Genomic DNA, 115920 nt, shown 5'->3' on the forward strand with positions numbered 1-115920 from the left:
ATTTGGCTTCCTTCCCCTGGCTCTCCCATGCAGGAGCTGTGTTTAACGCTGGCCGTGCTGAAGGAATTGGAAAGGTGTTTTGCGTTCTGAACTCAGAAATTCTGCTCCAGAGCCTTTTCTGTTGCTTTCAAGTGTGTGTTTTCAGAGCAAGGTCTAAAAAGGGTTTTCAGAGCTGTAGGTCTAAAGCTCAGTCTGTTAGTCTGAAATTTGAATAGTTGCATGGTCATTAAATTTTGCACAAAAAGGAATTGACTCTAAAAGCAGCTGATATGTTATCACGATTAGAGCAATAGCAATGCCTTCTTTCATCACAATGAAGTTACATTGTTAGAGAGCATAATTGACATTTTTTATTGAAAGATTAAGAAGAATTTGTTTACGGCTTGCAAACAAAGAGGTTTTAATTCAACAAACTGCAGCAGGAATAAGCAGTAAGTGGCATTTTCATCTGCTGGCCGGCTAGAGCTTTAGCTGCAGAATGCTGTGGATAGAGAAGTATGAAGGAATTTGCAGCTCAATATCTGCCCAGTAAAGCGTGCACCACGCTGGCAAATGACAGAAAGCTGACGGGGAGAAACCTTGAGTGCAAAGAAACAAAGGGCCATAGTTAATATTAGCACCTTTTGGGAAGACACCACGGCTTTTGGAGAGCAGCTTCATGCCACCTGTTGTGCAAAGGTCAAGGTATGGCATTCCTGAGGATGCTTTTGCCACGGAGCCCTCGGGATAGCACCTGTCTACTCAACTGGCTGCTAAAGTAGGTATCTGGGTTATTTTTGTTTCCCTGGGTTTATTGCTTCATGGTCTAATAGGCTCAGGAGCTAAGTGGTACTGGCATTTCAAAGTGGCATGTTGTGATTGGAAGGGGGTGCTGTGGAAGTGTTTGGAAAGCAGATCCAAATGAAGCAGCACCGCCATCCGACTGCAGAGAGGCTCTTTTGCTTTTCAAATATAGTTAGGATCCTGTTTGTGCTGGTGGTTGTGTCTTACGTTAGAGACTGCTCCCCAGATAAAGCCAAGGGTCTGTGAAAAATTTGGGGTTTTTTTAAAGCAAATTCCTCTTGTGCAGTTGGAAGTCGTTTGGATTTTTTGTCCCAGCTCTGGTCAAAGTTTAAGAGCCCAAGTCAAACCTGCTGTTCTGAATGTGCAGTGCTGCCGAGTGAGGAACAAGTCCCCTGGGGGAACTGGGGGTGCTGACAAATCTCTGCAAGGAGGGTGCTCATCCCACCAGCCAGGGGAGCATCACTGACCCACGTGCAATGACACTGCTGGGAGGGGAGGGAAGGGGCTGGACCTGCACAGCATGAGAGACCTGCAGGCTGACCCTGCACAGCATGAGAGCTCCTCACCTGTGCCACACCTGAAAGCCATGCTGGCAACCTGAATGTGCAGCACCTGATACAGAGGGCAGGAGATTGAACAGCTGAGGGTGTTTTGTGGGTCTCAATGTTGACTGGTAGCCACAGGCTGTTGTTGCTGTCATCTGTCCAAAACAAGGTTATAGATAAAACTTGTGATTAAAACATTTGTTTGTCTCGACGTCAAATGTCAGAGTAGAAATACCGTGCTGGCAGACAGGGATGCCCATGGGTCTGTCAGTGCTGGGTCGGGTCCCAGACAGGACTGGTGGACTCAGCAGCTGTCAAAGGAGCCAGCAGGGATGAGCTGCAGTGGCCTAAGACACAGGGGCCCTTGTGAGGAAACTTCTGCTTTCCTAAAAATCGTATCTTCTTCAAGAAAGGAAGGGAGAGACAAGCAGGGGGGGGTTATCTCTTGCTGCAGCGAGAAACTGGGACTGGCAGCTGAAATCTGGGGGCAGAGCTGTTGACCAGGAAGTCACTAGAGCTGGGCTCCCCATTTAAAGCACTGAGATGACAGGAAAAGCTGATTTTTTTATATTAGAAAAATATCCATCACCCATTTTTTGTAGCTATGTGGTGAAGCCAGACTCACAGGTTTTCTGCCAGGAACGGGTCAGGGGGATGGAGAAACCTATTCAATTAAAACAAGATCTCACTTTCTGACAGACACATACATGAGTTTTTGTTTATTGAAATTTGTTTATTCCACCTCTACATTTCTTTTTGTGTCTGAAAATCTGAGAATGAAGATAGGGGTCCAGAATCTCTTCTGGATTTGTATTTGACCTGGTGTGGCTACCTGACACCCACCCAGCCTGCCTGCAGTCTCTTCCTGATTGAGACGGGATGCAAAATAAGAGGAAGACACTCATGGGTGGGTAGAAGGATGGGAGATGATCACCAATCTTTGCCATGGGAAACAGTGATTCCACTTGGGGAATATTGATTAAGATGGATTTGGATGGTGAGAAACAAAGACAAAATTAATGCAACACCTTCCTCTGTGTAGAAGTGTCATTGGTGTGCACCAGTACGCCCCAGGATGGACACCTGTGCCACCACAGTCTTCCCAGGCAACTCCAGCAGCAGAAGAGTCCACCTTGGGGCAGTTCCCACTTTTCCTCACAGAGAACATTCAGTTCCACTGCCACCCCAAAAAACCTGAGAGAGCCAGAAGGACTTGAGAAGAAATGTTGGGGTGGGGAGAGAGGACAACCCCCTCCACACCCAGCCCAAGGACCTGGCTGGGGCTGACCCCACTGGGTTTCTGATTCCACTCTAAAATGTTTCATGACAGCAGCCTGTAAAGTTGAAGAAGCCAAAATTTTGCTCAGTACCAGCCTGGACTTCAACACCAAAAAAAGTATCACAAGATTATCACAAAGCAGCTCAAAGTCTGTGGTTGCCCCTGGATGATGCTTAGCTGCAAGCCCAGCATCTGTGACTGTCTTCCTGTACTGATTTTTAATATGAATATTTTGGTTTTTCCAAGGCTTTGTTCTTTTAATTAGAATAACAAACTGTTAACAGGACTCAGGTGTCTTGTTGCACATTTGCTTGCTAAGCCCTCCTTCCCTTGTGTGTGGCAGGAATCTCAGGGCACCACTGTACCTTGGGGCTATGTGAGGGCCAGTGCCTGGCTGACATGTTCCCTGTTTCCACCATTCTTCTGGGTCACACCTGTGGTCCATAGCCCATATGTCCCCAGTTTCCTCTCTCTTGGGGTGATTTTAGCTGATTTTAGAGTGTGCATCTGCTGTATCCCAGCTGCTGGAGGGGTTTTTAAGAGAGCACCTGTCTGTGGCTTTCAAAAACATCCTGAGGCTGCACAGGGAGCTGTGCAAACCTACAATTCTGCCTCTTTTTTTTTGCTGGCAGTGCCCTGTGATGGCCATGTGACATAACGAGCGGTGCTCCTGCTATGGCCACGCGGAAGGAGCCCAATGCTGTGGATGTCCCTGGCTCCTGCTGCTCCCCACTGTGCCAAGTGAGTACCTGCTTTACACCCCTGCTGGGCCAAAGGGGGAAGGGCCCCATGTGGTGAGAACATTGACTGGCCTTGGAGGGCTCTGATGTTGAATATTGACTGGACCTTGCACTGGGGCTTGCTGGAAAAGGAGCACAAACCTGAGGCCTTGGCAATTGTGGCTGGCACCTCTGTGGGGCTGGGACTTGTGATAAAAACTGATTTTTGCGAGCATCCGGTGCTGGATGAAGGAGAAATGTGTATCCTTCATGGAAACTGGCCTCTTAGGCTGGGTTTAGAGGTGTCACCTTGCCTGGTGCTGGTGGAACGCCACAGAATGCTGTTAAAGAGCATTTTCCAGCAGTGCCCTTTAACAACAGTTTAAGGTTTGGGCCCTGCCATTCAGCCCTGCCTGGGACAGTGCACAGACACCAGCTCTCTGCTGAGGTTAACTGCTTCTTGCAGGGCTGAAGGACTGCCTTTGGTTTTGAAAGTCTTCCCACACAGTTGGTGTGTTAGAGCTAAACTTTTGGAATGAGCTCAATGATCTGTGAGCAGCTGAAAGCAGATTTAGGAAAACTGTCTCCATATAGTAGAGTAAATTAGGCTATAGTTTCCTTTGTTTAAATCATTGCCTTATCACTCAAGCGAGTTGCTGGTTATGCAGCCATCCTTTAACTGGTATTGAACTGCTTCTTCTGAAAATAACATTTGAATCAAACAACTGAAAATACTTTAAACTTGCCTCTTTTGAAATTTTAAACCAGTTTGCACTCTATATTTTGCCCTTTTTCAGCATCATTTCTTTTAACATTGTTCACTAGCACTGGACATTTAGTAGATACAAGAAATCTGCACTTGTGCTCATTTCAGTTTGCTGGAGTCAAGAGATGGTTTATGGAATGAAACAAACGTTTCACCTTCTGGTCAGGAAAGGCAGTTCATTGACATTGGGTTTGTCCCCCTAACACCAACGCTCTTACATGGCCTTGCAAACTGAGTTTGTTTGATATATTTCAGTTTGCATATAAATATGTGTGTGTAGGGTCTGATTTATAGGTATATGAGCTACAATAATGACTCAGTACCAATGCACTATAAAAAATGCTTCCTTGATCCAGCAGTTCTCACCTCAATGGAAAAAAATGTTTAACTGGTGCAGGGCCCAAGCTGAGTCAGAAAACTGGAACTATTCTTGCTTCTCTTTGCAGAGATGTAAAATCAGTTGTATTTCTGACACTGGAGAGAAAGAAGGTGCAGTGGTGAGTATCTAGAACAGGAAGAGAAAAAAGAAGGAGATCAGTTTGGTTGGATTGCACTTGTGTTTCCCCTTTGGTGTGTAAGGGAAGAGCAAAGTGGGTGGACTTGCATGCCAAGTGCCAAGGGATGCCAGCAGGCTGGACCTGAGCTGGAAAAGCTCAGTGGCTTGGAAAGCAGCACAGAGTAGCTCTGCTGTGCAACACAGGAGCTAGAGGTTAGGTTTTGTGGTGGTGAGTCTCCAGGGAGCAGTTTCCTCTTTTCCCCTCATATATGCATATATGTGGGAAGTCCTTTGCAGGATTGCTCAGGCAACCTGTAGCTTTTGGAAACAGCAGTTAACTAAAGATGGAGTAATTTGGTTTGTCCCCAGCTTCATGAACCTTGCAATCACTAAGAAGCTGAGAGAGAATCCTCATCCAGACCTTCCAAATAATGGGGCTTAATTGTAAGCCATGAGTTTAGGGCTTGCGTTTGTCTGCTTTCTGGTTTTCTTGGTTTTGTGGGGGGGTCATGTTCTTTGCACCCCTCTGATGCTGAAGAACAGCAACTGGTTTAAAGAAAGAAAAGCCGACACAGCTGGCTGATGCTCAGGTATGGGGAGTTGAGGCACAGAGCATCTCCATCTGCCCCAGGAGTGTTCCCATGTGAATCAGTCAACACCCCTCCTTTGCTGGGTATGCTTCCTTCTCCACTGTCCTCTCATCATGGCTAGAGTTGAGAGTCGAGAGGTGGCTGTTTGTGATCCTTAATTGCTTAGTTCACACCTTACAGAAATCCTGCCTTGTCTTTGGAGGGATTTAAGCCTTGAAACCCACAGGCCTGTGCAGTGTCTTCAGCCCTCAAATGCTCAGTGTGGTGAGCAGTGCTAAAACCTTTCCAAAGGTGGGGGAGTATTATCCACGCCTCACAGAAGGGATGGGACTACTGCTGGGCTAAAAACGATTTATTGCTCAGATAAACGTCAGCCTCAGAGGCTGTGAGATTTTAGAGGAGTAAGAAGTCGGCCATAGCTCAAAGTAGTCCCAAGGTTTTTCATTACATGGCAATACATAACATCCTAATCCAATGGACAGTTGCCTCCAAGTTCATTTTGTTTCTCTAACCAATCACCTTTACTTAATTCTGCTGCACTGTGTACATTTTTATCCACTGGGCTACTATTACACGCACACACACACACTTCTATTATAACATCTAAACTCTTAGCTCACTCTGTACAATTACCTTACTACACATAAAACCCTTCACTACCTTACTCAATAGTTTCTTACTTAAGACATATTCTTACTTTCAACTATAGAAATATAAGTTTATCGTTTTTCTGCTTAATGTTTGTGTACTTTTGTTTTTACATCAATCCAAGCTTCTCCCAAGGCTGCAAATCAAACCCTTCAGTATCTTTGGAAGTTTCTATCTTTCCATTTCCCACAGGGGACTTCATTAAAAAGTAGCTCACCCTTCCCCTGGAGCATCTCCAGAAGAATGGGCCAGACCCCTTGTTAGTCTTCCTGCCTTACACATCTTTTGGAAACCCATTCCTGTAATGCTGTACCAGGAGCATAAAAACCACTGTTTTTTAAAGTGTCCAGTGCTCTGTCCACACATGGAATGGCCTTTCCCATGCATGGAATGAGCTCCCCTCAAGGCATTCCTAGCTAATCTGGGTTTTCCATAGGGAAAACATGAGAGAAAGCATCCTGGCTGGCTGTGTGGTAGTGCCTGCTTGCTGTGCCCCCTGGCAAGGTGAAATTGCATATAATGTGGTTAAACTAGTTTGACTGAATTGCTCATCAAACTGATTTATCTGCTGCCTTTAGATTTTCTTAGTAGCTTCTGCCTTAAGTTCAGCACAAAGGAATGGTGATTTCTTCTGTGCAAGTACTTGGTTTCCTCCCCTGAATGGGAGATTTCCCTCCTCAGTCAGAACTGCTGCCAGGAACTGGGAACTAAGTGTTTATTAGAGATGCTGCTTTCTTTCACTTTGCTTTGAGGATTATGAAAGGAAAATGCAATGTGGGAGAAAAGGGGATCGAGCATTTTCCAGACACCTGAAAAACCCCCCAGCAAACACAACCAGAACCTGCTTTTTTTTCTTCCAAAAGTAGGAAGCATCTATCAGCTGTGTACATGAAAACTACGTGATAAGATTTAAACAAAAAAAAAAACTCCTCATTGTACAGTTCAATCGGAATGCAGACTTGTATAGTGCAGTGAACGTTTAATGAAAAAATTGGCAAAGTGGGGGAAAAAATCAAAAATCTTACCCACATCCAGGAGAGCTGATTCACAGAATTACTTCAGTCATCTGAAACACCTGGGTAGCGTTAAATGGGGCCAATAAGATTAGAGCTCAATCAAAATAGCTGCAAGTCATCAGGTGTCACATTCAGCCTCCAGTAATTTGTCTTAAAGGACAGTGGCTTTCAAAATAGCCAGCTGGGTGCCTGGCAGAGTACCTGAGATGCTGGTAATTAATTGGCTGCTGAATTGATCCCTTCCAGTAAAGCAGAGGGAAAGCCCAGGGCTGGGTGCTGTGGCAGTAGGAGACTTGCACAAGTGAAGAGCTCTGGGGCAGCCTGTGCACAGCTCCTCCCGGGCCCCCCAAAAACAGCACCTGGGCCTCACTGCTGGCCTGGCCGTGCAAGGAGGGCTTGCCAAGGGCCGGGATGTCCATAGGGATATCTGGCTGCCCTTGCAGCTCCCTGGCAGGGGAAAAGCTCATTCATCCCAGTGCTGGATACAGCATCAAAGCTGGTCATGCGCTCCTACCCTCGCACAGAGCAGTTTAAAAATACCACACATTTAAATATTGCAGCTCTCTTGCCTTGGATGGACTGTTACATTTTCTCCAGTGGCTCGTACTCTGTCAAGTCCATTCTTCCTGAATGCCATGCTCAACAACTGAAGACAAACCCAATTATTTGCAATACTTGTTTAACCATCTCTTAATTGCTTTTGACTTTGTTACATGAACGCCCTCCTGCACCAGGGTAGACTTAATTCTTTAATTTATTTGGGGGATTGTGATGTGTGCTGGTTTTATTTTCATTGCACAGAACCAAGAGGGCTTGTCTAGTGATGTTTTGAACTTACTCTTTGCTTCTTGTAGCTTAAAGGAAACCCGAGACTGTTGTTTCTGAGTTTGGAAATATGTTACAACAGAAATGATCAGGAGCCAAAGGCCACTTTAGTGATCTATGACATTCTGAATTCACTTCCAAGTCACAATTTTGGCAGACAAAAAAAACCAAACGTCTTCCTCTTGCATATTCTTGCAATACGTGTCATGTTAAAGAGAAGACCACTGTGAGTATTTTAGCTGTCTGATTCAATTCCTTGAGAGCCAGAGGGGATGCTTTGAATTCCTTTTATTTGGTCAAAGATTAGTTGAAAACCACTCAAGTTTGTTTCCAGGTGTTTTAAATGAGCGAGCATTCCTGCAGCAAGGTAACTGAGGGGAGTATTGTGTATGTGCGTAGTGTTTGGAGTGTCTGAGAAGGAGGAGATAGTAGCACTTGTAAACCACACGTAGAGGCAGCTCCACTGACATAAAACCTGTGGGAATTGAGCAGTATCAGGCAGCATTCAGAGCAAAAAGAGTAAAGTCTGTCTCACCTAGTGAAGCAAAAGCTGTGAATGTGTAGGGTTACTTCCAGAGTATTTATAGAAAGCCAACACTGGAGAGGGACTTCAGATGAAAGACAGGGCTTAGCAGATGACAGATGGATTGAAAACAGGAGTAAGCCTGGCTGGAATTAAAGATAGTTTCTGACCAGCAGCAGAGGAGGAGCGTGACTGAGCAGGGAATTACATCTGCAGCAGCTTGGTCAGTCTGTGTAAGGGATTGGGTGACGTTGCTGGACACTGGGATGATTCAGCTCAGCCCCACGTCCCTGTGCCACCCGTGGGCTCCAGCTGGGAGCTCCAGCTGTGCTGGTGGCAGGAACCTGTGTCCACAGCGAGGCAGCCTGGCTGCTCTTGGGAGCATGGCCACGTTTGCTCCTTAGCTTGGCAAGCAAAAGAGCAGGAGTAACATGTGCAGAGCAGTGAAATGCATGATGAAAATCTCTCTGAGCTTGGAGCCAGAGAAGGAAACCCTGCCCACCCTGCCTGCAGTGACTAGGGCAGTCTGAAGGAGGATGTGTCTGCCAAAGCAGCTCTTGATTTTGGCCAGTGAAGCCATTTAATTAAAGCAGCGCCAAAAAAGAAGCCGGAAATTCAAGAGGCAGATTTTTAATCACTTATAGTGTGGTAGACAATCTGTATGCAAATCACACCTCCTCCTTTGCACGGGTGTGTGTTCCTGTCCATGTGCACGGACAGGGTGTAGGCAAGAGCCCCATGGGCTGCTGACATGAGTCACTTGACATCTGCATTTGGCCTTTAGCTTTTTTTGGAGGGCCCCTGTGTCGCTTTGCTCATACGTGTGTGGGCCCTCAGAGCCCTCATGGTGCTGGATGTCTCCTTGGGGTGCAGGGGAATGTGCTCCAACATGGCAAAATTGTGGGCGGGAGGAGCCCTCTCCATCAGTATTATCACAGAATCATAGGATATCCTGAGCTGGAAGGGACCCACAAGGATCAGAGTCGGATTGCTGGCCCCGCACAGGATCCTGGTAAGAATCACAGCCTGTCCCTGAGGCACCTAGGCCTAACTGCACCGTGTCAGCTGAACCTGGCACCAAGAGTCCCGTCCAAACCTTCCTCACACCTCTCCAGGGAAGGTGACTCCACCACTCCCTGGGCAGCCCATTCCAATGCCTAATCACCCTTTCCATAAAAAAATTCCTGCTACTGCCCAACCTAAACCTCCCCTGGCGCAGCCTAAAGCTATGTCCTCTCGTCCTGTCGCCTGGTCCCCCCGTGGCCGCAGCCTGCTGTCAGGGAGCTGCAGGGAGTGATCAGGGCCCCCGAGCCTCCTCTTCTCCAGGCTCAACCCCCCAGCTTCCCCAGCCACTCCTCACCAGATTTGTCCTTCAGACCCTTCCCCAGCTCCGCTGCCTTTCTCTGGACACGCTCCAGCACCCTCCTGAATCCAGGGGCCCAGAGCTGGGCACAAACCCCTCAGTGCTGAGCACGGGGGAGAACCACTGCCCTGCTCCTGGTTCTGGTTCCTCACACTGTCCCTGCCACGGGCCAGGATGCCACCGGCCTTGGCCACCAAGAAGGGGTTTTTGTTTCCTTTTCCCCTTTTCTTTTTTTCCCCTCAGGGAAGCCCTCAGCAGCGCGCCTCCATGGCGGCTGTGGAGCCCCTCTGGGTAAAGCGGGGCACTGCCCTCCTCTCTTCCTCCTCCTCCTCCTCCTCCAGGCCAGGCACAGCACCGAGCCGCTCGGCGCCGCGCACCCGGGCGGGGCCGGGCCGGGCCGGGGCCGGGGCCGGGCGGAGGAGGAGGAGGAGGAGGAAGGGGCGGCGCTCGGCTCGGCGCGGCCATCCCCGGGCCCCGCATCGCTGCGTGCCGGAGCCGCCGCTGCAGCCGGCAGGATGATCGCCGCCCAGCTCCTGGCCTACTACTTCACGGAGCTGAAGGAGGACCAGGTCAAAAAGGTCAGATGGACATCCCCCCCGCCGAGGGCCGCCTCCCGCCCACACCTCTTGGGTTTTTAAATTTTTAAAAAATTGTTTTTAAAAAGATTTTTTTTTTTTTCCCCCTCGCACGATGGTTTCGTTGCTTTGTGCCCAGAGCCACCCGGCTGCGGGAGGAAGCAGGGATAACCCCGGGTTTAAACTCTCCAGAGCATCGCCGGTGGAGATGGGAGTGGGGTGTGGGTGATGGATGCTCAGCGGCCGGCCAGGCAGGACCCGGGGGCTTGGGCAGTCAGGGGTGGGGTGATGGCTTTTGCCGGTTTCCGTAGGCACCAGCATCCCCGGAAAGGGGTTTTCCCCTTCTTTCCAAGGATGCCTGGGAGCATCCCCACTCCAGCAGGCGAGGAGCAGGCAGTTTTTGAATTATGTGCCGCTGCAGGATCGGAATTTACAGGAAATGGTTGCCGGCCGTGCTTAAAAAGAAGCATTTCTATAGGCTTCTTTTCCTCCAGCATTAGGTGGTTGCTGCTGTGTGGTTGGCACAGCGCTGGGGTCGAGCCACAAGGAAAAGGGTGCGGAGCTCAGGATAAATAAAAACATGGCAGTTAGGTCCTGGCTGAGCACATTGCAGAGCTGTAGGGAGCGGGGAGCCTGGGGCTAGGATGTGGGGACACGAACTGGGAAAATAATTGCAAATGTCGGTGAGTCGGGCTGACGTCAGGAAAGAGAGGCTTCCCCTCTGCCACCTCCTCAGGCGGTGCCGTGTGACCCACCTGGGCATGTGGCTGAAGGCATGCCTAAAATATTTCGGGAAAGCCTCAATGACAGCATTAGTAGTACTGATTTGTAGTGTTCTTGGGGCTTGAGCATCTCCCCAGCAGGAGGAGAGCACCTCACCCCTCTGGGCTGCTGGCTGTGCCTGGGCAGACCTCAGCTCCAGTGTGTGGGTGACCCACCCTGCCCCACTCGAGACACCCTCAGCCCTGCCCGTTCCTCCCTCGGAGAAAACCCAGCGCAGCTTCCCATGGTTTCCACATCTCCTTCCGTGCTTTTGGTCTTTTGGGCTCTGTGAGGAGCCAGAGGCTGTGCTCAGCCTGCAGTAGTGTCCTGCACCTCCTGGCCCCACATCCGTGCCTCTCCTGGTGCCCAGGCCCACTGTGCTCCTTTTCCTGCAGGATTTGTGAGTGCTGCTGCTGGTGCCAGGCGTGCATGCCTGGCCAGGGCCTTCTCTGTCTCGCTGTGTGTGTTATATTTAGAAGGCTGAGATAAGCACCAGTGTGTGTGGTGGCCGAGGGGCGGCAAAAAGGCTGTGGGGAAGGCACAGAGAAGCTCCGGGGGTTATTTATTGCAGGCTGGTTTGGCACCATGGGGCTGCTATTGTCTGACAGTATGGGAAACCATTTGGCCAGGGAGCTGTAAGGCATTCTTACGGATCAAGCTGGCTTTGTCTGGAAAAGCGGAGAAAAAAATAAAACCCACTTGAAAAGTCAAAAAAGCAGGCTACTGTTTTTAGACGATGTAAGACATCTTTTCCTGTTTGTGTCCTTTTGGAACGGATATTGAGCCTCCTCGGTTGTGGCTGTCCTGTAGGGAGGATGTCTGTGGCAGCCAGAGGCTCTGCTGCCCCGCAGCTGCTGGGAGCTGGTGGGCTCCATTCCCTGCTTCCCCGTGGGCCAAAAGTGCTCTTGCTCCATCTCAGCGTGCTGCTCGTGAGGTTTGTGCTCCATCGGTGTGCTGCTCCTAGGGATACGTGCCTGCACGGCTTCGTTTCAGGTCCCTCCCTCTCCTCCCCCTTCCGGGAGAGCAGCACTTTCTGCTGGTACGTGCCTGTGGCTCAGGGCTGCCAACCAAGGCGTTGTCCCTGCTCTCCGTGCTGCCCCGTGGGGCTCCTGGATGCCGTGGCTGCTCCTCTGCCTCGCTGGCCCGTCACAGCCTCGGCTCAGCGCGTGGTGGCACAGCTGGCAGGTCACCTTCAGGATGCTGCTGTGAGCCCCACGAGGCTGTGGACGGGTTAAAAGCACTGACGAGCCAAGGCTGAACGTTCTTCTTCTCTTGTGACCTTCTTTTCCTTCTTTTTTTTTTTTAAATTTCCATCTCTGTAATGCTCTGGAAGGGATAACCTGCATCTAAGAGCTAGTGTTCCTGTACTGCTTCTGCTGGGTTTGTGTGTACCCCCTTAAGTTTCCGTGTGGTTTTAAAAAGAATTGTCATTTTTGGAATGTTTTTCAAGATGAGTCCCAGCAGGGTGGAGGTGTAGTGTTGAAGGAAGGGGTTGCTCATGGCATGAACCCTGTGGCCCCTGCAAGGGAGCATTTTCCAATGAAACCACTCGTAATGGCACTTCCGTGTCACCTCAGTGTGCAGCAGCAAGCTGGCAGTGTGCGATGCCCTGTGCTGTGTGAATACACGTGTGGTCCAAGCAGCTTAAATTATCCAGATGTTTTTGCAGACATCTGTTGCCTGAATGTTTGTGACACTCCGGGGACAGCAGCAGGAGCTCAGCATCCTCGCTCAGACGGGGGACTTGGCCCAAACTCAGGTGTGGCCCCGATTTCTCTGAAGGGCTGGCTCCCATCCTGAGGGGTAAGGGAGTCACGGAGCGTGCCTGGCAGCTGTGCCACCGAGCTTTGTAAAACTGCCTTTTGTTCCCAACAGGTTTGTACCTGCCGTAGCTGGCCCCGGCAAAGGGAGCCTCTAGGTGTTGCCTGGATTCTGTCTGCCAGGGGAACAATATGTTTTTGTTGTCTTACCTGAGTGAAGAAAAGGATCTTGCGATCCAGGAGTGACATGTAGATTTTAACCTTGAAAAAAAAAAGTGATGAAATGGAGTTTAAAGTGTAACAACTAGTATCCAGAGGAGCCCTGTATTGGTGACCCACCCCGTGAAGGCTTTTTAGGAACCGATCTGATAAATCATAAGTAAGCACAAACAATTTCAAAACGTCCAAACTACTTGTTTTAACCTGCTTTGGCTCCTGATGAATCTTCCTCATGCTGAAAGGAGTATGATTAGCTCTGCAGAAAAATGTTTACATGGTGAAGGGTTTTGGCATGAAGTGTGTGTTGGTAAAATAGGTGCTAATGGTTTCTGAAATTGTTCTGAGAGTGCTCTTTTCTTGGATACCAGTGACTGCTGTCAGTGTCTGCAGATGGAGGCATGTGTTTAAGGAATGGCCCTTAAGTTTAAGCCTTTAGTGCTGCCTGTGTCATTTATAATTTTTCACAACTGCTGCAGTGGCTGGATTTTCAGAAACTTCTTTTCCCCAAGTACAAACTGTGTCTTTCCTATGTGACCAGGAAAAATTACGTGAATGTGGTTCAGACAGTGAAATCCTATTTTTAAGAAATTGCTCACAGATTCTGTCTCTGGTTTGTTTTGGTCTCTTTTGAGAAAAAGAGAAAAAAAAAAGTGACTGAGCTCTTGGAGGACTCCCATAGTGGCAGACTGGGAAGATGCCCTTCCTCGGGGGGTGACTCTGAGGTGGCAGCTGGGTAAAGGAGTGTTTTCTGCTCCTTGTCTGTCTGAAATTGTTCCTGCCCTCTGCCATCCCCTGGGGAGGGCTGGCACCTGTCTCCCATGGGAGCCTCAGTGGGGCTGCTCCTGTCTGTCCTGGGCAGCCTTTCCACAGCTTCCCCGTGCCTACGGCTGAGATTTGCTTTGTGATCGGCTTTTATTGCCGGCAGAGCAGGGAGTTATTAAACCTCCATCCCATAATCCAGCCTCCAGCTCCCCCCGCCTCAAGTTATTTATGGCTATTTGCCGGGAGTTTTTCCTTGGAGGGCTGCACTTACTCCCTTGCTGCCACACTGCTGGAATGACTAACCCTCTTCTCGCCAGGGAGAAAAAAAAAAAAACCTGCCTTTTTTTTCCCTATTTTTTTTTTTCTGGTCTTCCGTGGTTTTGGAAGCTGTAACACGTAGGAGTGACTTTTTTTTCCAAGCGGAGGCTCGGTGTCCCCGCCCCGGGAATCTCGGCGGTGGAGATGGATGGCTCGGGTGCCATGCAAAGCGATGCTCCCTGCGTGCAGGAGCGTCCAGCCCAATTATGTAAGGGCGCTGGCCGCGCTCATTGGTCTCTCCCGGCAGCAGAAAGAGCCCTCCCTCCCTTTTCCCTCGCTGCTGAGGGCAGCACAGGGGCAGAGGTGGGGAGAATGGGCTCGTCAGTCCTGACTGTGCAAACGCCACAACCTGCGCTCACAGCAGCGCTTTCGGTGAGCGGGAATCCTTCCGCCCTGCTTGTGGGAGGAGGAGGCAGCAGTGGGGCTTTGTAGAGGGGTGTATTAGTTGCACGGTGAGGTCTGACTGTGAGTGGTGTTTACTGTAGCTTTCACTGGGAGATCTGGGGAATCGTCCCTCTGAGCGGCAGCGTGGGCTGCTGAAAGCTCAGCCTGAAAAAGAGGTTGGTGCCCCCCCTCCTTTTTAAAGGGAGTATCCTCATGCTCTGACATCATGGCTTTACACACTCTGCTAAAAAAAGCCATGGCAGGGTTTGCCATGAAGGAGAGACCTTCTTGCTTAGCCAGACTCCAGCCTCTGCATCCATCCCCACGGCGTTTGGGGCTGCAGAGAGGGCACATCCCATCCAGGATTTTATTCTTGGAGTGAAATGGTGCCAGTGACCGGCTGTGGTTGTTGCTGTGAAGGGGCTGTCACAGGACACAGCAGGGATGTGGGGATGCTGCCCTGGGGTCTTGCATTTGGCCTCTGTTGCAGAGAACCTGAGCTCAGCTCTTCTACCCTTCAGCTGTACGCCTGCACCGTCACGTCACCGGTTCGTGGGGAAAATGCATGGTCTCAATTCATCGTGGTGTTATCAATCATGGTATTGTTCCTCTGCAAGCAACGACGTTGAAAAGTTCACAGCTTGTGCAGCCTCTGGCTGTGTCCCCTGTGGTCCAGGCTTGCCTGGCCCCCAGCCCTGTGGTTGGGGATCAGGCTGGATACTGTGCCCAGCAGCACTCTCCGTGCCTTCTGCCTGTCTGTGTAAATAAGTGCTGGGTCACGGCAGGAGGGTGTCTGGCTCAGGGAGATACTGTCTTTGGGGAGACCTTGAGTAGGGTGGGCAGGAGTGCTTTCTGTATGAGCAATTAGATTGGTGCCGGTTTTATGGTCAGTTTAGGGTTTAATGAGATTTTGATTGCATTTCCTTTGTGAAGGGCATTATTCATCGCTTCCCGTCTCAAAGTCCGCGGTACATGGAGTGCTTGTGTGCCTATGGTTTACATAAAGTGGTTTTTTGTGGCCTTGGTCTTGTGAGACACGAATGCCAGCTTGGAGATGAGCTGCTCTCAGGGCTTCCAGAGCAGCCAAGGAGACACAGGGAGCCTTGGCACAGAGCTGGCCTGGGGTTTAACATGAGGTGGCTTTTCCAGTTTTGCTGAGGACAGAAGACACGGGCAGGGCTTTATTTTTTGTCTTGCTAAGCTGTGAGCAAAAGTGATCCCAAAGGTGTGGCTTCGATCTGAGCCATTTGCGGAACCAAATTTCCAAGGCAGGTAAAGAAACAAGGCAAGAATAGACTGGCAACTGAGGTAAAAAGGGTGGGAGGTGTGTTTGGCAAGAACCCCTCAAGGCCATGTTGTATTTTTCAGGCATCAAAGCATCTCAGTCTTCCTGGCAGTGAAGGTGGTTGTAATATTATGGAAAACAATATTGTTGGAAAACTAGAACTGCCTCCTTTTTCCAAGGAGGTAAAGCAAGCTCCTGTCATTGGAAGCCACAAGGGAGAAGTCAACAACTTTTAACTTGATGTTTTGTCTTGAGAAGGAAGGTGCCCTCTGCTCACAGTCAAGTTCTGTCTTTCCAGACCCTCTGGTCATTATAGCTTTGGAGTGGGATAGCAAAAGTGGTCTGCTGCACTAAAATAATTTCTCAGCCTGTGATGTAGCCCCAAAACTACTGTGGCAAGTCTTCCCGATGTAAGGCTTTAAACACGAAGCACCCCTGACACCCACATCTCCCCAGCTGGGACAAGGTGCCAAAAGAGGGATTTTTAGCTCCAGCTGTTCAGTTCATGGACATTCAGGACAGCTGAGAAGTGGGGCAAGGGCTGGAGGTGGTGGTATGAGGGTAGGCAGATGGTTTTGTGTGGAAGTGAGGAGGCAGAGTGATGTGGGGCTGTGTTGTGCCGTGGGAAGACAGTAGGATGGAGCTCACCACAGGAGGCCTTAGACTTGTACGGTCTCCATGATTTTGAGTCAGAAGATAAGGCATGAAGCGTGTGGCTGTGTCCTCAGCTTGGCCAGAGCCCTGAGGCCGTGCTGGGGCTGCACACTATCCTTGCAGTTAAAGAGAGGGCAGCTCTTCACGCTGGGGTGCTGTGTGTCCCCCCAGATTGACAAGTACCTGTACGCCATGCGGCTCTCCGACGAAACGCTGCTGGACGTCATGGCTCGCTTCAGGAGGGAGATGAAGAACGGCCTCTCCAGGGATTTCAACCCAACGGCCGCTGTGAAGATGCTTCCCACCTTTGTGAGGTCCATTCCTGATGGTTCAGGTAAGCAGCTGAGGGTTTGTTTTCCATAGTAAGTTGTGGAAACCTGTTGGAAACGCACAGTGTCCTACCAAGAACAAGAGGGATTTGCTTCCTGGCAAGCCCAGACAGCATTTCAAAGGCGGCCTCCCCTCTGTGTGCAGGTCTGTTCCCACAGATGCTGGGAGATTTTATGATTCTTTTGTCAAAGCCCTTTTGATGGCAATGGAAGGGCCCTTCCTAGCAGTCAGTTCACTGTCACTCAGTACATTTACTCTGAGACCTGTCTGCCAACAATCAATACTTCACATAGAATGATTTTTGATTCATGCAGTTCACGCTCATGTGACCTAGAGTCCTAAATGCAGTGGCTTTTAGGGATGTGCTGTTTCCTTTAACATCTCCTCTTCTTACTTTTTCCCCAGTGGAACTGTGAAGCATTACAGGCTGAATTTGAGTTTCCTGGCATTCGTTTTGCATTTTGTACCTTCCTCTTCCAGACTGTCTCGGTGGAAAACTCACAGAACTCAAGGAGGATGTAGCACGTGGCTGCAAAGCTGCTGCTCTGGTGTGCTAAGCTTTTTCCATCTGGATGCAGGGCTCGTTTTTTCCATGCCCACTGTACCAGATAAAAATGGCACAAACTGCTATCAGACACCAAAAAGGTGTTATGTTGGTAATTGAGACCAAGATTGCCTCTATTACTTGTTACCTACAGATTACTATGTGTTTGTAAAAATTACCATATGCAGAGTATCTAAATGTATTTATAAACATTATATAATAGTGTTTATTATTTAGTAGTAACACTGGGTTTCGCTCTCATGTAGCATGGGCTGGTTAACTAGTGTGGTGCCTACCACAAATGAACTAATTTGGTGCCTACCTGTGTGCAGAAATTGCAAGAACTGCAAAACAGTTATTACCTGTTTTAAGGCTTTTTTTTTTTCTTTTTGTTTGAGTTAAAATTGAGAATTTATTGGTGAAAAAACATGAGGCCAGGTGCTTTGCGTAAATTGGTGCTGCTCTCTGGCAGGTGGAATTCTTTGGAATTGGAAGGTGAATGAGCTTTGCTTTGCTGTTGCTTTCTGCCATCTCAGACTCTTAGTTGAAATGTGATTTGCTGTCTGAGGAAAACCAAAGGGAGAACCCATTTGAATCCTGTGTTTCCCTTAATTTAGCTCTGCTGGCTGTTATGTTGAAATATTGTGTTGAAATTTGGAGCCTATTGAGTAAGCCAGAAGCTGCCACACACAGCTGGGTCACAGGCAGAGGTTGCACTAAGGGTTTGCACATGAGGTGACTTGAGGGCTTTTGTGTGGAATCCCAGCATTTTTACTGGCTCCAAAATCCCTGTTTTTTCATTGTTGTTTGTTTTGAGTTCATTTGAGTAGTGACTTGTCTCCAGTTCCCTGCTTTGTCAGGCACTGCACAGTACCAAGCCTGAGCTGCTTGCAGTGAGTCAAATAATTTTGAAAATTATTCCATCGTGCAGTCTGGGAAGACGTAGAGATGGCCCAGGAAAAAGGGGATGTGCCCATGGCCAGGAGAAGTGTGAGGGGCTGCTGAGCACTGCTGGGACCGAGGAGGAGCCAGAGCAGTGAGCAGCCCTGGCTCTGTGTGGCGTGTCTGTGTGTCAAGGCATTAATTTCAGATCATGCATTACACACCTACCTAAAAAAGATCCTCGTGTATTGTGTCCAGGGCACTCAGTTCCTGCTCCTGCCAGCCTCTCCAGGCTGGGCACACTGCTGGCAGTGCTTTGCAGCACAGATTAGAGCAAGGCAGTGCCCAGGACAAGTTCTATAGACCTCAGTGGTGATCTGTGTGTGTAGGTGGCTAGAGCCCCTTTGGACAGGTGTTAGAAAAGCAGGCAGAGCCATTCCATTCTCTCCCTGAAAGGGCATGTTCTGAGCCCAGGTATGAGCAATGTTTGCTGTGAGGGGGTGGCATTTCTTTCCTTGTTGTGGCATTTTTTTCCCTGACTCACCCGTGTGTGCCTGTCACGTCTGGCGCAGCCATGGCGCGGGTGCAGCCAGGACAGGTGCAGAGCCCCCTTCCCTCTTCCTCCCGAAGGTTCCGGGGGGCCCTCACGGATGTGGCTGTGTTGATGTGCCCAAAGATGGCAATTTCTGCCTTCAGCTGTCCCTCCGTAAAAGCCAGAGGCTGAAAGCCTGCCCTTTTCTCTGGCCTGTCTCTAATTACTGCCTTGTAAGCTCTTTCCTCTGAGTCCAATTATTATTATGGGAGCTGACTATTCAGAAAAATACTGTTGTTTAGTTTCAGATCTGTGCTTGTGTTCTTTTTCAACAAGGAGTTTGTGAGCAATAATTCTAGAGAGTCTGGAGGTGTTGATGTTAGTAGTTTTTTTCCCCCTTCATTCAGGGTTGTTTTATTTACAAAAGCCATGAGGTTTTTCTGTCCCCAGTGCCCAGAATGGTACCTCAAGCTAATTCAAAATGCTTTCAAAGTCCAGATAAATTCACAGCAGGTTTGATTGCGCCTTGGTGTTACAAAGCACCTTGGTGTTATTAAATGCTTTTACTTGGGTTTAATTCCACAAGTACACTAAGAGAAAACTCTAGTTGCATGCAGAAAGCTTTACGCTCTAGTTCAGAGATCTTTTAAAGAGTGAAGGATGATTTGTAATAATTTTTTACCTTGCAATGAGCTTGATGGTGCTGGAAATTAAGCACCCTAACCTGTTAATTTATTTACAAGGAAGGTATTTCAGAAGTGTAGTGTTTGTTTGAGGTATGCACTTGGGCTTGAAAAAGGGCCATCTGGTCCAGTGTTGATTTTCCCATTAGTTCTTGGAGGTAATGGCTTGCACTCAACAGATGATACCCATAAGATAAAGCTTATTTGGGTATTTGGCTTAATGAGAAACTTGTGCTCAGGGTTTGACTTCCAGACTTGCTGCAGTGAAGTGGGTTATGAATTTTTTATGCTGAGCCAAATAAAGGGAACTGCATCTCCAGTTTGTGTACGCTCCTGTTTTAAGTGGCATTTGTACTAGTGCAAAGCAGTGTTTAAAGCCACACTGCTCAGAAACGGGTAGGGAAGCACTGCAAGATCTGTGTTTTGGCAAACTCAGCTTGCCCATGTCTTGAGAGCAAGAAGGGCAAGTTGCATTGCAGTGCAGTAAAATTAGGAGGCGTATTAGAAGTTGTGGGTTCCCACTGTAATTTTGCTGTTTTTCTGTATGGAGTTTATTGTTCTTTGTGGTTTCTCACATGACAGTGTTTTGTTTCTGTGTTACACTGCAACCTTGGAAAACCAAAGGGACATTTGCAGTGTGTTTTTGCCTCTCTTGGTCTGTTTCTGTTAAAGATCCTGTCCTGAGGGACACCTTGTGCAGTTCATCAGCTTTCCTGACTGGGATGAGGCTCCCAGAGGTGCGTGGGGTGACGAGGAGGAGCAGCTCGCTAGGTCAGATTTTAGGAGTTTTGATATGAGATTGGACCGAGTAATCTCAGAGGCAAGTATGGCTCTGGAAGTCCTCGTGGATAAATTGCATACCTGGAATTTTCATGACAGTCTGGGGTCAGAAGGCTCTGGGAGCTGAGTCTGTTCGAGGTAACATGTCACAACAATCTTCCCCAGCTGCTAGAGCTTCTTCCACTTTGAATTTAGGTAGAAGTGGAAAAATGGCAATGTTGGGAATGGCCTTCTGAAGGTCACAGCTGATGAGGAGCAGGATGAGAAATCACCACTTCCTTTGCTCTGCTGCCCTCTGAGCAGCCCCAGTTAGCCTGGAGATACCATGCACAGACACAAATCCTTGCCAAGAGCCCTGGTGATTATCTGCAGCCGCTCCTGTGTGAGAAATTTGTGTACACCGCTTCCCTAAATATTATCTTTTTGTAGACTTTGACGATCGCTGTCTTTGCTCCCTCTTTTGTAGGGCATGAGATAGCACGAGCAGGTCAGGCAAATAGGTTTGCTTTGCTCTCCAGGGGTGCCAAAGGTGTCATTCCTCTGATAGCCAGGCTGTGTGCCTGGAGTCTGTGAGATTGGAGGGTACTGGATTGGCTTCAGCTCTCTCCAGCACAGCGGGGAGATGGAGGTACCCCAACTCTTTCCTCCTGGGCAGATATTAGGAGCTCTGTGCAAGGCATCACAACTTCTGAGTAACTCCTGCAGCAGTACAGGGCTGTTTTTTTAAGCTGTCCTTTCTCTGACTTGCGTTATCTGTCTGCAGTTTGCAGTGAATCTCAGCCTTTCTGGACATGAGATGGGGGTAGTTCCTGCTTTCATTACATCTGTGTGTAATTTGTTAATTTTAGAGCAGCCACCATCCACTGTTACTTGCCAAAATGACACAGGCTTATTTACAGCATAAGGCTGTTTGTCAGTGGTCTGGCATCCCTTGATTTTACTGTCTCTGCTCTCAACATCTCTTTTGGGTCTCTCCTGAGATCTTTGCTCTGCCATCTTCAATATGAGATCTGGATACAGACTGTCCACTGTTTTGAATTCTTTTTGGGTAAACCTTCGTTGCAGTTGCCTGTGTATCAGTGGCAGTCAGCATTGCCATTGCACCAGCTTCCTGTTGAACTGTAGGGAATCAGATCGATGGAATCAGGTTCACGTGGATCCCTGCAGCTGGCACTGTAGGGACCGGACATTTGCTTCCGTGCTGCACTTAACCAAGTTTGATGTCTCCCAGATCTGTGTTGCGTGCAATTTTTAATTGCTTGTGTCTTGTTTTCCACGTAGAGAAAGGAGATTTCATTGCACTGGATCTTGGTGGTTCTTACTTCCGAATTCTTCGGGTAAAGGTATCGCACGAGAAAAAGCAGACGGTGCAGATGGAAAGTGAAATTTACAATACCCCAGAGGACATCATGCATGGGAGCGGAACACGGGTAAGCACCTCTTCCTTGGCACATCTCTCTGAAGATTAGCTGCTTAGATTTTAGAAAACCCCCACAAGAATGAGCTTAGCATCGTAACAGTTGTACCTACAGCATGCAGACTGCACCTCAGTGTCAACACTGAAAATGAATAACCAGTGTAACAGAGCATGCATGGGTGCTGCAAAGCTGCTGTCATGTTGTGGGAGACTTCTGGATAAGAGAGGGAAAAAAATGGCTTAGAAATAAAAATTCTGGCTTTTATAGTGAACTTACTTTCTGTTAGTACAAATGGAGAGCAGGAAAACAACTTAGTCTTTGTAAGCACTGAACATGACCAGCCCTGCAATTGTAGTGGTAGATGAGGGGTAGAAATCACCATGACAGCCACATCTCTGTGCTGGCAGTCTGAGCAACTCAGCATTCATGAAAAGTACAAGTACATTGAAAAAATTACGGGAAGCTGATAGAATGTTTTGGCACAGCTTCTCTGAAGTTTTGTTGAGTAATTGAGAAGTTTTTTTTTTTTTAGTCTTCTCTGTTCCAAGAGTAGAAAATATTTGTATCCATTCACTCGGATTTCAAATTGAGTTCTTTGAAAGTTTTTTTGGTTTTTTTTTTTTATGATCGGGAGGTGGATTACACTGGCAGATTTGTCTCCGTGTCAGCCTAAGGCAAAACAAGTAATTTTCATTGTTGGAAACAGCAAGGTTTCTACACTTTTTATTAGAATGAGGTGCTGTTCAGGAGAGTGAGACCTGCAGGAAATTTAAAGCTTGTTTCAGAAGAGTAAGCAAAATAGGAGAAAAAGAAAAATTATGGGAACAGCATTTCTACCTTTCATATATTTTCTGTAGTCACCTTAATATCTTTACTGTCTGTGTGTAATAAGTGGTTTTCATTCCCGTGCAGCAGTGAGTGTAAGATGGCACTCATGGCTTGTCAATAGAACTGATAAAAGCATTGCTGTGATATCTGAACCACGGCAGTAAAATAACCTTCTTGGAAGGACTCTTCCTAACCTTATTGCTTTGTTTTTGGGCCAAAAGGTCATGCAGTGGCTTTCCCACAGGGTGGTTTTGGAGGGCAGCTGAGCTGAGCTGAGCTGAGCTGCCTGTGGCTGGTGGAGGCAGGGAAGTTGGGTGGGCTGCTCGGAGGCAGGTTGGCAGCAGGGGTTGCTTGTCCATGGATGGGTGTCAGGAGCTGGAGGCTGACAGGCAGCAGGGCTGTCTGCACACCCCAGTGTCTGTCCTGGGGAGGCAAGGCAGGCTGGCTTTAGGGGATTCTAGACAGAGACATGATAAGGAAGCTGGGAAGGGAGGCATCAGGTCTGCTTTCTTTCCGTGTCTTTGTCATATCTGTGTTTCAATTTTTCAATATCCAAAGGCCATTTGGCTGCTGGGAAGCAGCAGTGTGGAGCTCAGGCTGATAGGCTTTGTCATGGCTTTTAGGCTGAAAGAAAGGCGAGCAAGGCTTCTGCTGACCCCATGGGCTCCGTATTGAAGTGCCAGGAAAATAACAGCAGAACTTGGAAGCATTATCAGAATAGCACCTGGGTTTGAAGTTGTTCCATGATGATATCCAGTGCTTGCTGTGTGCCTTCAGAAGTAAGCATGGGGGATGCCCAGGAGGCAGGCAGGCAGCTGATGATTTGGTGCTTATGACTGAAGTCTACACTTAAGGTTTTCTGAAATGTCTGAGCCAGATTTGTGGAATACTTGGACTGAGCTGCCTGTGTAGGGTAGGCTACTAATGATTTCCAGCAAGCTGTGTCATTAACTTTGCTGAGTTACACTCCTAAAGCTTAGTGCCTAATCAGCTTATTGAAAGATTGTGATTTATGGCTTCACATCTCACTAACGTGGTTCGTTTTGGTATTTTCTACTTCACGGCATTCAGACCTCCATTTTTGTCCATCTGTCAGGCGTGGGCTCTCAGTTTTACCAGTCAGAGATAGTTCCCCTATTGAAGTCAAGGGCAAAACTCTGATTGACTTCAGCAGTGTAATAGCAGGTCTAAAATTTGTAAGAATCCTGTCTCCTGTGTCAGCTCAGTGAATGGGAATGTGCCTGACTCTTGATTTTGGTGTTGCTTTTTGTGTTGTGCCACCACTGGAGGTAACTTAGGGATTTGTGGCTGTTCTCTGGAGCTCAATCTGTGGTTTCCTTGCTCCTTAAATCATCCCCACTGGGAGGATGGGCCTGAGCTTGGATTTGAGGGGCTTGGGCCTGAGCTTGGATCTCCAGTTGCTTGTCCAAGTCTGCTGGCCAAACGCATCGTTGTGGAGACCTCTTGGAGCCCAGCTTGAGCAGCCAGCTTCTTGGTCAGGGGAATTAAACCTCATCTGCTGCTCAGGGTCTCGGGCTGTATTATTGCCTCAGGTCTATAAACCAGACTGGTCCTTTCCTCTTGGCTGTGGCATTCTCTCTGTCCACCTTTTTGACCTATGATAAAATATTTGGCTCACACTGTTCCCTACTGCATATCTGTGGGTAAAAGAAGATTTTGATTTTTCCTCAGTGCACCTTCCCTACTTTATTGAAATTTTACTGGATTTGTAATGTTGCTTCTACTGTCCAGTCAGAGTCCTTTGGCACTGGTAAGGTTGGATGTTGATGTGGGCATGGGCACACACAGTGTGTCTTGAGTCTTCTTAGGAAAAATTTACGAGTGACAGTGGCAGCAAAGCCAATAAATGCCTGTCTTTTTTCTGCTTTTGAGCCATGCCATCCCTCTGTGGTTTATGAACAACAGTAGCACAGCCAGACCGTGCATCACTGACTAGACACAGCTCCTGTAGTGTCCACATTATGGCTAATAGTTAACTGCATTAGCCTGCCCTCCCATGTGCTGCTGACTCACACAGGTGGGCTTCAGCAGGTCCTGCCAGGCCTGCGCGGGCAAACACAGCAGATGCACAGACTTTTTGGAGTATTTTGGGAATGCCCAGGAATTTTTTGCATTTAGACTTACAAAGCAGATCCTGTCTTTTCTCTATGCATTCGTAGTTTGTTGCATGAGAGGGATTTTTGCAACAACATACACAGTCAACATTTCTGCTTCCTGCTCTCTGAACTCCCGAGGGGTTTGAGTTGGCCCCTGGATTTTGTTTGTGGTCCTGGAAGCAGCTGAAAGTTTAGTAGGATTGAGTATTCAGCGAGATACTTTCAGATGGGAAGCATAATCAAAACACACACTCCTGCTGTTTCTGTGTTCCTCCTGGAGAAGTTACCATATTTTATTATGTAACTGTAGTTCTTTTCCTAATTCCTCTGTCCCTCATCTGGACAGCTGAAAATTGTCTTCCAGAAGTGCAGCAGAGTGCATTGCATTCCCATGTTTTTTCTCTGCGTGGGCTCAGAAAAATGTCTTTGATTTGCCCAGGGCAATGAATGGCAACATTCTCCCTGGGAAACCACTGTACTTTTCCTTAATCAAATCTGACCTCATTTAAGGCATGAGTTTAAGGTGTTCAGTTTAATTGTAACATTACACACACTGCTTCTTGACCTGCTTTGAAGGACAAAATATTCCTATTCATCCTTTGTAATTGCTGCAGTCTGTCTGTAGTACATTCCTGTCTCTCCAAGACTCTCAATTGTTCTTAATAAAGCTGTGTGGGCTAATTGGAACCAACAGATGTCTTTGTGTACTCCCTCCCAGTTATCCCCAGTCTTCTGGGCAGATTACCTCCTCTCATCCCACCAATGCTGTAGATAGGATTTGTTTAATTTTCTTTGGGTTTTTGTTTTTGAGGGAGTTAAAATGTGAGGCACAGTTGTATCTTGGGGCAGGCAGTGACTTGTTAATAGCTCTCCATCCATCTGTGCTATGGGTCAGTTGAAGGCATGTCTGGCTTTCTGATGCTGGTAAATACAAACCTGTGTTTTTGCTGTTTCAATTGCTCAGGCTTGATTTCAGCTTTGAGCATTGCAGTCTACCTGAGGGGTTTTCCAAGTGGCTCAGTGGGAGAGGCCTTTGTGCCTCCCTGGTTCCTGGCCTGGCTGACAGGGACACAGAGTGCCATGGTCACAGGTGCCATCGAGGCATCTGGGTGGGAGTTGGTACCCACAAGCCTGCCTGCATAGTCCAACCTTTAAAAAAAAGCAGAAAATATCTCCATTTTGGGTTGTTTCTCAGAACATGGAAAAATATTTAGATGAATCCCTTGGGTTTCCTTTTTGTTTGTTTTTTGTGTGCTTTAGGCCTAGATTGGAGATGATGCTCTTTTGAGTGGCTCCTGCAAAGTGCTGGGTTCTCTGGTCTCAGCAGTGCCTGAGTGAAGCAGATGTTGTCTTCTCTACATCACTGTAAAAGTGCTCAACCTCCTCTGGGACTGGATCCCAAATGTTCTTTGGACTGGCTCCTTCCTGTTATAGAAAAGTAAAAAGAGCATTTTTGTTCTCATCAAATGTTAAGTGGAAGGGTTACAGCAGGCTCGAGAGCCACGAGCCTCTTGTTTCAGGAAGTGTTTTTACATGGGTCTAAAAGATGCCTGCAGAATAAGGTGTGTAAAAGGACAGTGCATTTCATAATGTATCAATTATTAAGGTATTAATATACCCTGCTATTTTCATAGCTATGCCATTTATACATCTTTTAAAATCTAGAGAGCTATTTTCCCCTTTCCCCTCACTCAGAGCAGTTTTCATATGGAGTTTGAAACATTTTTTCCCTGAAGCTGTGTCTCTAATCGTGATGTTTTTATATTTTTCTTACAGCTTTTTGATCATGTTGCTGAATGCCTGGGAGACTTTATGGAGAAACAACAAATCAAAGACAAGAAACTGCCAGTCGGGTTTACGTTTTCCTTCCCCTGTCGACAATCCAAGCTAGATGAGGTAAGAGGATTTCACTATTTTCTTAATACACAGAAGAGCTGCCATGTTATTAAAACACTGTCATGAAAGCTGCATGCCAGACAGGTCTCGTTTTGGGGGTAAATGAGTATTATATGTCACTGTCAGACTGTGTTTGTGTTTATGTTTCTGCCGGAAAGAGCTGGGTGACAAAAGAGGAGGAGACAGCCGATGTTTTGTGCTGAGCTCCTCGGTGTTATGGCTTACCCTCTAAACATGGCAGTGGTTTTCCCTGCCTCCTGTGCCGCCTTTTTCCCCTCTCCCTGGGGGATGGTTGGTGTGACCCAGCCCAGCAGGGTTTGCTGGGTTTTGCTGCCCCTCACAAGTGCACAGGGATCCGGATCCAGGTGTCCATGCCAAGCGTGATCCTGATCCCGGGCACCAGGGTCAATTGAAAAGGTCACCTGGAGCCAGCGTGCCGTGCAAAGGGATGGGGATAACCCATCACCCCCTGGTGAGATTCCCATGACAGGGATGCTGTGGTGTTTTCCTCTTTTTGCTCCTGGACCACAAATGACTCAGCAGGCTCCCGGTACAGCATTGCCATGGCAACGGTGTAGCAAATGAGTGCAGGAAAGTTAAATCTACACAAAACACGCAGAGGTTGCCCTGTTAAAGCATGACCTGCTTTTCCAGCTTGCAGGTCTCTAGGTTAGCCTGGTGCAACAGCCCCTCAGATGCTGGTGCTGAGGAGGGCCAGGTGAGGCATGGTTTTCATTTTCATGCATTTCGTACTTCATGGGCAGTGCTGAGAGCTGAACCCAAGGGTGCTGACTAACTCAGGGTCTGAAAGCAGTTCAGAGCAGGGAGCTGCCTTTACCTGCATCAGATCAGAAGAGTTGATCTTGGGGCAGCTCTCCCATCTGGCTGTGGTGCATGGTGAGGCTCGGGCTCCTGACCACAGCAGAGCCGTGCTGGGTTGTGGTTGTAAAGCTGAGTTGCCCTTGGGAAGGTTTGTTTAGCTACATGATGAAAGGAGCTTGTTTGTGGGCTGGTTTGCTCCAGCCAGCTGGGATGGAGTCGTGTTTGTGTGGGGCAGGGGCAGGCAGCACGTGGGGTGCCGTGGGGACACCTGAGCAGTGGCAGAGTGGAGTGGGATAGTAACAAGACAAGGAAGGGTGTCTCTTGAAGAGAAAACCCAACAGCAAAAAAAACTTATTAACAGTTTTGCTGATGTGTTTTGAGTGTTTGAAATTTTTTTTGGAAAAATATTATAAATAAAAAATATTTTTGAAAAATGTTTTTTTCTGGATTCTGTGGGCCAGGTTTGTTCTTGAATTGCTGCTTCTGTGAGGCTGTACTTGCCTGGGTGCTGTTTTCTTGTGCTTGGTGAGCAGAAGGAGGCAAGGTGGTCCCTGTTTGCTCCAAGGGTGATAAGATGGGCACTGCATGGTTGGGCCCCACTCAACCCTGCTGCATTCCAAGGGCTCCTTTCTGCTGCCAAGGCTTCGCTGGTGAAGGAAAAATTCCTTCCAGCACAGTGGCCAGTCACGCTGAGAGGAGCTGCTCTTTGCCACTGTGGTTTGACCAGTTTCTTATAAAAGTTTTGTGAAACAAGGTGCCCTTTTTGCCTATGAAGGCTGTGCCAGCAGAGTGGGCTTTCCCACAGTTTCCCTGCACAGCAGCTCAGGGCTTTGCTGGATTTCTAAATAGTGCCCACGAGGGCAGCACATTGGCAAAACTTACACAAACTGAGTTTGTAGGCAAGGGGTAGGAGAGTATCTCCTGGTCTGGAAAGAGCTGCCCTGACCCTCTGTCCCCTGTAGCTGTCTCAGTTTGGAGGGAAAATTTGATTTTTAAGCTGAGATATGGGCAAACATGGACCTGGGCAATGGCTGCTTGTGCCTACAGGCTTCATCTTTTCTGGGTTTTAGCTTCTTGGACTCCTGTTGTGACAGATTTGAGCATTGTGGTGGATATGGAAAGCTGAGCTGGTTTGAGTTGTCTTTCTGACAATTGATTACTGTCAAAACTCTTTTCTTTCTTTTATTATTATTTACCTGTAGACTGAATGCTCTGATTCAGCCAGGAATTATGCAAATAGCAAAAAAATCAGTGTAGTCATTACCTTGGGGGATTTGCAGGCTCTTCATGATGGTTTGCAGACAAGGAATTCAATACTAGGATTTCCTTTTTGATCTGTGCTGTAAAGTAGGGACATGCATTGTTACATCTCCAGTATTTTCATTTGCCTCAACCCATAAACGTGATCCCAGAGTTAAACAAGCCCAGACAGATGGGACTCCAGGCAGCGAATGTGCAGCAGCCTGATCCCCACTGCAGCTGAACCCTGGACATGCCAACATCATATCCCTGCTCTGTAGTCAGTCCTGTACAGTCAGCTTTTTCTGAAAGCAGTCTATTTCCATGGCCCAAAAGGATTAAATGGTTTTCCAAGAAAAACTGTCGAGGAGTAGCAGGGACAAGAGTAGGCTGGAAGTACAAAATGCAAACACACCATTTTCCAGCAAGGGAGGGGAAAAGAATTTTCTGTCTTTCATCTCACTGTAAGTAGGCTCTAAGACCACCAGTTGTCTCGGGTTGTTAGAGGTCCTGTGAGAAAAGATACCTGAAGATTCATTTTAAGTATATAGTCTTGTTTTTAAGGGAAAAAAAAAATCAGTGTGTGTCTTACGTTGAACGTTGCTGTGTTGTTTTATCAGGGCTTTCTGATAACCTGGACGAAGCGCTTCAAAGCGAGCGGAGTGGAGGGAGCAGACGTCGTGAGGCTGCTTAACAAGGCCATCAAGAAACGTGGGGTAAATTGCACTTCCTTTTCTCTTTTAGCTGTACCTCAGCTTTGTCAGGGACCACTCTTCGTGTCACTCACTAGAGCAGGTGGTTTGAGTGGTGGTGGAGCTCTGCTTCCTTGCATGAAAATGCGTGGGTTTGCTGGAAAAAGAGGCGGCGTCAGAGTTGCCGTGTGGAAGCTGTGATTTTCCTCACAGCACAGAGCTGAGTTGCTGTGTCGTGGCTTTTTGCTGGCAACCTTCAGTGATTTTATCACTCTTCAAAAACTGAAGAAGTGCTGTGTGGCAGTGCTGTGGCTTTTCAGTGATACCAACACGTCCCATTCCTGAGAAACTTGTTTCTCGTGGACTGGACTCAGCTCAGTTGTGCACTTGCTGTGTGTGGGAGCAGGAGAGGAGCCGAGCAGAGGAGAAGGGGATTTCAGGCTCAGCAGGCTCTTGCTCCCTGCAGTTTTTCTGTGTTGACTTTATAGAGAGTGAAGGTGACCAGGTTGCTGATTTAAATAAATAAAAAGGCACTGAGCATGAGAGGGAATGAATTTGGGTTTGCATAATGCTTGCAGCCAGGTCATATGTTGATTACTCAGCATCCAAAAATTCATTGGAAACCGTGAAGTATTTGCTTTCTTTGGGCAGTCGTGGACTCAAGCAAAACCTGAATTTTGCCCTCACCAAACAACATTACTGGAGTCAGTTACTATCATTAGACTTGGCAGAATGTCACACACTGAAGAATCTGGAGAGGAATGGCTACATGTAATTTATTTAATTACATTATTTTTGTATTAAAATCGTCACTTGAAATAAAGCACATTGATGGTTTAAGTAAACCTATAAGAAATATTTTCTAGATTGATGCCTCAAACAACTGCTTCAAATCATTCCATGATGTTTCAGTGCAAAGTTCCTTCTCCCTCGTTTCTTTCCTTCCTGTGTGCTTATGTGAGAGCAGGCCTGTGCTCTCTAGAGTGATCCTAGTGCTGTTTTGTTGCTTGCATTAGTCTGCTCTCACTGCCTTCTTGGGTACGTGGGATGGGGAACTGGCAGACAGAACATTTTAAAAGATGAGTTGTGATATTTAGACAGATTATTTGTCTCCTGTTCCTTGTGAAACTCTTTGCTGAAAGCAAACTGGTGAGGAACAGGAGCAGTGTTTTCCAGAGCAGCCCTGTGACCCAAACTGTTAGAATTTGAAATGTAGGGAATTCTTAGAACTTTGGGCCTGTAAGCCAAAGTTTAGAATTAAACATAGGATTTGATCTGAGACCTTGGAAAAGGGTCCCAAACTAAGGTGCTAGAAGCAAGAATGTGGATTTATAGTTTGAAGCAGAAACACCTTAAGCTAAGTGGAGGAAAGCTTAGAGTTTTAGAGTTTAAGATATAAAAAAATAAAAGTATTTACAAGGGTAAACAACAAGTTTAGAATGCAGTACTGTAGGTTTGTGTGTTATAATATGATTGACTAAGAAAGCTTACACTGTAACATGGGTCCATAAGATGAAATATTTAAGAACTGGGTCAAAGGCATAAATATCCTTGTTGGCAGTGTTTTATTAGTCAATAAATCCTTAAAAGGTCTTGTAGCTAGGGGTCTTTGACCTTCTGAGCCGTGCTGTAAAGATGTGGGCTGAACTCACCCTTCCTACCTATGTAGAAGATAAAAAAATAAACCACATCATCAAAACCAACTCAGAGGTCCCATCTGTAACTCATCCAAAGCTCCTTCCAAAATCACCCTCCCAAGTGATGCCCTGTTTCCCCCCAGGACTACGATGCAGATATCATGGCAGTGGTGAACGACACCGTGGGGACCATGATGACCTGTGGCTTTGATGACCAGCGCTGCGAAGTCGGCCTGATCATCGGTAACGCTCGCGGCGGGCGCGGGGCTGCTCTGCCTCTGCCTGCCCGGCCCAGTCAGCGCCTCCTGCTCTCCTTTCCCCCCAGGCACGGGCACCAACGCCTGCTACATGGAGGAGATGAGGCACATCGACCTGGTGGAGGGGGACGAGGGCAGGATGTGCATCAACACCGAGTGGGGGGCCTTTGGAGACGACGGCTCGCTGGAAGACATCAGGACCGAGTTCGATCGAGAGATTGACCGCGGATCCCTTAATCCCGGGAAGCAGCTGTGAGTGATTTGTGGACGTTGGTTCTGTTGTTTTCTGTTCTGTGCCCCGTTTCCCTCTTGTGTTAGCAATTCTGCAGTTCAGTAAAGCTTTGCCTGTGGTGAGGCAAACTCTGACTGGGCCAGACCTCACGGTGGCACGGCTGGGCTCTGCTTCCCAGTGTTGCCCATGGATTCGTAGGTGACTGCTGTCCTCTCCTGCAGGTTTGAGAAGATGGTCAGTGGGCTGTACATGGGGGAGCTGGTAAGGCTCATCCTGGTGAAGATGGCCAAGGAGGGGCTGCTCTTTGAGGGGAGAATCACCCCTGAGCTTCTCACCAAAGGGAAGTTTGAGACAAAGCATGTTTCTGCCATTGAAAAGTGAGTAATCTATCCCTTTTCACTCCTTGGGCTTCACAGTGACTCTGAATGTTAATTTTCCTGCTCTTTTTGCTTTGTGGGCAAGCGTGCTGCATTGGGGGTGTCTGCCATTCTCTACTGCCTGAACAGAGCTGGCATATGGGGACCCCCAGCAGACAGTCTGTGCCCTCCTCCTCGAGATTTCTCCCTTCTGTGTTGGGAGGAACTCTAAAGTCTGCCAGTCCATGCAGCTTTCAGGGTACGAGCTGTAGTACCTCTCTCACTGCTCACAGAGTTGCTACCCTGCAGCTAAACATGGGAGTGAGTTGGCTTAGTGCCTCCTAGCAAATGCTTGTGCTGCTCCTTGCTGTATCCCTGGGATTGCTGGGCAGAAGGAAAACAAGTGTGACAAGGCAGAGCATTCAGTCTCGTAGGCAGGGCCGGGTGCTGCACAGTGACCTCTGAGCTATGTGCCAGCTGGTTTCTTAGAGTGTCATCACCCCTTTGGTCAGTACTCACAGGCTCTTCCCCCCTGTGTTTTTAAAATTCACATCACTGGGATAGTTTGTACCATAGTCATTGGGCTGGATTTTCTTTTTGAAACGGCAAGTACAACTCCAAGGGAACAGCCAGTAACTTCTATAATGCCTGTTCATCCTGCCACAGTTTACTCGTGTCCCTGCAGACTCTGTTATCTGAACAGCTTTTCATCAAATGTGCGTGCTCATTTGTTTTAACCACGGAGGTCTGTGTTGTGGTCCAAGGTAATGTTGAACAGCAGTGAGAAAAATGCAATTATTGAGAAATTCGGTTCCTAAGAGGAAAAATTTGCCCTGAAATCCCACCTTACTTCCTGAAGAGGCACTTTGGTTATAAGTAGGGGGCACATGCCCATGCAGCTTCAAATTTCTAGCTGGTGCTAGCAAGATGCAAGAGTCCTTAAAAAGATGTATGGAGTGCAGTTAGAGATGACAAGATATATACCCATCGTATTTTTGTCTGGGAAATGACCAAGCTGGACAAGGAGAAGTTTGGCCAGAAGATTTGCTCTCAGGCTGGATGCTAATAAGGAAAAAAAATGCAAGAGGCAGAGATTCAGTAGGGTTGTAAAAGCTTGAAAAGAGACCCGTTAGGATGAAATTGCTTAGGCAACCTTTGCTCAGGGTTTTGTTTTTCACACTGGGCTTAATTTATCAAGACATGCGAGGGAATGAGTGTGGGATTAGGTGTGTGCTGAGGCCTGTCCTGAATTGTGGGGCTGGTGCTTCATGCTTGAGAGAAGCCATTTGCAGTTTAAAGCATCACTGTAATGAACTGTAATTTCAGTTCCTCCAGGTACTCCCCATGGTGCGGCTGCTGTGGTACCTGGAATTGCATTGTTTGTGGGTGGCATGTTGGCACCAGGAGACATGCTTTAATGGAAAGCTTTTCCATCTGTGAATGAATGCATGCTCAGAGCGTTTTATTTCAAGCCTCATGGAGCTTTCTAGTCCAGATCTCTAAGAAATGTTCTTTCTAACTGTCTTAAACCCCAGGCAGGCAGGGACACCCATGTCTGGACGTTCCTCAGTCCTGCAGTCCAGCACACGCCCACTGAGGAGTCCCCTTTGCTTTGCAGGAGCAAAGAAGGTCTGAACAAAGCCAAAGAAATCCTGACCCGGCTGGGGGTGGAGCCGTCCCACGAGGACTGCATCGCTGTCCAGCACGTCTGCACCATCGTGTCCTTCCGCTCGGCCAACCTGGTGGCCTCCACCCTGGGCGCCATCCTCAACCAGCTGCGTGACAACAAGGGCGTGGGCCGCCTGCGCACCACCGTGGGCGTGGACGGCTCCCTCTACAAGATGCACCCGCAGTGAGTGCCTCTGCTCCTGCCTCTAGCACTTCTCCTGCCACGGGCTCTGGTCCTGTCGTCCCGGGACGCCGCCCAGGAGGGCTGTGAGATGATGCAAACTGTGGGCAGGGGGGTTTAGGTCTGAGCTGGGGAGCTTGGGGGAAAGGAGAGATGTCTTTTAAGTGAAGAAAAGAAGCAAAACCCTGAGTAACTGGAGACTGCAATGTCAGGGAAAACTACAGTGGTCTGAGTAGACAGCTTAAGATATCACCAAGAGACCTCTTGGGAGGAGAGTTTCTTTGTATAAAAACTACTTTGTGCCCATTGACTGGGCTGTGGGGAGACCTGCATTAATTCACCTTCACCTCCATTTCCAGTTCAATTCCCATTCCTAACCCTATTTTTGCCAGTCTTCTGAAGATGCACTTGGAAACCAGAGGGGCGTGGGGAAAGTGCTTAGATTTCTGTGGCCTTTAAAAAAACAGCTTTGTCCTGTTTTCCCCATCTTGAAAGTTACATTTTTAGTGAAACAGCTGTATAGATTAATGTAGAAATCAGAAAATTAAGTTTATGGGGAAACTTCTGAAAGAAGTATGCCTAATGTTTCATTTTCAGTTTCTCATTATTTGTTGAAAAAGGTATTTTCCTCTGTTAAAGAAAACCATAGAAGAGAAAAGTTTCCAAGAGTGCTGTTCTGACTAGCTTTTCCAGATTGTGCAAGGTCTGGGGATTGTTAAGATAATGAACATGGACAATTTTGGTTTCTTAACTGTTTACCACACCATCTAAACCAGCGAGTTCAGGAGAGGACCCCAGGAGAGGGAATCCTAGCAGCAATGCAGCCAGGGAGTTTCTCCCATCCAAGATGGGGTTCAGGGGATGAGACTGATGCTCTCCCCTGCTTTTCCCTGGTTTTGCTTACAAATTCAGGAGGAAGGAGGCTGTGGGGAAGAACTCTTCCCTGGAAGTTTTCCTGCTTGAGAGGCTGTAGTTAGTTTGAGCATGGTGAGTTTGCCCCTTGCATTGGGTTGGTGTTGGCAGTGCAGATTTTGGGGTGAAGGGCAGCACATATTCTGGGAGGGATGCAGCGCATATTTTGGGGTGGATGAAGTGCAGATTTTGGAGGGAAGGGCAGCAGTGCAGATTTTGGTGGGGCAGCAGTGCAGATTTTGGTGGGAAGGGCAGCGCAGATTTTGGTGGGAAGGGCAGCGCAGATTTTTGGTGGGGAAGCAGTGCAGATCTTGGGGTGGAGCAGTGCAGATTCTGAGGGGTATGCAGCGCATATTCTGGGAGGGAGAGCAGTGCAGATTTTGGGGTGTGGGCAGTGCATATTCTGGGGGGGGATGCAGTGCAGAGGCCGGGCTTGCAGCCTCCCCTCCCCGCAGGTACGCCCGGCGCCTGCACAAGACCACGCGGCGCCTGGTGCCCGACTCGGAGGTGCGGTTCCTGCTGTCGGAGAGCGGCAGCGGGAAGGGAGCGGCCATGGTGACGGCCGTGGCGTACCGGCTGGCCGAGCAGCACCGCCTCATCGACGAGACCCTGGCCGAGTTCAAGCTCACCCACGAGCAGCTGCTGCAGGTGAAGAAGAGGATGAGGGCGGAGATGGAAGCGGGGCTGAAGAAGAAGACTCACGACACCGCCAAAGTGAAAATGCTGCCCACCTTCGTCCGCAGCACGCCGGATGGGACAGGTAGAGCCTGCCCTCGCTGCAGTGGGGATGCTGGCTTGGTTACAGGGCACCCAAAACGGGCTCCCAGTGTGGGGTTTGGCGAGGCTGAGCAGATCTGGTGCAACCGAAGAGGAGCCTGAGCTGTGCCAAGGAGGAGATCTCAGCGCTGGCACTGCTGGCCTGTGCTGGTTGCTGGCAGCCTGATCCCGTGTCCTTGCCTCAGGGCGCAAGCAAAGTCACAGCTTGAGGGGGGAAAACCACATCTGGGATCATAAACCCAAACCCATACGAAGCCTGCTCACGTTACTTGGGTACTTTGCATTTCAGGGTGGCTGGCCAAATTTCAGCTCTCTCTCAGGGAACAGTTGTGTGGGTCCTTTTTTCCCTTGTTGATTTAAAGGAATACAAAATAATCAGAGCAGCATCTGAAGTCCTCCTTTGATGAAGATCTTCCCAACTGAGTTTTTAGGAGATTTTTTATCAAAATACTTTGTAGAAGCATTTTTTCAGATTTTACTTATGGTTCTTCAAATATACACACATATTCTTTTACAGAGAATGGAGACTTCCTGGCACTTGACCTCGGAGGGACAAACTTTAGAGTTTTGCTGGTGAAAATCCGCAGTGGTAAAAGGAGAACAGTTGAGATGCACAACAAGATCTATGCCATTCCCATAGAGGTGATGCAGGGAACAGGAGAAGAGGTATTTGTGTTTCTCTTTGGCTGCACTGCTGCTTTTTAAATAACTCCTTAAGAGCACATAACATGTACAACTTCAAATATTATGACTTTTCTTTTCAAAGCTGTTTGATCACATCGTTACCTGCATTTCTGACTTCCTGGATTATATGGGGATAAAAGGAGCACGTCTTCCTCTTGGCTTCACCTTTTCCTTCCCTTGCAAGCAGACCAGTCTGGATGCTGTAAGTTCCTTAGTATCTTTTCAATCTGCTTCTGTGCTTATGCCAGACCTGGTTTCTCTGCCTTCATGTCATCCACGTGACACTTACAGGAAGGTCACACGAGGGGAAGGTTCGTGTGCTGACCCTGACCAGTACAGCTGCTCCTATAAATAGTTCCTTTAAGGGTAGTAATGCAAATGCTGCCCATGGCTGTGACGGATAAGAGCATTTAAATTTTCCATGGTGGTCATAGCCCTTTTTTAAGGCATTATGTTTTTTCCAACTGTGTAAACCTGCTGGTCTGTGACACTTCTGTGGTTTTGGAAGCAGTAAGCAAAAGTCCATCCCTGCTGCCAGTGCCTATTCCCAGATGATCTTGTCTCACTGGATGGAGTGGTTGCACCAGCGTCTGTGGGCTGTGTCACCCTAAGGGTGACAGCGTGGCCTGCAGCACATCCCTGACAAATGGACTTGTGTTCTTTGCACTTAGAAGAAGTTTAACTTCTTCACTGCCACATACTTATACCAACCTCTGCAGCTGTTAATAGTTTCCTGTGTACTTAGCTGGGGTTTCTTTTAAGAAAGGCATATTTTCTGTAACACTTCTTTGGGGTTTTTGAGTTTGTTGTCCCTGTCACCTTTTTGGTTTTTTTTTGGTTTTTTTTTTTTTTAAAGTTTGATGCATTGCTCTGGAAATTTAGGGCCCAGTCACAATTAGTTATTTTAGATGCAAATTTGACGTACTGAGGAGATATTCCTTTTCACAGAAACTCTTCTGTAAAACATCACACTAAAGTATTTGAGATGCTAAATGTACAGAATGACATCTGAACCTAGAAACTTGATAACCTCTTTTCTTGCTTTATAGGGTATCCTTCTCAATTGGACAAAAGGCTTCAAAGCTACAGACTGTGAGGGAGAAGATGTGGTATATTTACTTAGAGAAGGAATTAAAAGAAGAGAGGTGATTTTTCTTTCTTTTTTTCCTCATTCTACTCCTCTCCAGACTTGACAGACCTTGTGGGTCAGGCTGGCTCCCTCTCACAGGATCTGTGTGCTTTGTAGACAAAGGCTGTGCTTCCTGTCTTGCACTGAAGATTGTTTTTCCCTAGAGGCTTCTGACTTTCCACATTTGCCAGAACTTTCAAGGCTTTTTTCAAACTCTGTGGCAATTTCCACATGCGTGGAGAAAGCAGGAGTTTTCAAAGTGGTGACTGTAGGAATGCACCTCGGTGCACCCTAAAGGACAGTTTTCTCCTTCTCTTCTTGATCTTGAAAAAGCCTCAACCAGTGTAGCCAAAACTTTCTAGGAAGGGAAGAAAAATAGCCTGAGAAAGGTGTTAATTTTGCACAGATTTTATCAGCCAATGAAAAGGAAGTCTTAAAACCTTTGTTACTGGAATTGCTACACAATTGCTGTGATACTGAAAGTTTATACCATGTGCCTATGTAAAAGATGTGTGCTTAAACATACTTAAGCCAGGGATAAACTTCATTCTGAAGACAGTCAGTCATAGGTAAAGCACATACTTTAGCTGCCTGCTGGTAGTTTAGGTTCCTGTTTTTGCATGTGTGAAATGAGGCTGGTGATTTCAATTGTTTCCAGTGTGTTTCTACATCATCCCCTTTGGTGGGAGGGACTCACTCCTATTTTCTCTCTGCTATTTTCTCTCTCCCAAAGGAATTTGACTTGGATGTGGTGGCTGTGGTGAATGACACAGTGGGCACAATGATGACTTGTGCTTATGAAGATCCAAACTGTGAAATTGGGCTCATTGTGGGTATGTGATAGAGCTGCTTTTTATTAAACAGCACACCCACACATCTGTCTGTGTTCTCATGGAGGCATCCCTGTGGTTAACTGAAAATAAAGCTAGGATTTCTAGGAGTAAATGAGAGCAAAATTCAACAGCCAGCTTAGTTCTGTCCGCAGTCTGTTGAGATAAGCAGGGGCTGTGATGAACAATAAATCCTGCCTGTTTTATGTGGTAAAGGCACAGTGCTGCTTGGCAGGAGGGCAGATGTGGCCTCAGGGACCTTCAGCAGCTCCTGTTAGTTTAGCCTGTCAGAGTGTCCCTGCTGGGGTGTTCTGGTGGCCCACAGCTTTCCTCAAGCGAGTGGTCTCTCAGAATAAAGCTGCAAAGTGCAGCCACAATTCCCAGATGGCATGTGGTGGAGAGCTGTGACAGGCTGAGCACAGACACACAGCTCCCTTCCCAGCAGTGACACAGCTGAAGGAATTCCACAGGCTGCTGCCTTTGCAAATGCCACACTTGGGCAGCCTGAGTCACAGGGCAGTGTGGATTCCCAGAGCTCTCCAGAGGAATGAGTTTTCCATGGGAGGGAAGGGGACAAGGCACCTGCAAGCTTTAGGAACGCTCTCAGTTGCAAGGTGGCTTGTAGGAAAATAAAACGCCACCAATTTCTCCTGCAGACAGCTGGAAAGCATCCAGGATGAGTCAGCAGAGTGCAGTGTGGGTAGGAAGCCGTGCCTGCACAGCTCCGTCATGGCTGTTTTCAGGAACCAGAGCTCCCTGCAGGAAGGACAGCGTGTCCTTGGGGTGCTCAGACACCCCCTGGGGACTGTCCACTACAGCCATGCCAGATCTGCTGTGCAGCCAGCGTGTCTGTGTGCAGAACAGGGCGTCACAGGTGGCCTGGGCACCTCTGGGATAATGGGAATGAAAGCCCCAGGGCTCTGACAGCTCCCTCTGCCCTGCCTGGCTGACAGCACCTGCGGGAGGCTGGGCACTGCTGGCAATCTGCAGTTGGGCTTGGTCTGGTTTGCTCCTGCAAACCTGGCCCTCAGCCTGCAAACCCAGACATTCCCCCCGCCAAACCCTGTGCTGGGGCTCAGCGCTCCTGCAGCAGGGGAGAACTGTGGGAGGATCTATTTTAGCTCAGACTGTGTTGATGTAATTCCCTAAAAACACGGCAAAGGAAAACAGACATGCTGTAGCAACTGGTATATAATCTTGGATGCAGGATTAAATGAGAGTTTAAGTAACTTTAGGAGAACTTTTGCCCTGCTAGCAGCTAAAACTGCCTCTCTGTGCTAATAAAGCTTTCCTCCCTAAAGACCTCTGTGTACATGGAGCACTTTGCCACGCTCCTTAGGATCCTCTTTGAAGAAGTATCAGATATGGCCTCATCTCAACATGGAAGTAACCTTCCTGCTGGAGAAAAGAAGCAATTAAAATCAGAAAAATCCCAAGCAATTGGCTGGTAAAACCCCTGCTGCCTCAGAACTTGCTGAGGTTTTCAGTTCAACATATTTTCCTCTGAATTCTGTCGGTCTGGGGGCTTTGTGGAAGGTGGTTCCCAAGTGCAAAATCTAGCTGTCTGCTTCCTGAAGTTTTGGGGTCAGAAGCAGGTGAGGTTTTGTGTGCTGAAAGGGCTGCCCTGCTCTTCCTCTCTGCAGTGTGGGACCTTCAGCCCAGCTGGCCTGGGTGAGCTTCCTCTCTGAGCCACCCTGAGCAATGCACCACAATGTTCTCCTTCAGTTTAGGGCTGCTGAAGAGTCAGGGTTTGGGGTTTTTTTTTGGTGATGTGTCAAATGATGATTCAACTACTTCTTTGAGAAAAAAACACATTCAAGATCCCCCAGAAGGTTGCTCAGGTGTGACTTTAGCGTCGTTTTGTTCCAGCCAAACAGTAACCTCAGTGTTTTGTTTGTTTCAGGAACGGGCAGCAATGCCTGTTACATGGAGGAGATGAGGAACATAGAGATGGTGGATGGTGAGCAGGGGAGGATGTGTGTGAACACGGAGTGGGGAGCCTTTGGGGACAACGGGTGCCTGGACGACATCAGGACAATATATGACAAAGCAGTCGATGACTTCTCCCTGAATGCTGGCAAGCAGAGGTACTGCAGCATAAATGGGGTGCTGTGCCTGTAAGCCAGGCTGCCTTAAGTGCTTTTAAGACAGAACTGGGTTAGTCCCAGCTGAGAAAGGAGAGGTTAAGAGTGGAAAATGACTGCAGTCTGCTGTCCTGTGGGATCTCCCCTTTCTGTACTTTTCCTGGACACTGCTTTTTTGTGACTTATTTGCTGCCATGGGACTCCACAGCAGGGCTTTTGGTGAGGACTTCAAAAGTCTTGAAATTATGAAGAGACCCGTTTTCTCATCCTGTGCTGTATGGAGGGGGATAAGATGGCTAGTCATTCTTTTACTCTGGGTCTCAGGTTAATCTCTTTTAGCAGAACTCTCTTTGTAGAGGGCTGTGCCTGTGGAAGTCCTGAACTTACACCAGCTGGCGTGGTTAAAGCTTGGAGCTGCTCACTGTAAAGCAGTCAGGAGCTCTCAAGCAGTTGCAGCCAGCTCTTTATTCAAACGATTTTCTGGACGGGATAGGTCATGTTAGAAGTCCTGCCTTTTTTGCTTCTGCAGTTTGGTCCCCTTTTTGGGGCTCACCTTTTGTTTGGGCAAGTGCTTCCCTGTCCCTTTCAAGAAAAGGTTGACAAGGAGGTGTACCCAGTACCCAGCACTGATAAAACTGGGCTGAGACTGTTGCTTGCTAGGACTACAAACTTTCATCATTTCTTTGCGGCAGTGCTTTGATGCCAGGAGCTTTTAAAAAGATTTTGTGACCAGAGTAAATCTGCCCACAAAAACCTGAGGAATACAGACAAGTTGGCAAGTCCCACGGGAAGCTCTTTAGAAGCTGAGGCTCAAACAGACCCAGAGGGGCAGACGTGGAGCGAGCCTGATGCAGCAGCAGAGTTGGCATGGAGTAAGCAGCCAAAGGCAATAGTGGAGGCTGCCAGGGGAATAATTTATTCCAGAGATAGTCAGGCACTCAGGAGGGAGGACACTTGTTGGGTACAAACTTGAGAGAGCTCATGGTATTAAATGGACTGCATGGCCTGCTTCCAGCGGGATGGCGTGCTGGGCTCTGCTCAGTCCAGGGCACAAACCCTGCTGTGGAGCTTCAGGAGGTGAAATAAAGGATGCGTCACTGAATGCCCTTCTCAGGAAATGGAGCTGTTCAGTTCTTGTTGGTAAGGACACAACTTACAGACCCCAAAATGCTCCGTTCAAACCAGGATGATGCTGGACGGGAGGGAGTGCAAAACATGGCTGAGACCTACAAGCAGAAAAAAGCTCAGTGCAGCAAAATTACAGGGAAACCACAAGGTACAGTCACTGCAAATGCAGTGTTTTTAAGGGAGTCCTGTGCTTCAAAACCAACCCTGTGCAAGATAAAGGATGGGAAAAACCATGTCCAGCCTGTTCACAGGACCACTGACCTGCAAGTTGGCAATCTGGTGGTCCAGGGTTGGTTTATGCTCATCAGTTAATTCAAGCACCTGGTTTCCAGTAGGCAACCAGTTATCCCATAACCCCAGGGAGGAACTAAGCTGTCTTGAACCCCTCTCAGCCCCCAAGTCTGCGCACAGGACCCAGGTTTCCCACTTGCAGTCTTGCCTCAGGCTAGAGAGAGGAAATCTCTTCCACCTGCAGACCTCTGTCTAGCACAGGACAAGGAGTGTCCCAGGAGTGATGCTTGGCCCTGGTACCTGCAGCCCTCTGTGCACAGGACACCTGGCTGATAATGATGCTGCCTTTGCAAACATGGGCAGGCTCCCTCTGAGCTGTCTTCCCTTGCAGGTATGAGAAGATGATCAGTGGGATGTACCTGGGGGAAATAGTCCGCAATATTTTGATCGACTTCACCAAACGGGGTTTCCTGTTCCGAGGCCAGATTTCAGAGACACTGAAGACCAGACATATCTTTGAAACCAAGTTCCTTTCTCAGATTGAGAGGTAAGAGCACTGCAGGGGGTCTGCTTAGAGTGACATAGTGTAGTAGTGTTCATCTGGTGACACTGCTGGATGGGAGGGACAGCTGGAGAATGTTGCTCGCTTCTCTGGAGAGAATTTGGGTTTCAGTCTGTGTGTGTACAGGATGATTCTTTACAATATCAACTGAATTTCTAACAATGCTCACTTCTAAACCCTGGGAAGGGCTGTCAAGGATTTCCTCGCACTACCATTTTATTTCCTTGTTTGGAAATCAAGCCATTTTCCTGGGCCCCTTGTGTGTGTTTAGCTGCAGTTGTGGAATTGAATGAGCACTAGCTGAGTGAGCACTGCTTACTGGGTGTTTTTGTGCTTTTATTGCTTGGACTCTGTATTTTAAAGCAATCTCTGAGGCTTCGTGGGGAAAAAAACCCAAGGTCATTGTTAAAAATATTTTCCTGGAATGCCCCATGGTGAGAAAAGAGAAGGGGAGGCAGTGCAGAGCTGGACTTGGAGCCTCTGTTGCTGCTTGCACCCCTCTCCTGCACTGCAGCACAGTGCAGGGGTGACTGAATTTGCATTCCCTGGGGTCACTTGTGCTCTCAGGAGAGGCTGCTGCCTGGGGTGGGTGCACCGTCAATGCTGTGGGGTTTATGGCTTGACTAAGGGGAAACCTGTAACACGGTGTTCTCCTCCCACAGTGACAGGTTAGCCCTGCTGCAGGTGAGAACCATCCTCCAGCAGCTGGGGCTCAACAGCACCTGCGACGACAGCATCATTGTCAAGACAGTCTGCGGGGCGGTGTCGAGGCGAGCAGCCCAGCTCTGTGGTGCTGGAATGGCTGCCATTGTAGATAAAATTAGGGAGAACAGAGGGTTAGAGCGCCTGGAGATAACGGTTGGTGTGGATGGCACTCTCTACAAACTCCACCCACAGTGAGTGTTTGCCTTCTCAGCTTTTATTTGTGCCTCGCGTGTACGTCCTTCCTCCTGATGCTCCCAACTGGACTCTCTCACTTGCTGGGATAAGAGCCAGGGGAAAAAATGTCTTTACTGGGGGCTCGAGGCTTTCTGAAGGGCAACAAGAGAATCAAGAATGACTTGTGAAAGATTCTTGGGGTGGTGACAAACTGAAGAGGACACAGCTTGCCGAGTGAGTTGGAAGCTGTATAGCAAGGGAGGGATCTCTTGGCTCTGGACAGGCAATGACAGAGCAGTGCTGAAATGCCTGATGCCTCTTTGGAGGATGTTTCTGTTCAGTGTCCAGCGGAGAAGAGCTGCTGCAGAGCAATGCAGGTGAGGGCAGGAGTCTAAAAGAGCTGGGGGCAGGAGGAGAAAAGAACTAGTGCCCACCTCTAGTGTGCATGGAGGGAGATGGGTGGGAAGGAGAGGACTTACGTGGTCTGTTCTTTTCCCTTTGCTGTGGAATAGTGATCCCAGTTAACCTCACACAGACAGGTGGGGCTGGGATGCAAGTGCTTTTTTCCTTTAATTCCTTCTGCACCCAGGCTTCAAATCCACCCTGGTTTGCAACATTTTACTTCTTAGCTTGATGAGAGGGGACGCAGTGCAAATGCCCGTGGCAGAGCTCCACAGTTGCTGCAGGACCTTCCTCACCCACTGCCCTTGTTTGCTTTCACAGCTTCTCGAGGATCATGCACCAAACTGTCAAAGATCTGGCACCCAACTGCGACGTGACCTTCCTGCTGTCGGAGGACGGCAGCGGGAAAGGGGCAGCGCTCATCACAGCGGTGGGATGCAGGCTTCGTGAGGCTGAGCAGAACTGAACTCCACAATCCTGGCCTCAATTCTGTCTTGTGTTTCTCATAAAGCAGCGACTGCATAGTCAGAACTGGTAAAAAACTCAGAACTCACTGCTTTATCGGGGGAAAAAAAAAATTACAACTAATGACATAAAAAAATAGGATACAAGATAGAATGTGTGCTCTTAATAATATCTCCTGTTTCTGGACCCCAATCTGCATGTTTCTTACTCACCTTGTTGGTACCTTCCCCATCTGTAGGTCATGGAAAAAAGCAACAGTCTATAATTTCTGCAGTTGTCAAAAATCAGTTGTTGTCTGAGACGAAATTGCCCCCAAGTGATGTGCGTTGAGAGCTCCCGTTGCATCGTACCAAACGTGTTCTTTGCAGCATCCCTGTTAAGCACACTGCCAGCACGCTGACCACCAGACCTGGGTGTTGATGCTTTTAAGTGAAGGGGAAGCAACAGTTCCCTCCTGCATTATCTACCTGCTGTTGTTTCGTCTCAGGCGGTTGTGAAAACATTTTGGTGTGTCAGCACTGTGCACGCACGTAACTCTGTAGTGGGACTTGACACCGCGACTTACTCGCTTCCTTGATGCCTCCTGTCATGGTGAAAGTAAACACCCTTGTCCCACAGATCTGGTTCCACCGGTATTCCCCATTGCTTCTGTGAGTAGTGTTGTGTTACTGGGCGAAATCCGTCACGTTTCGGCGAGAAATCCTTAAAGAGTGGTTGGTGACTGGGGTAATCCAAATCTCCAGACCTGCCAAATCAATAGATCTATGCTCCCTACACGGCTGTGCTGTGTTCTTCTGTCGAAGGGTTCTTATGGAAAATAGTTCCTGTCTCTTCTCGTTAGTCCAGGTCAGGGCACTGCAGCTGCCCTTCCTTCCACCAACCCTGCAGCTCAGCCGCGTCCCCCGGAGGCGCCTACTTCCGTCTCTCGCCTTAAATGGGTATTTGCTTCCACACAGAGCTTTAATCTTTAATGCTGTCCAGCAGTCCCTCAGAACACAAACACCCAGCCAGAGTTAGTGCGCAGAAAGGAAGAGGAAGGTTGCGCTTTGATCTTGCCTTTGAGGACCCGGGTGCGTAAACAACCCAAAAAGCCAAAACTGGGTGCAGCTTATTCCAAGGACGAAGGCAACAGCAGATCATTTACACCTGGTGTACCCTGTCCTCTGTCCAGTCAATGGCCATTATTATATTTGCATACCAGTTGCATCACTTAAATTGAGAAGCAGTTAGGAAGGTACATGTCGAGTAACATTTGTAAGTCACGCCACTTTCTGCAAAGAGGGAGACCACACAGCAGTCCTTAATTCCCACTCTTCTACCAAAAATGAATTTGAGATGTCCGCATGGTTTTCCCTGCTGCCTTTTCCTGCAGAAAGTAGATGGAAATTTGCAGGCTACACTTCTCTGCTCTCGTTCCACTCCCTAAGATTTGGATTGCCCTACCTATCAATAACATTTCAATATGCATTATGGTGCACTGTGAGTGAATGTTGTAAAGTAACCTGTAAGTCACAAACAGTCCTTGCAGCTTTAAGTGTGTGTCTACCTGAAAAATTGCATGCCTAACTGGTTTTGCAAAGGTAGAGGGTCTTTTTACTTTGCACACTAGTAGCTCCGGTACTAGTGTTACGTGATACTTGTGAAAATATTAAACTTTTTTGATGTGCGTTAACTGGTGTTTAGTGGTTCTTTCTGGAAGAGGTGCTGTTGGCTGGTGGCTTAGTGCTTTGGGAAGAGCTATTGTGTAGGGAGAGCTGCAACCTAATCCCAGTGGTGCCTGTGTTTTGTGTGTGTGTTTTTATTCCCGGGCATTCGGGGTCAGATTCACACAGGTCCCCGTGCCTCGTGTTTCCTAACGTAGTTCAGCAGAGGCACAGCGCTGACAGCGCCCAAATCTTGGGGGCCGTGTGGCTTGTCCGGGTGCCCCTCGTGCCCTGTCTTGTGCAGGGGGATCGGTGCTGCAGGGAGACCTTGGGGTGCTGCAGCGAGGGCGGTGTGCTTTCATGAGGCTGGTGATGGACCCGGCGTGTCCGTGAGCTCCCTGTGTGCGTAGGGTCAACGTCGGCTCGGTGCCGGTGTCAGGTGCTCCTGCAGCACTGGCTGGCACAGCCTGTGCTGGAGCTGTGGTAGATGAAAGCCCCTTTTGCGTACACTAAAGCTGTGCTTCTCCAATGACACGTTTTACGTTACAGCTTGCATAGTCTCTGACAGCCTTGATGTGCAGCTATGACCCCAAACAGGAGACAGAAGAAGGTGAGAAACTTTTTTGGGCACAGGGGACACAGGGGACATGTTGCATTTGGATTGCTTGAAGGTTTGCAAATCTTGTGCCTGCCATCGGCAGTGCTGTAGGGGTGGTGTGAGCCGTGCCTGGGGACCTGGCTTTGGAGCTCTTTGGCACCTGAGGGCCAGGCTCAGTGTAAGATAGAGGGTGAAGGAGGAGTGGAAGTTAAACTTGGTCTCAGGGTGACTGTGGATTTTGGAGATGCTGGCGTAGGTCCTTTTGTTTATTGGATCCAGCTCATAACAAATAGGGAGTGAGTTTGTGTTTCTAACTTTTCCTACCGTGGACCATAGTTGATGTGCTTGGTAAGACACGGCAGTTCTTTTCCAAAGGGAGACATGGTGGGATTTCCATTTCCAGACGACTTCTTACCCCTAGGAAACTGTTCCAAGTGAATCACAAGCTATAACTGTCTGAAGAAATGTCTCCAATCAATGTTACCCAATCAATGACTGAGATGTCTTTCTTAAAGCTTTTAGGCTCGGTGAATAAAATCACAGTCCTCTTAACTGTTAAGCTGTAATTACTGCAATATGAACACAAAAATCTTATATTTCCTGGGGAAAAGACCATTTGCATACCACTGTTGTAATGTCATCTGCTCCTTACTCCTCTGGGGTTCTCTCAGAAGCCTTTTGAATGGGTTTTAAAACAAGCAGACCTTGTTTTGTTTTGTTTTCTTAAGAAAATAGCAGAAGGCAAAATAAAGTGTTTCTGAACTTCTGAACCCCGTTCTGTGCTTTTTGTTCATTCCTTTGCCATAAAAATGAGATTCTTCAAGTGTTTTTCCTTACTGACTGCAGGGACTGCTTTGCCACTTGGAGCACAAGTGAACATGCAGGGGAGGGATTTTACCTGGATGTCTTAACTACTGCGTGGTATTTAATCCTGTCTGTATTTATTAATGGAGAATTGCATGTACTTACCATGGGGCATGGTGTTCCTGTTGCCTCATGTTCACAGGAATAACTTAGCCTGTCGTGTAACAAGGGCTTGGAGCATCTCTGCTTCCTTAATTGTTGCTGTTTCTATGGGATAAAACCTCAGGATCTGCACCTCGAGTCCACCAGGGCACAGAGAATTCCTTTTGCAAGGTGAAGAAATCATCCTCTGCTTTCTGCTCCCAACAAGACAAAGAGATGCCTCGAGCTGTCAGAAAACACCAGTGCCAGTCAGGGACTGCAAGGGGGATGCACTGGCAGCACGTGTGTGACTCTGGGGCATCTGGAATAGGCTCTGGCTGGATGTTCAGGTGTGATGGAAGAGGGAGGGGGAAGCTGGGGTGCTCAAGATAGGCCTGTTTAATCTAAAAAGCTCTGCATTAGAAAGCTGCAGAGCCCTTAGACTCACAGCAGCTGGGCAGGGGGAGTACAGCTCAGGTGTATCAAATACTGAGCTCTGTGAGTAGCTGTCCTTCCGTTCCTCAGAGCAGGAGGCTCTGCCTGGTCCCAGCGATGTGTGCCTGGCAGAGCATCCCTCCCAAAGGCTTTTCAGTCCTTCTGGTGCAGTGACTTGGAGGTGGCTGGCTGTAAATGCCCAGCACACAGCCCAGCAGGGCGTTTTTGGGAAGAGGAGGCTGGCCTGGGAAGAGGGCTGGCCAGGTGACATCTGGACTAGAAACTGTCTGCGGGAATGATTTAAACTTGTGAAATTTTTCAGAGGGGGCCTGGGCTCTCTTGTCCAAATAGTGGGACGAGTTTGTTGAAATAATTGTTCTCCACAGAGCCAGGGAGGTGGAGAACTGGAGAAAGAACAGATAATCTCATTCCTGTACTGGAACAGGCTTGGCAAAATCGTATCCCTGAGTGCTCTCTCAGTTCAAGCCATGAACGTTTTCTCTGGATTTACTGCAGAATTTAAGCCTGGCAGCGCCTGTAGTTTGGCTTTCACAGAGCAAAGGAGAATATTTCGACTAACTGGATCTTGTCAACATCACGGGAGTTTTTTAATTGATAAGGTATGGCTCTGTGATATTATTTACAAACCTGTCATGAGAGGTGAAGGTGCTAAGCTATCACACCGTTATTAAATGCTGTATTACTTTTACATATGCTTATATTTCAGCTTCTCCTGTTTTGTGTGCCTGCACATAATGCCTCAGGCTGGGAAGATTACATACTTCAGCCTTTATTTTCATATCTGGGAAGAGCAGGGAGGATAAATACGGGGTAAGTCTGGAAAGGGAAGGTGAAAGGACTATCCGGGAAAAGACAGTGATGGACCACTACTGTTAGGACTAAAAGGATGTAAAGAAGGTGGATTCTGATTGGATCCATGAGCCCTGACCAAGCCAGTGGCCATCCCTGGCTACTGACTCTTCCAAGAGCCTTGCTCTCCAAACAATTAATGTGAAGGAGAAATCACTTGAGCATGGTTTAATAGGAAACCAACATCATATTTTGGGACAAGGTTATAGAAATCCATGCAATGACAACATCTTAAGGAACTGTTTCTGCTGGTGAAATTGCAGGCATGAAAATCCCAGAATGCAGAAAATTAGGAGGGCAGGCTGGATTTTTCAGTCTGGATGTGTTAGTATTTGCCTTTGTTGTAAACAGGCTCTGGTCCACAGTGCCTTGGGGCTGCTGAGCCCTAACACTTTGCTGCCCACACAGCCCCAGGGTCCATCCCAGCTGGGCCACGTGAGCCCCAGCCTTTCTGCTCCATCTCCTCTTTCCTGACTTCAAGTGTCTTGGTGGAACAGAAATCAGGAGATCACAATGTAGAAGAGAATAATTTAAATTCTCCTGATTGGCACTGCCTCAGATCTGCTTTGCTGATTTTTTGACCTCCTGGGCTGATGTCTGTTCTGTTTGCAGCTGTTGATGTAAGGGAGGGTTAAACTTGTATCTGTAGCTTGGACCTTCATGGATAAAAGTGTTATAACACGCTGCCTTCAATGCTGATGGCGTCTAAAGGAGTCCTGTAGGAAACAGTTGCTCCAGAGAAAAAGACCTGCTTTTCAGGCTTCTTCAGATCTGCTGCCTTGGCATGGTGTATGGGGATGGAGCCAGAACCAGGAGCAGGAAATCAGAGTGTTAATCGGGTGAGGGTAAAGGATGTCTTCTCTTTCTCATTCAGCTGAGTTTCTGTGTTGAAACTTGTTGCTCTTGACTTCCTGTGGGTTGTCTGGTAGAGAGATGGGGACGTGAGTTTAAGTTTGTCTTTTTCTGTTGCCTTTATGCAGGGACACCACCGGAAGGCTAGCTTGAATCCAGAGCGAAACCTGGGAAAGTGAGAAAAGCAATTAAACGGTGAAATGATCTTTCTAACTGTGCAGGGAATGAACAAACTCATGACTTGGTTCTACCTGTGAATGACTATGGAAATAAATATTTCTACTGAAATCAAAGGAATGAGGTGAAAAGCTAAATGCATGAAAGCATAGAGGGAGGTGCACTAGGAGTTTCTGATCAGATTTCTCTGTATTTTAAGTAAACATACGTGATCAGTGAAATGGCAGGGAGTTTGACGTGCTCAGTAGATGGTGCTGGCCATGCTGGTAACTGCATTTGTGAGACACGGAAAATCTGAGGAAAATACATGTGTTTACCCACTGGGAGCTTTTAAAAAAAATGAAAAATAATTAAACGACGAAGCTATCTGCTTTCTGAGGGAGGAGGGGGAGGACATGTTTGTGGGCTTCATGTTAAATACAGTTTAATGGGCTGCAAAACTCTTCTTTTGCCAGCTCCCAGTAGGATGGTGTTTGAAACGCTCCCAGGAGCGAGCCTCGCCTCGCAGCATCGCTCTGGAGATGAACGCGGCTGCTGCAGTCCCAGTGAAACTGCACAGGACGCGTGCTCACAGCCATTTCCTACCCCTGAAGCTCACAGCGAGCCCGAAGAGGGCTGGGAGGGCTGTGGATGCGGGACCGGGCACGGAGATCCCGGCAGCCGGAGCGGCTCCCTGCGCTCTGCATCGCGCGGAGCAAGAGGGACATCTCTTGGCACGCTGGGGATGTGCTCCCCCAGCTGCTCCCTCGTGGTGACACGTCCCCATGGCACCTCCACAGGCACCCGTGGGCTGCTCCTGCTTCCCACCCACGGGGTGAGCCCAGGACTGTGCTGGGGGGTGGCCTGGCAAGAGCAGGTGGGCAGCCAGCCCAGCATTAGTACTGCCGTGGTCTTCAGGGCAGTCTGGGCTTGGTGAAGGGGAGATCTTGACTCCATTTCAGAAGGCTGGTTTATTATATTATGATATATATTACATTAAAAAGACCACACTATAACTATACTACAAAGAACAGAGAGAAAGATTCATCAGAAGGCGAGACAGGAATAGAAAGGAGTGAATAACAAAGTTCTGTGACTCCCAGAGAGTCCGAGAGCTGCTGCCTCCTGGATTGGCCACCAAGCAGAAACATCCCACACTGACCAATGGAGGAAGCACCTGCTGCATCCCACAGATGCAGATAACAAATTGTTTACACTTGAAGCTGAGGCCCTTCAGCTTCTCAGGAGAAGAAAATCCTAGCAAAGGGATTTTCATAAAATATCATACCTACACATTAGCTCAGCAGATGCAGGGCAGGGATTACAGATCCCTCCCTTGGGAGCAGCGTGGTCTGCGTGTGGAAATGGGTGCAAATGTGGCTGTGCTGATCCTGTGCCTGCTGCCTGGGCTTTATTCAGAGACAGAAAATGCTACCAGCTGAGTTAAAAGCTCAGAGTGTATCCCATTATTAGCACAGGGTAAGTTAAGTTGTCTCGTTGGCCTAGGGACTGCAGTTGAAAATCACAGCTGTTCTCCACAGATTTACCTCCACAGATTTACCTTTTTTTCAGGCTGAGATTTTAGTTTTCTCTGTGCACTACCTCACCTCTGGTTCAGGCAGCAGTAGATGATGGGGTTGTACATTGTCGAGCTCATGGCAAGGAGGAAGACTGCAAGATACACCTGCTGAATGTACTTCTGCTGGTAGATGTCTTCCTTGAAGCTCCCCAGGATGAAGTAGATGTGATAGGGCAGCCAGCAGACAGCAAAAATGATCACCACTACCACCATGGTCTTCACAAACTAGGAAAACAAAACCAAGGGGTTATTCCTGGGCTCTGGGGCATTGGGCTTGCAGGGGCAGTGGGAAGTGCTGGTGTCACTTTGAGGCTGGTTTGCCCTCCCAAAGTGCAGAGTATGGAATGTAGACCTGGACTGCTATGGCAAAGCAACCAGCCCTGGTGATGAAAACTGGGAACAGGGAGGGAGTGCCCTGGCCAGGGAAACTGGAACAGGGAGGGAGTGCCCTGGTGATGGGAACAGGGCGGGGGTTAAAGCAAACCTTTCCCAGGGCCCAGAGTGGACTCTGCAGAGGAACTGCTTGTAGCTGCACCAGGCAGGTGAGCAGGGAAAGGAGATCACTGCTCTTACACTGACACTGCTCCCCTCTGTCCAGAGCTTCACTCTGGTTTATTCTGTGTGGATTCTCTTCACTCTCTGAGGGCTGCTGGCAGCCAGCCTGCTGCTGAGAGCCTTTCTTCCTTGAAGACCGCCTGGTGCACACAATCACCATTTTTTTTCAAACTTGCAGGCATTTTGGGTCCCTTTACCCTGGACAAAATATTTTCTTAACCTTTCAAGCCTAATCCCACAAGATATTGTATGGAACACCAGCTCCATTTTGGGACTGGAGCCAGCAGGGCTGGTGTGCTGGGGGTAATGATACTTAAGTTTCACTTCTGACCTTTTTTTTGGCATTAACTTGGTGTTCGTAGTGGACTCTGTTCAGGTGGTTGCCTGGAGCCGTGCTGCTCCACAGAGTAACTCCTATAATGCTGTATGCAACAAACATCACCAGTAAAGGCAGTAAATAAATCAACACAATCACGGCGATGTGGTACCTGAAAGAGAAGAACAGGCAGATTTCACAGTCAGTGTGGCTCTTGGAGAGCTCTTTCAGAAACTGTCTTTTGGATATGAATGCTGGCTCCTATTAGTGAAACCACAAAGAAGAAACTTTGCCTATAATTATTGTTACAGGGACTTGTGCAAACAGCAAAATCTCATCCCTCTGGTGGTGTGATGAGGGGTCCTTGGGCTGGATTCCCTGCTCTTTCAAGACAGAGTAACATCATTGATCCTTTAGCAGAGGGTTGCAGTCCAGAGCCACCTGCACTGAGCTTTGCTGTCCCCCTGCAGCCAGGAGGGAGAGAGAGATGGTGGTCAAAGTACAAGCCCTTAAATCACAGGTACGGGAAAGGAATAGTCCAGAAACTACGGAGTAACTTGATGAATGCAGCAGTGGGAAAAAGCCAGCTCAGGGAGACTGCAAAAGCGATCTGGCTGCTAACAGGGTGCACAAAGATGCAGATAGTGAGGAAGGGGTGTTGCCTGTATTTGTGTAGCTGGCTGTTTTCATTTGTGTGAGCACGCAGAGTTAATGCACCACCAACAGGCCACTCCGTCGCTGCTCCAGCTGAAAGCACTGGCATCCATCCCCTTAGCTGTATTTTAACCTCAGCTCTTCCTAGTTTTCCGTGTCACCCCACAAACTTCTGCAAGTTCCCTCATGCTGGGGGCTGATTAGTTTAAGCAACCACCATTTATGGGAAGGGAGCAACCTGCTCAGTCCCTTACAGCAGCTGTCAAATTAACATAAACAGAGCGAAAAGCAGGATTAGGCAGGAGGGCTCTGGCACACGCTGCTGGCAGTGTCCCCAAAAGGCTGGGGGGTGCAAATGGTCTTTCTCAGTCTGACAAGGCTCTGGGGTAACTCCTCACATGAGTGCTTTGCTGGTGAAATGGGGGTTGGGGCCTCCAGTGGTGTTTGTTCCTTGGGGTGGCTGCAAATACCAGACTGGTGGCTGCATAAAGAAAAATATATTTGTGAGATGTGGCAAGTTTGTCCCTGCCTGTCTTCCACTTTTTCCTACTGGGCTCAGAGCAGTTCCTCTTTTGAAGGTCTAATGCTGTGTGTGGAGTGCAGCAAAGCCCTTTTAGGGTTCTCATCCAAGGGAGGATGGGAGCCTGAGTTTGAGCACACGTAAAAAGAAACTTTTAATCTTATAGCTTTACTACTTTGCTGCAAAGTTAACCTGTCACTAGAAGAAAAAGCCTCTGTGGTTAAGGTTCTTTACTCTGGTTAAACTTCTATATCCTTTATAGCCAATATTTTTCAGGCACTGGCAGTCAGTAGTGCATTGTTTGGAGTTTTTAAAATTATTATAATTTTTTTTTTTTTACTTCTTTCTGTCATCATTATAGACATCTTTCCTGCAGAAAATGATCTTCCTTTGTTCTGAAGTCTAGAAATCTTGGAAGATGGGTTTATTCAACTGCAAAGGATTCAGAAGACACACAGTCAACACAGGAACACAGCTCTCAATTTAAAAAAAAATTTCTTTGGATTTCTTAGTATTTCTTTTCCTTGTTATTTGGACTAGTATGAATGGCTGCACATGGCTTTTTCTCCATGGTCTGTGTTGCAGGCATCTGTCCAAACAAACCCATTACTCAGTAGGATTTCTGGGGAGCAATGTTTCCCTCTTCCTTTCTAAGAGTGAAACCAAACCCTGCAGGTCTGAGGCTGTTCAGGGAGAGAGAGCTGGTGAGTGATGGGTTGTGGTCAGGAGCTGCTGCTCTTCAGCTGGAGATCCCAGAAAGGACCTGCCCTGCTATTTGCCACGTTCAGGACCAGCCTTTCCAGCCCACAGGGACTTTGTCAGCACGCTGGGGAACTCATTTGAATCCTTTCCATGCCACGGATGCGGGAGAGATAAACCTCATGCTTTTCATCTGAATGGAATAGTCACCAGTGACTCATGTATTCGTGGTTGCCTACTCTCCCTCCTCCTCAGTCCACAGCAGCCTGGCACACTGTTCCCCAGAAAGTACCAAAGGGTACCAAAAAGGAGCCCTCAGGAGGAGCATCACCCAGCATGAGAGGTTTGAGCCTGATTTTACTCTTTGCTCAGCTGGGAACAGCTGGCAATCACCGTCTGAACATGCTGCAGCTTGGCCAAAGTGACACAAAGGTCATGGACCTTGGCACACGTTAGTGAGAAAATCAGTTAGTTTGGTAATAGCTAAGTTGAGGAGGCATCCAGCTGCCTGCCAGAGATGAAGAGTGAGCAGGGAAAATGTCCCACGTGCACGGAGCCTTCACAGCGGGTTTTGGTTTGAAAAACTGTTTGCACTTTGTTAATTGATTTGTTCCTTTTCCTCAGTTCTTCCATTGCTACTTTGTACAAATATGCTTTGTTTGATAAATTTCTCAGAGGTGCACGGTGTGCTTTGACTGATGAGTGATCCCAGCAGATCCCCTGAATGCAGGGTATGGCCTGTTTCATCTGTTTGAGCAATCTTGCTTCAAGCAGGAGGAAATTGCTGCGAGGCTCAGGAACCTTCAGGAGTGCAGATGTGTGCCCAGATAAATATGTCTATAAAACCTTAGGATGTTTGAAACATGCTGCTCTCGGGTTTTATTTTCCTTTTGCCCCCACAAAGAGAAGTATAATTTTTAACTAATTACGTGGCTTCTCAGCATTAAAGATACCCAGTTTCCTCCTGCCTGACAGAGGAAGAAAATCCAGAACCTTTGAAACCAGGATTTACTGATTGTTTAGAGACTTTTTTTGCACTGGATTCTCCTAAATTCCCCAAGCCCTGTATGTAGGGTTTCTGATCATTATTACCAGTTTTCAAAGCAGGGGAGGATGGCAGGTTCAGGATTACCCTGACCCACGATCACCTGGCAGCTTTTTCCACAGCTGGCTCAAATTGAGCTTGGATGGGCTGCCCCAGCCCCACATTCTCCTCTCAGCTCTCTCCCCCAGCACTCTGGAAATAATTTTCCTGGTTAACTTTAGCCTGAATTGGGAGTTTCATGGTGTCTCTTACGCCAGCTGGTGCTTGGATCCCACGTCATCAGGCCAGACCACGATGCACTTCATGGTGCCGTTGTCCACGGTGATCTCAGCGTAGAAGCACTGCGGGAAGGCAAGCCCGAATGCCACCAGCCAGATGATCCCAATGATGACTCTGGTGCTTCCAGCAGACAGCCTGGGCTTGAAGGGGTGAATGATGGCCACATACCTGCAAGAAGCAGGTGTAGCGCTGTTACAGTGAGACTGGCAATCTGTACAACAAACGCAGCAAGTGTAAAAACTCACCAGCAGTGGGCTTTATTAATATAGACATTGTGACAGGTTCCAGGCCGTAAATAATAAGGAATAAATCATTTCTGGAGAGAATGATTGCAAGTCTTAGGGCAGGATATATTAAACCCACGTGGATGGATGCTTCTGGTGTGAGGAGGAAGCAGTCCTTCATGTCTTCTGTATCCAGGCTTTGCAAGCACTCCCCTTACGGAATTTTTCATAGAATCCCAGAATGGTTTGCGTTGGAAGGCACCCTAAAGTTTACCTAGTTCCAATCCCCAGCCATGGGCAGGACACCTTCCACTGTCTCAGGTTGCTCCAAGCCCTGTCCAACCTGGCTTTGAATACTTCCAGGGATGGGGCAGCCACAACTCCTCCAGGCACCCTGTGCCAGGCCTCGCTTCCCTCCCAGGGGAAGAATTTCTTCCCAATATCCTGTCTAACCCTTCACTCCATCAGTGTGAAGCCATTCCCCCAGCCCTGTCACTCCAGGCCCTTGTAAAAAGTATTCTCGCTCTTTCATTTAAGTTATTTTTCCAAGCGCCTTACCAAAAAAAAAGCCCAGCCAAGCATGCTTCTTCTTCCTAATTACATCCATCTCTGATGCTTCATGCTAGCACAAGAGCAGACTGGGCTCTGGAGTATCCTTTGCCCTGAGTTTTTCCCCACTGATTTTGAGCTGTGGCAAACTCTGTCTGTGACTGCCCGAGCACTTGTGCTTGCGGAGGAGGGAAGGGCTGACCCTTTCATCCACACCTGCTCAGAGCCCTCAGGCACATCTGACTATTGGATTACTCACCAGCCCTCTGGTTTTAAGTTCCCTGTGTGGAAATGCACGGTGTTGTAACGAGTACACAATCAATTATGCATTGCTTGTCACGCTGTCCCTATTCTTTGTCATGGCTGTAGCAAGGGCGAAGTAGAGTGGAAAATGCCCATTGTTTCCTGGTTTTCGTAGGAAAAAATCTGACAAATTGTGCTGTCTCTTGGCCAGGCTGTTGGTAGGGAGCTCTGCCCAGCTGCTGCTGCAGGACGGGCAGCACAGTGAGCAGCCCAGGGCCTTATTTAGCTATAAAATTTTCATGTCGCCTCGCTTTTCTTTAGCTTGCCATGGGCAGTGTTACACAGTGCTCGAGTCTGCTCAGGGAGGAATCCACTGGTGGATATTCTCCAGAGCGTTTGCCCACAGAAGAGCCTGAAATGGTGACCCGTGGCCCTCAGTGAATGGCAAGGCCTGGGAAGAGATGATGCCAGCCACTGTGCTGTCACTGCAGCCCGTGCTGCAGACATCAAAGGGTGTCTACAGGGCTGGGTGCAAGCTTTCCCATGCTGCCAGGGGTGCATGCCCAAGGCAAGCTGTGCTTTTAGGTGAGCTCCTGCACGCTGGGAGATTCATCAAACCTGCTGAGATCTCCTGGCCCCTCTTGCTGTGTGGCACCATAGCCTTTGCCCCCCTGCTGCTCGTGCTTGTTGTGCCCTCTCTCAAAGCCCCTGTGACATCCCAGCATGCTGGGACTACAATCTCTCTCTGCTCCTCATCCATGCAGACAAAACAAGCTGAATTTTGGACCCTGCTGTGCACTTTCCAAACAGGTGATAGGAGACCTTGCTAAGCAGAGTGTGAAACTCGAGCGGATCCATCAGGCTGCATTTCTGCCTCGAGCACTGCAGTGGGAACAGCTGCTCTGGGAATGGGAATGGAGTGATCCTAGACCCAGCAGTGAGCAACACCACCAGGGGCTTTTCCATGCCAGAAAAAAGTGACTTAGAGCTATCACTTCTCAGCCTCCTTCCTTAAAATAAACCACTTCAGAAGATGTTGTTTTTATAGAAGTTAAACACTGGGGCTGGAGTGGACGTGAGTTCTCTTAACAATAAATGAAGAGTCGAGTTTCCAGGAGACTGTGTCAGATCTATTTTAAGGCTAACAAGAATAGCTAAATATGGTTTGCAGCGAGTGTCAAGTTCTCTTTCTGATCTGTGCCACACGACTAAAGAGATTTTGGCTATATAGGTGCTTTCACCAAAAATCCCTAAGGAACAAGAGTAAGAAGACATGACAACAGCCTGAAACAGCTTTTAAAAAATATTCTTTGTCAGACAACATGTATAAAATAGCAGCTAACAACAACCCTTGATTTACAGCCAGGAGCAGCAAAAGAGTATTTGAGTCTAAAACTGAGCTGCCATTGATTCTAAATAGGGATTTGCTTTCATCTGGACAACTGCAGACCGACAAACACGTCCCTCAGCCCTGTCCCGCTCTGTGCCCTGTCCCCAGCTCCTGCGCAGGTTTCAGCGGGCATTACACGTCAGAGCAGCCCTTGTCCCTCTCCAAGCCTGTTTATCCGGAGCGATTGCTCTGGGATTGCTTCCTGAGGCTGGGTGTGCCGGGCTGATCCCAGCAGAGACCCCCATGGCTCAGGCAGCAAAGATTTTCGGGGGGCTCCAGAGGGAGGCTGGACCCCCTCTCGAGGGAGCTGCAAGAGCCCCTGTGGAAACGGAAGACCTGAAGGAAACTGCAAAGTCAACTGCAGGGCTTTGATAAAGGAGTGCCGGTATTTCACTCCTTTGATAAAGGACTGCTGGTGTTTCTGGGCGCCGGGTCAGGCTGCCCCAGGGAAGTCCTTCCCTGTGAGGCTGCAGCAGGGAGATGGGAAGTGGGGATGGAAGGCAGGAGGGCAGAGAGCCTAAAGGGAAATAACCTCCTCTGCTTCTTGCACGCAGCATTGCCTTCAAGGGAGGAAACTCCCACAGGCTTTTGGCCACTTTCTAGTAAAAAGGAAAAACAGCTTCACGCTATCTAACAACGAGCTGTAAACACAGTCAGACTCCAGAAATTAAAGCTTAAGTAAAAGTGACTTGGCAGTTGGAAGTGAACTTTATGAAAATACCAAATTGCCCTAGAAGTCAAACAGAATCATTGTAATTACTTCCCTCCCTCTCGGCGTAAGTCATTCTAATGAACCAGGGGAGCAGACTCTGCCATTTCTAATCTAATTCCCATTATTTCTGGTGGTTTGCTGGACTCACAGCAGGATTAGGGCTGCTGATAGTTTCAGCAGCCTGCAGCATATTCTCCTTTTTCCGAGTATATCCGTCTCACGGTTTAAAAAAACCCAGCAAAGCCACAGAAGACTTTTCAGGATGAATGGAAAACAATTTATGATCTATAGTGTGGGAAACAAGGAAAATACCAGCCACTTCACTCGTTACAGATTCGGGTGTGATTCAGACCAGGGATAAAAACCAGAGGATCATGCCATAATTAGCACCAAGCCCCACAGCTTGGCACTCCTTCCACTTTGCTGATAAGGCACCTGACAGAGTGGGGGCCAACTGCACAAACTATTGCAATGATTTTGTTCATGACTTACAGGGGATCTTTTCAGACCTCATCTTCTCCATTCGCCTCTTACCTCTCTGCAGCCACGGCCGTCATGGAGTAAATGCTCACAAACACTGCAGTGATGGGGAACCAGTTCTGAAACCTGCAGAATTCCTCACCAAAATACCAGACGTTGTGGCTGGCATAGATAAAATTGAAGATGGTGTTGAAAGCGGACATCAGCAGGTCCGAAAGGGCCAAGTTAACGATGAAGTAATTGGTCGCGGTCCTCATTCTCCTGTGAGCCAGAATAATCCAGATGATGGTGGCGTTGCCAAGGATGGACGTGACGACGATGAAGGAGTAGGTGATGGCCCACAGAGCAATCCTCCAGCCTGGCTGGCTGAATTGGGTTGCTGCTGTCCAGTTGCCGCCGTCCTCGAGGGAGCCAGCCTGCGAAACGTTGCTGGTGTTAAAAACAGAAAACACGCCCATGGCTTTTCACTTCTTGTGAGTGTAGAAGAAAATCTTCTGGCACCTGCTCATTTCCTTGCAGTGGATGCTGGTGCATGAATTTCCACGCATTTAACCAAGTGCTGTTAAAAGGACATCGGGATAAGCTGTCTCATGTCCTCTCGTCCTGTTTTCCGAGTGATGCAATGCAGTTCCAGCAGGAGATGAGCGATGCCAAGGGCCTCCTCCTTCCTCCCTGGCATTTCAACCTATGCTTGAAGAGCAAAAATCTGAACAACAACTCTCTTCTTCAAGTTTCTTTTTCCTCTAAAAAAAGAAGAAAATAAAAAGGGAAAGGAAGATGTTTTCCAGGCGAGCGGCAAGTGATGTCTTCCTTTAGATTACTTTTAGGGACAAGAGAACATAAATGGAAGCCAAAAAGCACTTCAATCCAAGTAGAAATTCTTTGTCAGGGCAGCAGTTTTCTAAAGCACCAGGTGTCTGAATCCCCAGCAGCGGGACTGAGGACGTTTGCTGTTCTTTCCCTGTGCAACTATTAAGCATAGTAGAGGCAGGAGTTGCACTGGGATAAAATCTCAACAGGTTTTAAGGGGACTTCTTTGAAAGGAGGTGGAGTCTCTTGCAGGGAAAAACTAAACAACCAATTTGACATAAAATTAAATGTGGCAAAGTGGTATGTGAAGCTTCCCCCCTTGCTGCACTCAGTTTTGAATAACCTCTGCAACAGCCACGCTGCTCTGTCAGGGTTTTACAGGCTTACGTGCAGGGGTAGTTACTTCTCCAGGTTTACCAGTCCTGCAATCCTCAGGTTTCCAGGACCCTGCCTGACTTCCCGTGGGCTCTCACAGCAAGAGAGAAACTATATTTGATGCAATTCAGCAAGATCCTTCCTTTTGGACGGCTGCATCCCCTTTCCCAGTGTGTGCTGTAGGAACTTGGTGACCTCACGCATGCAGAAATTTCGGGGTTCCTGTAGGAAAGAGGAGCCCCTGACTCTGCTCGGAGCGCAGCGCTCCCGCTCACTGTCAGCTTAAAGCAAAACAGAAGTGACACTCTGAGGCTGAGATTTCCAAGAGTGCTTGGCACCGACTCATGCCTGCTGAGCTGGGAGCTGAAGGGGTTTCAGGTATGAAGAGCTGCCTTCAGGATTCAGAGTGCCTGTGGTGCTGGGATGGCAGTAGTTTTCCGGCTCCTGGAGCTGCTGGAGCTGCAGCTTGTGCCAGGCTCTCCTGTAGCAGGGCAGTGTTTATCAGTTCAGGATCCTTTGCACCAGCTCAGCCCGGTATCTTTCCTTGCTTCATTAATTTCTGGAGCCAGCCTTGAGTTAACCCATCAGCTCACCAACTCCTTCAAGCAGGTTTTCTCCGTTGCAATATTGCCCAGGTGTTGCTTTTGAAGAAATCAATACCTGTGGTCCTGTATGTAACGTCTCCTCCTCTTCCCTGCAGGTAATCTCTCTCACTTCCCTACCCAGAAACTGAAAATGAACACCTGTACCAATCTTCTGGAGTGCATTGCAAAGCTCTTCCAGGTGCTTCTTCAAAGTCTTACACCTCATTAAACAGCTTAGGGACCTTCCACTCTCCGTACACAGTTCAGGAGGGCTGTTCATGACTTGCAATACCAATTCAACAGCTAATAGTGTTCCTCATTTTTTTTTTAATATGCTGTCTGAAATTCCTGCAAATTTGAAGGAGAATAGGAACAAAAACCTCCACACATTTCACTGGGAGTTCACTAAAGTGCTTTATCAGTTACGGAAAGTAGAACGGAAGCAAGTGCTCAGAAAAAGGGCTGCACTTATTGACCCTTCAGTGGGGAAGCTGTAAATCTCCCGCCTGATTTGAAGACATTCAAGGTGCTCAGGTTTCTTAGGAACCTTCTCTTGCACCATCTGCCCCGGTCCCTGATCTGTTACTCAGGTGATAATCGAAGAGCAGCCACCCTTTGGTCAACATTTCATCGTACGAGTCAGGAGGGATTTGCCTTCCTGTATCCACACCCACTCCTTTTATTCCTTTGCTGGTTGAGCATTGACAAGGTTATCATCCTGGAGCCTGGCCAGCGATTTAGTGTGTGCTATCAGCCTTTTGACTTGAAAACTGGGGCAATTTTTGACACAGGCTGGCTTCAGATTCCTCAGGGAAGTCACATTTGCCTGACACAGTGGGTAAAACCTGCCCCACGAGTGGTTTTGGAGTTACACCAGAGAAAGGGACTTACCTGAGAGCAGGGGGTTTGGGTTTGGCTGGTTTCACTGTTGTTTTTATTATGGGCAGGATTGTCAAGGCCAAACTTTACAGTGCTGAGTCACCAATCCCAGGTCTGAGCAAAGGGTGAGAGATGCAAACAAAAGATGTGGGTCTGCAAGGTCAGGAAGGGTGGTTGAGGGGTGTTTTGTGCTTTGGAAACATAATACAAGGTAATATAGGCAGCAGAGGCTTGAATCGTGTTGCAAGTTGGACTCTGCTGTTGGAGGAAGAGCCTTTGTCCAGGGAGCAGCTCTGAGAGCAGGACATGAGGACCACGAGCATCCAGCTTGGGTGGGGCAAAGTGCAGCTGGCCTGGAGCTCCCTCAGCCAGACCTGGGCTGGAAGGAAGCAGCAAAATTGCCTCTGGTAGCACTGAAACGCTTTGGGTCTTCCTGACATGGTTTGGTGCGGGGCTAGCTGTGGTTCACTTCTTTCTGCAGAGCTCCTGAAAGCCCTGGGGCAAATGCTCTGCAGTCCACGGCTCTTGGTGTCTTTAGGAAAACCCCTGGCCACGAGTGAGGAAATGCAGAAGTTACTGATCCTCAATATGAACAAAACCCCTGCTAGTTGTGCTGTTGGATGGTCCCAGGAGCAGATGCTGTAATGAGCAATCTGCCAGGCTCTTCAGGGAAACTGCAGCCCTGTGCTGCACTGGGCTCAGGGGGAGAGAACCCAGTCACAGTGGACCCCATAACATCTCACTTTAACCACCATTTGCTGCTAAACTATAATTGTGTCCAGAAATCTTCCCATTTGTATAGACAAAGTCTGGGATTCAGGAAAAGAAAGACAAAGGATTGCCCCATTGTTGTTGTGCAGTTTCAAAACAGGAACCTGTTTTGATACATTGGCTCAGTTCTGAGGGAAAACAACAGGAAAACGGACACTCCTTTACTCAGCTTCCCCATCCAGCAGGATGTCCCCCACAATTTTATGTGCAGGAATCAGCACAAAGGACAAGGTAAGGTGTTAAAAAAGTCAAACCAGAGCAACTAGTTTAGTTAAATAGTCAAACAAGGAAGATGCCTATGTGACAAGAACACGCTCGGATGTGAATGACACCCCCGAGACACGAAGACCATGTGACAGACACTAATTCCCAGCAACTACATATGATGGGATTTCCAGCCTGCGTGCCATTGCTAAGTGTCAGGGATACTTGCAAATCTCTCTGAAAATTGAAGTTGTTGATATTTTAGAGGATGACTGCTCTAGGACATAGTATTACTGTCAGAAACATTCGAGGTGAAGAGCTGCTCTGTTGCTGGGAGTGTCCTGGGCTGGATTGTTTTCCAGAGGCAGAACGTAGTAGCACTGCAGGCGGTAGCAGTAGTACTTTTTATAACAGAATTATCCAGGGATATTTTTTAGCCTTTAGAAACGAGACTTTGGGGCATTGTAGGACCTAAAGAAATGACGTGTGACTGAATGTTTACACAGTTCTCATACGCAGCTCAGAGGCTTTCCAGTCTTTTTGCTGGGTAACTTAAGGATAAACGCTCTCCCACTTCATCTCCTCTGACACCAGACACTGATTTTCAATGCCATCTGTCTCTGCTCCCGGCCAGGATGAAACAACCGACTCTGTGACAGTTGTCTGCCGCTTTGAATGAGACTTTTTTCCCCCGGGGGAAAATAGCCCTTTGTGGGACAGGAGTGCAGCACAGCGGGCTTGAAAGGGCTTATTTCATCTCGGAGGCATGAATGGCGTTTGCAGTTCATGATCGCCGTGTCGGACCCATCACGGACCCGCTGGCACAGCGGCGGGACGGCGACGGACCTCGGAGCAGGCACAAACCGTGGCCAGCGCACTATGCCCGTAGCTGTTGACACTGGCAGGACGTGACCCTCCTCGCGTGGGCGACACGAAGGGAGGCAAATGCCCCGCTAACCCTTCCTCGAGCCGGTGAAGGGCGCAGGGATTCCGCTTTGCCACTTTTTGGGTGCTCCACCGAAAACCTGAGCGCCCACGCACAGCGGCTTCCCACGGCCGTCCTTTCGTCCCGGCTGCTTTCATGGCGATGGCGGAGCTCTGGGGCCGCGCGTAGCGCTGCCAGGTTCCCGCCGGAGCAGCCACATCCATTTCTCCTGCGGGGCTAATCCCGAGCGAGCGAGCGGCCGGGCGCCAGCTTTGCGAGGAGAAGAGGAAGAAAGACGAGAAAGACGCGGGGCGAAGGCGCAGCTCTGCAGCCGCTCCCGCTGCCGGAAGCGCTCCCGGGCCCGCCCGGCGGGGCGGCCGCTGCGGCCCGGGAGAGGCGGAGGGCCCGGGAAGGGCGGAGAGCCCGGGAGAGGCGGAGGGCCCGGGGAGAGGAGGAGAGCCCGGGAGAGGCGGAGGGCCCGGGGAGAGGAGGAGAGCCCGGGGAGAGGCGGAGGGCCCGGGAGGGGCGGAGAGCCCGGCAGGTGCCGCGGGAGGATGGCGGTGGGCGACCCGGAGCAGGCGCGCTACTGCGGGCGGCTCTCGTACCTGTGCCTGAAGCTCAGCCTCATCACCTACTCCACCACGTTCTGGGTGAGCGGAGCGGGGCGCGGGGGTGCCGCGGGAGCCGAGCAATAGATGGGTGTTTCCGCGGCTGTCGCAGCCGTGGCCGTGGGTGTCACAGCCGTGCAGCGCCCCGTCCTTGCCCGGGGAGTGACAAACTGGTTCTGGCGGATGGGGACGTGCAGGGGTCGGAAGTTCGGCAGGTGAAGGTCGTTCAGGTGCGCAGTGAAACGCAGCTCTGCCCTGCAGGGGAGCTGGGCAAATGGAGCCTCTGCCCCACGGCGTCGCTCCGCGGTGTGCGGCCGTGTCCTGTCCCCAGCCTCGGCAGGGCGAGGCTGCCGGGCTGTGGAGTTACAGGTGGGTGGCACTTGCTCTCCGCATCCAGGTAAAGCCAGAGAGTCCCAGGTGATGGATCCAGACTGTGACCACTGAGTGGAAATCCGCACCGGGCACCCCCCGGGCTGGAAGGAGCCCTCGGGGCCCTTTGCAATTTGCGCTGTGATTTTTAAAGATGGTTTTTCAGACGCTGGGACACTGGGAAGATGCTGGCTTCAGGTGGTGCCGATGTCAGAGGTGCTCAGGCAGGGTGTTTTCTATCTGGCTTTTTCACTTGAAACGCTGCTCAAGTTCTAGTTTGGCTGGTCTGCTTTTGTCTGACACGGTATTTACCGGTTGGGAGCATAAGGCTTTTTTGCTTTGCTGCGTGGGAGAAGAGGCTTAGATCCACCAGGTTTGATAGTGAGTGTCAGATTCACCCTGTGATTTAATGAACAAAGACTGAAATGCAGAGGGTTTGGGTGTAATTCAGGCTTTTTGGGATCTCAGATATCTTTTGTCTGTCTTAGCAGACAAACCAACCCTTGGGTTTAGGCTCCTGGTCCCCCCTGTGCCCCTCCACAGCTATTCTGCAGTTGTGACTTTCAGGAAAGGGAAATTCAAATTTATTTATTTAATTCTGTGTTATTTTTCAGACCCTTTTTGGCAGCATGTCCCTCGCAGAGGTCCGTGCGCGTTGCCTGCTCTGCGTTTTCTGTCGGCAGCAAGGGCCCTGGCTGGTGGGATGTAAACATTCATCTGGGGGCAGAGAAAGGGCCCTTCTGAAGCCATCCTCGGAGGACAAAGCCTCTTTCAGGCAGCCCGAGGATTTCATTTACTCTTTGTAGTCGCTCGCTCTGGATTTTCAATGCTCTGCCCTCGTTTATAAGCGAGAGCTTCCATTTGTTGGCCCGGGGGGAGATGGTTTGCTCTGGGAGGGAGGAGGATGGGGGCTGGCAGGGGGCGAGGGAGGGATGGGGAAGGGCAGGGGGTTGTTTTGGGAAGGCTGGTGCTGGGCAGCATCCTGCTGGTGCTGCGCGAGGCGCGTGGGCTTCGCCCGCGGGATTTCCTTTGTTGCGGCTTAGCGAAGCGGATCTCACCCGCTGGAAATGTCAGTTCTCTCCTCAGCACTGTTCTTCTTGCTGAGTTTGTCGGTTTGGGCTTGGGTTTTTTTTTCTTTAATCGGTGTAAATGGAAGCAAATCTCGGCTTTCTTGAACGTTGGGTGGTTTGTGGTGTTCTGCTGCTGTTTGGGGCTGTACCTGCTGGATGCTGAGTTCATTCGGTTCCCTCCCTGCTGCTGCGGTTCCTCTGGTACCTTATGAGCGATGGAGTCCCAGATGTGAGTCCCCAGGATGGATTTAAACCCCCAGGAACTAAATACCAGCCTTATCCAAAGCAGAAGGGAAATTAAAGCATTGCTGGGAGTGTCGGGGGGGGGATGCTTGCTACAGGCCTTGTGGTCTTCTCCTGTCACCCAGGGCGTTTTAAAAACTGTCACTGTAACTTCCAGACACCTCTGGAAAAGGTGAACGGGGCTGTAATGCAGTTTGGGGTGAACGGGGCTGTAATGCAGTTTGGGGTGAATGGGGCTGTAATGCAATTTGGGGTGAACGGGGCTGTAATGCAAGTTGGGGTGAATGGGGCTGTAATGCAATTTTCTTGCCCAGCTGAAACAAAATCCAGCATTTTAAACAGAAGGTGCAGTTGTTGAGCTTTGTTTCAGAGAAAGAGCTGTAAATACAGGGTTAAAGCTTCTGCTAATAAATAAATTCTTCTCCTTTCTCTTGGGAAAGCAGCTTCTGTGTGTGCAAAAGCCCCAGAGAAATCCCCTGGTATTTGCTGGGGATGCTCATTTAATGTGAGTCAGGTTTTTCCTGTGTACACAGCTGGAATTGCCAAGCTGGGAGCTGCCGTGAGGGATGCAGGATGTAAACAGCCCCTGGTTCCCGAGGCAGGGCTGTGTCCCCACCCCCAGGCACAGGAAGGGGTAGCACAGCCAGGAGAAGGGGCTGGGCTGGGCTGGCTGCTGGGTTAGCACAGCTGCCTGCCACGAGCAAAGGCTGCTGTTGGTTTGACCCTGTTAGAGGTTGAGAAGGTTTTTATTAAATGCTTAAGAAAGTAGAAGATAAGGAAAACATAAATCTTGGAGGGTGTGGGAGCACAAATGGAAGTGAGAATGGATGAGGATATGTGTACATAAAGATGCTGTATGTATTTATGTATCTTAAGTTCTTAAAGTAGGAAGTATCTTGTCTTTTACTTACAGGCACTTTTTAGTCAAAAACCCCCTGAAATGTAATGCTTTGATGAGAAAACTGTGGTTAAGAAAAAGACATTTCAGTAAAAAGTTCTAGTCTTGAAACAACACTCTTGTTGAAATTCTGATCATCCCTATGAATCTTTAATACCTGTGGTTTATGTCCAGTGTTTCTTTTTTCTTTTTCCTTTTTTTTTTTTTTTTAATTTTTAAACAAGGGATCTACCAGGCAAGAGTTATTGCTGGTAATGGCACTTCAGTGTTTGCAGGAGAATCTGGTTTTGGGGTTGCTCTCAATTTGCTCAAATTTTAAGTTGCTTTTTAAATAGCTTCAGTATATTTCCTTTTGGAGGGTGAGCCTTTCTGAGAATTTTCTCTCCTAAAATGACAAACTGGTGGCATTCCCTGCATATTGTCCTTTGGTGTCATTATTCATTTCCATGGAAAATCAAGAACTTCCAGTAAGTTTGCTTTTTATTGCTATTTATTTTAAGATATCCCATAATTAAAAAAGTATTTCAGCTGTTTGGCTCACGAACTCGTAACTGGCATCGTGAGTCCCTCCAGCCCTTTGTCTGGGGTATACGGTGTCACGTCCAAAATTAAGAAGTGAAATTAAGAATTAAGAAGTATAATTAAGAAGCACGGGTGTGCAGAGAGCAGACTCGTGTTTCCTGTGGAAATGTCGGGTCAGGAAAGGGGAGTGTTGTTTATCACATTGCCAGAATGATTGATTTGTGTCTGGTCTCGTCCCTGATGATGTTTCTGCCTGTTGGAGTCGGCAGCAAAGCTTTTCCACTGCAATTTTTGTAATTAAGTACTGTGGGCTATTTTAAATTTTAATTGATTCAGGGCAATTCAAAGTGAGTTGCAGCACACTGTAGTTTTAATACCAAATGATTTAGACTTAATGAATTATTTTGATTGAAATATCTTCACCTTGTTAAATGAAATATGTCCCTTCCTATTTCATTTGTCAGCTTCGTCTGGAAGTTGCTCAGGGAAGTGATATAATTTCAAACTTGGTTGTTTGTTTTTTCTTTTCAGTTTTTAATCTGGTGCCTTTCTCCTGCTGGCAGCAGGAGTGGAGGTGTAGGAAATACCTGACTGTATTTACTGAGCCCAAACACAGTAGGAGTTAATATGAAGGGGCAGATAGGCTGTTTGCAGACCAGCCTAGAAACTGGGTCATGTCAGAGGCACATATATATTTCTGTATATTTATACACGCAGAGAGAAGGACAGACAGACATGCAATGCCATGGCAGTTGCTCATATATGTAATATATGTCATCTCAGATGGGTAATAAATTACATTTCAGCCAGTGATGTATATTTTGATTAGTTCAACTTCCAGAATGTTAAAAAATGATGAAATACATTTTTGAAGTGAACAACTTTCATTTTTTTTCCGACTCAGCTCTTTTTCTTCTTTAGTCTTAAAGGGTTTTTAATTTTTTTTTTCAATCCAAACTTCTGCTTCGGATGTTTCATTGTTTATAATGAATCCTGAAGTGAGCAGTGACAGGTTCCTGTGTACTCACAGCCTGTCATCTCTGTGTTTACTGGCAGAAAAAATAACATGTTGTTTATGTTAAATAATCTGTTTTTCTTCCAGGTGATCGGAGCCCTCGTCCTCGCCGTTGGGATTTATGCAGAAATTGAAAGACAGAAGTACAAAACTCTAGAAAGTGCCTTTCTAGCCCCAGCAATTATTTTAATACTTTTGGGCATTGTAATGTTCCTGGTATCCTTTGTGGGTGTACTGGCTTCTCTGAGAGACAATTTATGCCTTCTGCAAGCAGTGAGTGCTGGAATTTCTATTCTTTGTTTCTAAGGCTTGTTGCTTTTGCTTTCCACCGTCCCCTGAATTCACATCCGCAACGATGTCTGCACTGAAAAACATTTGAACGAGGTTTCTTCCTTAAAAGTTTTAATTGAATCTGAATTTAGTGGCTCCCCCCCTCAGGGAGGAGCTCCACTGGGTCTTGCCAGTGACAGGACCAGCGAGGCTCTGAGCCCAGTGCTGGGAAAAGGAGCTTCCCAGCAGTTCAGGTGTTATGGGAAAGAAGCAGGAATGTGAGATATTATCAGCCAGTGTGCATCTGGTGCAAACCCAGCTGCTGACGTGCCAGTTGATGCTGGGTTTCACCCAGAGGAAGCAGCTCAAGAGAGACCTGAGTCTGTCTATCCTCCCTGGGCAGTGCAATGCAGAGGGGAGATGGAGAAATGTGTGTTCAAAGGTGGACCTGGAGCTCGGCCCTTTGAGAGAAGGGCTCAGGGTGACATGAAAGGCACGGGGTTTTTCTCCCCAGTGCCTCTGAGAAGGTGAATTTTAGGGAAATTCCTGTGGTTGCAGATGGAAGCTGCACATGTGACTAATTAAAATTAAGGTGTGCAAACTTCGTTTCCAGCTGCACAGAATCACACAGAGTTTGGGCTGGAAGGGACCTTTTAAAGGCACCTGCTCTGACCCCCTTGCAGTGAGCAGGGTCACCTTCCACTAGACCGGCTTGCTCAAAACCCAGCCTGGCCTTGCCACATCAGTGCAGTCTAACAAAATGCTGAATTCGTGGTTTGTTGTGGAGGGCAAGGCCAGAAGTAACCATGGATTTTGAAGTTATGCTGGAATTTTACCGAGAGCCCCTCCTCAGGCTTCTTCCCCACTGAGCACGGCGGTGTGTCAGATGCCAGGAGCATTTTCTGTTCCCATCCTGGCAGCAAACCCAGCTGGGCATTGAACAGAGCAGGTCCCTGATGCCAGCTTCCCAGGCTGATGGCAGATTTAGCAGGAGAAAAGATACCTGCCTGGAGAATTCCTGACCCTGAGCACACAGCAGTTAAAGCAGCTTTCAGGGGAGAGCATTAGGGATTATTTTCAGACAAGGGGTCTTGAAACTTCACTCCTGATGAAGCTCGTTGTTACACAGCAGACCTAAATTCACTCAGCACCTGTCTTCTGTGCCTGAAGGGTTGGAAAAACATTTCAAGTACTGGCATGCAGCAGCTCTCTCACAGTGCAGTGGATTTTTTTTCATGTTTTTCACATTTTGCACACGCTTTGATGGGCAGTCATGGATGCACACGTGGCAGAGTGTGAGTGCATTTGTGAGCACGTGTACATACACAGGCAAATAAATGTGGGAAGCAACACACTAAAAGCTACTAAGCCTGGAATTTTGCTTTGCTTTAGCACTGGCACTGTAGAAGAAGGTGGTTTGGATTATCTTAAGGTGTGCTGCTTTATCCACTAATTGAAAGCTAGCAGGTAAGTGCTGGTTTTGTAGGAAGCATGAAAACATGAAGCGTGGTGTGGTTTGCAGCCGTCCATCAGTTGCTTCTCTGGGAGGCTGGTGTGGAAAGCAATATCTTGGCAGGATAATTTCATCTAATGGTTTTGAGTCTGTTCAGAGCGGGGAAAATAATGTTCTTGCCAACTGGGCAAAACCCAGAATAATTTAAGTGAGGGAAAAAAGCTTTTTTGCGACGTTGACAGTTTCATAAGAACAAACCCGTAATTTTATATTTTCCTTTAAAATGCCATGCTGAAAGCCAGGTCTATTGGCAATCGAATGCTGGACTTAAAGGAACTAATTGAAGGAGTAATTGGAGTTCTGTCTGATCACTTGCACTTGTTTGCCTGCAGTTCATGTACATCCTTGGCATCTGCCTGCTGATCGAGCTGACAGGTGGAGTGGTGGCCCTGATCTTCAGGAACCAGGTGAGCTGCTTGCTGCAGCTGCTGGCATGACTGAGCTCTGCTAAGTAACAGCTGCTCAAGCTGTCCCCTCAGCACTCGCTGACAGAGCTCCGGAGACAGCTCCAGGCTTTTCAGGGCTCAGCCACGGGGTTTGCCACCATTCTGGAGAGGAATTCCAGGTTAAGGAGCCTGGAGGAAATCTGGTGGCTACAAATGTGCAATACAGGCAAGATGAGTTTCCAGCGCTTGGTGGATGACAAAACTCTTTCTTCTGTTTTGCCATCTGGGTCTGACTGCTAATTTGGGATGTTTCCAGACGGATTTGGAGGCTGTTGTATTTTAATGGCCCAAATGTTTTGCCTCAGTTAAAGGACAGCTCTTCCCTGCCCACATCCATAAGCAACATAACAAATTTTTGTAGGAGACTCCATCATTGACAGGCATGCTGTAGCTTTATTCAACCCTTAACTTTTCTGCACAGAAAGCAGCAGACTATTTTATTCAGTTAGAAATGCTTTAAAACATAAATGTATTCACTCTGGCACGTACTCGATGCCTATGCTTTGATTTATAGCAGGACAGCTACACTCAGGGACAGCTTTCTTCCCTTGTTTTTCAAGGCTAGTGGAGAAGTTTGGGTCAGTGTGGGGAGAACAAGAAAGTCTTTATGGAAGCTTAGTGTAGTAGCCTGTACGTATGTCCTGTTTGTTTTGCATGTTATTTGCATTTTCCCCATTTCTTTCTCTACTTCCTTTCAAATCAACAGAGTCTAAATGAGGTTTTTGACCAGTTAGGAGGGTCCTGTATTATTTCTCGTCACTGATGTGATAGTCCTTTTTGTTCTGGTTAGTTTGTGGGTGTTGCAGTTTGCAATGCTGAGAAGATGAGTGGGTGTATTTCAGGTTTTCTGACCTGTAAGGCTTTATCTCTGTCCATTTCAGCAGCTGGATTGGAAGGAAAGTTGTTCCATTCTGGTAGTGATTAGTCCCTGGTTTTGCTGTGCTGAGATTGTGCTGGGTCTTGAAAACTAAATACTCCATTTATTTTCCTTTTCTCTCGTCATCTGAACTTTAAAAACCCTTTGTTGATTTAATTTTAGTATGCCATGCTGAGGAGACACCATTTCATATCTGCTGTCGCCACACTGCCGTATTTCTCAAAACAAACACTGTAAAACACACAAACACACCTTTTTTTCCACTCGATGTGGAATAAAGCTCTCTATCTGGCAATTATGGACTCTTTGGAAAATCAAATTAATGGAAAATAAAATTCCTGGATGGTGGTGACACAGTCAAATCTTGTTGCTGGGGGCGTGGTGCAGACCACGGGGCCGAGATCCACCACCCACCCCCACAGCTGTGTCATCCAGAAGATGGTGAGGGTCCCCAGTGACAGGGATCCTGGGATATCCATGTCCCAGGGGTGATGGGACCATCTTGGGAGATGCTGGGAGGGTCTCAGCAGTGGGAGGTGTGACACTGCTGGAACTTGCCAGCCCAAGCCCAGCAGGGAGGCTGCTTCCCTAGAGGAGAACAGATGGTTGGTCCCTGCAGGGCTGTGCTAGAATTTGTTTGTAACGAGTGTTTTGGTTTATTCTAAAAAAAAAAAAAAAAAAGGAAAAAAAGCCCTTTCTTTTGTGCTCATCAGTTACACTTGTCACTTTAACCTGCTCTTCTAATTCTGGTCCAGCCCATGTGCCCGCTGTGCAATTCATGAATCTTATTTTCCTTTTGCTTTCTAGACAATCAAATTTTTGAATGATAACATTAGAAGAGGAATTGAGAATTACTATGATGATTTAGACTTCAAGAACATCATGGATTCTGTACAAAAGCAGGTTTGTTGGGTTTTTTTTCCCCCCTTGGACTAACTCAGCAGCAGCTTTGAGTTTTTGCAGTGGTGTGCCAATCAGGTTGTTACTGATGAGGGGGATGAGATCTCGTGTGTCCTCTCCTATGGTGTTGCTGCTGAAGTCAGGGCTCATCCAGCATTCCAGCTGGCTCTTAAAACCCTCTTACATCACTGCAGAAAGGGACTGGGCCAAAATGCAACTTTTGCCTTGGCAGGTGCAGTTCAAATGCTCAAGATCCTACAAACCTGTAGGTTTATAGTGGCCCCACAGCTGGATTGAGACAAATTCAGCCTAAATTCCAGCCATGGCCTGGCACTCAAGGCTTCTGCTGGCTGGCCCAGGAGGTTGGGAAGCATCTTGTTAACAGGAGGCATTGGATAAAGAGAAATGCCTTTGTGTGGCTGCTCGAGGGGATGCACAGAGCTCTTTAACAAGGTGGTTATTGGAGGGAAATACCACTGGAGAGTATCTACCTGTAATTAAAATTCAGAAACTGTGGTGAGCCCAGCTGGGCATTACTTAATGGCACATGGCGTTGACTCACAGCCTTTTAATTTTATTTTTTTTTTAATAAAGCTGATCTGTTGAAATGTTTATTGGGTTATTGAGGAGTCCTGCCATGCAGCTCAGAGGCTGTAGGAGAAGCAAAAAGTCTTCAGCAGTGTGATGTCAGGGCCCATGTGATGTCTGTGACCATGCCAAGTAATGCCTATTAAAAAAACTGACTTAGGAAGTGATGCTTATATTCTAAGACATCGTTATGGAGATGGCAGCCTGCTTTGAAAAACAAAGTTAGCATGGAAAGTCTGTCAGAAGCAGAGCATCCTGAGGAAATTTTGTCATTGGACTTCATAATGCTTTAAATTTTCCATGCACTGCCCAGAATTCTGGCTACGTCCAGCGAGCGTGCACGTTAGTGATTAAATGAGCTCCTCCTTCCCCCTTCCTTTAAATTATAAAGGGAATATTTATATTAAGCCTGGGTAAACTTAGAGTGTTTGTTTGTCAGCTTTCAGTTCTTCTAAATTACGCCCACAATGTTTTGGTGAGATTAATTTATGCCTTAGAGCAGTGCTTTTGTCTTTTAGATCCAGTTGGAAATGTGGTTGTAACCCTTAAAACAAAGGGGTAGAGGTGGATTTCAGGTCAAGATGGAGTCAATGCAAAAGCATCATTAAGCAGAATGATGTCCAGAGCTGGAAAGAGAATTTTTCAGCTCAGAAAAGATGGGAGGTGGAACTTGGCACTGAGTACTTTGCTCTGGCACCCTGGGTTATAGTTCAACGGGTGACAGAGGAGAATTACCTTTATCTTTAATTCTTTTTAATTGTATTTGTCATGTACATTCATACATGCCGTGCTGACAAAATGACAGAATTTTTTTGGTAGCTCAGGGCTTTAAAAATTGTTTTACTCTTTCTTTGTTTTCTACTTGTTCAAAGAGTTTAAGGTACAGAGCTTCTTTTCCTTTTCTTTTTGGAATCACAGAACCATTTGGGTTGGAGAAGACCTTCAAGATCATTGAGTTTTGTGTCTTTTTTATTTATTTATTTATTTTCTCTCCAGTTCAAGTGCTGTGGTGGGGAAGATTACAGAGACTGGTCCCAGAACGTGTACCACAACTGTGCAGCTCCAGGACCACTGGCTTGTGGGGTGCCCTACACTTGCTGCATCAGAAATAAGGTAAGTCCTGGCACCTCAGCATCACTGGTGTGCACTCAAAAAGGAGCCTGACTTTAGGAAGTCTGGGGTAAGAAGTGAAGGAAAATGGGTCCTTTCCTCCCCTAATGGATCTGTGGGTCTTGACAGGGAGGAAATGATGGATTAGATGTGTTGGCTGTGGTCCATTTTACTGACCCACTTCCCAGCCCCAGAAGGGATGCTGGGAGCTCCACTAAACTTGTGGCTCACCTGAACCAGAGCTACTTAAAAATTCAGTTTTGCTGGCATTTTCCCCTGGGTTTGCTGCTCCAGCTTTGCCAGGAAGGCTGGGACCTGGTGGCTTCCATGGGTGGGGGGTCAGAGTGATGTGCTCCAGCTGCTGTGTGAATTAAAAACCACACAGAATGACCTTGTCATCTCCAGAATAATCCAAAAATGTGACCTCGGGGTGAGGGCATGCTTGTGGGCACAGTTCTGCCCCAGCCTATCCTTGAAAACTGCCTGCCTGTAAAATCCTGGAAGGACTGGAGTCTGAGCCAGTTTCTCAGTCTGTGATGAACTGGTCCTAACTGGTGTGACAGCTCTAGGAGCAGGCATTGATTTTCATGCAAACGGGTTTTAATTAATTCTGTGATGCACTGCTCTTCATGTGAGGGATGCAAGTAATGCTGAATTTGACAAAGAACTATTCCTCAACTACTCCAGTACAGGCAGTCCCTGCCTCTCTGGGGTTTGGTCTCCAGTCTGAACACAAGATAGAGAGATTGGGTGTGTATGAGAGCAGAGCTTGTGATGGATATCCTGCTGCTGCCTGGTTTGGGCTGCCCTTTCCACATCTGCCTTGAGCACAGCTGTCCAATTAAAGAAAAAAAAAAAAAAAGGAAAAATAGATGCAATGGTTGTGTCAGTAATCCTGCTGGGTGTTGCTGAGAAATGTGTATGACAGGAAGGTGTTTATTGCGTGTGCACACACATTTTTGGTGTGTGGGAAAGGCTCTGTTTAAATCTGTGATGAGCTTTGATTTTCTCTCAGAAAGCAAAGCTGAACAGCCATGCTTTGAGTCTTAGCTGTTTGAGAGAAAGAACTGTGGGGTCTCATCCCCGGATTGGGGTGACCCCAAAATATGGAAAAGTCTCTCCTCCAACCTGTGCCTTCAAAGAAAGACTCAGCAGTCCTCTGTTGTCCGTTCTCAAGGTTGTTTATTGTTGGTTATCTAAAAGATTCTTCTCCTGAGCTGCTGTGGCCCGTTCAGCAGCTCAGACAAAGGCACACTGCCCTCCCAGGGGCTGGTGACATCTTTTAATCACACATTCTGTGTTACATGTTTATACTTTTCCCCCAATGCCCATCATCTATATTGAATGGTGACTTTCTACTCTAGACCAATCTGTGAGTGCCAACATCACCAAAGACATGGAGGTTAGGAAGGAGAAAGAAGGAGGACAGGGCACACCCAAATCCCTCCATCTTAGAACTCCTGACCCCCATGTACAAAACTTGGACCCCGGCGTACAAGGCTTAAACCCCCCTGTACAGCACTCAAAAACCCTTCCTTTCACTTTGTGATTATCTCTACTATGCTATTTAAACTTGTGTGTGTGTGGCTTGTAATTCTTCACACAGAGTTGGTAATTTGCTCCACGGGCTAAGATCAAAACCCCACGTGTGTCTTTGGCTGCTGCCAGGGTCTCAGAGCCCCCTGCCAGCGGCTCTGGCCATTCAGGACACCCGGAGGGATATCCTGGGTTCCCACAAAGAACCTGCAGCTGGATGGAGCAGAACAACTCAGGATTTTGCCTTCAGGAAAGGGGAAGCGCTGAAATAAAAACTTCTCCAGGGAAAAACAGGGAGTATATTCACTGACAGCTGGGGAGGGGAGGATGAGGCTGCTTGGATCCCATGAAGTGTTAAGCTCAGGGAAGTTGCAGAAAGGCAGGGAGAAGCCCCAGATGGGAGTGTGGTCCATGCTGGTGGCTCTGCAGCAGGAGATGCTGGTGCTGAGCCGTGTGTGGTGCAGCACAGGAACACCAGCAGCAGGGCTGTGCATGGCTGCCTCAGGAAGAAACAGCCAGAAGGTGCATCAATCTTATTGTGTTTGACAAATCCTTCCAAATACAGGCTGGTTTCTGTCCTGGAAAGCTGCAGATATGGTTTGTGATTACTCATGGGCTTTGTAGTCATGGAAAACTCCAGCTAATGTCAGTGCCTGGGTTCTGATCCTCTGTAAAAGCCTTCTGCTAACACCAGCCAGCTCATACTGGGGGGGCTCTAAAGGAACTGTGTTTATGTCAAATTATTTATTAAAGACTTACACTAGTGGAGCAGATGGAAATTAGTCCCAAATGCCTATAATCCTCTGTTTCCAATGCATTTATCTCCTCTGTGTGCATTTGCTTATGCCACGACATCCTGTTAGCAAATTTCTGTGTTTAAAGTTAAAGGATGGGGCTGCCTTCCTTGTGGTCACATATTTTGGGAGTGTCCAAGTGTCAGTCAGTCAGGCTTCAGCCATTTTGGGAACATGAAATCACTCACAGCCAACACGACACGCTGGTGCCTAGTACTGATAGTGACTTCCAAGTGGATTTGTTACCTGTGGCTGGCAGGTGGGTGCCCCACACAGTTTCCCAACAGCCCAGTGGAACAGTCTGAGCTTTTTCTTCTAGGAATGTGCTGAGCCTTGTTTGTCAGACAGTTGTGTGTTCAAGGTGAGAGCCCAGCTTCCTGGGGGGCTTAAAAACTTCTCGTTTTCCTCCGTGTCTTTGGCTTTGTTTTCTGCCTCCTTTGATGCCAGTGGTTTTTTACACTGGATGATTTTAATTTTCATGATTTTTCAGGTGGGTATTTTCAGGTTGGCTTTTCCAGGCTTTCAAGGTAGAGCCTTGGAACTCCCAGAAGGCATTACATGGCCACAGAAAATGTGTTGGTAATCTGTGGTGAATGCAAGCACTCAGTCTCTTTTGAATGTATGAGTTTTATATTCATGTATATAATATAATAATGTATATAATATATTCATGTATATAATGGTATTGCATGGGTGTTGTAGTGAATTTAGTGTTGGAAACAGCATTCATAGTATTGGAAGTCCTTTGAAACTGAAGATATTTCTGAGCTTAAATTTGTCATCATCTTGGCACGAAGGCTGCGTTAAGCCCTGGCTTTAGTAATAAGGTGTGCTAAGTTATTAAGGCTTTAAAAGGAAATCCAGCTGTTCATTCTGTGGAAGAAGCTGTGTCACACAGCTCTGTCACAGCTCACTTTGGTTGCTGGTGCCACCCTGTTTCTGTTGGACACGAATGGTTCAAATTGTCAGTGACACTTTGACAATACTCATTGCTCTGAAATCACGTGGAGCTCGAACTAAATCTGACACTGGGGCTGCTGGGATAAACTGGTGTTGGACTGGGAAATAACCCTGTCGTTGCTTTTACATGAGCAGAGTAAAAATAATATTTCAGTGATTTTGGTTTGCTGCTGCAGTTGATGTTTGTTGTTTTCTTTTCAGACAGACATTATCAACACTATGTGTGGATACAAGACCATTGACCAAGAGGTAACATAGCCAGTGCCCGCCCTGGCATGGCAGAGGCTGCTGCTTCTTTTCTTTGTCTGTTATAAAAGTGTTTTCTGTGTGCTTTAATCTGCCAGGCAGTTAAATTGGCAATTTAAACGGTTCTTTTTTTCCTGGAATAATTTCCATATATGAGAAAAAAACTCATCTTGTTTGATTTTTGTATCTTCCCTTCTCTTCATTTTCCTCGACTCCTTGTTTGTTGACAACTTCCCCAGGCTAATTGCACAATTAATGCACAAAAAGCTGCTTTCAAAATTTGAAGCAGTGGCTTGAGTTGGGGAAAGCTTTTAGTATTTAAAAGCCAGAGTTTCTCACTGAGTAAAATTGGCATTGATAAAAGCCACCTTCGCTGTTTTTAAGTATTTTATCTCCCAGGAGTGGGTGTTTTATTTTTAAGCCTGTGGTGGTACACCTGGAGGAGCAGTGGGATTTGCCTGGTTGTGTTGGCTGCCTTCTCCTCCCTCCAGGAGTGGGATGGGGCCTCTCCTTCAGCCTTCCCTTCTGGGAACAGCCCCAGTGACTCCAGAGGAGAGACTGCCAGCTCAAGGCAGTAATTGCAGAGTGATTAAGAAGGGGGATCGGTAATTGGATCTGCCCTGAGTTCTCCACTCCTGCTTTGGAGTGCTGGGAGGAGGCAGGGTGGGGGCTGGTCTGGAAATCTCCTCTCCCCAGCTCATTTGAGGCACTTGGAGCACAATGCCAGCCCGGGTTGTTGGTTTTTGGGATTACCAGTTACCTTTAAATGCAACTTGTCTTCATTCAGGTTCATTGATTTGTGGCTTAATCACCTGAACGCTGCAGCCAGGCTCTAACACGGAGCACTTCAGCTTATGCTTAACTTTACCCCATTCACTGCTTAGGACCCTCTGCAGCCTCAAGTGCTTTTATATTATGGGCTGGGGTCGGGGAGCAGCACAGCTTGCAGGACTGAATCTGAAATCCTCTTGTTCCTGTCCTTTTTAGGGTCCTTTTCCAAAGCACTTGGTCCACAATTTATGTTTTCCCACTGATGTGTTTTCAACTTGGGAGCAGAGATGGAAGCTAAAGAGAGACTTCTCTGCTTCCCAAGGGCTCTTAAATGAGGATTGGGTGCATTTCTTGTTGAAAAATAGCTGCAGCAAACAGATTTAAGACAATGAAGTTGCTTACTTGGGTGTAGAATAACTTTTAAAAAATAATTCGTTGAGGTGTGGAGCAGCTTAGCAAGAGATGGAAGAGTTACTGATGAGGTCTTTGTTAAACTCAGTCGGTTTAAAGAGATGGGAAGGCAAACCACGCCTGCCTCCCTGAGTTTTGAGTTGCCACATGTATCTCACGCCAGTGCAGCTGCCTCTTGAGCCCTTCCTCTGGTGTTTTGCAGCGCTTGAGCGTTCAGCACGTCATCTACGTCCGAGGGTGCACCAATGCTGTGCTCATCTGGTTTTTGGACAACTACAGCATCATGGCTGGTGTGCTGCTCGGCATACTGCTGCCCCAGGTAAGAGTGTTCACTGTGAGGGGGAGCATCTGCTTTGTTGGTATGTGGAATCCCATTTGACTGTAACCTTAGCCTTCTTTTTGAATTTAATGTAACTGATAAGCTGAGATGCCATTTCAGCAGCTGGATTGGAAGGAAAGTTGTTCCATTCTGGTAGTGATTAGTCCCTGGTTTTGCTGTGCTGAGATGGTGCTGGATCTTGAAAACTAAATACTCCATTTATTTTCCTTTTCTCTCGTCATCTGAACTTTAAAAACACTTTGTTGATTTAATTTTAGTATGCCATGCTGAGGAGACACCATTTCATATCTGCCGTCGCCACACTGCCGTATTTCTCAAAACAAACACTGTAAAACACACAATCAAACATTTCATTTGCCAGTAGGTGAAATCCCATTTGACCATAATCATGGTTTTCTTTTTGAATTCAATGTAACTGATGAGCTGGGGTGGCATTCTGGTCATTGAGTGGCATCACTGCTGCAGGGTTTGGTGAGACAATTCGCTTTAATGTAGCTGATGAGCTGGGGTGGGATTCTGGCATTTGAATCAAACATTTCATTGGTCAGTATGGGAAACCCCATTTGACCATAATCATGGTTTCCTTTTTGAATTCAGTGTAACTGATGAGCTGGGGTGGCATTCTGGCACTTGAATCAAATATTTCATTGGTCAGTATGGGAAACCCCATTTGACCATAATCATGGTTTCCTTTTTGAATTCAGTGTAACTGATGAGCTGGGGTGGCATTCTGGCATTTGAATCAAACATTTCATTGGTCAGTATGGGAAATCCCATTTGAGCATAATCATACTTTTCTTTCTGAATTCAGTGTAACTGATGAGCTGGGGTGGCATTCTGGTCGTTGAGTGGCATCACTGCTGCAGGGTTTGCTGAGGCAATTCGCTTTTTCTTGGGGTTATTTTTTGAGTCCTCCCCTGTCCGTGACAACTGTGACTCCCCAGAGCCCCGGAGAGGCAGCTGCCTGTGCTGCCTGCCTGGGGCTGCCCTTGCCCGCTTGCCTTGGCAGTTCCTGGGCGTGCTGCTGACGCTGCTGTACGTGACCCGGGTGGAGGACATCATCTCGGAGCACAAGCTGGGCCAGAGCCTCTTCGGGACCGCGCCTGCCCCGGACCTGGCCGCGGCCGGCTGCTGCAGGTGCTACCCGGGCTGACCGGAGCCCAGCGCTGCCGGAGCGGGCACAGCAGCTGCCTTGGGGCTGGCCAGACACCGGGGTGCTGAAGCAGCCGGAGCTGGGGGCGAGCCGGGACGCACTGAGGGGCCCCGCGGGGTCTGGGGGCATTAATTCCTTCTGAGTGATTGCTGGGAGATAACACAGCCGGGAAGCCGGAGAAGAGCTGAACCTCGATTTCCAGGGAGCGTCTTTGCATCTTGGGCTGTTGTATTTGAGTGTTTGTCCTTCTCCAGCTTTATTTTCCTACTCCTTGCAGAGAGATTTCTTCCCGATCCACACGGTGAACATTAAACCTGTGTTTAATGGTGGGGTTTTATGCTAATCATGATGAATTTACTGACAATAATGGATGTGATGCTGATCGCTTTCATTGCTCAGTCTTCTGTGCCTTTTAATAACGGGGCAAATGCCAGTGTCAAATCAGTCAGGTAATGCTTGATCTATTTTTTAATGCAGTTTATTACTGTGTGGCTTTTGTATAAACTCACAAGATGTTTGAGTCTTGGATGTACTGTATTTTTCCCCTTTAGTAAATTAACTAGGTGATTTATGACTTTATATTTTTTTGGAGTTCTGTATGTCAAGATGTTTCTAAAATTTATTGTTGAAATAAAACCAATGAGTCGGTTTTTCTTAAAAAAAAAGCACGTGGGCTTCGTTTCAAATTATTTTTAGTGTCTTATATAAGTTAAGTCTGTCCCTCAAATGCTGAATCAAAAGGTGGAAGTAGCAGGAGCTGTGATTCTGGCTTGGGTGCTGCCTGCTGGGCTTTTGGAGAGTCACTGAACATCTGTGCCTCCCTTGCTTCTCTTAGTCCACCAAGAGCTCTGGGGTTTTTGTTGGTGTTCCTTTGTCCTGAGCATTTCTGCGCAGTCTCTCCAGCCCCAGACAGGCCTGCAGGCAAAATACAAAACCTAATTGTCATTAATATTTCAATTGAACCAAAGTCAGGATGAGAATAAAGCAGGTTTATATCCTGAATGTAAATATCTTCTTTTCTGAACATCCTTGCTGCTTTTCTGATTTTTTTTTTTTCATTTTATTGTCCTGGACATTTTTTTTTTCTGCTTTCTTAAAACTCAGCGTTTGCTGCTTAGCTCTCTGCCTTCACCAAGAATTTCTGAGCAAACTTTGTGTGTTTCCAGGAGCCAAAAAAAAGGACTCATCCGGTTCTTGGGTGTTGTGGTGGTTTCTAGGGACAGAGATCCCAGTCCAGCAGGGGCAGTGCAGGGTCCACAGCACGCTCTAGCGTTGGGCCCTGCACATGGCTGCTTCCTAAATATTGCTCCTTTTCACCCAAATTCTCCTGGTCTCTGTCCTGAATGATGTGTTCTGGTAAGTTAAGAAGCCAGGTGTGTTTTAAGGGTGGGTTTGTGTACAAGGAAGGGAGGAGGAGCAGCTTGGGAAGGACGGAGCTGACTGCTGGGGGAGGATGGGAAAATTGAAGCTGGAGTTGGTTTGTAGCAGAGGCTGGGCTGGGAAGGTGGGAATGACAGAGATAGTTCTCCTTTGGTGACAAAAGTAAGGTTTTTGGGTTTTTTTAAATAAATGTAAATATGGAGGCGATGTGAAATATGAGATAGCCCAGAAGCCAGGAGGTGGCACAAGGGTGGTTAAACTTCAGGTGATTTAAATGAAATGGGCCGAGTATTTTGGGATACAAGACAACAGTTATCCCTTACAAAGAAAATTTGTGGGCTGCACTGAGTTTTCAGCCATCCCCAGTGTCATTCACAGTGTTTGGGTGGGAGTGATGTCAAGCTGACAATCACAAAGTAAACCCTGTGTGATTTTGTTTAATAAATGATTGATTCGGAAACTACTGACCCTTCCCATTCCCTAGGATCTGAGGAAATCATCTCTTGGCTTCGCAGGCCATGGTGACTGGAGGGAGGGATGATGCCTCTTGGGAGGTGGCTGGAGGAGAGAGATGCAGCAATTCTCTGCTCAGCTGCCTTCTCCAGAGAGCTGATGAGAAAATTGTCTTCAGATGAGTGAAGAATGCTGATCTAATTTAATCCCTGTCCTCCTGGCAGGAGCAGCCCAGCTGCGGCTGCTCCTCACAGAGGCATCCTTAACCTGATTTAAGAAAATGCTCCTTGGCTGCTCCTTGAAAGCCTGAGACAACTCCACAAGATCCCAGAACTATGGATTATTCTGTGTGGGTAATTTTAAAGCGCTCTGACAGCTGTGAGCTGCCAGTGGTTCAGGCTCCATGTGCTCCCGCTTTCCATCAGGGCTCAGAAAAAGAGATTTGCCTCTCTGTTCCGTGGGGCCACAGAGGCACAGACTTGGCACAGCACCTGGGCGAGCTGGGTGCCCGGCTGGAGCACCGTGCACGGGATCTAAAAATAATTAATCAATAAAAATCAATAAAATCTTTAATTGGCAGGGATCCGGAGGAGAAAGGCCGAGCAGGTCTCCCTCTGGTGGCACGGACGCCGCAGGGCACTGATTAAATAAATCCCTGCTCGCTGGGAATGAAACCTCGGCATCCACACGGCACCAGGGGCTCTCCGGTGCCCCTTTCCCCTGCTCTGCTCCGAGGAGCTCCTTTGTGCAGGCACAGCTTCCAAGGACATCCCCCGAGAGCGCCGAGCCCTGCGGTGATCATCCTCTGTTCCTGATGGCACTCGGGATGCAGCTGCTGCTACAGCTTCACCTTCATTCCCCGGAGGAGGGATGAGCTGATTTCCCCCCGATGGGGAAAAACATCAGCGTTCAAGATGTAAAAACTGCTCAGCTAAAAGTTGTTTTGTAGATTTGTGTTCCCAAAGCTCTTCTCTTCACGAGGGCTTCCCGGCATTCACGACTTTTCTGCTCCAGCTGATTTTTCCAAGGTTCTGGTGTGGGTTCAGGAATTGCAATCATGTGGTGGGTGTTGAACTGCAGAGGGCAGGTGCTGCCACTTGCTGGGACCCTGTGGGCTGTGAGGTCACCTGCACCACAGGAACACCGTGGCACAGAAGCTGCTTTGGGTTTGCATCCTCATTTAGCGTCTGTGCCTGCTGGGGAGCGGGGAGAGAGGGCAGCATCTTCATCTGTGCTGCTGTTTGTTTGTCAGAATTGCATTCAGGGCTGCTTAAAACTGATGCGGCTCCATCTGGGTTTGCACTGGGGATGGAAGAACTGCTTGGCTTTGGGTTCAGCTCCCGGCCTGAAGTCTCTCTGCAGCTCTAAGGGATAAAGCTTTGCCCTGCAGCAGTGCTCAGAGCCCTCGGCAAAGGCAGCTGTTAAATGCCCCCAGGAAGGTGGGAGTCCCCGTGATTCCAGCCTGCTCCTTTGCAGCAGGTACCTTTTTTGTTTCCTGTAGGAAGTTTTGTCCTTGATGAAGAGCCGAAAGCTGCTGTGCTGGAAGGGAGAAGAGGGGAGCCGACCTGCCGGGGATGTGCGTGCCAGGACAAAGCCACCTCGTCCTCCTGGGCACTGGGGACTGCTTTTCTGATCCCAGCCCCACCACAGTGCTCAGCCCTGCTTGGAGACCTAGCAGCAGGGTCCTGGGATGGGGGGTTTTGCCTGGGGAAGCACAAGGAGCTCCTGGCTCCTGTTCCCAGGATGTTGGAGCAAAGCAGAGTAGCACTGCCTCCTCCAGCTTGAGGCTTCACCTTCCTGGGTTAAAATAAACAGCAGCCTGAGGGGTTTGCAGGGAGCTGGGGAAAACCTGCTGGTTGGAGAGCAAGAGCCAGAGGCAATGGAGCCTTCTGAGGTCCCTGGAGCTTCATGCAGGCCCTGGCAAAGCTGAGCTGCTGTGGAATATTGGTACTTGGAGAAGTCTGTGTGCAGGACTTGGAAGTTTCTGTGGTTTTTGCAAACGTAACTGGTTTTGCTGGCTCGGGCAGCTGCCTCTCCCCCTCTTTCCCAGCAGGGGTGTTGTGCTCTCTCTGGTCCCATGCAGCACGCTCCTTTGCTGGGATAGGGAAGTGCAAATTCTCAGGGCTTTGTGCTGATTGCTGGGAAAGGTGGAGCAGAGGTGCAAACCGTGCCTGGAGCTTGGCTGGATGAGCTGGGGAACATGGTCCTCTGGAGAAATGGCCAAATCCGTGGTGGAAGGGGAGAAGATGTAGGTAAGGAACATCTGTGTGAGTTCCAAAAGCCTTGTCCCTCCTGATCACAGGAGCACAGAGCCTGCAGGAAGTGTCCCTCAACCCAAGGCCGTTGTTCAGGCAGAAGTGGTCCATCCCCTCATGGTCTCCAGCTTCCCATCATTGGGTGTTTCCTAAAATAGTGTGAGTTCTCCAGGAAAGGACGGTTAAATATCCACACGCCATCTCTGGGCATAGCTCACTTCCCAGTTAGCTTATTTCCATACAAAATGGATCTGGGCTGCTGGAAGCACCTGAGGGAACGAGGTCTCTGGGAATGAGGTCTCTGAGGATGGTCTCTAAGGGATGAGGTCTCCAGGGATGAGGGGAATGAGGTCTCTAGGGAATGAGATCTCTAAGGGATGAGGTCTCCGGGGATGAGGGGAATGAGGTCTCTGGGGAAAGAGGTCTCTAAGGGATAGGGTCTCTAAGGAATGAGGTCTCTAGGGGATGAGGTCTCTGGGAATGAGGTCTCTAAGGGATGAGGTCTCTGGGGATGAGGTCTCTGGGGATGAGGCCTCTGAGGGAATGAGGTCTTTGGGGAATGAGGTCTCTAAGGGATGGGGTCTCTAAAGGATGAGGTCTCTAAGGGATAGGGTCTCTAAGGGATGAGGTCTCTAAGGGATGAGGTCTCTGGGGATGAAAGGAATGAGGTCTCTAGGGATGAGGTCTCTGAGGATGATGTCTCTGGGGGATGGGGTCTCTGGGGGATGAGGTCTCTGGGGATGAAGTCTCTGGGGATAAGGTCTCTAGGGAATGCTCTGTGTTTTCCCAGTACACGTGTATGCCGTGGGGTCATCCCCCAGCCCCATCCCAGGAACAGGGACAGCACCAGGCTGGCTGGGATGTGCTGTTTGAGCCTCCCAAGACAAGCAGTCCCCTGTCCCAGCAGTGGAAGGAGAGGTTGCCTGCAGCACCCCTGTCACCCCTCATCCTGCTATCCCAACCCTGGCACCCTGTGAACGGGGCAGGATGCGGCCCTGCCGCCCCCAGCCCGGTGACAGCAGCAGCGGCACGCCAGCCCCCCACCCCAATTATAGTTGGGTGTCGCAAAGGACATTGAAAAGCAAGGAGGAGAGCTGTGAAGAGGGTCATTTTAGTGGCTCTTTCTCTCTTCTTTTTTTTTCCCCCCCGAGAAGGAAGTTAGAAAAGCAGAGCCCTCAAAGCCGCATTGAAAGGGTGACAGAGACGGGATAAAGCGTAAGACTGAGGGAAGGAATCTCAGAGCACTCGCCACGGTGTTTTAATGATCTGTTAACAATTGCCCCTTTCAGGGGAGAACATATGGTAGATGGTTTGCTTTTTTTTTTTTTTTTTTTTTAAAAAGGACAAAAAAAGAAAAAAGAAATTACTTCAGAAACTTAAATGATGGTGGAAAAAGGTGGGGATTGCGGTGAAGAGCTGGGGGAGGGAGGTGTAGCCCCCGGACTGAGGGGATGTCGGATGATGGGAGGGTGTCAGATAATGTATCCCTGAGCACGGGGGCTTTGCTGGAGCCAGGGACCCCCAAAACTGCCAGAACCCGGGAGCTGCTGGGGGGGACTGGGGCTGGTTGCCTGCCGAAGAAGGAAAATGATGAGGGTGCTGGTAAAACCCGGGAATCCTGAGACTCTTTAAGACATGGGCTGGAGCATCCCTCCCCCCAGCCCAGCTGAAGCCCAGCTGCGCGGGCAGGGCTGGTGCTGCTCCCTCCCTGCAGCTGGGGCAGATGGTGACAATGCTCTGGCTGCACGCAGGTGGCGAGTGCTCCGAGGTTTCCCTGCCGTTACCTGCCTTGAGATCGTTGCCTTCCTGCCACTGCAACCTGCTGGCACGAGTTTAAATTGTGGCTCACCGAAATCGCCCACACAGGCTGCTGGTGACTTGCCTTGCTGCAGCTAAACTGCTGGATTGCAGCTGCAATTTGGGTGAAAATACATGGATTTTTAAAAAAAAAAAAACTTGTTGCAAAGACATGATGTTGTTTTATTGCCATAGAGAAGTCAGGCTGGGTGCTCAGCTTTACAGAGGTCCTGGCATGGGCTGGCAGGAGGGGCTGTGCTGCTTGTGGCCTCCCCAGGTTCACGGTACACCTGGGCTTGGGGAAGCAGATGGTCCCATCTGGATATGAAATCCTCTCCTACTCAGCGCTGCGGCAGCGCAGGACAGGAGGGGGCTCCAATTCAAAGGTTGGGAGTTTGGCAGATGGAGCCCCGGGCTGCACGAGGTGCTGGGAGCGCAGATGGGCAGGAATGGCCGGGGAGCGCTGCCATGGGGCACCACGCCTGCCTGACAGGGACACCCGCGCAGGATGCACCAGAGGAGGGGTGTGAAGACGTGGGGAAGGCAGCGAGGGAACGGAGAACTAGGGAAACTAGCAAGGGAATGGAAAACTAGCAAGGGATGGTGCTTCCTGAGACTGAAAAAAGGGAGAAGATGGGAAGGGACCGGGCTGGCCAGGGAGGGGATGGGGGCACGCACCGGGAGCGTGGGTGTGGCTGGGATTGGTGTGGGGCTACGAGCACATTAAAGCCTGCGGGGCAGTCATCGCAGCGCTGCAGGGATGTGGATGGCACAGCCGGGAATGGCGATGGGGGGAGCATGAGCCGGTTGCCAGCAAGGGCGTGAGGCCAGTGGGAAAATATCCACACCACAGGTTTGAGTCACATCCCTCTGGCACCGGGGGTTTGGCTTGAGCAGTGACCCCTGCACCACACCGGGCACACCTCTCTGTGGTGGCAGCGACCTGGCACCAAATTCAGTGGCAAAGAAAGGGTTAAACACCCCCCCCGCCCCCAATCTTGCTGTGTCTCATGTTGAGGGCTTCGATGAAGCTCTGTAGAGGGGTGGGTGGTGTGTGAGTCCATCGGGGCACCTCTGCCCCTTTTCCAGACTGGACAGGGTATTTCCTTTCAAACTCCTGGTTTTCAGCGACTTTTTTGCTTCTCACAAGGCAGCTCTGGTGGATTCTGGTGTGTTCAAAGTCTGACCAGTGGAGCCTCTAAACCAAGAGAGGAAAGCACATCTTTAATCATTTTTGGAGGCTTTAAGGACCATCTGTCTGTTTGATGGGCAGCTGGGGAGTGAGGAGTTTCAGGGAGGGACCACAGGACCAGTTTGCTGTGCTTCTAACCCCATCATGCATCAAAATGCCAGAAGTCATCTTTTTATCCTTATAGGAATGAAGGGCTGGTCAGGAAGGCGGCTGTCTGAGCTCAGCATAGCCACGGCCTGTGATTATTCACTGATGGCCAAAGGAGAGTTGATGCAGATGAGTACTGAAGCCTCAAGTCTGTGCTGCCCAGCTGGGGGCTGGTAAATTGACCACTGCCAGCTGGTGAAGTCTGAGTGCTGCTGGATTCTGTCAGAGCTCACCAAAACTTGGTGTAAAGTTCAAAGAACTTGGAAAACCCAAGTGAAGGAGACGTGTAACCCACCCTGTCTGCTCAGGCTGGCCACAGAGTGGAGGAGAAACCCTTTTTTTCTGGCAGGTGAGAGAGGCAAGTGGGCAGAGGAGCAAGCCTGGCAGAGCTGGGAACGACAGGAGGAGGCTGGCTCCCAGAGAAGTGAGGACCACCCTTCTCTGCCTGGGTAGATGCTTGGATGGTTGAATAAATAAGGTAACAGGTGTCACAGGACCCACTGTAGGCATCACAGACTGACCCTCGTGTACTTGGCATTTGTTCTCTGCCTTGCCTCTCCGTGGTGTTTCTTTTCCTTCCCTCTCTCCTATCCAGAGATAATCCAGTTTTTTTCTCTGCTAAAGACTGTTGCATTCTGATCCAGGATGTCTCAGAACAGCTGTCTGCTCTTGCAGCCTTATGAAGCCATCTCCTATCTGGCTGTTTTGAGGGCACATGAGCATGGAGAGAGGTTTATTGTGGAGCGAAAGTGAAAGCCCCAGTGAAAACTCTTGGGCTTTCTGTCAGGGCTTCTCCTCTTCTGGTGAAGGGACAGCATCCCTTATCCCAGGGCTTATTTCTCCTTGCACAGAATCATAGAGTTACAGAATGATTTGGATGGAAGGAATATTAAAGATCACCTAGTGCACTCCCCGCTGCCATGGACAGGGATGCTGCCCACTATCTCAGGTTGCTCCATGCCCTCCCTGTCCAGCTTGGCTTTGGACACTTGCAGGGATGGGGCAGCCCCAGCTTCTCCGGGCAACCTGTGCCAGGTCCTCACCTCCCTCATGGTGAAGAATTCCTTCCCAATATCCCATCTATCCCTGCCCTCTTTCAGTTTGTCCCCCCTTGTCCTGTCACTCCGTGCCGTCGTCCCAAGTCCCTCTCCAGTTCTCTTGGAGCCCCTTTAGGCACTGGAAGGGGCTCTGAGGTCTCCCCAGAGCCTTTCCTTCTCCAGGCTGAACACCCCCAGCCCTCTCAGGGTGTCTCATAGCAGAGGTTCTCCCGGCCCTTGAAGCATTTCCGTGGCCCCAAGGGACATTTTGGTGTGTGATGACAGGTGCTGAGGTCCGCTCGCTCTGGAGCTCCCACCCCTCAGCTGCCCATTGAACGGACACACCGCGCTCTGTTGTGTCCGGGTCAGCGCTCAGGAGGTACTGAACGACTTCCCGAGGCGGCTCCCTCCGTCCCGGCGGGCATTCCTGCTCCCTGCCCGCGGCCGGCTCCCTCCCCGGGGCCGCGCCGCTGCGCCCGCCCGTGCGCTCCTTCGGGCGGCTCCGGGGGACGCGCTCCGGCCGGGGCTCGCCTTTCCTCTCCTGACTGGTTTTTTTATATGTATATATAAATTTCTTTTTGCGCCCCTTCATCTCCCACTCTTGCAGGAAAAGGAAGGAGGTGGGGGAGGGAGGGAGAAATATTGTTTGAATTCACAAAGGGGGGCATCTGGTGCACCTTGCGCCTGGCATCTGTGCTCCTTGTGTCCCGAGCAGCGCGCTCGCACCGGGGCGAGGGGCAGGAGGGGCCGGCGTGCATCTGTTGGGCGCCACAATAAAGTCACAGAACAGCGGCGCGGGCCCGGCCCCGCCGCGCTGCCCTCTCAAAGAGGGACGCGGGGCTGCGGCTCGCAGGTATTATGCCCCGGGTAGGTAGGGCCGGGGCGGCAGCTGCTCCGCCGACCCGCCCGACATATGGCAGCGCAAATCACGGTACCTCCTGAGCAGCCCGGCCGCAGGGAGCGGGGGAAGGACGGGGAGGCCCCCGGGGCAGGTGCCTCTGCCGTGCGCCCGCCGCCGCCGCAGCCCCGGCCCCGCCGGCGCGCACCGGTGGCTCCGGGGTGGGTGGCGGGCGCGGAGCGGCCGGAGGCCCCCGGACCGTGGGGTCACCCTCGGGATGGAGAGGGGGCCCAGCCTTATCTGCCCTCCCCTCTCCCGAGCAAACAGCCCCCGGCGGGCGGGCGGGCTGCGGCCGAGCCCCGGCTCGCCAAACGTTCCCGACGCCTGGCAGGCGAGGGATGCGCCGGGGCCGCTCTGGTTACCATATGTTTTCAATAAAATAAGACAAATAGGGCCGGGAGATAGGGATTGCAGTAAACCTGTTATAAAGCAGCATAAACCAGGCCAATGTAAACGGCAGCAGGGCCCCTCCTGGAAGGGCCGTTGGGTGCCAGCTCCGCACCGGGCGGCCCGGCCAGGTGTGAGCGGGAGCCCGCAGCGGTGCCCCCGCGGGTTTTTATCACGTTCGTGGTAATATGGTGCTTGTTATGCTAACTATGAGTAAACATCCCCGGCCGGGCTTTGTGGCGACGGGAGGGAGTTATCGGAAAGTGGCAGTGGGAAGGTGATTTAACAATAAAGTTGTCTTGTTTGCCAGCAGGTGATGTCTGCCCCCAGCCCCATGATTAATGCTTCCCAAAGTACTCCACTTTACAATCTCTTGTAATTATTTATTAAACGAAATCTATTTATTATTATTTTAGCAAACAGCGGTACCAGGTGGGGCTTTCTTTTCCTCTTCAGCTTTTGTTTGAAGGACGTTTGAAGTGGGCAGTCTGAGGCTTGGAAACTCGCTCGCCAGATTTTTTTGTCATCCAATTGCACAGGCACAAAAAAAGCCCCCAACCCCGCCGGGCCCTCCCTATTCATCCTCCGCTGCCCTCCGAGCCGCCCCTCGAGAAGGGGCGCCCGAGCCGCCGCGGTGGCCGGCCCCCCTCGGCACCCTCCCCCGCCCTCCCGGCGGGGCTGTCCGCCCGCCGCAGCGCGCTCCGGGGCAGGCAGCGCGCACAGCCCCGCACCGCCGCGCGTCGCGCCGCCCGAGGCCACCCCGTGGGGCCGGGGGCCAGGCCGGGCACGGGGGAGCTGCCCCCCCCGCCCCGCCGCGGCCCGACGGGGCCGCTCCGGCCGCTCCCGGCACAGGGATCCCCGACCGGGATCCGCCGCGCCGCTTTGGTGAAGGAGAGGGGGGACTCCCGCCCCGCCGGGGCTGCGCCCTCCCGGCGGCCCCGCCCGCACCCCCGGGGGCGTCGTGCCGTGCAGGGGGAGCCCGGCTGCACTGCTCCCGGTCCCTCGCCCTCCGCCGGGGAAGGATGCCCCGGGCCCGGGCCGCTCCCCGCCGCCCGCCGCAGCCGGTGCGCAAAAGTCCCCGGCACGTTTTGCGCACCGAGCTCCCGCGGCAGCGCCGCCGCCCCCGCGCCCCGCGCCGGCCTCGGGCCTTCGGAGGGCCCTTCCCCCGCGGGGTCCAGCCTCTGTTTCCCTTGTGGGAGCAAAGTCACGACGCGACTGGGGGCTGGAGAAGGGCGTTCTGTCCCCTCCGGTGCTGGCGCTCGCCGCCCTCAGCGCAGCGCCCGCAGCTCCGCCGGTCCATGCGCGGGGGGCGCGGGGATGCTCCCGGCGCTGCAGGGGCGAGGAGAAGGCGACGGGATGCGGCTGGAATATCGGGGGAGATGTTCCGGGAGTGCCCCGCGGCGCCGGAGCGGCGGGAAGGGGTTGTGGCTGCGCCGAGGGGAGCGGAGCCGGAAAGGTGCCGGCTGGACCCTCACGTCTGGCAGCGGGTGAGACACCGCCTGGCCCGGCGGCGCGTCCCCGGCCGCTCCGGGGGGCCGGCGCTTCCCCGCGTTCCGCAGCCGAGCGCTGGGGAGCCCTCGGTCACCGCTGGGCCCCTGTACCCCGCCCCGACCCCCACTGCACCTCGGCGGAGCCCCGGAGAGTGCAGCCGCCCCGGCCGCGGTGCAGCCCCCCGGCACGGGCTCGGCCCGGGGGTCCCGGCCCGGGGAGGGCTGGCGGGCAGGGGCGGGGGGTCCCGGCACGACGCGGCGTGGAAGGCAGCGAGGTCTCGCGTGGCGTGGCCGGGGCAGCGGGCGGTGCCGGAGCCGGCACGCTCCCGTCGGGCTGATAAGATAAAAGCGTGCCAAGGGGTGGGTGCGGGCGGGGGGGGCGCACACGCCGCCCGGCCGGGAAATCCCCATTGTCTGCCGGCCCTATATATAGGGGCTGAACGGCAGTCGTGTGCCGGCGGTGCAACCTCTCCTGCCCGCACCCGAGGGAGCGCGGGGAGCGCCGCGGAGCGCGCAGCCGGAGCCGCTCTTCTGCCCCGCAGCCTCGGCCGGGCTCAGCGCACGCAGCCGCGGGGGACAGGGCTCTCCCGGGCCGGGCGACGCGGGGTTGGCTTCTCAGGATGGCCCCGCAGAGCGACCGCTCGCCGGACGAAGGGCAGCCGTATTTCGGCGGCGCAGAGGACCCCTCCTCGGCGGCCGGCGGGGCCTCCGCGGGCAGCCGGGGCGCCTCGCCGGCCCGCACCGCCCTGGCCCCGCGGGACGCGGCGGCCCGCAGGAAGGGGAAGGCGCGGCGGGGCCGCGGCAAGGCGCGGAACGAGGGCTTGCTCAGCAAGCAGAAGAGGAGCCGGCGCATGAAGGCAAACGACCGGGAGAGAAACCGCATGCACCACCTCAACTCCGCCCTGGACGCTCTCCGCAGCGTCCTGCCCACCTTCCCCGACGACGCCAAGCTCACCAAGATCGAGACGCTCCGCTTCGCCCACAACTACATTTGGGCGCTCACGCAGAGCCTCCGCCTGGCCGAGCAGAACCTGCCCGAGCCCCCCGCGCCGCCGCCACCCCCCGCCGCCGCCTCCCCCGGGCCCTGGGACTCGCCCTGCCCTGCGGCCCCGCCGCCCGCCGCCCTGCGCCGCGGCCCCGCCGCCTTCCCCGCCTTCCTCTGAGCCCGCCGCCCGGCCAATGTCCCCCGTGGTGGCCTTCAAAGAGCCGGCGGGGCGGAGCGGGGGCTCCCCGCGCTGCGCGCCGGGGGGCGGCGGGAGCCCCGCTCCCCCCCGCCCCGTCCCGTCCCGCTCGGCTGGAAAGCGCAGCGGGAGCGGGCGGACAAAAACAAATCACGGTTTTGTACTCGCTAACGGTAAATTATATTAATTTGTCGCTATCGGTATTTATTGATTATATTTCGTAACAAATATGTATTTTGTATATAAGAGTATTTTCAGCAGCGGTGGTCCAGCTGTCTGTACCCGCAGCTGTATTTTGAGTTTTCTGAAGAAGAAGAAGAGGAAAAATAAAGCGTGTCGCGGCCAGACCTGTGCGACGCCGTGTTTTTATCACCGAGGGCTCCAGCGCCGGGGAGGGCAGTGCCGGCCCCGCGGGGGCTTCCTCGGGGCCCCGGGCGCTGTGGCCGGTGCGGGGTCGCTCCCTTGCGGGGGCGGAGCGGCGATGGAGAGCGGCGCAGCGGGGTCCCGCGCCTGTGCGCACGCCGGCGTGTGCCCGTCGAGGCCCACGCTGGGATTTCAAACCGGCCTCTCTCTGCAGGTGCCTTTTCCCGCAGAGCTGCGGCCGCTCCCGTCCCACCGTCTGCAGGTGAGGCGTGCCCGGCTGCGGGGCTGTCTTAAGGACACAGCGCTCCAGCACCTGGAGCCGCGCTGGTGCCCGGGGCAGCGTCGCCTCAGGGCGGCCCCATCCTCCCCCGGGGTGAGTTTAGCCGGGGCACGGGCGGGACCGGGGGCAGCAGCCGGAACGCGAAGCCCTGAGCGGGGGCGGGAGGCGCGTCAGGCGAGCTAACAGCGCAGGAGAGGGGAAAGACGCTCCCTCCGCTGCCACGGTGAGAAGAGAACCCGCATGAATTCCGTCAGCCCTTCCCGGCCCTCTCCTGCCGGGACTCAATTTGTAGCTGGTAGATTTACGGCCAGGCCGCCTCCCCGCTCCGCGCTGCCCCGGCGGGGCGGCCGCCGCTAGACAAAGCGGCCCGCGGGGCCAAAAGCGCATTGTGATGCTAATTGTTCTCAGCTGAGCCCGTTTGCCCGCGGCAAAGAGACGCTATTGAGGCAATTTGTAGAAGAAAAGAAATTTGGTTACTGGAAACAAAGCTGCACGCACAAACAACTCTTCCCCCCCCCCCACGCAACAACCTCCCCGCACCGCAACGAAAGCGGCCAGGGCGGAACCTGACCGGCTCCGGCAGCCCGGGAGCCGCCTCGCCAACCCGCATCCCGCCGGTGGGGGGGCAACCACGGGGAGCCCCTTCTTGCCCCCTTTCCCCTTCCTGCTGCCCCGGGGGCTGGGGCGGGCTGCAGGGGCAGCCCCGGCGGGGGAGGGCTGGGCGCTGCTGGGAGCGATGCCCGCAGCGGCCCCGGGCCCGCACCGCACCGCGGGCTCTGGCCATGGTGCTGAAGGCACGGCGCGGCTGTCCCCTGGCCGGGGCTCAGCCCTCGGGGTCTGCCCGGGCCGACGCGGGGTGGTGAGGAGCCCCTCCCGATGCGTGTCTCCCGGGAGCTGCTGGGGTGCTGCTCGCTCAGGGGGGCTGGGGGGGACATGGCCCAGGCCTGCGGGGAAGGGAGAGGCCGGCACGGCCCTGGCGCCAATCAGACACCGCAGATCAGAAAACACACGGGGCTCGGTGCATTTTGGAGAAGCAGTGGCCTCTTACTCGTGCACTTGATCCGGCCTCTGTCAACAAGCCGTCCCACGGAGAGGAGCTGCAGGCGTCCCACGCACCCGCGGGAAGGGAGCTAGGGCACCACGGTGCCGGCGTTGACAGGCAAGGTGAGCAGATCTCACTCTCTACTTGAGCTTTTTTTGGAGATCTGCACTTTCTGCTGCCTCCTGGGACCCGCCCATCTCTGCAGAGCCCCCTCCTTTGCCTGTCCACTGCTCTGAGAAGAAGCACCCACGCTGCTGGAGGAACACAGGCCGTGGGGCAAGGCTGAGGACTCGGAAAAGGCCGTGTGCGCCTATCTGTGTGTGTGCTCTTATAGCCCTGAACGTGATCTATCTGCGTCGTAGATCAGATAGGCAGAATGAAAGACCTAATAGTATTCCTGGCCCTTCCCCCCCCCCCCTTTCTGGCTGAACTGTGCATTGTTTTCCTACTCTAACAGTCTGCAAAGTGCTCCAAGGCCTCTGTGTGTGGCCACAGGCGAAACACCGTCATTATTTGGGTGATAAAATCATTTAATGTTTTCCCTGCTAGGGCAGCTCCACTCCGGTGTCCCCCTACGGGCGGTATCACGTTGCCCTCACTATCTGCGTGTACCGTGGGACCGAGGAGGATCACCACAAAAGTGGTATTTTTGCAAAAAATGGCAAAAGAGAACTCAGGGTGGACATGGGCAAGAAAAGCAGCAAGAAGAGCACGACAGTCCAGTGAAGGGCAGGTATCACAAAAGTTCACAAAGACGCCTGTACTGCTGAATTTTCAGAAAGGGGTCACTAGAGTGGGTTTTACTGCATTGCTGATTCTTTTTTTTTCTGGAGACTTAGGATGCTTCTGGTCTTCCAGCCGTGGGGTTGTAGGTTGGGGGTGGATGGAAGGGGAGGGGGGCCAGATTTACTACCTCTAGAGAACTAGTGACTTCTTTAGGGGCTTGAATGCATTTTTTTTTTCTTTGCCTCCACATTATTAGGTTAATCATTGCTTGAACTGGTTGCTATGGTTTTAGCAAACCCATGGAAACTTGATAATGAAGACTGAAAGACTCCTTTTCCATTTATCTTTTCTCTATGTTTAGTGCATGATGGTCTCATTTCTCTTGACGGGGCTGTCCCAGTGCCAGTGCCCGGCTTTTATAACCACGGCTGCTGCAATGGCCTCCGGACTTTTTGATGTGGGGCAAACAGGTGGCTGCTGGGCCCGTGGCTGTTTCAGAGGCTCAGCCTTGTGCCCTCACATACTTGCAGGCGACAGGATGAAAACCAACTTAACCCGGGCCCTGCCACGTTTGCTTGCTGAAATCCCACGCCAGGTGAACCCAGCTTTTATTTTTGCAGCCAGGGAAGAATGCTTCACGATGACCTGATGTTTTCATGCCCTCAATATTCAATTTTAGGTCTCCTTCTGTTTAGACAAGACAGTCTAAACATCAGTTAGACTCGATGATTTTAAAGGTCTTTTCCAACCTTAAAAATTCCGCAGTTCTATGATTTTTTGAATGTGTGATATTATCATTTATTACAGAAACAAGGCGATTTTGTACCTGTCTCACTCTGAATCTCCCCTCTCCTCTGTGGCTTTACAGGTATTCAGCAAACTCTGGCTGTGGAGTCTCACCACTGCTCTGTTCTAGTCAAGGTTAAAATGGGGGGGGTTGAGGATAACAAACAGCTGAAAACAGAGGCTGTAAATTATTTGCGTGGTTCAGAGAGGCCAGGCTCATTGTCAGGGCCAGGGAAGGGGAAACACCCAGGTCCTTTCCTCAGCAACAGACTCATCCCCCTCCTCCTTGCTCCTGGTCGGCTCCCTCGTGTCTGAAGGCCGGCAAGAAAATGAAGGTGATTCCCATAATCCCAGGGCAATTCCTTTGACCTCAGCCTCCACTCTGTGCTCTAAATAAGGCTTTAAGTGAGTTGCTTCCTGCCCTCTCACATTGTCCGCCTCTGACACCGCAGGCAGGTTCCGAGGAGGAGGAGGAGGAGGCTGCAAAGCGCTGCCCGTCCCCTCCACGCCGCTGGCAACCAGCGGGGGCTCCTGCAAGCAAGGCAGAGCCTCTCACCTCTTCCAAAGAGCACGGGGGCACGCCGGTGTCCCCCAGAAGCGCTCCTGTGCCGGGCCACGGCAGGATGCTGGGCTGCGGCTGCGGCTGCTCCGCCCGCACGTTTCGGGGTAGCCGTGCTTGCCGGCAGAGAAAAGGCGAAGAATCGGGATTCTTTCACATGATCAGCCTTCAAAAGTCTGCCTTTCCCCCCCTCCTCCCGGCTATAATGACAATCCAAAGAGTTCCTGATAGGGTTTTAAAAGATGCTTATTCATTCACCGTCCACCAAGCATGAAAATCCAGCTCATTTGTTCATTTGTAGCCATTCTTCGCCCAAACGACCCCACAGGGGCTGAAGCCTGTTGCCGAAAACTTGTCACTCACACTTTTAACTTCTTTTTGTTGTACTCCTCTTTATTTCATTCTTCTGGGTCCCCACCTCCGCCACCACCCCACCCTCTCCTCCGGTCACAAAGGCAAGTCTGGGAAGCTCTTTAAAGCCGCAGTGCCCCCTTTTAAAAATCAATACAAAAAAAAAAAAAAAAAAAAAAAAAAAAAAGAGCAATGGCTGAAAGGAGATCCCAAGTTTGTGTAAGGAAGGGGGAAACTCCATCCTGTCTGCACAGCACAGACGGGGAGAGCAGGAGGGGTGTGGTACTGGGTGCCAGTATCCCTAAGCCACCTTAAGCCTTGCCTGGGCTTCATGTGGTGCCCTCACCAAAATAATTGGGCCTTTCTGCGTCAAGGGAAACAAAACCTGAGGGTTTAATGGGCTTCTAAGGAGAGGCCAAAAGCATCGACCAAGCAGTGAGCTTCCTGAGGAGCAGCCAGTGCCCTGGCCTCCGTGCCATGTCCTCTGCTCTGCTCAGAGGCTGGGCTGATGTGGCAGCACTGCTTTCCAACAGCGCTGCTCTGCATTGCCCTTTGGGAGCCGTGGGCTCCACAGGGCACCTGGAAAGGGTAGATCAGTGTGCACTTACATTTTGAACAGGGCTAGACTGAGCTAACTAATCTCTGGGCAGGTGCTATGTGCCTGTGAATCCAAGCCCTTGGCTGGCTGGTTGGACTCTGATCAGCTCAGACGATTTAGTGATGCTCTTCCTTCCTGTCAGAGGAGGTGTGACAACACCCCCAGCATCCTTCTCCATTCCTGGCCACACAGCATCCTTTGGTGTGGTGGGTTTTGTGGCAAAAGCTCAGTGTTGCCTTTGCTTGGGTCACCCTGCCTCCCTAGTTATTCTCTTGCCTGGAATGTCCCTAGAAACCCTGTGTCGGGACAAGCAGGAGGGTGAGTTTTCCCACTAGGAACTTCCTGCCCCTGTGAGCTCCGTACACCCCCACAGTGGTGTTTGCTGGGCCACGGGGAGAGCAGGATGCTGGGGATGAGACATCTGGAATCACCTCAGCCACCCCTTCAAGGCAGGGGATCCTGCCTGGTCAAAGCATGGGGCTTCTCTCCCTTCTCTGTGAGGGACAAACCAGTTCTGTGCTTAATGGTCCCCACTGATATTTCTGACTGCATTTAACCCTTGAAGCCAGGGGTTGTGCAGCTGCAGCCATGAAGAATCGCTGCCTTTTGTTTTCGCTTCAGCCAGAGCTGTGAGGCTTTACCTCCTTTTCCTGGGGCCTCAGATGTGATTTTCCCTGGACTTTGTGCAGCTTTGCTTGGAGCTGGCCCTGGCATGGGGAATCACATCTCCACATCCTAAAGGCTGTGGGTGAAATGTGGGCTGCTCGCCCAGGTTCAGCTTGTTATTTCAGATCAAAGTGCAGGGAAATCATCTCTCCCCTCCTTCCCACCCCGTGCTCACAAATGGAGCTCATTTCCTCTCCTCCTCAAGGCACCACATCCCCAGCCTACAGCACACAAATTTCAGTGGCAAAAGTTGCCACCAACATGCCCCGGTATAAAGACTGGTCCCCTTTCCAGGGCAGGGGCAACAGCACGAGCTGAAGGGGAAAAGAGAAACCTCTCCCTGTCATCTCCCAGGTACCAATCCATCATCCCCAGGTGCTGGGCAGCAGGGCCCAAGCCCTGCTGCTCCCTCCCTGGCCAGGTTGTTTCAGGCACAGACCTCACGCCTGCAGGACAGGGGGAAGATTAATGGGGCAGGTGCTGGTGCCCAGAGCTGGCTTTTGCCCTGATAAGGTGGGAGCTGAGATAGCACTGGGTCAATACTCAGCGGTGGCCACCTGGAGCTGTGGCTGGAGCCACCTGAGGGGCTCCAGGGAGGAGAGGGCACAGGGGGTCTTTCCCCCCGCTCCAGCCCAGCTGTGTCCTGGGGCAGACACAGCTGCTGTACCTCACCACAGCTCCTTGCCTGTGCTGCTGGAGAGCCCCTGCTCTGGGATGGACCCCGGGCCTCCCCCAGCCATCTGTTCCCCCTGCCCACTCCCACCCATCGGCTTTCTCCACACAGCCCAGCTCCTGGGGCAAAGCCAAGCTTTCAGCCTCCCCCACCGTTAATAATTCCCGAGGGATCGCAGCGTTCCCATTTATCACCCTTCCTCCAAACCCCAGCTGTTATTTATGTGTGTGCCCCCCTCGCCTTTCCCAGTGCTCTGCTATGCCCTCGCTGCATCCCGTGCTGCCCCAACATCCCCACATTTTGGCAGGGGAGGGGTTTGTATGTGCGGGGGTCCCACCATGTATCCTCCCCCCCCGAGGCAGCCGAGCTCGGAGATAAACGGCACTGCTGGCTGCACGCATTCAAACAGTGCAAAAGGCACCTGTTGCTGGAAAAACTGCGACCCAGGTTATCCAAAACCTTCTGTGGTTTGAAAAAGCTGCTGGGGTGATAAACCCTGATGTGGATTCATTCTCACCTCCCCCTGGAGCTTGGTTTTGTTGGACGTTTGGCGGTGGGTGGGTGCCATTGGAGGAGTCTGCCAAATTTTATTAATATTTTCTTTGAGGAGCAGCGTGCTTCTGGCTGCAGGCTACTTACCCCTGCCCTTGGAAACTGGGAGGAGATGTCCCTGCCTTGCCCAGCTCACTTTGGGGCACTTTATCTCAGTGACCTGGGAGGCTGACAGACGGGACCCTGGGGGTGCAAATAGCAACGCTATAAATCCAATTTTTTGAGTGCACTTGCCATCCTGCAGTACGGCCTCTGCACTATCACGGGAGCAATCTTTTGGAGCGTTTTCTTGTTTTCCCATGGTCTGTCCCTGCTCGCTTGTGGGATGCTGTGCTGTCCCGGCTGCCCCACGCCGGGCTGCACGGCCGATTAGGGACCCTCTTTGTCACCTAATTGGATTTTTCTCCCCTTGTTAGCCCGCAATGAAAATGTCACGGGCTGCAGGGAGGTGCCCATTCATCTCAAATGAAATTCGGTCCCCTCTCGGGCCAGCCGCGCCGCTATTCACCCCGCAGCAGGCAGCTGCCGCGCCCCGGGGGATGCAGCCGGGGCCGGCCGTGGTGCCAGGCAGAGGGGACGGTGCCCATGCTCGGCCGCACACGCGAAAGATTGGGGTCTGGGAGCCCCGGGTTCTCTCTCCTGGAGGTTGTGTCCCCAGGCTGGCGGGGGGATTTGCCGTGCATGGCGGTGTCTTGCCAGGAGGTGGTGCTGGGATCCCGCGCCCTTGGCCTTGGCCGGACACGGGCCGGGACGCCGGGCTTCGGGCACGCTGCCTTTTCCAGGGAGCCGTCGGTCGTAGGGGACTGCGAGGGGTCGGGGGAGGCGATGCTGGGTCCCGGCAGGAGAGCAAGGAGCCGTCGACGAGGTCGCGATGGAAAAGCAGGGAGCTGTGGTTCGGACCGGGAAGGACCCTTTCCCCAGAGCAGCACGCCTCAGAGACGGACAGACCACAACTTCTGGCTGAAGAGCAGTATTCTGGGGAGGTTTTCGGTCCCCTGTTATTCTGACACTGCCTAAGCTCGCTCACGAACCCCCAAACCCCGCTGCAGTCAGGGGAAGGTGATGCCTTAAGTTTTAGCTCTCCTGTTTTTTAGATTCTGTACAAATGCAGCGGACGATGCTGCAGCCCGCATGTGCTCGGGACGGCTTCCGAGCTGAGCACCGAGAGGTTTCTCGCACTCCGGGCTGTGGAAGGGTGTTTCATAAAGGGCAACGACAGAGCTCTCGTTCCCCAAACGCAGCCGCAGAGGGGCAGCTGCTCTGTGAAAGCGGCTCTCAGGTCAGGCCGTTTTGGGCACCTGCGGGGCACGGAAGGGATGCGGAGGGGATGGGAGACGGGCTGAGCCCGGGGTGAGCCCCAGCCGAGCCCTCGGGGCCGGCCGGGCTGAGCCCAGCCAAGTTAGGGCTACGCAACTGCCCCCGGTAGGAGATGTTAAATAAGAAAGAGCAGGGCTTTTTTTGAATGCACCGTACGACTAGAGAAGGTGAAATTATTTGTGGCAAACAATGGCGTTGATAACTTTTTCCGTTCCTCGCTTTCCTGCGAGTAAACATCTATTCTTACTTTTATAAAAGCCTCCAGCAGCCAGGATTGTTTCTGTCCTGACTGGATGCCTCCCAGCCGGGGAAAGAGCTTTCCTGTTGCCTGCCCAAATTCCTCCTCAGTGATCTGCTAAAGCCCAGAGCGCCTTTGCCTTTCCCTGAACCATGCTTGCACCCGAAAACCTCTGTGACCTAAACTTAGCAAAAAGCAGATGAAAGAGCTCTGGGGCTCCCCAGGGAGAATTAATGATCTGCAAGCAGACAGATACTCACAAAATGGTTTTCCTTCTTGCTCTCCTCCCCTCTCTGCGGCTGACATATATATTTGGAGAGACACTTGGAAAAATGTACCCCTGGGTGTATGGTCCCCAAGAGAGATTTGGGATTTTGCAGGGGCTCACCAGTGCCCGAAGCAGTCCACGGATGGGGAGGAGAAGGAGGAGGAGAAGGGGTCTGTGGGAGCATTGGGAAGGGAAGGCCATTAATTTCCTTACTCAAATGACTTCTGCTGATGCTGCCTGGGAACTGGGATCCTCAAAATCCCCCCTATGGACAAGCAAAGCCGAGTGACAGAGGTGAGCTCCCCGCTGCCTTGGCTCACAGCATGATTGCGTCACTGGCCAAGCTGGGGAGCCAGGGCTCCTGCTCCAAGATATTTTTATTGCCTGGGAACCAGGCTGAGGAAAGGTGTGGCTTGTTTTTATTTTATTTTTTTCCTTCCCTATCTTTATTTGACCAAATCCGGAAAACTCAGGGGATGGCTTACATTTTGGAGCGGTGCAAGGGGCTCTGCTTTGCAGACAGCTCCAGACAGTTCACGGGGCCACAGAGATGCTGCTCACAGTCCTCCTTCCCCCAGACTGTCATTTTTCACATGCCTTGATGGTGTTAAAAATGTTCAGGTTCCCTGAACAGAAGGTGGGGGAGCCCTGGGGAGCCCTGGCTTCCCAGCCCCTGCAGGAAGGAGTGGCTGCTGGCCACCTAAAACGGGCTGGTGCGTCACAGCCAGAGGTTTCTTGGCACACACTGGGAGCCCCCGAATGTGCTGCAGGACAATACATCAAGAGGGTGAAAAAAACCCAACAATATCTCAGGAAGCAGCTCAGGACACTGCAGGGAAGAAGCCTGATTTAGACCATTTCCTGGCCTGAAGGTCCGTGCCATGGCATGGCTGTTCTCTCCAGACTCATTCCTAAAGTGTCTGAATGAGATAGTTTGCAGCTCCCCAAATATTTCTTCATCTACTTATTTATCAGTTATTTCTATTTCATCAAACTGCTCAATTTTTGCACTTGTACTATTCCCCAGCAGGCTGGCCCAGGCAGAAACCAGATCTGCCACTGGTGTGTGGAGAAACCTGGGGCAGGGCTCTGAGGGGGGGAAATGTGTATTTCTTAGAGCACTGACCAGTTTTGCCTCCTATGACCTGAGTTTGAGCCCTGACAATGCTTGCCTCCTCTCCTTCCCCCGCTCCTGGCTTTGGTGTGGGCATTCCCATGGGAGGGGGGCATGTCTGTGTGTCTGTCCCCTGCTGCTGCTCTGTGCTCATCCCACCTCCTGCTGTCACAGCCACACTGCTGGCCCTGGTAGGGCCACAGCAACGACCTGGCTTTGCTGCAGTAAGGGGGGATTTGCAGAAAGCAAATTAAAAATCCAAGCAGCTGGGAGAGCACGGAGCTGCACTGCCTTTCCTACTGCTCCCTCTGTACTTTTCACCCCAGCAAGGTCAGCCCTGTAAAACACAGACAGGGGAACCCTGTGGCTTCTTGATTACTGTTGCTGTAACCCCTCCCAGGATAATCTCACCAGTAGGAACAGAGTTTGGTAGAAGCAGGGTTGGGGAGGTGCTTTTTTGCTATAGGGCATTTGGAGTAAAGCCCTGCTTTCACCCTCAGAACCCTCCAAGACCCCTCTGCCCCTGTAGGACACCTTGGAAGGGCATCAGCCAGCTATGGACTGACCCAGCATTTTCATATTCCTAGAAGCCAGATTGTTTTCCTAGTTATTTTTATATCTTTATATGTACAGACAAGATTTTTTAAGAATTTAGTTTGAAAAAAAAGCCTTGGCCATGGGGCTCATCTCTCCAGAGTCAAACTGCACGACCTCTGTCAGAACAACCTGATGGGCGTACTTCAACCACTAATGCACAGCAATGTACTTTTGCTTTAATATTTGTATCAAAATAGAAATTAAAAAGTCCTTTCTCAACACTGATTACTCTTTTTATGGCTTTAATGACTTCATTAACTCCAGTCAGCATTCCTAAGTATTTTTTTCTTACTTTTCAGCTGAGAAACTTTTTTTCACCTGGACTTAGTGGCCATCCTTCTGCTCTGTGTGAGTCTGGGGGTTTATAAAGGCTCCAACAAGCCGGTGAGCTGGGTTTTGGGGGCAAGCGGCCCATGGCAGGCTGTCCCAAACCTCTGCTAAGGGCTCCCCACCTCACCTCTGCCTTGAGGTCTGTGCAGAGGGGCTTCTCCGTGTCCCCAAAAGGCTGAAAAATGATTATTGGACAGCCAGAGCTTTTCCTGCCAGAGCGAAATGGGACTGAAGCTGCTTTCCCGTGGCAGGGATGTGTCTGGAGAGGCCTTGCACATTCCAGTAATTCCCCCCCATTACTTCAATTTCCCTCCCCTCCCGCTTTCCCCAACTCCGCTCTGCTGTGTGTGATGACGAAAGGTATTTTAACTCCCAAAGAAAATACAGACCATGGAAACCAAAGTCTCTTTTTAGAGCTTCTCGGAATCGGAGGGGCTGGGGGCTAATAAAACCCGGGGTTCCGGGTGCCGCGGAGGCTGAAGCGCAGCGGGGGCGGAACAGGGACCCATTGATGGGGAGCCGCGGCAGAGCCGAGGGGCAGCGCTCCAGGCACCGCTGGAGAGGCGAGGAACAGGCCGGGCTCTGTCACAGGGGGCACAGCCCGGGCTGGCTGCAGAGGTGCCTTTGCTGATGGGGCTCTGTCAGAGGTGCCTTGGGGCTCTGTCAGAGGTGCCTTGGGGCTCTGTCAGAGGTGCCTTTGGTGATGGGGCTCTGTCAGAGGTGCCTTGGGCTCTGTCAGAGCTGCCTTTGGCAATGGGGCTCTGTCAGAGGTGCCTTTGGTGATGGGGCTCTGTCAGAGGTGCCTTGGGGCTACAGTCAGAGGTGCCTTTGGTGATGGGGCTCTGTCAGAGGTGCCTTTGGCAATGGGGCTCTGTCAGAGGTGCCTTGGGGCTCTGTCAGAGGTGCCTTGGAGCTCTGTCAGAGGTGCTTTTGGCGATGGGGCTCTGTCAGAGGTGCCTTTGGCGATGGGGCTCTGTCAGAGGTGACTTGGGCTCTGTCAGAGCTGCCTTTGGCAATGGGGCTCTGTCAGAGGTGCTGCAGCCCAGGCTGGCTGCAGACAGAGGTGCCTTTGGCGATGGAGCTCTGTCAGAGGTGCCCTGGGGCTCTGTCAGAGGTGCCTTGGGCTGCAGTCAGAGGTGCTTTTGGTGATGGGGCTCTGTCAGAGGTGCCTTGGGGCTCTGTCAGAGGTGCCTTTGGCGATGGGGCTCTGTCAGAGGTGCCTTGGGGCTGCAGTCAGAGGTGTCTTTGGCGATGGGGCTCTGTCAGAGGTGCCTTGGGGCTCTGTCAGAGGTGCCTTTGGGGCTCTGTCAGAGGTGCCTTGGGCTCTGTCAGAGCTGTCTTTGGTGATGGGGCTCTGTCAGAGGTGCCTTGGGGCTCTGTCAGAGGTGCTTTTGGCGATGGGGCTCTGTCAGAGGTGCCTTGGGGCTCTGTCAGAGGTGCCTTGGGGCTCTGTCAGAGGTGCCTTTGGCGATGGGGCTCTGTCAGAGGTGCCTTGGGCTCTGTCAGAGCTGCCTTTGGCAATGGGGCTCTGTCAGAGGTGCCTTGGGCTCTGTCAGAGCTGCCTTTGGCAATGGGGCTCTGTCAGAGGTGCCTTGGGCTCTGTCAGAGGTGCCTTTGGTGATGGGGCTCTGTCAGAGCTGTCTTTGGCGATGGGGCTCTGTCAGAGGTGCCTTGGGGCTGCAGTCAGAGGTGCCTTTGGTGATGGGGCTCTGTCAGAGGTGCCTTGGGCTCTGTCAGAGGTGCTGCAGCCCAGGCTGGCTGCAGACAGAGGTGCCTTTGGCGATGGAGCTCTGTGAGAGGTGCTTTGGGGCTCTGTCAGAGCTGCCTTTGGCAATGCGGCTCTGTCAGAGGTGCCTTTGGCAATGGGGCTCTGTCAGAGGTGCCTTGGGGCTCTGTCAGTGGTGCCTTTGGCGATGGGGCTCTGTCAGAGGTGCCTTGGGGCTTTGTCAGAGGTGTCTTTGGTGATGGGGCTCTGTCAGAGGTGCCTTGGGGCTGCAGTCAGAGGTGCTTTTGGCGATGGGGCTCTGTCAGAGGTGCCTTGGGGCTCTGTCAGAGGTGCTTTTGGCGATGGGGCTCTGTCAGAGGTGCCTTGGGGCTCTGTGAGAGGTGCCTTGGGGCTCTGTCAGAGGTGCCTTGGGGCTGCAGTCAGAGGTGCTTTTGGCGATGGGGCTCTGTCAGAGGTGCCTTGGGGCTTTGTCAGAGGTGTCTTTGGCGATGGGGCTCTGTCAGAGGTGCCCTGGGGCTCTGTCAGAGGTGCTTTTGGCGATGGGGCTCTGTCAGAGGTGCCTTGGGGCTCTGTCAGAGGTGCTTTTGGCAATGGGGCTCTGTCAGAGGTGCCTTGGGCTCTGTCAGAGGTGCCTTTGGCGATGGGGCTCTGTCAGAGGTGCCTTGGGGCTCTGTCAGAGGTGCCTTTGGCGATGGGGCTCTGTCAGAGGTGCCTTGAGCTCTGTCAGAGGTGCTTTTGGCGATGGGGCTCTGTCAGAGGTGCCCTGGGGCTCTGTCAGAGGTGCTTTTGGCAATGGGGCTCTGTCAGAGGTGCCGCAGCCCAGGCTGGCTGCAGACAGAGGTGCCTGGGGGATGCTGGCAGGTGCCGCACGCGGCTGGCAGCGGGGCTGGTGGCGGCCGGGGGAAGGTGCTGGAGCATCCTGCGGCAGGAATCGCAGCCGGAGCCTTCCCTGTGCTTCAGGGCTGGGCTCATGCCCGAGCTGAGCTTTATAGGCCTGGCAGGGCAAACAGAGGGGCTTTTTGCCCTGAGGCCCTGCCCAGAGAGCAAGGCAGGCTCTGCAGAGCAAGGGTGACTTCGGGCTATGCTTCGGGGACGGGCAAAGGAAGTCTGTGAGCACAAATCCTGCATGGATCCACCTGTCCAGAGGGGCTGGGTGCGGCGTTAACCAGGGCACAGTGAAACAGTGCAAGTGCTATGCACAGCTTAGGGGCAGGCAGATCTGTGAGACCCCCCAGGGATGAGTCCCAGCAGGGACAGGACCCCTGAGATAGTTATTAATTGTGTCAAGCCTTGAGGGCATTAATTGGCATTAATGATGCCTTGAGAAGGCTGGCCTAGAACAGAGACTAGACGGAGTTAAAGAATAAAGCAGGGATTTATTAAAAGGCTTCAGTGGGTCCAACTTGGGCGGCACAAGAGCCCAGCCAGGGCTGCACCCAAGGTGAACCCAAAATGGTCACAAAATGCCCAACCAGTCACGGGGTCTCTCACTTTTATAAGTTCTGTTCCATTTTTATCTTGGAGTTCATTGTCCAGTTCCAGCTTTAGCCCATGAAGTCCCATCCTTCTTGTTTTTCTCTCTTCAGTCCATGTTGTTTGTGCTCCTGGGCCTGAGATCTGGATCGTTTGTCCCTGGTCCTCAGCTAGAGAAGGAATTGTTTTGTCTCTCTGCTCTGTGCAGAGAGCTCACCATCCCCTCATATGAAGCTCAGAACTACACACGAAAGCAGCACGGAATCTGAAAAATATAAAAGCTAATACCTGAGGCATCTTAAGGACCCTGAGCAGCCTCACCTGGAGCCTCCCCACACCCCTGGTCTGGCCCTATTTAAGCCCAGCCTAGGTTGCTGCTCTTCCTCTTCCTGCAGGTAGGGTAGAAGGGTGCAAATCTGGGGAGAGAGCTGAGCTCCTGCTCTGTGCAGGTAGGCCAGCTGCTACACTGAAGGTCTGTTTCACAGGTCCCTCTGTGTCCTGCACCCTGGCAGTTTTGGAGATGAGCACCCCTGCCTGGATTGTTGGTGGAGGAGCAGCTTTTTGGCAGGAAGAGGCTGGGTGGGGAGAACCCATCATGGTGTGGGGAAGGAGAGGGCTTCATCCAGCAGATGTGTTTTTGGGAAAGGCGAGCTGTGCCCTGTGTGGGGGTGTGAGCAGGTGGGACTGTTTGGCTGCATCTTTGTCTTGGTTTGAAAAGACAAGTGTTTGCTGAGGAAGGCAGGAGCCATTTTCCTTGAAATGGAAAATGTAAACCTCCTCTTTCTGAATTATTATCATTTTTAAATTAAGGGGTTTTCAGGTAAAGATATGGGAATGGGAATAACAGTTGTTTAATAGGAAATTTAAAAATACAAATGTAATAGTACGAAAGAAAAAGAAAACAAACTACTAACAGAGTCAAAATATGACCTGACACCCTGTTGGTCAGGGTGTCAGCAGCAGTCTAATTAGGTGGTGGCTGTTGTCTTCTTAGAGTGACAGATGTAGTTCTGTTGAAGTAGTAATTCTGTAGAAGGGTCTAGTTTTCCTCTACAAGTCTGGTAGTAGTGTAGATAAGTTCAGTCTTCTTCTGGAAATCTAGTAGTAAAAGGCTGTTTTAATGCTCTAAATCTTAGATTATATCTAAATAAAAATGAGTAGAGCACTGCCTCTGAGCAGAGCATCTCACAATAAGATGATGTAATTTTGTCAGTCATGCAGTGATACTCAATAGCCTATTAACAGAAGATATTGCCCAGAAAGACAATTAGTTTGTAGAAGAAATAAAGAAAACTGCTTAATTAACAGAAATTATGTCCCACTTATAACAAATAGAATACACACTCCGAATTAAATCTTCAACTTAAGACAATCTTTCTCTTCCCACTCCTGGCTGTGCCTGTGCAGGCTGACCTTTGTGGTGAGGACACAAGGTCCAGGCTTGCAGGAGAATGGCTTTGTCTCTGCTGGCCTGGCTCGGGGAGGATGCAGGGAGGTGGGGGGAAAGCGGCTCTTTTATCCGTTCCCTGCTATCTGCATAAATACCCAGGAGAGATTTCCAACTTTTCCTTCAATTTCTTGTGTGCTCCTGGGGGTCTTGCCTGATGGGTCAGGAGCTCTGCTTTGGTGGCAGAATGTAGAGGTAAACTAAGGTAACATCATGGCGGCTGGGTCAACACGATGATTCTTAAGTTGCTAAATTACCACAGGTTATGATATCCCACTTAATTCAGGAGATTTACAGCACATTGGTTCTTTTAACTGCCTTTCCAGAGCTCCCCCATCCACCTCTGCTTCCCAAGCAAATCCATTCCCATACATGCATGGCCACACCCCAGACAGTGCATATATGGGAATGGGTTTGCTTGGGAAAAATCTTTTGTGCAATTGAGAGCCCCGTGGGGTGTTTATTTTACTTCATTTTTAAACTTTTAGGTCATGGTATTTTTCTATACTCTGTTTTTGGTTTTTTGGAAATTTGGCATGGGCCAGGGAACATTGCCTGGCCATGCTTTGCAAGGCTGAGTGTGTCTCTCCTGGCACGGGGCTGCTTTCTACAGTGATGCTGGACAAATCGGTTGAGCAGAAGGTGGTAGAGGAGGAATTAACTTTAAAAACATACAGACAACGCATATGCAAAGTATTCCTCTCTAATGCAGCGCCTGGGATTTGAGCAAATGGCAATAACAGAGTGGTGGGGCTGCGTGGGATGCACGGCTGGCCTGGGCTGAAGGCAACAAGGGTCCAGCCAAACACAGGCAGGGCTGAGGAGCTCCTGGCAGCCACTGAGGAAATGTTGAGAGTTTTTAAACATTGTTATTTTTGCCACTGTGCCTCTGTTTTCCTGATAGTTCTCCCTGCCTGGGTACTCTGGGTCGGTGCTCCCCTACGGCTGAGCTGGATGTAAGGATTTCATAAGCAAAATGTTTGATTTATGGACTTTGAAAAAATTTTCTCTCTACTTTTTGCATTAAAAAAATCATTATTAAAAACTATTAAAATATTTTAAAAAGTATTAAAAGATATTAAAAATGTTTAAAAAATTATATATTTTTGCTAGCAAGAGGGGAACCTTGCCTGGCTGAGCAGGAGCTGCTCTACGATATGTCCACTACCAGCAAAGCCCATCTGCTGAAGAGGGTTGGGCCAAAATTACCTGTTAACACAGCTTGCAGGCAGGCTCAGCCCCTGCCACACTGGCAGCACCCACTGGGGACAGTGACTTGAGTGGCATTTGGGTCCAGTGACAAGGACGGGAATCCAGGAGCTGCTCTAGTGAGGGGCAGGTGCAGAGAAGAAGCACCATATGTTAAACAGCCCGGAGGAACCTTTCAAGGCTCCGTTGTAAAAATCCCCCATCTTTCTCCTTGTATTTAATGCATCTTTGTAAGGACACTAATTCCTCAAGTATCCACGCCAGGGTTGACTTTTAGTGTGTTTGTCCAGGCAGGCTGCCAGCGAGCGGTTCCTACAAGGCTCCCGAGCTCTGCCGTTTGTTAAGGCAGCCGTAAATCACAGCGGCCCCTTGGGGCAAAGCTTTTCCTGACAAAACGGCAGAGATGAGCAAAAGAGAGAAAAGAACACAACAAAATGCAAAGGGTTTATTTACACCGGGGAAGAGTAACTGTCCTGAATGAAGCAGATGGGGGACAATGAGGGAAAACTCCATCTCCACTCCCCCCATCTCCCCTCTTCGTTGTCGGGCAATAGCTGAAAGGGGAAACAGTCTGAGGTTGACACTGGCGGCTGAGGAAGGTGATGAGGAAAGCCCAGCTGGCCAGGTCAGTCAGGGAGACGCTTGCTGAGATGCCCAGGTCTTGGAAGCCTCAGACTGAATTGGAACTTTGGTAATAGCGGGATTATAAACCTAAAATCCCTTGTCCCAAGCCCCTTTGGTTACTTTTGTCCCCCTGCACTATATTTTGGGGGGAGGACATGTGACACCCCTGCCCCCCCCCCTCCCCACTTGGCAGCTGGCTGTGGCTCTGAGAGAAAAGATGATCTGGGTAGGAAACAACTCAATGTTCTCAAATGGGGAGATCTCACCCCAAAACAGCCACTTCTGCGACAGCATCTCCATCCCAGTGTAGGCTGCACCCCGTTCTGCTGCTGCTGGCCTTGCTCCTGTGCCCACCCCCAGCCCTGCTGCAGCATGAGTATTTATTTATCCCTGCCAGCTTTCTGTCTTCCCTCTTTTTCCCAGTTTATTTATGGCTGTTGCCTTTCAGCTCCCGGCCACTGCAGCCTGAACTTGGCCATTATGTGTGGCTCGTTGCAGAGGCCATCAATCTGCGGGGCCAGCACGCAGCCTGATGGACTTCCCTCATCATCATCAATTTTCCCCATCGTGCTGGTGCATCCCTTTGGATCTGGGGCAGCTGCTCATGTGCCCCTGGTGGCCTCTGCACTCCCAGCCCTGGACACCCGCTCCATCCTCACAGCAGCCTTTTGTCCTGGGATGCTCACAGCCATCAGGTGGGCCTGCAGGGTCCACACATTCAAGCAGGGCTTGAGGTGGCTTTTAGGAGGTGACAGGAATGCACTGCACAGAAAAAAGTACATTATTTTGCTCTAAATAAGTACTGTGGAGTCCTGCTTAGCCGGCCTGGCATTTAAGCTCTTTAAGTTTAAACTCTTAAATTCTCTATATTAATTGGGCAGCAAAGTTTTGCCTGTGCTATACCCTTGGTGAAGGCAGAGGTGGGCTCTGCTGTCTTTGCAGATGACCCCCTCAAAGAGGCTGCTGAGCTGCAGCTGTTGCCTTTCCTGGCCCTGGGAAGGCTCCCAAGGTGTTTTGTCCATCTTGCTGCGTGGGTGCTCTTTGCACCTTGATCTGTGAGGAGCTGGGGTGAGAGCGTGGCACTGCTTCAACAGCAAGTGGCAAAGCTCCCCCTTGTTTCAGATGAATGTCAGCAGAATTATGTGGGTACCACCAGCTGCAGGGATCTGTTTTGGAGGGGAGGCAAGAGACACTGCTGAGCTGTGCCTGCTCAGTGCCAGCAGTGTGACAGCCCTGGATTGTGCCAGTTTTTGAGAGGTGCAAATCTCCCAGAGGAACAGCTCAGGCTGCAGGGAGATGACACCCAGCTCAGCCCGGGTGTCTAATGCCTCCCTGAGTTGTCCAAACCATCTCTTCCTGTTAGGGGCACGAAAGCAGCTGAAAACAAGAAGGTAATTTTTAGTGACTTGCATGGTTTCATCCTGATTTATCACGAATAAGTCAGAACTGGAAATAAGGTACTGGAAATAAGGTACTGGAAATAATGTTCAGGAAAAAAAAAACCCACAAAAATCAGGAGAGCTGCTCCAGCCGGGCTGTGGTCTGCTGGGTGCATATGTCTGGGGCTGAGCAATGCTTTTTATGGCTGGATGTTGATGCAAACAGAGGAGCTTTGCTCTGTGTGGGTGCCACGGCCCCATCTCTCCTGAAGAGTGGTTTTTGGGGAAGCTAGCAAGGTGCTGGTGTCTTTTGCCAGAGGGATCAAAATTTTTTGGGCTAAAGCAATGCAGGGCTGGCCACTGGTCAGACAGGAGTGCTGTGGGAGCCTCATTTCTTTAGAAGCACAGGTCAAAGGCTCTGGCGTGCCCCACAGATGCTGAGAGCAGCTTCTGGGATGTCGACTCCTGCCAGTTTGAGTGTGTTCCCGTGGCTCTGCTGCTGCCTTGTGGTGGGTGATGCTGGGCTGTCACCGTCCGACCCGTGTGGGGAGGAGCAGAAGCCCGGGCCGGGGCTCGCTCAGCTGCTTCGTGTCGCTGCCTCATTTGAAAAGAACCGTGCGGCTGCAGCGAGTGAGCGGCCGGTGACATCTCTCCTTCCCATGGGTATTTTTAGGGGTGGCACTTAGACCTGGCACACGTACAAGCAGCTGGAAAATGCGTGGCATTTCCTCTTCCTGACAGGCAATCCGGGGAGGCTGGATGATGCCTGCAGTCCTGCTGCGCCGGCTGCCCGCAGGTGACGGCTATGGAGAGCAAGGGCACTGAAATAATGTCACCCCTGGCCCTGCTGCCCAGGGGGTTTGGCGAGGCTGGTGCTTGCAGGTCTGGCTGAAATAGAGGCAGGGTGTTGCACGGTGCAGTGCCTCTGTGCAACTGAAACACTGCCGGTTCCCAGTGTGGGCTGGTGCTTCAAATCGCCAAAACACCGCTGTGTGCACAAGGAGCTTTTCCAGGGGGTGACTCCAGCTGCTGGCTGCCGTGATGGGGATTTCTGCTCTTGGTCTGGTTGAGCTGAGAGTGCAGAGCCTGGGCTGGCTTTGTGCGTGCTGTTGAGCCTCACATCTTCTGCTGCCATCACGGCTTGAGAGGGGATAGCAGCCTGGCCCCTTGCTGGTCCTTCTGCCCTATGTGCTTGCGGTGAGAAGAAAAGTGTGACCTGTGGTCTTGCCCTTACCCATACCCATCTCCCCACCTCTTCTTCCCTCCTCCTCTCTCTCTTCACCTGAAAAAAAAATCCACCATTGGAGACCCATCTGGAGAAGTCTTTTAGGAGGGGAAGCCCATAAATTTCCCTCTGGCTCCCCTGACCTTTGGTTTCCCAGGGGAGGTGTGTGGAGGGAGAGGAAGCATTTTCCCCATGGCAGTGACACAGAGTACGGGGGTCTCCCCTTGCTGAGCCAGATGTTAGATAGATCTGCAAACCCAGGTTGTTGGGGTGGAAAGGTGCCCTGAGTTATGCCTTGAAGTCAAGGAGAAGGATGCTAGTAGGTGGGCTATGAAAGCTTTGCTCTGTCCTACTGGGGATGGCGTTGGGGGAAATGGAACCCCCCCCAGCTTTGTCCAACAACAGATACCCCCATCACACATGCGGGAGGGGAGCGGAGGAGGCAAACTTGATCTTGGTATTTCCATTTCATCCATTACGAAGTGCACGGTTGCTCTGAAGCCACGTGAGGCTCGGAAGCACAATTCCCTGGAGCCTGGCGGGGAGGAAAGTGCAGCCCTTTGTCAGGGCCGGCTGTCCCAGCCGCCTGGCCCACGGCACACACGGCTGGGTTTCGGCGCAGACGCTCCCCACGGCGTACCTGGGCCCGGCTGAACAATACCTGCTTTCTTCCCTGCACCCTGAGTGGGGCTGCCCCGCTTCCAGAGGGGAGATTTATGAGGTGCTCGGCTGCAGGGGACTCTGACATTGATCTCTGCTGCTTGGGAAGAAAGGGAAGGAAAAGGGCTCATTTTCAGTACAGTAGCTGTCACAGTGGCACCTGGATTTATCCTGCTCCGGAGTGATTCAGTATGGTGCAGCACTGGGTAATGTCTCTACCCATAAAAGCTGGGTTTCAAAGCTAAACTCAGCTTTGGTTTCTAGCAGTGAAGTATTAATGTTGGATCGATTAGTCCAAGGCTTCCTGTGTCCTTCCTGTGAAAACCAGGCAAGTTGAATCCAGGTGCTTCCACTGAATTCTGCTGCCCAGCTCACTACTGCCCCAGGCCAGGCAGGATCGAGCACTGGGCTATTGCACCATTAATCCTAATACCACCCTTCATCTTTGTCAAGGAAAACTGAGTGTTGGCCAGCCAGCGGTGAACCTGAAGGTATCACCTGGTGCTTTCCCTTGATGTGTTTTTGGCTGGACAGGTCTGGGAGGTGTCCCCGAACACAACCCAAGTTGTGGCACAGCTGATCTGCTCAGTGAGGGCACTTGACTCTTGTTTCAGCTGACTTCAGGCTGAAAAGCTTCTGGTGTCTTCCAGCTGTCCCTGAATTTTGCCTTGGGAAGGTCTGGGTCAGGTTTATTTCAGGTTAGATGGTGGCATCCTGCCTGGGGTGAGGGCAGTGATGTACCCATCCTGGACCAGGCTTCTGTTCCGGTTCCCCGGAGGCTGCTGTGGCTCCACTCTGGTTTGTAAAAGGGTTTTTCCTTGGAGATTCCTCAAGGAAATGTGCCAACCATCCTCCTTCTAAGGAAGAAGATGGGTAGCTTTCAGAGGCTCTCAGATGGGCAGAGCCTGGTCTGTGTCCAGAAGAGTTGTTTTATTCTGGAGACATCCCAGCCTCTCTGCAGAGGAATGACAGATTGACCCCAGCACTGCTGGCTGAGAAACACGGTAAGAGGTACAGCCCAAGCCCTATGTACACCACAAATGGCCTTTCCACCCTGCTCTGGGCGTCTGTGAGACAGCAGATCCCCCTAAGACTGCACTCCTGGGGTGGCAGTGGAAGGGCAGCAGTGATTTGTTCGTCAAAGAAGCCAGAAAAGAGTCCCTTAGGCACTTGGGGGTATCTCCAGCTGACTGTGACCCCTCTGAACTGCTGCATGGGCTGAAGCAGGGTGGCCTTATCAGTTTAATTGTGTATAATAGACCCATCAGGTCTTTACTGTGGGTTGGTGTGTGTCTTCCTCCTGGACTGATTTCATCCACGACTTTGGCACCCAGTAGGGATTTAAAAGGTCCAGCTCTGTCCTCCCTCGTGTGTGTGTCTGTCCTGGTGTATATAACAGCTCAGGGCTTGAGGGGGGGGGGGGGGGGTAGTTGCTGGCCACTCTTTCACAGACAGCTCTGCACCTGTTTCTCCCCAGTGGTTTAAAGTGTAATAAAAGGATATAAATACTGCAGTGACGTTTACTCAGGCCAGCTCAGAGCTCCTGGGCACAAGCAGCCGCTGTGGGGCCATGAGCTGTGCCTCGGCGGGTGCTGCTCTTCAGGGAAGGCAATCTGAACTCCTTGCTCTAGCAGCATCAGAGAGAGATGGCTCAGATTTTTTTTCTTTTTAGGAGAAAATAAAAGGCCATCCCAGCACTGTTTACCACATGTGTTTATGAAAATGCGTATCAGTACCAGAGAGAGGCTTCTGGGACTGCCAGTTCTCTCTGTGTGGAGCTGTGGAAGGGGTGGGTTATATTTTGGGCAGCTGTGCAGAGCCCACGGGGTGCTGCAGAGGGAAGGAGACCCAGGGAGCACAATGATTTCCCCCCCAGCCTTCTGGGGGTGATGGGGTCCTGGTGCCTGGTGTGGGGGGGTCATCTTGTGACGTTTCCTTTTCTCAAAAGCTCTGATTTTTCATTCGGTAGGGGGAGAAGGAAACCCTTGTGCCTTGAGTCTTATTTGTGCTGGTTAACAGTTCTGGGAAGGAGCGTGTTCCTGAGGGCTGTGCTGACACCAAGGGTGGCCCCAGCCCTTGTCCGCACCTGTTCTCTCCGTGGTACCAGCCTGTAATTCCGTTCTGACATCACCCTCGGTCACCGGGCTGAGAGGTGTGCCATCGGGTGGGACGATCAGGCCATCCCTGGAGCAGCAGGTGCCGCTGGCCGCGGGTCCCCCCTACCGTGTGTCCTGGCGGTCCCGGAGCGCTCTCGCCGCTCTCCAGGGAAGGAGCCTCTTTCCAGGAGATGGCAGCAGCTTTTCGGAGCTGGGACCGCATTTTCAGCTTGTTTCTGAGGACAGGCAGCTGGGAGGCAGGATGAATGAACAGTTGGGAGAGAAGGCCAGGCTGGGTGAAAGGAAGAGGGTGCTCAGGAAGCTGCTATAGTGACTCTTGTGACAGTGGTGGCTCCGGGTTGATGGCAAGCCCGTCCCCAGTGATGCTCAGCGCTGCCTTTCAGTACTTAAAGGGGGCTTATAAAAAGAGAGAGAGTGATTTTTTTACATAGGCAAATAGTGGTAGAACAAGGAGGAACATTTTCAAACCAAGAAAGGAGGCGTTTAAATTAGATGCTAGAAAGAAATTCTTCCCTGTGAGAGTGGTGAGGCACTGGCCCAAGTTGCCCAGACAAATTGAGAATGGCCCATCCTGGAAGTGTTCAAGGTCAGGTTGGGCAGGGCTGTGAGCTCATCTGGTGGAAGGTGTCCCTGCCCATGGCTGGGGAGTGGAACCAGATGATATGTAAGGTCCTTGCCAACCCAGACCTTTCTGTGATGAGTCTCTGCTCCTGGGGCATGGTAACTCTTCCTGTGCTTGTCCCTGCTGCTGTGGTGGGATCATTCATCTCTGGCACCCCATTCCTTTCACCTGGGCCACAGCACCCTTTGCTCCTACTCCCTTCCTGTTTTGGCTATTTTACTCTTCCGTGACAAGCAGGTGCCAACAGCCTGGCTGCTTCCCATGGCTGCCCTCCTCATCCTCCTCCATCCCCACCAGTTGACTGTGCAACAAGACCCGGGGAGGGAGGGAGGGCTCCCCCAGCCCCAGCTGACACTTTCTGGCCTTGTGGTGCTGCAAGCAGCTCCAGAGACAGCTGGAGGCTCCCTGGAGTGCAGAGACATGGGCTGCTCATAAAACCCCCTGTCTGTCAGTCCTGGTGCCTGGATGCCTGTCTGCTGCCTGAGCCGGGGAAAAATGGGGATTAAGAGAGGGCTGGGGGCTGGTTCCCAGCAGGGTGCACACCATGGTCCTTCCCTGGGACCCACCCCTGTGTGGTGCTGGGCTCCAATGCCACTGTGGGCCTCCTCTGTGAGGGAGATTGTGCCATGAGAGATGGTTTAATGGGAAATTTCTCTGGGCTGAGTCAAATACTGTGCCATGGTTGCTGAACGTGGTTTGGCTTCTTTGGAAGTCCCTGAAGGTGTGAACAGAATGGGCCTCAAGTGCTGACAGCGAGGGACGCGAAGGGAGGTGGGTGCTCTGTGAATCCATGGGTCAGCCACTGCTGACCTGCTCCTCTTGATGCCTTACAAGCTCAAAGGCTTTGGGATCGTGGCTTCTGAGTGTACATGTGCAGTCATTTGATTCCGTTGTGCCTCTGGTTTTGCCTTTTATAAAAGAAGAATAATGATACAGAAATTCTTTTTAAAGGACTTTGAGATCTAAGGCTATGCAAGGAGGCATGGCTGGAGCTCATTGTGATGAATTTTATTCAGAGCCTTGCCTTAGGTACCCACTTTTGCATCAGGAGGCACCAACTTCTGCATGCCAAGAATGAGATGAAGGCAAGGGCTTGGATCTTGGGATCATTGGCAAATCCTTATGCCTTTGACAAAGAAGAGTGGAGCCCTGCCTTTTAACCAAACAGTGCCTTGTGATGATCACATTTTTAAACAAAAAAACAAGTGAGTGGGAAGGGAGCAGCCTCCCAGGCAGTGGCAGGGGTGCTGTGGGCTGCCAGGAGACAGTTTGCAAAGCGAGGGGAGATAAGACACCAAGTGACAGCCGCTAGTGAGCTGTTTCCAGAGGGCAGGGTATAAATAGACAACAAAGAGATTTGGTGTCAGAGCAGCTCTCGCA

At 50.4% G+C, this 115920-nt stretch overlaps 4 protein-coding genes across 6 annotated transcripts; 3 read left to right on the plus strand and 1 right to left on the minus strand.

Moving 5' to 3' along the window:
• Nucleotides 1-9973: 9973 nt before the first annotated feature.
• On the plus strand, nucleotides 9974-46460 carry LOC119702486 (hexokinase-1). Its single transcript, XM_038140702.1, has 18 exons — nucleotides 9974-10131; nucleotides 16444-16606; nucleotides 21305-21453; nucleotides 26163-26282; nucleotides 28964-29059; nucleotides 30816-30915; nucleotides 30998-31181; nucleotides 31383-31538; nucleotides 33136-33369; nucleotides 34734-35038; nucleotides 35573-35721; nucleotides 35822-35941; nucleotides 36789-36884; nucleotides 37602-37701; nucleotides 39602-39785; nucleotides 41533-41688; nucleotides 42366-42599; nucleotides 43306-46460. The coding sequence occupies exons 1-18, from the start codon at nucleotides 10069-10071 to the stop codon at nucleotides 43448-43450; spliced, it is 2754 nt and encodes a 917-aa protein (XP_037996630.1). The 5' UTR covers nucleotides 9974-10068; the 3' UTR covers nucleotides 43451-46460.
• Nucleotides 46461-47460: 1000 nt separating this feature from the next.
• On the minus strand, nucleotides 47461-60524 carry TACR2 (tachykinin receptor 2). 2 transcript variants are annotated; one of them, XM_038140703.1, is made up of 5 exons: nucleotides 58248-60524; nucleotides 54569-54763; nucleotides 51414-51570; nucleotides 50556-50752; nucleotides 47461-48959 (listed from the first exon to the last, which is right to left on the minus strand). In XM_038140703.1, exons 1-5 carry the CDS (start codon nucleotides 58649-58651, stop codon nucleotides 48764-48766), a joined length of 1149 nt encoding a protein of 382 aa, XP_037996631.1. In that variant the 5' UTR covers nucleotides 58652-60524; the 3' UTR covers nucleotides 47461-48763. The 2 variants fall into 2 exon arrangements, with proteins under 2 accessions (XP_037996631.1, XP_037996632.1); XM_038140704.1 differs by lacking the exon at nucleotides 47461-48959 and having other exon boundaries at nucleotides 50552-50752.
• Nucleotides 60525-61801: 1277 nt separating this feature from the next.
• Nucleotides 61802-80046, plus strand: TSPAN15 (tetraspanin 15). Of its 2 annotated transcripts, XM_038141278.1 has the most exons (8): nucleotides 61833-63391; nucleotides 67554-67739; nucleotides 69582-69656; nucleotides 71380-71475; nucleotides 73057-73173; nucleotides 76662-76709; nucleotides 78091-78207; nucleotides 79238-80046. In XM_038141278.1, the coding sequence occupies exons 1-8, from the start codon at nucleotides 63296-63298 to the stop codon at nucleotides 79379-79381; spliced, it is 879 nt and encodes a 292-aa protein (XP_037997206.1). In that variant the 5' UTR covers nucleotides 61833-63295; the 3' UTR covers nucleotides 79382-80046. The 2 variants fall into 2 exon arrangements, with proteins under 2 accessions (XP_037997207.1, XP_037997206.1); XM_038141279.1 differs by lacking the exon at nucleotides 69582-69656 and having other exon boundaries at nucleotides 61802-63391.
• A 10991-nt stretch (nucleotides 80047-91037) lies between these two features.
• On the plus strand, nucleotides 91038-91580 carry NEUROG3 (neurogenin 3). The gene has a single exon (XM_038140799.1). It carries the CDS (start codon nucleotides 91038-91040, stop codon nucleotides 91578-91580), a length of 543 nt encoding a protein of 180 aa, XP_037996727.1.
• Nucleotides 91581-115920: the final 24340 nt, after the last annotated feature.

This window comes from Motacilla alba, chromosome 6 (genome assembly GCF_015832195.1).
Source record: "Motacilla alba alba isolate MOTALB_02 chromosome 6, Motacilla_alba_V1.0_pri, whole genome shotgun sequence".
In the NCBI taxonomy this organism is placed as follows: domain Eukaryota; kingdom Metazoa; phylum Chordata; class Aves; order Passeriformes; family Motacillidae; genus Motacilla; species Motacilla alba.

What these genes read in the sequence shown, in the direction of transcription:
- TSPAN15 (XM_038141278.1), top strand. Translation starts at nt 63,296, where the DNA reads ATGGCGGTGGGCGACCCGGAGCAGGCGCGCTACTGCGGGCGGCTCTCG. An exon ending in CCCTGATCTTCAGGAACCAG is followed by an intron (nt 69,657 to 71,379) that starts GTGAGCTGCTTG and finishes TTTGCTTTCTAG; the next exon opens with ACAATCAAATTTTTGAATGA. An exon ending in TGGATTCTGTACAAAAGCAG is followed by an intron (nt 71,476 to 73,056) that starts GTTTGTTGGGTT and finishes TTTTCTCTCCAG; the next exon opens with TTCAAGTGCTGTGGTGGGGA.
- NEUROG3 (XM_038140799.1), top strand. Translation starts at nt 91,038, where the DNA reads ATGGCCCCGCAGAGCGACCGCTCGCCGGACGAAGGGCAGCCGTATTTC.
- LOC119702486 (XM_038140702.1), top strand. Translation starts at nt 10,069, where the DNA reads ATGATCGCCGCCCAGCTCCTGGCCTACTACTTCACGGAGCTGAAGGAG. An exon ending in CTGAATGCTGGCAAGCAGAG is followed by an intron (nt 39,786 to 41,532) that starts GTACTGCAGCAT and finishes CTTCCCTTGCAG; the next exon opens with GTATGAGAAGATGATCAGTG. An exon ending in TTCCTTTCTCAGATTGAGAG is followed by an intron (nt 41,689 to 42,365) that starts GTAAGAGCACTG and finishes CTCCTCCCACAG; the next exon opens with TGACAGGTTAGCCCTGCTGC.
- TACR2 (XM_038140703.1), bottom strand. Translation starts at nt 58,651, where the DNA reads ATGGGCGTGTTTTCTGTTTTTAACACCAGCAACGTTTCGCAGGCTGGC. An exon ending in ACGGCCGTGGCTGCAGAGAG is followed by an intron (nt 54,764 to 58,247) that starts GTAAGAGGCGAA and finishes TGCTTCTTGCAG; the next exon opens with GTATGTGGCCATCATTCACC. An exon ending in TACTGCTGCCTGAACCAGAG is followed by an intron (nt 48,960 to 50,555) that starts GTGAGGTAGTGC and finishes TCACTTTCCCAG; the next exon opens with GTTTCGCTCTGGATTCAAGC.